Here is a 115362-nt window from a genome sequence, read left to right on the forward strand (position 1 = left end):
TCAAACTTTAATTTGTCTGGTTCATTTGTGGGGATGAGAATCTGAAATCAAACACTGTTCTGGACCAAAAAAGCAAACTCTGGTCCACCTACACACCTCGGTCTCAGTTCGGTGGAAGTGAACTCTGGTGTAGTTTGAATGCATATGGAATTCTTTGGAACTCTCCAAAAGCAGGAAGTAGACTACAGCGCAAGGCATTCTGGGTAAATACAACCAAAACAAATGCGTGTGTTTAGAGCCAGGTGGAGAAATGACTCGCAATCTTTTACCAAAGACAGAAGAGAAATCCTACACCACTAAAATCTAATGCAACTCCTCTGAATAAAATGAAATGAACACTGAAGAACATAGATTTAGAAGGTTGACTTTGTAACTGTCTTTATGTTGCACTGAAGGTTCAGGTCTGAGTTCATCACTACACCCAGATTTCAGGCTTAATCTCTAGTTTCCAGCTGTAACAACTGAAGCTGGCTCTAGATAATTTCCATTTAGGTTGGAAAATAATGACTTCAGTTTTGCTTCTGCTCAGCTGGAGAAAGTCATGGCATCTCCATCTTAATTGATGCTTAAAACATGCTTATTTGTTTTAAGCATCAATCCAGTGAGTGTAAACAACTTTACTCAAAGTAAAGACTGGACCTTTCAGTGTTTTTAGTCTGAGGCTACGCCACTGCAATAAAATAAAATGTACACATCTTTACCAGGGTTACCACCGAGTATGCAGAGTACTGTGTATTTAGTGTTGTTTTTTCCACTCATGAATGAAAAATCAATGGTTGATTTGCAGTTTCACAGAAACGTTTAAGTCAACCGTTTCAGTGAAAGATTTGAAGGTAAACGTCTGGAGTGTTTAGTGAAGGCTGTCCAGTTTGGAGCTAAACAGGATCATCGGGTCACTGAGGTTTACAGCAGGAGGCTCAGAAGCAGCTTTTCTGTTTCCTGTCATAGAGTTAGGACAAATACGGGAACGTGTGTGAGACCCTAATCCTGACAGCAGCTCTTTCCCATCCTCCTTTAGGTAAACACTGCAGTTTTATTTCTTTGTTTTTTATTTTAAAACATACAGCATTGTTCCATGAAACAACTGATTCATCCTTCTTGGATTTCTTGGATGTGGAAGTGATGGGTGTCTGTTTTTATTAAAAGTGCCATCCTGTTTGTAGATAACACAAAACTCGTGATATTGGGTCATTAATTCCACAAAGCTATGCTCTGGAAAAACACCAGGGCTGAAAAGTAAGTACACCCTTCCTGCCTCCTTAGCAATTTATAAGATGATTAGCAGTCAGCTATTGCTAATAAACTCCATGTTACCAGAGTAGGGATGGTTGACCTTCATGTACAGCAGCTTGTTTGTAGAAAACCAAACACCAACAGTTTGGACGCCTGCAGGTCAGCTGGTGGTTGGGTCGGGAATTTGCCTTTGCAACCAGTGAAGCTCTCAGGAGATTAAAACCACATGAACTCCACATGTACAGCATATTGGCACACAGCACTAATATGCTGTACAGTACAGTTGTGTCACACCACACTGAAACAGCTGTTAGTGAAGACAAAAACTTTAAATGACTACTTGTTACTCGATGTTTTTTTAATGATTTCCTTTTAATTAATGTGTCTTGTTATAATATTGCAATATTTAAATCTTTATTTTATGGTGTTTGGTGTTGCTGTTTTATAGTAATCGTTTTATTGCAGCACTTTGAAATTTTGGTAAATATAAAGTGCTTTTTAAGTCAAATGTATAATAATAATAATAATAATAATAATAATAATAATAATAATAATAATAATAATAATAATAATAATAATAATAATAACTAGTATTATTATTATATGCTCTATGAAACAATAATATTCTAATTCTCCTCAAAATATTTAGTTATCTTCCACAGAAACTCTGCAAATACTGAACTGTGACTAGTGAATAGAACTAGAAAGGCAACAATGAATGTTGTTGCAATGGTCTAGTCAAAGTCCAGATTTCAACCTGATTGTAAAGCCATAATGGCAGACCTATGATGGCAAATTAGAACCATTAGAAATGTAAAAAAGGCAGTGAATTTCTACCAAAAAACGTTTTTAGAAAGAGCTAGGAAATTTCTGTGCTCCAAAAGTCAAACATTTGTGAGAAATGCTAAAAAAATGCTAAAATGCTAAAAAAAAAAAAAAAAAAAAATTTAGATTAATCTTAGAAATTTTCTAGAAAAAATTTGGAAATTACAAACATTTAACATTTTTGACTTTTGAAACTCTGAAAATTTCCAAAAGTAAATTTTTTTTGACTTCACTGGCTCATAAGGTTTTCAAGTTTTTCATATAAAATTAAGATTAATCTAAAAAATTCTGAGTTTTTTGGTGGAAATTTAATCCATTTTTTTGTGTCTACAGTGGCTCTAATATGCCATCATACAAACCAAAGAGAAGGTTGTATTGGAACAAATTTCTGCACAACCGGATGAACAGAAACTATGTTTCCACGCATTTATTTCATATTCCGGTAAATATTTAGACCCTTTTCCAACATCACATTGTGTTTTGAAGACAAAAGAGAGAAGGATTTGCTTTTCCTGGAAGAATCTGACTTCAAAAACATCAGCTGGAGAAAAGCAGCACTTCTGTGGGAAGACTGAGGGATGAAAAGGGAGCAGCATCACTACTTTTTAACTTCAAAGCATCAATATCCTGATGCAAAAACCTCAAATCCAGTGTTTGAACTCTGACTTCATGGTTTTGAGATGTAATGTGAAATAAAGCAGGGATTGAGAAGACAGACGCAGGTGCACGGACTGTTTTCCCCCTTATGTGATGTTTTTTCCCCCATCATATTAAACTTGCAGTGGAATATAAAATTGCTGACATGCTCACAGTGCTGCAGCTGTTTTGCTTTATACACTCCCAAAATGTGGGAAGATGTTCTGTCACATCTCGTCGCCTGCGATCTGCTGCTCCGCTGTTAGCCTTGACAATATTTTGTGTTGTGAATGAAAACAAACTTTGTTTTGGTAACAAATTCTAACATGCGGAAAAATGCAAGTGTTGCCCCAGTCAGTGAAAACACCAAAACGAGGGTCTGTGTGACATGTTCTGGGAAAACCTGACGCCTGACGAATTTTGCTGTCATTTGGTTCACAGGAACATGCAACTATGAAGGATTAATCTGCATTAATCCGATTAAAGCTGCAGCTGAAACGGAGCGACAACGTTTCAATGAAGAAAAGTTACATTGACTTGGTTGAAAATGCAATCAAAATAGCTTTAAAATCCCAAAAAAGACAAAGTTTCATCAAAATATGGATTTATTTGAGTAAAAAAGTTTAAAATCAGGTTTAGAAAAATGGAGTGGCTACCAGGTTTAGTTTTTCCAACTATTGAAAAAGGATTGGGGATGATGATCGATTGGAAATGACACAAAAAAACTTCAAAATGTTGAAAGATTCTGAAATTTGTAGGAACGAAAGTGGAATCAGGAGGTTTTGCGCAGAACCAAAGGTTATGCACCACTTCATCTCAAACGTGTTAGAATAAGGACCAAACTATTATTTTTATAGTTGAAAAATAATAGTTTTTCAACTACCACTAACTGTAGACATTTTAAAAACAGCATCATTTGAACTTATTCAGTTTGTTGTGTTGCGTCAGAAAACCAAGAAACCCCCCAGAAAAGTAGCCTCATGTTTTATCGTCTCCATTTTTCTGAGATGTGTGGTCCCTGCTGGTTTGCAACCTCTACGTCTTATTTAATACAGCTGTACGAAGCGTCAACATCTCATGAAGTTACGCTGTGAGTAGCCTGGTTGATTCGCCCCAGACCAGCAGATGAAAACACGCCTAATTCACATTTTCTTTTTTGCAACATTTTAAAAGTGCGCCCAAACTTTGTATGACCATTAGATGGAAACTTTAAGATTAGTTTGAGGATCAGAAAACAATTATGCAACAAAGAAAAACCTTTTCACGTCACTATAAGCTGGATATGTAATATGGAAGAAAAGCTCCCAGTGCATTTGGACCTTTTGGCAGAACATCAGGAGCTTCCAAGCCACTTTAAGCTCAATGTTTTGATATTTCTGCCTCATTTATTGTATTATTCAACCAACGATAATCAACTAAAGGAATGTTTGCGCCAAACAAAAGATGTAAACCTAATGAACTTTGCAAACTCCAAACACCAAATGTCAACCATTCCGCAGCTGATTTTTCTGTTTTTCTTTATCTAGAACCAGCTGGCACAGAGGCAACAGGTGCAGGGATTCTTGTGGCAACTTATTTCTGGTTGCAAGGCATCTTCCCCACTGAGCCACTGCATAAGTGCTTAGACCAGCAAGAAGGGAAAGACTTGTGTCACGCAATGCCAATAAGGTGGTCTGGTGCTAAAAATATATGAAGGCCAGCAAAGGAGCATGCTCTGAAACGACCCGCATTGAACAACAGACAGAGCAGAAGAAGGAGTTGGAAGTAGATGTTGAAACAGCTCAAATAAAGAACTGATGGACAATTTTGTTCTTGTAAATCAGAGCTGATTTTTTTTCTTCTAAATTGCTTTACAATGGATCCAGTTAGTTTAGAAATGGTTAAATTCCTAAAATAACTGCAGAGGTCTCCCATTAAAAATGCTTATAATTGCCCATTTTAGTAGTTCAAACATCAAATATACCTTAATGTTCATTCATTCGCACAGTGGAGCAGTCTTAGTGTTTCTTATTTATTGTCGCTCGGTTGTTGCTCTGAAGTCGGGATTTCAACATGGCGACGCCCACATACATTATTCTCAAGATCTCCTACAAACATCATTTTAAGCTTTACTTTCATACGGAAACGCCACTTTGAATCTGTACAGTTTGGAGATTCAGACTTTACACTGATTTTAGACGCACTCGTATTTATGGGTCTTGTAAACTAATCAGGTTTCTGCCATATCTTAATACTGTTGATGCAAGGAGCTGCCATATTGAACCGCGAAGGAGCTGCTTCCAGTTTTCCAGTGGGAAATCCGGTTCATGGTGTTCCAGTTCATTTTCCTCCCACTTCAGAGTACACTTCGCAGCATTAGTGTCTGAGAAAGTTGGAGGTTTTGACCTCCAACTTTCTCCCCCTGGGTCCTGTCATATCCAGGGGGGCCAGTTTACAACATCAAGGTTTCCAAACCAATCTATTCATTCATCACACTGTTTTTATGTTTGGAAGACATTTTAATCAGATACCAGGCAAAATGCTGTAATCAGATTTTTTGTATTCGTTTGGATGCAGAGTGGGTTGTGTGGTTTGGGAACCCAGGGTTCTATCTTTGTTTTTTTTGCAGGTGATGTGGTTCTGCTGGTCAATTCTTGGAAATGTGAGAACATGTTTCTCAACAGAAAAAGAGTAGAAGTTCTTCCTCCAGGTTTGGGATCGAGCTCAAGCAGAGGAGTTCAGGTATGTTGGTGTCTTTCTAAGGAGTGAAAAGAGGCTGAAAGTATTCCCTTCCCTCTGAGCCAAAAACATTTAAAACAGCAAAAATTATGAATGATTATAATCAATGTCTTTAGAATAATTTAAACTCTGTTGTGAAACCAATAGAATCTCCAATGGAGGACAGTTTAAGTTTAAATGATTCTCATCCAGATCTTTGCCTCTCATCCACCACACACATTTTTACTCCAGGTTGGATTCTTTAAAATGAAATAAATAGAAAACTAAAATAACTACAGGACAATGTCTCCCACCTCATGCATGAAGTTGTTGCAGAACTGAGAGTGACAATCATAGTGACAATAGATCCTTCCTCCCAGCAGCCCCTGCTGGGATTTGCACAGTTTTACTACATTTTAAATAACATTTTGGTTGTTATTGCACATATATCTGTCTGTACTGCACTGATGTAGTGTACTGTCATTTTAATGTTTAATTATACATTAAAAACATCATTCTACTCAGTAGCACATCGCTTTTACCAGCATACACTATTTCTATATCTACATTTAAATGTTTTTTAATGTCACAATACTGTACAATATTATTATTATTATTATTGAAGTGTAATCTTGTTTTTTTAAATTAGTAATGTAAATATACACATAAACTATCTAATTTATCTAATCTAACCAAAAATTGTGGAAAAGAAAGAAGAAAAAAAGCATTGTGAGACAGTAAAATATATTTTGTATTTCTATTTCTTCTTCTAGGCAGCATTATATATATATAGATCTATTTATCTGTCTGTATATATCTATGTTTGAGTAATCATATGTATATTTTGAGTTAAAAACATGTGATATCTCAATATGTCTTCTCCCGGCAGGTGGCGCTGTACGCTCAAAATAACTAATCTGATCGTGAACCTTCTTACAAACCAGATTTACATTTCATTTTAGAGCTGCAGGTAGATTTCAATCAAGTATGAGCTTTTAGAAATGTACTCTTACATTACTTTTTTATGACACTGGATAAGCAAAAAATAGAAGCAAAAATGCGTTGTTTCACTGGAAGCGAAGACAGTTCATTCATCGTTCATGCCAAAAGGCAACAGTTTCTTCTTGAATTGTTTAAAAAGTATTTAACCAAGGTTGCTGGATTGCTTTGTGCTTAACGTGTGAGATTGTAAACATTGACCCTGAGGAAGCGGTGAGGGCGCAGTGTGTGGAGCAGCCCGACCTCCTCTTCCCTCCCCCCGGAGGAGTGGCGCAGACAGAAGGATGGTCCGGCTGATAGAGGAGGAGGCGGCGGCCGCGTCAGGACGCGTAGCGCTGACTGTCGGAGCGCAATGACTCAGACAAACTTCACGACGCTCCGGAAATAGGCTTCTCCAGAAGGCTGTAAATCAGAGCCAGACTGCGGGGTTTTATTTCCACATTGACAAGTTTGGACAAAGTTCCTGAGGCCGTGAGTTTCCGTTCATTTTTCTCACAACTTGCTGGCCTGGCAGGTGCTTTCAGCGCTCAGACAGACGCGTCTTGGCACACTTTCTTTCTATCCTTTTCAGTTTTGTTGTGTTGCAGATTGGGAAAATTTCAGATTTAAACAGACTTGTGCGTAAAAGCGCAGCCGGACTCTGTTTTTTAATCCAATTTCTGCGTGTGTGACGCGGCTTTCTGCAGTTCTTTCTGCAGAACGCAGAGTGTCAGCATCTCCTCTAATGAGACCTCCGCATATCACTGAAGCTTGGCTGCAGTGACCAACATATCACTGCAGCCAAGCTTCAGCATGTAAAAGCTAATAAAATGTTGTTTCTGTCTAAGCCAGGTCAAACATCAGCTGCAGTGATCCACTCTGCGCAGGAGATCAACCAGACCTGAAGAGATGAGTGGCAAGAAGTAAGTGTTTGCTTTTACCTTCATGCAAATCTCCTTCATTTCAAATAAAGTGGCAAGAATAAACCCTTATAAACCAGGTGCAATGTTAAAAATAGTCTTCAGGATGAAAATGTAAACGGTAAAATTAATTATTTATGACTTTTTACATCAATTTCTCACCAATCTACATGAATTCAGGTCAGCTTTGTTAAAGTGTGACTGGTAAAACATGGACCACGTTACAGTTTTCATTGTCAAAGAACGGATTTCCAATGTACTCCAAGATTAAAACTGTTGGTTCAGATTTTCTTCTAAAAACTTGAACATAAAAAACTAAAATAAGCTTGGATCATTTCTTCTGGTAAAAAAAAAAGATTTAAATGTGGGTCAAAACAACAGGAACACACACATGTAGTTCTATAAAAATCCTAAAATTACATGTTTAGCTTCTCTGAAATTTAGCTGTAAAAACTAAAGATAGATGGGGGAATCTAACTTTGTCATAAATTACAATAAACTGACTAAGTAATTCAGCTTTATTAATACATTTCAAAAAGTGAAATTTCTAGCTAACGACACTCTAAACACAGAAAATGATCCACAAGGTCACTACTAATCAACCTGGCTGTATCCAGGTGTGTTAATGTGCTAATAAAAAGTTAAGTGGAAGGAAAAAGTGTGGTTAAAAAATGCATGAGGAATAACTGTAGCTTTGAGAGGACTGTGAATCAAAAAACAGAATTTGAGCTAGAAAATGTCCTGACCTAAAACTCAAAAAGTTTGACCTGAATCAGTTAATCAGATTAATCATAATGAATCAGTTATTGAAATGATCACCAAGTAATTTAGTCATTTATTAATCATTAGCTGGAGTATGTAGATTCAAAAGAAGGCCATTTGCTGAAAGAACTGCATACTCAGAGCAGAAATTAAGCCACAATTGTACCAAAAAAAGCATTAATTTTCCATTTAAGATGAGACAAAACAACTCTGTAAATATGTTCTACCTGGAACTCCTCAAATAGTATTCTTTTGGATTACCCAGTTCAAAATTTGTAAAAAAAAAATCTCATTAAACACGTTTTTCTATCCATTTATTAATCAACTGGTCTGCTGTACACTGTATTGATGTTAAGCCAAGCAGAAATGGCCGAGGTTTAAAAGTATAAACGTATTTATCTTTTAGCTGCTGATGCATCCTTGGCTACAAATAATCAATTGTTTGCTAAATAAATGCTATATTTTAGGCAATAAAATGTTTATGTTCTTATTTAAGGAGTAGAACTGTTTATTTGCATCTTTTAATGTGTATAATATTGTATAAATGGACTCAAGTGGTTAAATTAAAATAAATCTGCAATTAATCAATTGATCTTCAGGATACTTGCTTACTAAAATAATCGTTAGTCAGCAGTAATTAATGCAAAAGGAGCCCCAACCCAGTATTTTACTGTAGAATGCATTGATATATATCTCTTTACTAAGACAGTAGTGCTGGATTTAATTTTGAAAAACATCTAAATTTTTTATTAGCTGTCACCAGTTTGTTAAAATAACTCACTTCATGGTAATTACTCTGCTTTTTGATGACATTATTATCTAGATCTGTTTGCCAACTCAGGCGACATCGACCTCTGCAGACCAGATTGGAGAACATGAGTCGTTCTGGTGCATAACGTTCACGTGTCTCATGCAGATATCATAAAGCCGAGCATGTTTTGGTCACACAGCTGGCAGGCTGGGAGCAGAGAGCACCGTCTCCTGCTTGAACAGGCTGAGCCGCATGCAGGCTGATGCCGGACCAACCAGAGCTCAGATGATGTTATCTGCAAACTGAATCAGAGATATCAGTTGATTTACAGCCACAAATCCAAAGTAACAGGCAGAGGAGGGCAGAGGACCCCAAAACCGTACCAAGAGTAGCACAACATGTTTTTACTCATGTAAAAGTAAAATGTAGGCATCCAAGAAATTACTCAAGTAAGAGTAAAAAAATATTTGGTAAAAAGTTTACTCAGGTACTGAGTTACTGATCAAATTATCAATAATTTAGTGTCTAAAAATTACATCATCAGACGGAGCAAATTATAAAGTTAGGTGAAAATTTTGGTATTTTAAGGACAAAAATGGAAATAATTCATATAAGAAGAAACTAACAATAAAATGTTTGCAAATTAGTTTCTTTCAATAAAATACTGAAAATACTTTAACAAAATCTGCAGGTGTGTGTCTGATAATTAAAAAAAAAACCCCAACATGTCTGTTTTTCATTGAGTGGGTAGAAAATCCAGAAATTTTACTCAAACTAGAGCAGAAATACTTCATAATAAAATTACTGAAATAAAAGTAAAAAGTACAGCGTAGTAAAAAATACTCCTAACAGTAACTTTTAAAAAAATGTACTCAAGTAAATGTAATTGAGTAAATGTAACTAGTTGCAACCCAACTCTGGTTTTAAGACTGTTTTTAATGGTTTTGATATTAATAATAAATTCATCAATCAGTTTAAAAATGTTGATCAAAGCCTTGTTTTTCTGGTCATTAATATATTTTGTTAAAAAAATTATTGCACATAAAGTTTAGAATGGGCAGAAGAAAATCTTTTCTGATTTAGAAACAACTTAAGAGCAAATTAAATTCATCAATCAGATGTTTTTTCTACATTTGCACACATTTGTAATGAAAACAAATCTCTGTTTTATCAAAGTAAAGCTAGTGTCAGATAAGATATTGACTACTACTGACTATTAAACAGAACCCCATTTCAAGCACGATCAGAAGAATATATTTAATTCCAAGCAGAAACTCTGAACTTTGTCACTTATGAAAGAAAAAGAGAATAATAGTTATTCTCTACAAAAAAGGTCTAAAGAAAACTTGAGGTCAGATATTATTAGATTGTTATAATTTTTATTAAAACATATTTTTGACTGACAAACTCAGAACTTATTTATGTTAACAATAGTTCTGAACAAATTTTTTCTCAAACTTGTAACCAACATAACCAGTTCACTGACTTTAAATAAATCTAGTTTGTTTTATTACACAAAATAATCTCAAAAGATCCAACTTTGTCATTTAGTTGGAAAAAACTATTTAATATAAACATTTTCTATTCTAAATTTTGTCCCATATTTTTATTGCCATATTTATTTCTGACTGTTCTTGTTTAATGTAACAAGTGGAAAAAACACTGAAAACAGCGTTTTCAGTGTTTACTATCTTCATCTAGATAGTAAATGAAGATAGATAGATCTAGATAGTAAACTTATCTAGATGAAGAAATAAATCTTTGACTGAACATAGAGCGGTTTTGTTTGTGTTTGTGTTTATGGGATTCTCAGACTGCAGTTTTTGCTGTCATGTCCCTGCTTGTTCCATAGATGGCAATGGAGGTGGAAGGAAGTCCAGCGCTGGTGAAGCCCAGAGACAAACGAGCCTCTGATTTTAGGCTGCAGTTAATTTCACATTTAAAATCATGTTTTTCATTCAAGAAAAGAAAAACAGGATTTTTTAAACATTCAAATCTAACTCAATATCAACAGTCAAGTTTCTAGATTTATTCCAGTTCGTAATTGTGATTTAGTTGAAAGTTAAAATATGTTTTTAGGAATGAATGATTATTTTTAGCGGCCTTGAATCCTATTAAGCAAATATGTATTCGATCCAAGACATGAAAAAGTATAAAGGTTATAATAGTAGCTAAATGTGTAACTTTCTTTATATAATTAGGAGAATGTTGTATTTAGCAGCATAAGATATGAAATTTATGGTAAAGTTTAGCAGTTAACGGCTAAAATTTAAATTCATATCTGAATATGGCACAGTTGCTGACCTTTGACCCCTGAGTCAGTTGTGTAGCAGTAAATAAAATGTCACAGATTCAAACTAAACATTTAACTTGCTAAATAAATATTTAGGTTGGAGCCAAACTACTAAATATTTGGATGCTAAATATTTAGCTAGCTGGATAAATAATAAGTTTGCTAGTTAAATATATCATAGGAGCGAAGTATTTAGTTTGTAAACTAAATGTTTAATTTCAAACAAAACATTTAGCTTTCTAACTAAATAGTTAATCAGCAAGCTATTAAATTTGATCATATGTTTGTTAATCTGTTTTTCTGAGATCTGCTCATCTGGGTGTTGAATTTGTTTCTAGTTAATTGACTCCACCAACCGTCCTGAGCTGGACTTTCCTCTGCCTACATCCCCCAGAATGCTGTGCGGTTCTGGTTCGGAGTTCAGTTGAATTATTGAACACATTATCTATTGATATTGATCACATGTCTATTGCGACATGTTTGTTATTGATTTGCTGCCCAGCCCGGCCCTCATTGGACATTTTCACAAAGCTAATCTCCTTTTAGCGAACCAGCCGGAAGAATTGAAACATTTTCATCATTATCTGGTAAATGTTTGTTGGGAAACAGCCCGGTTTGTTTGATTTGAGCTCAAACGTGTGCGTAGACATCTCAGAAAGCAGCAGAGAAACTCTCCCGGACGTGTGTGTGTGTGTGTTGTCACTTAAGCAAAGCCAGCATAATCCCGTAAGGGCGGATGAGTAGACAGACATGTGATGGCCCACTTGTTTCTAAGGTGGAGGGTGTTGGAAAGGGGGGAGCATTAGCAACAGATGGAGAGGCTTTGTAGTATGTGTGGGTGTCTGGCTAATCACACTCATTAATTTTTACTTTTATTTGACATTTTCTGGCTGTGACAGAGCATCTCTGATGGAGGGATGCTGTTGATTTGACCAGGTTGGCGTCTAATTTGGAGCAACACCAACATTTCTGTGGATCACACTCAATTAGCAGACTTCCTGTCCTCTCCCTCACCCTGCTGTACCAGATTAAAGCCACAACATTATACCTGCCGCACTTAGCCCTCGTCAAGGACGGCACACACGCGCCCGTACAGTCGGGCTTGTTTACTCGCTGGTGCAGCCTCTGGTGTTTTATGGTTCTTTAATGGGTGGAGATGAGCGCCACCAGCAGTACCAGACTGAGCCCCAGTCCCAACTTACTGCATGTCAACGAGCCAAAGCGCTATGGCTCCACGCTGTCGCTGGAGGAGAAGTGTGAACAGTCTTTCTTCCTCTTCTACTACTACAGGATGGAGGACGAGGCGGTGGTGGACCGCGGGGCGTCCTTACTCAAACACCTTTGTGACGAGGAGGAGGTAGAGGGTGAGTTTACCTGTTTTTATTTTACTCTAACTTCCCTTGTTTTAGCAGTTTTACCTTCAGTCTACTGCATGATGTAGGTTTAGAAAGTCTGGTATCGTCTTTTCAAAGGAAAGTCATTCATTGATTGGAGCAGGATGAATGTTGAGACTCTTAACGAGTGCCAAATTGGCACACTTCCTGTTTGTACTTTACGGCCTGGTCCTCACCTATTTAACGAGCTGGCAAGATGAAGATGTAGAACGCAGAGCATGTGATCCAGTGTTTACCTCACTAATCCCCCGAGAGACCGGCAGAACGGCAAGGAAGAAGAAAAAAATCTGGTAGTGTACTAATGATACGTGTAGCAACCGCTAAACCTGTTGGCACCTCTAAGAAAGTCTTTATTTTTAGTAGTAGCTTAAGTTTACTCAAAAAATGTTGGAAAAAGGTTGCAACCAGGGATGAAGACAATTTACAATTGTCAATTAGCGGTTTATTCCAATCGATTAGACCTTCTTTCAGTGTTGTAGTTTGGCCTCCACCCACAAGAGTGCGCTGCTAGTCATCCTTAAGAGGATGCTAGTTGATACAGAAATAAGGATGACACAGCCATATCAGAATGGGAAAAAGAAACAGTACACACCGGTGTGGGATGCAAGATCCTCTCTATGCGGTTCTGTTTTGAAATATAAACAGTCACCCTCAATGGCACTCATTCAGAATTCCTTTCATTTTCATTGTGGACAAACAAAAGCACAACAAAATTTAAGAAAGACAGCCGTACATCTCTGGAAAGTCAACAACCAAACACTTATCTTTTCCTGCAGCCATTGTAACCAAATATGCTGGAGCTCAGCTTGGGTTGCTAGGTAACCTGCTGGAGTTCCGCTGACGTTGCTAGGTTACGGCGATGTGCATGCTGATTTGTTACATTACATTCCAGAGGTTTTTGAAACGGCTCATTTCCCCAAAAGACATCAACTTATTGCCAAAAACCGATTGGATGTTTTGTTTGGACTGTTTTTACAAGCAGTTGAGACTCAAATTGAAATACAAAAATGTGCAAAATGTGAATTTTGCATAATAGATCCCCTTTAAAACCAAATATGGAAGATGTAAAACTGTTGTATCTGGCTTATCTCTGTTTTTTTAGTTCTGTTGGATAATCTGTCACATTTTTAGCAGCATCTTTTGACGGTGCTCATATTGGTATGCGGTCAGGGGTCTGTGGTGTGTCGCCATCCTCCTTACTGGTCTGGGGAGTTCCCAGTGCCTTTGTCGTAGCTAGGAGATCGGGTCGTACGGTTTCCTCTGGTGGAAAACCCAGCGAGCTACACAAACCTCCCAGAAAATGTTTGGTTTTATTCAGTGTGTGCTCACAGGCTGTTTTTCATCCACCTCCTAAAAGGAGAGGAGGAAGTCATTTGACAAAGCTGCTCTGGCAGCGTGCAAATCTTCCTGCCCAGAGCCTTGGCTCAACCATTTTTAATTCCTCTCTTTTGTTTCTCCGTCTTTCAGGATGTTCAGTCATGGTAAATGAAGGCTCCATCCAAATATTAAAACTTTGCATGCCATTGCCTGTTTTTTATTGTCACATAGCTTCATTCTGGTAATAATAATAATTCTGTATTGTTGCATTATTACAACCTTGCTGTTATGTTACTATGACTTTACTCTTATATTATTACAACTTATGCCTGTATTACTACAATTTTATTCTCAGAAACAACTTTATTCTTGTATTATTTTAACTTTATTGTCATAATAATGACTTTACTCCCGGAACATTAGAATTTTATTCGGAAATAAAAATAAAGAAATGTCTTAGCCTGGCCGTGATACTCCTTTTCCAATGCAGCTCAGTGACATCATGGAGGTTTTGGTGATTTAGGCAACATGAGCAGCTGCCAAGTCATGCTGGAAATCAAAGTCATCATCTTCATTAAGCTCGTCAGTGGAGGGAACATTAAAGGGCTGTAAAGTTTTCTGGTGGACGGCTGAGCCGACTTTGAAGTTGATAAAACAAAGTGGACCAACGCCAGCAGATAACATTTCTTCCCAAACCGCCGCTGATGGTGGAAACTTTGCTCAACATGCAACATAGTTGCCTCTAAACTTGGACCTTGATTTCCAAATGAAATGCAAACTAATTTCATTTGGAAAAATGACTTTGGACCATTGAGCAACAGCAATAGGCATAAAATCTTTTTACATTATTTGCCTGTTTAATCCTATTTTAATGTGTAGATAAATATCATACCTAGCTTAACTTTAACAAACTTTAAGTTTTAGTTGCAATCAGTTCTTTAGCTTTTTTAGTCACAAGATGCTGGTAGGATTTCTCTTTTTCTCTCTCCTGTGTTTTCATGTTGTCCCATAAACACGCGACATGGGTCACTTTTGTTGACCCCCAAACCCGCCAGGTTGCAGTTCTGATGGGGGTGATGCTGGCTAAATCTTCTCATGTTTTCTTCCAACATCCACCTGTTTTTTTAATCTTTTTTATTTTTTACATCAACACAGTTATCTTTCCTGATTGGATTTTTAGCAGTAATATATAATTGTGTTTGGATCCTCTGTATCATTGATACTGAGACTTTATGGTAAACAGTTGATGGATTAAACAAAACAAACAAAAACCAGGACATTGTGCTTTGAGCGAATAATGAAGGCTATTGTGCTTCAAGACAGATCATTGTTTGATGCTGAGGGGTTCAGTCACTTGCTTGTGGGGTCATTGTGCAGTGCTTGGCTCAGCTTTACTCCAACTGGTCCAAAAGGAGACATTTGACACTGATGCTCTTTTGTTTCACTTCCTTTTGATCCCTTTTAGAAAACATGTCCAAAGACAAAATGTATTTTCAATAACCTGTTTGAAACCCTGATGGATGAATCTTTTAAAAGTTATTTTGGCCAAAGAAGTTTCTATACTTGAGTTTGCAATTTTGCAAACTTCATCTTGTATTGATTATTTTTCCAGATATGTGTTGGAAACTATTACCAAAATGCAAATTGTTTCAGGTGTTTGCACTTTTTGTGAAAAGTCAATAAACCTTTTCTTTTTTAAAAGGATGTTTTTTAAATAGTTCTGATACATTATATTTTATTAAAAAAATATTTTTACTTTAATTAATTATGTTAAAGAACTGATCTCAACATAAAACTGGCAACGTTGGGTTGGATTTTGGTGTTCCCAATATCATTTATTTTTGTGTGGTTTTCGTACATTTGCTAACTTTGCTAACAATAGTTTAACTTATGTATCAGAAAGCATTTTTTAAAATGAACTATAAGTGAGAAAAGAATATTTTACACAAAGTTATGGTAAAGTTTGAACCTTCCAGACAGTCAAGCTAACGTCCAGCTAACAGGCAGCAGATGGCCGTTGCTAAGCTAACAGCTACTCAAAGCATTCGAGAGCCAAATTCCACCATCTAAAACACTTCATTCAAAAATTTTACATTAAAAAATCAGTAGTTATTTTAATACACCCTGTAGAAATTTACTGAGTTGTTGCTGTATTTATATTTAACTGGGTATTGTTCAGGTTTACAATGATTAGCACTTAGCATAGCAACTGTTGTTCAGGAAAGCCAATGGCAGCTTCGTTAGCAGCTGTCTTATGGCGAAGAACAGTTTGTGTCCGTTAACAAAAACTTGTTAACTTGACAGTTTTATTAGTCTTTTCTCCTCATTTTTCAAACAAATTGTTGTGTCAGTTTGAAAAACAAATCATATTCTTTCAGCAAGATATGACTGAAATACCTCAAAATGTGGTCAAAGCAATAGATAACTTCCCATATAGCTAATTAAAAACAATTCACATGATCACGAAGCCTGACTGTTGAATTTCAATGCCATTATCTCAGGTTTCTATTGAGAATCAAAATGCAACATAAGCTCTTTGACCCTAAACCACTTAACCATATATAAAGCTGCATGTTCTCTTTGTTATTATATCAACATATAAGGGGGGTTGTAGCCACGCAGACAGTCTTGGCGTCTTTGCTGTTATGTGACACTTCTTTTTCTGTCGGAGTATTTGTTTTGACAAGCTACTGCCACCTCTATTTCCCTGCTGCTCTGTCTCAAGTCTTTAGTGAGAAATGGTGGTTTATGCATGTAGTTTTATTTTTAACTCCCTCTTCCTCTCTTAAATCTCACATTCTGCCTTTATTTACTCTCAATATGCTGTAATTGCAGAAAGTATTTATCTGGTTAACAGGCATGAAATGATTGATTTGATTAATCGTCAAATAATTTAGTAATCCATTAATCGTTAATTGAAGTGTACAGACTCACAAAATGCAACTTATTCAGAGTGGCAACTAAGCCTAAACTTTACAAGAAACAAATGTGCATTTAAGATAAAATAATTTTTTTATTTTAGCCAAAATTCCTCAAGTTGAATAGTTTTACCATCACCTGATTTACTAAAGAAATGCAATTGTGTTGCATTTTAGGCAATAAAATATTTATTTTTTTATTTCAAAAATTATTTATTGTATTTCTAACTTTGTATTAAAAAGGCCTGAATTAAAAACTTGATAATTGTGCCATTTTTTTTGATTAATCGTCAGAATAATCTATTAATCGTTAGTTGCATCTGAAAACAGCTGTGAAGCATATGATGGCGTATTTAATGTGGTCTGAATGTTCAGATCTCATGAGTTTGTTTCCCTTTTGTGCCTTTTGCAGGTCACCACACCATTTACATTGGAGTGCGTGTTCCTAAAAGCTCTCGGCGTCGGAGGCGCCACCGCCGGAGAACCAGCCACAAGGACAGAAAGGAGAAGTTGACGGGGAGCGAGTTTGACAAGTCGGACACAGAAAACAACGACGAGGCCAGCAACAGCATCCTCAAACCTCTCAGTAAGTTCTGATGGACTCCGTGTCAGTGCTGATTAGGTTTCATGCCTCTCTGCTGAAGGCTGCTCACTTTTTCAAGAAAAATGCCCCCGTAACATCCTGTGACCCCCAACAAAGTTGCTGAGTCCAGTCAGTGGGCAGAAATAGCTCAGCTATGTCCTGCTGAGTGACACGTTTATTTTGGACAGAGGAAAATGAATTTTCACTGCATCTAATGGTTGTTATAGCACAGCACTGCAAAAACACAAATTCTTACAAAGTGTTTTTGCAGTGTGTTGCGAGTTTTCCTGCAGTTTTGACCTTGATTGTTGACCTACACATACATATAAGGTGATGCTTGTATTTTTGGGGTTTTCAGGGTCTGTGGTTCAGCTTTCAGGAACCAAAACAAGAAATCAATGAACTTCAGGAAGGGAATTATATGTAATGGTAAAAGAGAACAAAGTAAAATGTTATAATGGTAATTGAGGTGATTTGACACCCTTGTTAAATTGGCTTATTAGCAACGTGCTTTTACTTCTAACAGCTTTAAATTAAGCTTGAATAATACGACCTTGGAGAAGAAAAAAGTATAATTCACCTGCAGAAGTCGACAGCTAACAACTTAAACACTAAGCCTGTCACAGTAACTAATTTCACTGGATGATAAATTGTCCCAGGAGTTATTGCTTTAAATGAGGATGTTGTTATTTTGAGCTCATTTTCTACTAATATAATGCTAATGGCATAGTAATAATGCAAGAACACATTCTCAAAGAGCAATAAACTTTAAATTCTAATAAACATTTAACACTGGAACTGGAAGATGTCTTAAATATCCAAAATTAACAAAACAACAGAAACAACAAATAAAATCAATTATGAAGTCTCTGTCAACAAAATCAGCCGTAATATAAAGGATTAGTTGAGACCAAAACACCAGACTGAAAACTTTTATCATCCAGTTTTTGGTACAAAAAGAAAAGAGAAAAACAATCATGCAAATGGAAATTGTTGATTTCCTTTTAATTTATCATGCAATTAATTGAGTTATTACAACAGACTTATAAAGTTGGTCAAATGGAGCTAAAAGTTTAACTTTATTTTGTCTTCTTTGTTGCAGTGCATGTAGTCTTTTCCCTGATTAGCCCTTTTTTTGTTGAAGTTGTTTTAACCGCACGATCCAGCAGCTGGAGCTTAAAATGCACAACACTAGTGATTCTTTTAGGGACAAATGCTACGAATATATAGTGATGCAGGTATTAGATTGTCTTCATTTATGTTTCTTGTTTCTGTCCCTATAAATAAACGATAAAACAAAGTACTGCCACAACGCTGGAGTAGCGGGAGCAAAACTACACAGCATGTCATGACAAACTCTGGCTAATTGATGATAATCTTCGGATCATCTTGGTCTTCTTGGCAAGTAACCGATGTTTGGAGAAAAAACCTTAATGGTAAAGCTGTTGTAGTCGTTTCTCATTTGTACTTGAAAACTCTTTGAATACTTGTTGAAATGAATTTAACTTTAAATCTACAAGGAATGTGACCCTGAAACATTTTCTGTATTTTTAAGGCACTTCAGTGTTGGAATATCATTAATCCTCTCTGCAAAGGAGGCTGCATTAGTTGAACTGTTTTAACAAAGTTTAGATTTTGAGAGATTGACTGACAGCCTTCCACTCTTTGACTGTGTTTCTACATTTAATTTGTAGAAAACTAAATATGTGGCACATTTAATTATCATATAATATATGGATTAACTGGATTCTCTGGATGGAAGATAAATATGAAGAAATTAACGTAAAATATCAATCTAACACTACCGGGTGAGTCTCCTTTATCTGAAACTAAAGACGCTTGAAAATGAAACAAAAACAGTCAAAAATGTGTCCTAAACATTTGTCTTGTGCAGCAGATTATCATGACATGTAGATGCGTTAGTGGCTAACGATCACAGATTGATTGCATCATTAAAATAGCTTGTAGTTCAGGAAAGAAAAAAACTGGAGCAGTTTTCTGATTGCACAATTGTGTGACATTATTCCACTGTGTAAAGGCTTAGCTTGCCCTTGCCCCTCTGTCAAATCCAATAATGAGAGGGAGCTCTGACGTTTCCAGAAAATGATATAATTTTACACGTCTGCTCGCACGTGATGCGACAACAGAACCAAAACATGCCAGAACTGGATTTTTATGTGTACACACACCGATGATGATGGGGATTTCTCAAGGACAGAAATCCAATCTGTGACTGGATTAATGCCAGTGCTTGATTTTTTTTTCTTTTTATGTTTATCTTGTATCTTACTTCAGTTATTCCTTTGTCTGCTCTTTTGATTGCATCTTGACAAAATTACAATTTGACAAATACATCATTAGCAGGATGAACCATTTTTATTCAGTTTATTTATGATCTCTAGAGATTAATAAGTTGAGATAAGGTGTTGATAGATACCAAAAAATGTTTATTCTCCCACATTTTCTTGCATAGCAATATCAAACTTTAATGTCTTATACTTTCTGTGAAAAAACAACCCAAATTCTGAAAAGTGTGGCATGCTATTGTGTTAACTCTTTTTTTCTCTTACATCTCTCAATGAAATCGTCTTTTGAAGTTGTCTAATTAGTAAAAAGCCCGCTTTGAAGGGAACATAAGTTAACTTCTACTTAGTTTATTTACGTAGCAAATGTTGTCTCAAAATATCTTGCATAACAAATGATCCAGTTTACAGGCAAAAAATGTCAGTTCAATCTAATCATATCAACAGATTTAATGCCAACTGCATACATCCCAACATGTTAAATACAGTTTATTATGCCAACTGGTAAAATGTTTCCTATCTAAGCCAATTGCATTGAGTCACTGACTTTGAACAAATTCCTCCTGAACAAGTTTGTAATCTCACTAACAGTTTAACTTGCATGAACCCCTCATCTACGGTGGCCCACAAGGATCAACCAAATGCAAAAGTCACAACACAACAGGAAAAAGCTGGAATGGAAGCTACGCTAAAACAGAAGCTATACTAAAATCAAAGCTATGTTAAAACCAAAGCTATGCTAAAGTGGAAGCTATGTTAAAAGAAAAGTTATACTAAATCAGAGGCTTTTCAAAAAATGTAAGTTGTGCTAAAACTGAAGCTAAACAAAAAAAATTAAAGCTGTGCAAAAGCAGAAGCTGTGTTAAATGGAGTCAGGCTACTTTTAAACAAAAACTGTGCCCAAATGAAAGCTACGCTAAAACGGAAACTATGCTAAAATGAAAGTTATGCTAAAAGAGAAGCTATGCTAAAATAAAAGTTATGCAGTAGCTATGCTAAAACAGAAGATATGCAAAAGTAGAAATCACTCTAGGAAAACCTGCTAAAGGGTAGGAAAGATTTGAATGGAGTTTCGCGTTCAAGCTGGAAAAATCTGTTCAAAGCTTAGAATGCAGTTGATTACATCAACACCTGTTCATTTGTTGTAATGGCCCAGTCAAAGTCCAGACCTCTGCATCACTGAAGTATGTTTGTGTCAAAAAAAATAGCGGAGCCATGTTTAATTCCTAAAAAATCTCTCCCTGAAGCCAGACTGCTGACCAAGGACTATGAACCCACAACATGCTGGCTTATTGACAACGATAACATTAATCACCCATTCATGGAAGAGGCGACAATGTTGGCCTGTGACTGTGGGACTCTGAGGTTCTGTTAGCAGTCAACAGGCCTGCTGGTGTTGGTGGAACAAAAATAAAAGCGTAGCGGGTGTCGTAAAAACCGCCATAAAATGAAAGCATCCATGAAATGATCGTGAAAAACAACAAACAGCGTCGGGAAAGACCAAATTGTTCATTTGTTTTATTATGTAAACAGACTTTTGCATGCTGTCTTATGTAATGGACTGCTGCTGGTCTGACCACAGACGTTTAAGCTCACTGGTAACTTTCCAGAATTTTGTACTCCGCGATGATATGAGCTGAGGTGGATCTAACTACTTACATTTACTCAATTAGCTTTTTGAAAAAAAGTTTTATTTTACCGTGCATTTTACTTGTTATTGTGGAGAAACGCTATTTATATTTGAAAACATACACAACCTTTTAAAAAATGAAAACTTATAAGTTTTGCTAAATATGTACAGAAAATTTGTTGCCATTTTGAAAGAAGGTACATTAAATGTTTAGTTTTAGGCTTTAAAATAAATAAAAGCAAAATATTTTAGCATAATGGATGTGGATGCATTTTCAACTATAGGATGATGTAAACAAGCACGTAGTTTCCAAGAGAAATAGATGTAAGATAATATTTTATTTTTAGTATTGTTGTTTATGGAAATTTATTGCAGTTATTCCATAGAAAAAAAGCTAAAACCTGCATTTGCTACTGCAGGTTTTAACATCCAGTTATGTCCAAGTTTAAAACACTAACAATATATTAAAGAAGATAAGTTTTCTGCATGTTTTCCTCATGTATACATTAGGCATTTTCTTATTTCTTTTATACTGGACCTCCAAAAATTACACTTGAATCAGAGTCAAAGATAACAATCTCTTACTGTTTTATTGGACTTGAGTAAAATGTAAATTTCAAATATATTAGACATTTTTAGATATGTAAGAATAAGTTTGGGGAAGGAAAGATGGATGATTTATTTTATTCTGTTTTGGAAAGAAGAATGGAGAAATATTTCTGTATGTGTCCCAAAGGTTTTGCGACTATAATTACAACCACAGGTATTTCTACTAAGCATCAATTCAGGGGAGTTCATACAAATGCACACCACACTTTTCAGTTTTTTATGTATAAAATCAGGCAAAATCATAAATCACTTCTCAATTACGCTCAAACGTTTTAATCTTTTGCATAAGAACTAAACTAAATACAGTAAAGTTTCTGACTAAATGCGGCTCAGCAGGTCGAATATTAACATTTTAAACTTTCTTTCATTTAGGTTCTGGGTTTTATTGGAGGTGAAAATGTAAAATCTGTAACTTTTGCTGGATGCGGCCTCCGTTATTTGCAGCCATCTGCCATGAGGCAGCAAACGGAGCGGCACGCGGTCCACCTTATGTCCTGCTGGTATTCTCTCCGTCTTCCTCTCCCTGGGAAACATAACTGCCCTCAAGGGAAGTTTCTGTCTGGACGCAAATCCTCTTGTTTAGTCAGATGGACGCTGCAGGGTCAGCTGCGGGTCCATGCAGCTATATGACCCCTCCTCGTTTTGATGAGCATGTTCTGTTTCAATCCCATCTTTTTTCTACCAGGATCAAATGTTTCCTCAAACTGGATTACAAAGATTACTTAGATACTTTTGCTGAGTCTGAAAAGGGTTTAATTTTCCCAAAGTCAGATTATTTTTCCCCCCATTTCAGATCAAACTTTCACTTTAATGTCCAGGTTGGATTGTTGGGATTGAGATGTCTGGATTTTTAAGGTCAGCTCAGAAAATTTATGTTTTTCTTCTGGTTGCAGGAAAGTTAAGATTTTAAATTACCCCACAATAATCTGGAATATGTTTGAGAATCCTTGAAAAGGAAACCAGCTAACCTTGAATACTCCAGACTTGATTGTGAAAACCACTAATGTGTTTCATAATTTAGTTAAAATATATTGAAAATTCAATTAAAATTCAAAAATACTTTATTGATCCCAAAGGGAAATTAAAAATAGGAGATCAACTGCTTACATATGTGGAATATATCCTATTTTTTATGAACATTTCTGAATCCAAACCTAACTAAGCATGAACTATTTTTAAAATAGTTTGATTTTTATGGAGGAAAGGAATGTATAAATCACATGTCAAACTCGAGGCTCGGCAGTTTTGCTTTTTACTTAGTAGGAATTAGTTTAAATATAAAATCTGGTGTTCCTCAGGACCATCTGTTGGGGAATCTACCTTTTTATTATTAAAAAATGAATGGATTGAATTTCTAAAGTAGGTTTGATTAGGAACCAAAATTGCAACATTTGTTATATCTATGTTTATATTTGTATTTGCTGTGGTTCTCTTTCACACTGCAGAGTCAAACAAATCAAACTCTTTCAGAAACCTGTTCTCCTCCTCACCTGTGGGGGCGCTGCACCGAGGACCTCTAAAGAAAACGACACAAAAACGTTTTTAGAAGACACTGAGCACAACTTTATTTTCAAGATATAAACAAAATTGACTGAAGTCAGATTGTAGGGTGAAGACAACGAGCCATTTCTGCTTTTAGCGTGTTTGTTTTGTTTGTATTTACCCAGAATGCTTTGCTCTGTAGTCCACTTCCTGCTTTTGAAGTGACCTCTGGCGTTCTAGGCAATCGGACTGCAGTTGGATGAATCTTTCTGGCTACTTGAAGCAATTTTACTCACAATTATGTCACTTGTTTACCCATAACACCACAAATTTGACCTTTTAGCCACCAGTTATGATCTTTACTTAGTCTGATGTTTGTTTTCTTTTTGGGGAAAAAAAATCATCTCTCACTCAGTGTTTATGTTCAAAAGATTTGGAGCCAGAGATAAAAAAAAAAAGTTTATTATTCACAGATCTTGTGATCCTGAATAAAGAAAACAGTAGGAATGCACCAATATGAAAATTTGATCATTTGATTTTGATATTGATATTCGATGTCCAATATGCGATATCCAAAATCAAATTGCTGTTATTGGCTGATAACCAATTTTTACCGATATTATATATACTTCATTACCTTTTTGACACTTTTGGAAAAAACATTCAGAAGCAGACAATAACAAGATGGAAATAAATATTGGGTGTTATTATCGGCCCGGTTTTATTTATCAGGCCGATACCGATGCAGACATATCGTACATATTGTTAATGTATGTTTGTACCTGCAGAGTTCACAGAGTCCATTTCATTTCAGGTTGTTTTCCAAACAGCTGGTATTTGTTAAGTTTTCATCTGCCTCGGTTTTTCTAATAAAATGGCAGAACTAGATGTCCTGGGTATAAATACTGAGCCCTGAGTGAACCTCCCCCGGGGTGACATTCTGCATTCAGCCCGGTCCCCGTTCCCGGCCTGTGTGCTGGCCGCCCTGCATACTGAATCTCAGTCTCTGTGGCGTGGAAAACATTTCCTGTACAGCTTCCCTTTAAGTGGGATTACCGTCGCATGTTTTACCGCAGATAGAGGACATGCTACTCGATCCTGCTGCTCATATTTTGTCGTGTTTTTCAGAAAGGTCAGAGGAGATGCTGGGTGTTTGTGTAGGATGCATGTCAAGAGTGGGACTGAACGGGCCTTTCGTAACATTCACACTAAGCTTTCTGCCGGGCAGCAGGCATTCTTCCTCTGTCTCGTATCCCATGAGCCTTTGCTGCTGGGACAAAGTCCTCTTTGTGTGCCGGTGGCTCTTGGCTGGAGCGCACAGCGCTTTGAAATTGCGTTTGAACGATGGGGATTTTTCATCTCTATCCGTACTTTTCGTGCTTGTTCTCAGCCCTCTTTGCTTTCACTGCACTCAGCCTAACCCTGTGCCCACCTTCCTCTCCCACCCGCCCACAGCGCTTTTAGCAGCTGCCTGAGTGGGACAGCGCGGCACTGGCACCAAAACGAGCTTGTTCCCAGCTCGGCTCGACGCTGACGGAGTCAAACATGCAGCATCTGGAGGAAACGATTTTAATTATTTCTGTAAATCTAATAAAAGAATAATATTAGTATTAATTAACGAAAAAATTAATACCATGAGTAATAAATATATATATATAATTTTATTGGAGATGTGTTTAGCATATCTCAAATAAGAATAGCGAAAAACATGAATAGTGAAAAATTATTAATATACAGTATTTTAGTATATTGTAAGTATATTTAACAAAAATGAATAAGAAAAATATTTATTTATTGGAAACATGTTGAACAAAAATTTATAATAAATATCTAATTTTATATTGTAAATATACAAATAATAATAATACAAAAAGGAATAATAAAAATAGATTTTTAATAAATAAAAAAATATATATTTTTATTGGAAACATGTTTAGCAAAAATTATTAATAATTTTTTTATGGAAACTTATCTAACCAAGATCAGTTCTAAATATAGCAATTTCTATAGGAATTAAATAAAAATTTTAATTGAAAATAAATGAAAAATAAATAAATGAAAAATGAAAAATAAATAAATAAGATTAAATAAGGTAATTTACAAGTAAAAAATAATAATATATTTTTTTAAATGGTGTAATTCCACAAATAAACAATTATGTAAATAAGCAAATACAGATCTGAATAAATACATGTTTATTGCTAAATAAATAAATTGTAAAATCAGAATCTAAATACAGAATTTAATAATTAGTTTAATAATAATAATAATAAAAATCCAACCACCCTGGACAGGTTGTCCCTCACATGGCAAACTTAGAGAAACCAGTTAACCCAACAGTCATGTTTTGGACTGTGGGAGGAAACCAGAGTACCCAGAAAGAACCCACTCATGCACAGGGAGAACATGCAAACTCCAAGCAGAAGTTTAGAAACTTCAGCCTAGGGGAGGAGCTGCGCCCTGAAGGCGGGGCTAGGTCCTCCCAGGCGTTTTGCACAGCTGAATGGTTGCCATGGAGATTAAATGATTTCTTGAACATGCATGAAAGAATCGAGGCAAAAGTCCAGGTTTTTTTTCGATGAGGGAACAACATCATAGCATGATGTGAAGCTGAAACAAGTCAATTTAACACAATACTGCCCCTTTAATAAGTTACTCAAGTAAAAGAGATGTAAAAAGACTCTTAAAGCAAAATAAAAAAAAAGTTACTCTACTCAATAAATACATCTTTGCCGTTTGATATTCACCCGACCCGACGCTCCCTGTAAACCCTGTGGCCCCTCACCCTGCAGTGCCAGCTGTAGTCTCCATGCACTTTTGACCGTATATGTATTTAAATCCGGTTTTAACTGTTTACTGTAATCGAGGTAAGTCTCTGTAGATGTGGCTGTCAGCTGAATGTGTGTTAATTATATCCTGTGGGATGTTATTAAACAGGTGGCTGGAGCTAAAGCTAGTGCAGCTTGTGTTAAAGTGTGTGTGTGTGGGGTGTGTGTGTGTGTGTGTGTGTGGGGTGTGTGTGTGTGTGTGAGGGAGTGAAGCGCAGACAGTTTATTCTCCACCCAGTAATCTTTCACCTGTTTGTCTGGCCTCTACCTGCTGCTGTTAATCTGCTGCAGAAATGCACAATGAGGGGAAAAGTGCAACCTTTCACCTCGTCTACTATCGGCTCAAAATGCTGATTTAGTGACACATTTTATCCGTCTTCACCTGATATCCCAAAAGATGTTTTTCTTTAAGAAATTCACAAATTGTTGTGGAGAAAGTTTGGTTTTTACTTTCATTTAAGACACTTTCTTGATTATCTATGTATCTCATTTTGCTTATTTCAGCTCCTGGTGTCTGTTGTTCTTGCTTCAGTCCACATCAGTGTTTAATAAAATTACTATGTAAGTGAGATCTTGGTACAGATACATCACTGAAGTGCAAGGCGGCTTTATTTTTGAGTTGTCTGTTATAATTTACAAATTCTTATTAAGACATTCAAGCACCAGATGTTTTTTCTGGATATAATTTGGCACATGTGAGTGATTGAGTTGAGTTGTATTTTATTGTTAGAAATAAGTCAAAGCATTGCCAGCACTTGATTGTGTTTGACTGCGGTTGCTTTGTTGACTTAGAGGAGGCCTTGTGAAATTTGTGCAGACATCTGTGCTCAGATTCACAGTAGACTGACACTGAAACCAGGTTTACCTGAGATCACCTGCAGAAATCCTGTCACGCAGCACCGTGTTGGCAAACAGTCTGATTCCTGTCTGTGGATGCCAGGCACCGATGTGGTGGACTAACCTGAAAATCATTCCAAACATGCATCCAGTTTGCTTTTAAATGGATAAATTAGCTCAACAGTCAACATTGGATCTAGAAGCTACCAAAATGTCCTTATTTAAGAGTTAAGTTCTTAAACTTTGGTTATTTTGCCTAGAGAGGAGATCAAAGCTGTCAGAGTTTTCTCAGATTGTTTATTGAATCTTTTCTATCAGATGTTTCTACAAAAGATGATTATTCCTGTGCAGCTAAATATGTATGAACAGCATCATTTTGTTTGTCAAAAAGCATGAAAAGTTCAAAAATCATCAGTTACTAGAGTGTAGACTCTGGTAACTTACCACTGATAGAGAATTTCACCATAGGATGACATTGTAAACCTGAAAACAATCAAAAATCTGCATAAAACTTTAATCGCAAGTGTGGAAAAACCGTTAGAGATATCCAAAAGCCGAGACATTTGAATATAGTTTAAAGTCTTGTGACTTTTTAAAAAGTTGAATTGAGTGTCTAGGTTCAAGTAGGCAGAAGTAGTAAGCTGTGAAAAAGCAGAAGATTTTAGCAGAATTTTGTGGAATTTTGTAGAATTTCAATGTATTTCAATGGGGCAAAAATGTGCACAAAAGCACAAATATTTCAAAAAGTATAATAGTGAATTTTAGCAAAAGTCATAGCAGAAATCTCCAGAAGAAGCAGAATGTTTTGATATATGAATTAACACAATTAGTTGAATGTAGTAAAACGTCTGGAACGTTATATAATAATAATAATAATAATAATAAAGAGAAACAGAAACACAATAAGAGATTCTCACTGATTACAAAGTCCCAGTAAACAAAATTATTCTTCAAAAAAAGACAAGTTGAGACCAAAATGAAATGAAATTTACTTTTAAAATTTTAGCTACAGTTTTATTTTTAGTTTACTTGATGCCAAGTTATATTCTGCAATCGATATGGTGAGTAACAAAAATGAAGCTTTTTGAATTATTACAAGAATAAAAATGTTTGTGTGAAAAATCTGTCTTCGTATTACTTTTTCTTCTAAATGTAGATTTTCAAAGAAGTTTGATGGAGTTTAAATATCACAAAATCTCTTACAAATATTTATGAAGTAGTGCCACAAAATCAGTGATTTTGATTGCAATTAAAAATAAAAAAACAATTCTGAAATCCTGGAGGAACTGATCAATCAAATCAAATCAAAGTTCATTTGTGTCACGTATTTCAGCAGCAAGGCGCTTTACATAATAAAAACTGAACATTAGAAAGTTATATAGAAAACACCTTTACATTTTGATAATTGCCATCACCAAAATTATACACATCAAAAATGTTGGTCAATGTTCAAAAGCAGTCAATGCAGCTTAATGTTGTATTATTATTCTATAAAAAGAACTGTTCAAATGAATGGTTCCCATGGCGAGTGTTTCCAAGCTGCTGACTGGAACTGTATGTACAGTTTCACCCGTCCATCTGAGCTTTTATGTAACCACTGTTGGTGGTCCATCATTAAAACTTTAATTTTAGTTTGCTCTCGTGGAACAACGTCTGATCATGTTGTTTATTTATATCCATTGAAAACCACTGAAAAGTATATAAATCCTGCTGAAACCGCGTTTCGCTCTGTGTTATGTAACACTCTTAATATTCAAGTGAAAAGACAAAGGGGCGCGAAGGCAAGCCACAGCTACAGAATAGGCCAGTTTGTGCAGCATTTCCTATTTGTTAATGAGGGTTTCACGGCCACTTGCCAAGGCAGCAGGACCAATAGTGAAGGCCTGTTTGAACAGAGAAGGGGAGGCGTAGAGGGAGCGGGGGCTAGCTGCCACCGAGGGGACCCCTAAACCCCATCGGCCCCCTCCTACCTGTTCTGCAAAGTGCAAAGGCGTCTGAGATCGGCTGTCACTTCCACCAGGGGCTTTAATGAAGGTCTAGCTGCTGCGCTGGGACTCGGGTGGGCTTGTGTCAATCTCAGCTGACTGACGAGCAACGGGTTGGGGGGGGTCACTGAAATATTAAAAGATGTCCAAAAACAATAAACAAGAGGAGAAGGAGGAAAAGGAAGAGGATGCAGAGGAGGTTAAAGTTCCTCCTCTTCCACCTCCGCCGGAGGTGAAGAGTCCAGCAGAGGGCGAGAAGTCCAAACCGCTGCCCAACGGGAACCAGTGCCAGCTTGTGAACCGCAGTATCTTTCCGTCTCCCGCAGTCTCGCCGGCAGCCGAGAGGATCCGATTCATCTTAGGGGAGGACGATGACGGCCCGGCGCCCCCGCAGCTCTTCACCGAGCTGGACGAGCTGCTGGAGGTGGACGGGCAGGAGATGGAGTGGAAAGAGACGGCCAGGTAAGAACATCTGCCCCAGGTGATGTTCAGAGGCCTTCCCCACTGACTTCACATCAGAGCTGAAACGATTAATCCAATTAATTGATCGATTCTTTAAGTAATCGTCAACTAATTCAGTAATCAATTAAACGTGATTAATTGTGATTAATCAAATTAATCATAAATTTGATTCATCATGATTAATCGATTGAAAGAATCAGTAAATAAGTTAATAATCAAATAATTGTTAACTGGAGCCTATAGACTTTAAAATGTTCATTTGCTAAAAGAGCAACACAATCGATCCAAATATTAAGACAAAACTTTACAAAAATTATATAAGTTTTGCATTTAACATGGAAATCCTTCTTTGTAAATATGTGGTACCCTGAACTCCTCAGGTCGCAGTTTTATCTCCACCTGGTTCAAATTATGTTCAAAAACACTAACCACAGATTATCACAGAGTATTAAATGAATAATCTGTGCCATTTTTAAAATCCAGTTAATCGATTAACGATCACAAAATAATCATTAGTTGCAGCGCTGGACATCTAAATAATCAAAGATCCTCCTTGCAATGTTTTGAGCAAGTTTTACTTTAAGAAAATATCATTTTAGGTCTTTCTTTTGTGTGGCCTGTTAGATTATTGTGATAAGACGTAGAAGGGATGATTGTTTATGCATCATTAGCACTGGATGAGTGAAACTGTCTCAGGGGAAACAGGATCCCTGGGCTGCTGTTCCAGGCACCAAATGAGTTCATTTGTTTTCCTGACCTCTGACCAAGTGTCCTGCAGATAAAAGTTTCAAATCACTCAGGCTGGATGGTTTGTAGGAGCACTTTGCAGGAAATTTTATTGGGCTGAAACGATTAATCTATTATTTAAATAATCGTGATTAATCGTTAACTGGAGTAGACAGACTCAAAGAATCTACACTTTGCTTTTAAGATGAAAATAAATCAATTTCTCTGTAAATCTGTTTTACCCAGAACTTCTCAGGTGGCAGCTTTAGTTTCACAAGGTTCAAATTCTGTAAAGGAAATTCTCCTCCTATTGAGCACTTTCACACGTTGATGTCAGCAGTTTTTAGGCTGCAGATGCATCATTTGCTACAAATAATCAAGTATTCATCAAATTAATTGTATCAGTTGGTATTTTAGGCAATAAAATGTTTAGTTTCCTATCTAAAAAAGGATCTTTCAATGTAGTTCTCTTATGGTATAAAATAATCTTAAGTGGTTAAATGAAAAAGCATTTTTTTGTCTGATTAATCAATTAATCATGAGAGTAATTGGTCAAATAATTGATTATTTAAATAGTCGTTAGTTACAGCCGTAAAATTTTATGCATTTAATAAGATGAAGCTTTTGTTTTTATACTAGTTCAATAGATTATTCAAGAAATTCAATTTCCGATACCTTATAAGATAGAAACCGAAGTGATTCTGATGTAGTGACTGATTTATAACTGCAAAATGGAGCTTAAACAAGATTAATGCGTAAATACGACGCTCTGTGCCCTTCCTGGGGGGTTTTCTGTGTTTACTTCCTGTCCTCTGAACCCCCATCAGTTGTTGCAGTTGAGCCTGGTTCTGTTGGAGGTTTCTTCCTGTTCGAAGGGAGTTGTTTCTTTCCACTGTTCCCACGTGCTTCCTCAGTATGAGGAATTGCTGCTGATGTAATTTGCCTTCATTGTATTAAACCGAGGATCAAATAGGAAAGCATGTAGCTGAATTTGAATCCGAAGATGTTGAATTTATTGCGAATTGAACATAAATTAACAGAATTTAACTGAGTTAAAAGCATTGTGTGCTATTAAAACCACAGTAAATGGACAAAATGTTTGTCTAAAATTATGTGAATAAAAACTAAAAACAATATAAATGTTTCAATTTTGACCATTTTGATTGAATTGGACTGAATTTATACTCTTAGTTAAATAAAAAACGATAGATTAGTGGCTCGGTAGATAGGAATACGTGCCACATTATTGCTGCTTGCATTCTTTTATACATTGATAGAATCACCTGTAAAATCAGAGTAATTTAATATAAGCTTATTATTCTGCAAACACATTAAGAAGTGAATATATTGTGCAATGCCTCTGCGTGTGCACTGGGTGACAACTGGAGAATAAAAACCCGGAGTCGTTGAGTCGTCCGTCTGCCAAGTGCAAGTTTGGCAGCCAAACGGGCCGAATGAAAACCTCAGAACCAGTCCAGTCTGCCATCTATCTGCCTCTGCAGAAGGACAAAGGGGCAAAGAGAGAGAGGTTTAGAAATCAAAGCACTGCTGGATGTAAACAATAAAAAATCAATTAATCTATCTGACAGGCTTGATTTAAAAAAAAGACTAATTAATGAGGTAAATCAACAAACTTGGAGCCTGATCTTCTAAAGGTACAAACATGCAAAACAGCTTGGCACTAGTACGATGTAAAATATGCGATTTTCCTTTGTACATTTCTGTCAGGTTTTAAATTTTATTGATAAAGGTCTTTAAAAGTATTACATTTGAGTTGGTGAAACCTGCAGAGACCCTGGTTTAGTTCATGTTCAAAGCCCCCAGAGAACCCTCACTAGCTGTGTTTTTATTGGCCATAAAATTGTGCCAATTGAAATTACAAAAATTAATTGGCTAAATCAAAACATGTGGTAAAAAAAACAAAAAAAAAACCTCATGTTTTTCTCTAAAAAGTTTTTGCTGTATTGAAATTAGTGCATTTTTGCAAAACTGCAGTGGAAACACTTTTTGTTCTCATCACAAGTCATGTGATCAACGACAGGAAGTGGTAGGAAAATGATGGCACGGCATGATTTGTAATGATTTATCGTGTAAATAAACATATTCACATGCGATTTTAATTGCGTTTCTTATTTAATTGAAACACAGAAATTGTGAAATTTAATTACATTTTTTACAAAGTAAACAGCAAATTTCTGTTATGAACTCTGCAAAAAACACCTTAAAGGCCCTACAAAGATCATCCATGACTTTGTAATTTTTTATTTTATATAATAATCTGAATCAGTTTTAAGTGTTTCCATTTGTTGGACGCCTTATTTTCTGCTTTGCTGTCTGTGCAGGTGGATAAAGTTTGAGGAAAAGGTGGAGAAAGGAGGGGAGCGTTGGAGTAAACCCCACGTGGCGACGCTGTCCTTGCACAGCCTGCTGGAGCTGCGCACCTGCATAGAGAAAGGCACCATCATGCTGGACATGGAGGCTTCCACTCTCCCTCAGGTTGTTGGTGAGTAAATTGATCATGTGACCCGTGGAGCCGCGCTGCACAGCCTGATAAAGGTCATCATGTTCCTGCAGTGTGATGTAGTCTGAGTCTGAGGCGTCTTTGGTTTGTTTGAGCATTAGCTGGACTCAGGAAGTAGTTTCTAAAATCAAAATGGTGGCACAAAAACTTCCCCACTTTAAGGGCAGTTCATCGTCTCCAGTTGCACTGAGATTATGACGTCTCTGTGTCGGTCTGCACGAAGGAGCAGGAGGAAGAGCTCCCACTCAGACTGATTAATGTGATGTAACTGACTGCGCAGGCCGAAAAGAACCGGCGTTTGACTGATGGGCCATTAACTGTACTAACCGTGCGCAGGAAGAGAGTTTCCCCGAGGCTGGCTTCTGTCAGCTTTGAGGCTTCTGATCTTCTTTTTTAAAAATAGTTCAGACCTTTAGATTGAACCATATCCTGCCAGCAAGACTCTTAAATGGGAACATTTCTGGAGTCCCTAATTGAGTCTTTACAAGTATGGAGATCCTTTCAGCTGTAGTTTGGATCGGCGTCTCGACTACATTGTGAAATTCAGAGTTTACATTAAACATTGTAGAACTTTTGGTACATCATATATTATGAAACAGGATGCTAGTAGAGTACATTTTGAATATTTATGAGGTAAATACAGAGCGGTGGTGCTTACCTTTAGCATACTTGCATGTCTATTTATATGAGAGGCAAATGCCAAGTTTTTATCCCAGTTTCCCTCTTCCAATAATCTTAAGGATTATTGGAAGAGATATCAGATTATCTCATGGAGGAACAGCTGTGCCAAATGTACATTTTGGATGTTTTAATACTTCAATTTGAGTCTCTACTGCTTCTAAAAACAAAAAGCGTTTTAAAAAAACCCAACCAACCATTTTTTGGCAATAAGTTCATGTTTTGTGGTTTGTGGAAAATCAGCCATTTCAAAAACCTCCTGTTAAGCCACATTCCACGGGCACTGCACCGTTACCTAGCAACCCCAACCGAGCCCAGTCCGTTACCTAGCAACCCCAGCCGAGCTCAGTCCGTTACCTAGCAACCCCAGCCAAGCCCAGCCCCATTACCTAGCAATCTGATGGTTGAATAACTTAAATAACAGATTAAAAACAGTAAATATCTTTGTTGTTGAGCTTGTATGTCTATTCATTCAACAATTTAGCAGAAAAAAGGTGTTTTGGACAATTTGATTATATAAAATGTAAAAATAATACGAATATTTTCTGCATTGCAACAGAATCTAAACTAAGATTTGACGCAACAATTGTTTGCTTTCAGAGATGATCACTGACAACCAGATAGAGATCGGCCAGCTGAAAGCAGACCTGAAGGACAAGGTGACGTACACGTTGCTACGGAAACACCGCCACCAGACCAAGAAGTCCAACCTCCGCTCTCTGGCCGACATTGGGAAAACGGTTTCCAGCGCAAGTAGGCTGTTTTCCAACCAGGACAACGGTAACAGTGGTGCCAGTTTGGTGCAGTCTTTCCAACTTTTCACTCTAGAAAATCAGGACAGGAAAATCGTGATTCGACTGCGAAAATATACAAAATTAATTTAGATTTGATTGACGAGATTTGATTCTCGTCAATCAAATTTAGATTTGATTGACGAGAAGTACTGTGAGTTCTGAGTGCCCAACTGCAAATGACAGCGTTTTGTGTGGGACTCTTACTAGAGCCCAATTGGTCAAATTAGGGAAACATTATTTACTGGATACTCCTTGAAACATTTTAATTTTTGTAGCATTTTGAATCAACTAACTTTGAAACTTATGACACCATATTAGAACCACTGTAGATAGAAAATAATAAACATTTTGAGATTAATTTAAGAAATTTTCAAGAAAAACAAGGACACTTTTTATTTTGAAAAGCTAAAAATTTCTGATTTTCAAACAAATTGCTTTGTTTTTTCTGAAACAGTTTTGAGATTGATATAAAAATTTCTGAGATTTTTCTTGCAAATTTCAGGGATTAATCTCAAAATTTTATAGTTTTTCTTTTATTTATTGTAACACAAAAGTTTAAACAACACAGTGAAAACGATAACCAGCTATTAGGTTTAGACGACAAGCATCTTTTGAGGCCAGGTTGGTTTGGACACATTTTTCCCTTAATAAATTATTAAACCTTAACATTTGTTTGATGAAAAATATAAATAAATCTAAAATAAAAATAAAAAATATATAAAATATATATATACAGTATATATACAAGAAATAAACAGGAAACACTTGTTTACTGTGCTGTAGATCAGTTTCCTGTGTTCAAGTGACAAGTGTTTGGTATCAGCTCTCTAACTGCACTTTAAAATGTATTTCACGGCATCTGCATTAATCTCTTAACACAGAGGAGCCAAAGTGATGCAACTTTTTATTGCTCTGGTGGAAAAAACTCAAGGCCAAAGCAAAAGAATAAAGCTGACTAAGTTGTTTAGAACTGAAAAGTAATTAATTTGTAAATAAGAAATGATTTAGTGCACAAAAGAGTGAAAGCAGGAGAAAAACACTGCAAAAACACAAAATCTTACCAAGTGTTTTTGGTCTAGTTTCTAATATAAATATCTTACTACATTTGAAATAAAACAAAACTAATTTACAAGCAACTTTTCTGCAAGAATTATGAGCTTGTTTTAAGTCAATAATTCCTTAGTATTTGTGAAAAAGTCCTAGTTACATTGGTAGATTATTACACTTATAGCAAAACATTTTTTCCATGACATAAATGAAATAATCTGCCAATGAAACTAATACTTTTTTTTACTAATAAAAAGAAATTACTGACCTATAACAAGCTCTTATATCTTGCTGAAAAGTTACTTTCTTATTTGAAGTGTGCTAAGATATTTGCAACTAGAAACTAGACAAGAAAGGCACTGCAAAAATACAGAATGTTACCAAATATTTTTGTTTAGTTTCTAGTGCTAACAAAACTAATTCACAAGTAACTTTCCAGCAAATGTCGGAGCTTGTTTTAAGTCAGTGGTATTAATGTAAGTATCAGTTTTACTGGTAGATTATTACATTTATTACAAGACATTTTGCCATGTTTTAAGTGAAATAATCTGCCAGTGAAACTAATTTTCTTATCAGTATTCAAAAACTACTGACTCCTATATGTTGCTTGAAAGTTTCTTATACTTCAGTTTTGTCTTATTTCAGGTTTCCTAAGATTTTGTGTTTTTGCAGCGCTGCTTCAGAATTACAGTTGCATTAAAATTAGCATGTTTCCATCTCCTGACTGGGGAAATTAGAGTCTGGATTTACCACACAGGCCTAAATGACTTTATGGACATGTTTGCTCTGATTGTAAAACGTTGAGTAACTCCATGTAATTAATCTGTGACCAACCATGAAGCTGCGGAGAGTGAAGTTATTTATTAGCTCTTATCAGATGTGAGAAACATTTTGATGATGAAATAATAGGCTGCGCCATCATGTCAAAGTCTGGATCGGAGTAAAGATAAAGCCCATCAGTGATAATCATTAATGGGTTATAACGCCTTGGAGGATAAAGGGCATCTTTATGAGAACAAGAGTTGAAACCACTGCTTGTTTCTCCAGTTTAACATCATCATTCCTCTGAACTCACAGTTTCTCTGCACAGCTTTTAACACACAGATTAATCCCTCTCTCCAGATCTGATAACAGTCTTGATTTTGTTTGTCTATTAACTGTCCTTCATCTCAACCTTTCCACCTGTCTGTCCTTCTTCTTGCTTGCCTGGATTGGTTCTGATAACCCTCTGCTGCCGCTAAAAGCCCGCAGTCCTCTGGAGAACTCGGTGACCTGCCTGTCGGGTCACATCTCCATGGAGGACTTGCAGAACCAAAGGAGTACCAGTATGGACTGGCTTAGTAAGTTCCCCAGACCCGGTTGCAACATGCAGAACACCTAGTGGTGAAAAAAGGTGAATTGGACTTAAAATGGCCAAAAAAGAAAGAAAAACATCTATCTGTTGTTTGAACTGAGGTTGTGTGGAGTATTTATGAGCAGTAAGTGTCTTCTCTGCTGTCAGATCAGTTTGGAGGATTAATCAGAAAATCTCATGTGGAGTCAAGTTATAGCTGCAGCTTGTAATTTCTATTAAAAAAATATTTTTTACATATTTGTTGAACTTTCATTGTGTCGTTACAGTACAGGATGAGACAGATAATCTGTGAAAAAAGCTGGCGCCTCACCAAAGAGTGAGTGAGTTAGTTCATTCCACCAACCTTCCCCCAGAACGCAGCGCGGCTCTGGAATGGAGCTCAGTAAATATTCAAAATAGTGAATATTGAATAGATATCAATATCAATAGATGTATGATCTATTGATATTGATCACGTGTCTATCGTGGTATATTGTTATTGATTTATTGTCCAGCTGTAGTCAGAATGCTGAACGTGAACTAAGTCATTTTAACCTAATGGAGGTGAAGTTAGAGTAACAGTTGACCTTGTTACTTAGAAATACTTCACACAATTTCATAAAAAAGAAGAAAAGAAGCATCACTGTACAGGAATATTACTACGTTTTCCTTTAGTCTTTATGGTCAGTACCCTCATTATTGATGTAAAATTTAAGAACAACAAATATAAAGTCAACCTCAAAAGCAGATTTCTTAAAGCTGGCTGCATCATACTGACAGGCCTGGTTTTACCCACAATGCTGAGGGGGCAGATTTATGAAAAAGCTCCAGTGGCGCCGCTCATCCTTCTACCTGCTGAGGGTTTCCACCCTGATGGCTGCGATGAGAGGTCGCATCACGCTGGCAGAAACTGAGAATCAGCAGAGCGTCAGTCAAAGGAAAGCACTTAGTGAGCCGTTTTGGTGTGAGGAGAAGTTGAGCGGATAGCCTCACCTGTTAGCGGTGACTCTGAGTGGATGCTGAACAGCTGCTGTGTAAGCAGGAAAGACAAGTTTAATAAACCATGAGAACGACGTGTGAGGAATATCAACCTTATTAACATCAGGGCTGCTTATGTTTGGATCTAACATGCAATAAAAACTAGATTCTTTGTTATTTTGTAAGGTCGTTAAGTCAGGCAGAATTAGCAATAATTATCTTAGATGAGGTTATAGATGTACCGATCCGATATTAATATCTGTATCAGTCCCAATACTGAAAATAAAAGATCAGGTGTCTGTCAGGTGCCAATCCAAATTACATTAAAATTTCTAACTTTACTTTCAGAACCATTTGAAAGAAGGTTTATTGCAGTTTATGTTTTACATTTCTACTGTTTTTGTCAGTTTCAGTTTCTTTATTATTTATTTTGCATGGGCTGTTTTGTTCCTAATTTAACTGACTGAACAAATTAAAGTTGTTTTCTTATGTTTGACCAAGCCGGTGAAGCTGTTGGTGTTTTTAAGTGAGCTGTACTGGTGCAGAACTATTAAATCTATTTGGAATTCAGTACACTTATATCCGTGTTTATCGGATCGGTATCGGCCGATACTAAACCTCAGATATTGATATCTGAAATGAAAAAAGTGGATCACTGCATCCCTAGAGGGAGATACAGTAGTTGTGTGTTTTAAGTGTTGTGTGGATTGGGAGAAAACTTACTTTGTTTCCATTGAATTAAGTAAAAAAAAGAAAAGAAAATGTGAATAAGGCACCAGTTTCCATCCACTGGTTTTAGTGAGTAATTTTGTCAGATGTTGACGTTACGATTGGCTGTAAGAAACAGGAAGTGGAGATTGCAAACTAGCACAGATTTTCTTTTTTTCATCTCAGAAAAATGGAGAGAGTACTCTTTTCTGAGCTGGAGGTTTGAACTTTGAAATATTTCTGATTTTCGTGCCTATGGTAAAACATTGGACCAGCCAGGGCCGGATTTATAAGGATGTGGGCCCCTGGGTGGAACCAAGTTTGGTCCCCTATTCACAAAGAAAACATTAAATTAACAATGCAAATTACAGTGCATGAGATAGTCCCAAAAATCAGCAGGTATGAACTGATGCATGGTAGGTTTAATACATCAAAACTCCATGTTGTTCCTAAAGATATCGACTTTTATATTTTTCTATTGTGTATATATTCATAAAAATCATAAAAATTAATCAGCTTACCTCCCAAAATATTTCTCAGCTACAGGGATAGTCTAGACATTCATTTTTTCATTTCTGGCTTTGAGCTTGCATGGATATTGCAGCGGAGCGGTAAAGGTTCTGGTGATGTCTCTGGGCCACTGTCTTTCTCCTGGGTCTCCTCCTCCTCCATCATTTTTATCCCATTCTCAGCTCTGAAAAACCGACAAATTTAAAACTTAATCTGTTTCTGCGTCACATCAGATAGTCCGACAACGCCTCACAAGAACCTGACATCCAGCAGCATGAATGACATCTCTGACAAACCAGAGAAAGACCAGGTGAGTCAACCGACATCTGTTATTGCTTCACCATGTTTCTGATATTACACTGCAAAAACACAACATTTTACTGAGTAAATTTGGTTTAAATTCCAGTGGACATATATTAGTTCACTTGAAATAAGACAAAACTAATTTACAAGTAAGTTTTCAGCCAGAAATAGGAGCTTGTGTTAGGTAAAATTAATTAACTTAATATTGATGAAAGAGTGCAGGTTCCACTGGGAAATTATTTCACTTATAACATGAGAAAAAATGCTTGTAATAAGTGAAATAATCTGCCAATGAAAGTAGTACTTTTCAGATTGATTGACTCAAAACAATAAATTGTTAAGAAACGTTGGTGAAAAGTTAGTTTTGTCTCATTTCAAGTGTACTAAGATATTTACACCAGAAACTAAACAAAAATTACATGACAGACTTTGTGTTTTTGCATTTTTTTAATACAAATGTGCAAATTATTGAGGTGTAATCTTAAAAATGTTAAAGCTAATGTAGCTGCTGTCCTAAAATATCTAGAACACACACCTTTCCTTCTTTTATCTTGTAAAAAATATAGAATAACCTGGTGAGAACAAAACACACTAGAAATGCTGTCAGTGGTTGCTATGGTGACTCCCGCCTTTTTTGTCCTGAAGGGAAAAAGGGGAGGAGCTCAAATTCTCTGTTCATCAGACATGAACCACAACACTGACCTAATAGATGTAAAGTTTTTAATTCGATGAAAAATATTGTTGCCAAGTTTTTTGGTAATTAATGAATATAAATAATTTCTGTAATTTTAATTAAGTTAGAGCAAGAAAAGTTTGGTCTGATTTAACTTTCGATTGTGACAAAAAAGTACTTTTTATTCAGTCTATGTAAATATCTGATTTCAACTGTATTGATGTTTTAATAAAATTTGGTTTAAGAAATGTAAAAATAATAGCTGCTAGTTTTGCCTTCTTTATTATGTTTTCCTTTATTTGTAAAAAGATTTTATCCGTTGATGTCTTTTATGGTTACATGACCTATAGGTTAAAGTTAAGTAGCTAAACAGTCCACCAGAAAAAAAGTATTTCCCTGAAAATAAGTGAAAAAACATTCAAAGTCCAATAAAAAACTTTGACAGACCTTCATAACCAACAATTAAACCAACAAAATGTGTAATTATTTACAACTTCCCAACAGCTTTTTGTCTTTTCTCTAGGTTACTGACCATAAATTCTCCACTTCTGTCCACAGTTCACTGCTGGAAATCTGAAGTCGATCTCTGTACGCTGAAACAGCACTAGAAAATGCCAAGCGTATTCTATTTTCTGAAAAATAACAGCGTATGAAAAGTGCTCCCCTCCAACTAAATGTCAAAAGCAGAGCGATGTTCTGGGAAAGGCAGAGAGGCGAAAAGTGTCGATCGTTTATTTAACATCTTCATGGAAATGACATTTGTAGGCAGCAGAGCCAGACGGGGGCTACGGCTTGATGTTGCCTCATCAAGAAATCGGTTCCCGCACTGCAAAAACACAAAATATTACAGGTACTTTTGTTCTAGTTCCTAGTGCAAATATGTTAGTACACTTGAAATAAGACAAAACTAACTTCCGAGTAACTTTTCAGCAAAATATAGGAGCTTATTTTGAGTTGATAATTCCTTAATATTGATTAAAACAAGTACTTATTTCATTGGCAGATTATTTAACTTTTAACAAGACATTTTTCCCATATTATATTAGTGAAATAATCTGCCAACAGAAGTACTTTTTCACAAATATTAAGAAATTATTGACATAAAATAATAAACGGAAACACTTTATTTGAAGGGATTTGTATAAGACTGACATAACACCTGCCATGAACACAAAGGAGTCTTAATGAATGTTTGACTGCTGTCATGAACTGTCATTTGGTAAATAATGACATCTTTAATGCCAAGATGCATTAAAAACGCACTAAAAGTGTCAGCTTTGCATTATTTATTAAATAACACTTTTAAAGAAAATGACATCAAAACATGCTTTGAAAGTCCATTAGAACTGTAATATTTGCATTTAAAGTGTCATGATTTACTGACAGACACTTCATGCCAACAGATATAAACATTCATGAAGACTCCTTCATGTTTGACAGTGTCATAGTTTTATTCACACTCCTTCAAATAAAGTGCTGCCAAACAAACTCATCTTTCTTGCTGAAAAATTACTTTTGTCTTATTTCATAACTACTAAGTTAGTTGCACTTGAAACTAAAAATACTTGCTAAGGTTTTGTGTTTTTGCAGTGTGCAAAGAAAGACTGAAACCCATATAATGTCTAATGTTTCCATCATCATTAGAAGTTCAATGCAAGAGTGTAAATATATAAAAAAAATGTTTACATCTGTGGTTAATGTGTAAGGTTTGTGGAAAACAAGGATTTATTGATGATGGGTGTTACACGCCCAGTCACAAAAAGGTTGAAGTGAATTTCCATGTTTAGTTGTAACCCATTCTGAGAATATGGTTGAGGTTTTTCCCAGGCAGATTTTATCAGCAAATTCCCAACATTTGGGAAATGTTGCTAATCCTCAAGAACACCAGAAGCTAGCTTTGGTACTTTTATGATCATTTCGATCTCTTGATTGATCGGGAAGAAATATGGAAACATTTCTGCTGAGAGAAATGGGAAAAGAGAAGTTCTATTTACCGTTAATTTGCAATGCTTATTCAGTTCCATTTTGAAATGGTTTATTTTTCTGTAAAGGGAAATTAACTCCCGTAACTCATTTAATGTGGAGTATCTTCAGTAGTTGCAGATGGTGATGCTGTGGGCAGAAAGGGACTTCAGTAGCAGTCATTGGTCATGTTTGTGTCCAATTGTCATGCAGATTTTATGCAAACTTTTAATATGTTGCAGAAAAGGAAAATACAAATGTTGCTTGTTCACATTTACTGCTTTTAAATTATGATTTTGTCAGATGTTGATGCTACGTTTAGCTGTGATAAACAGGAAGTAGAGGTTGCAAACTAACATGGACCAAAAAGTTTCCACTCCATTCTGGATGTTCGTGCCTCTGGTAAGGCACAGACCCACCAGTGGACGGAAATGTTTGCTTCATCAGACCTTTTGTTTCCATCTCTCATTTAGCACATAAACTCTTTTTCTGAAAATCCAAAAAATAACAACCTAAATCGAGCGTAAAGACTTTTTTGCAAAATTGAGGAAGTCATTTTGAATTTTCCCATTTCCATCGGCTGTTTCTAATGTAATTCTTCAAAATACACATGAAAAAATGTTGAAGCAAAGTTAATTTGTAAACAAAACAAACCAGTTTCTGTAATAAATTAACCTTAAACAGAACTTTATCTCTTATTCCATCTTTGAATATACATTTGATCTGATTGGTGAATAGTTACCACAACTCAAGAGATAAATTACCAGGAAACAGTTCAGAGGGATTCCACTAGCTACAATCATTTCCTGTTACGACTGATAAGTTGGAGATAAAACAGCGACAGAAACAAAGGCAGATTTGCAGTGCCTTGTAAACACAACGTCAGCACAGAGTAACTTGTTGTCAAGTGAAAGAAAAGCAGCAGCATCCTGTGGGAGGCTTTTCTTTCTTTTCTTTGCGTTGCTCTATCTCAGGTGAATCCATATAAATAGCATTAGAGCTTAATGCAATTCGTCGAGCTTGCATTAAGCTCGCATTATTCTATTCTATTCTATTTTCTATCTTCAGGCAGAAGATACAGAGCAATCAGAACAAGAACCAACCGTCTCAGAGACAGTTTCTACCCGATAGCAATAACAAAACTAAATGCAATCAAAAACAACCATTAATCATCATAAGTGATGTATGTGAGAATGTGGCTGTTCTTATTTATTAGTTTTTGTTTTTTTTTGTTTTTTTTTACCAGTTATTTGTTAATTCTTACATTGTGTGTGAATTGTGAGACAGTTATTTTTTGTTTTTAAACATATGCACTGACTGATGGCACCTTTTGAATTTTGTTGTCCTTGTGGCAATGACAATAAAGATTTATCTTATCTTATCTTATCTTATTTTCCCCATATCCGATGTTTTTCATGGCAGTCTGAGCCACAGCTATTATAATTAACTAAAACAAATAAATATAACAAAGCGGAAATTGAGAAAACACTTTGGTTAACTGTAATAAATAAAAACAGTAGTTAATGGGAAAACAATTATAACTAATGCGTTTATAAAACTAAAACATACTGCAATTATAGATATAATATTCTTTGTTTTTGTTTTTATTAATCTATTAACCTTTCAAACTGATGTGAAATTTCTTTATTTTTCCCCACACAAGCAGTTTACGTCAGCTGTCAGCAAATTACGGCACTACGTACTCGCGGCTACGCTAGGCTAGGCTAGGCCAGGCTAGGCTAGGCTAGTCCTCAAAATGCAAAAGTTGGGAGAAAACACCAGTTAGTTGTTCACAATTAATTTAATAATTTAAAAAAATATATCTTCTGTTGAATATTATTGCCCAATCATAATCACAATGTAACACTTTTTGAATGCTGCACCTAAAAATTAACTTTGAAAAAACTAAAGCTATTACTAAAGCTAACAAAAGGTAACCTAAAACCTGTCTTTCCTGGTTTGTTTCCTGGTGCTTTTCATGTGACACACTAAAATCTGTACAGTTCGGGTCGAGATGCAATGCTTAGAACTTTTGCCTTTTGGATGAAACTGGTTTGAAAAAATAGTGACAAGAACCAGAAATCCTGACATGAAACTTTCATAGTTTAATTAAAGCAATTTGAACAAAATTGATTGTTTGAAAAGCCTCTTCTGCAGTAAATTTGATAAATTCAGGTAGCCAAAACATCAGCTAATATGCTTAATGAGTAAATACCCCTCACTAAATAAACCCTTCCCACCCAATGGGGACATTTTAAGAAAATTAATTCCCCAACTTCAGCTGCAGTTTCACTGTGTGCTTTTTATTTGACATACTTTTTTATTTTACTTTATCTTTATTAATTCTCAAGGAAGTATTATTCACATTACCTTAGGCCTCTACATCACAAAACTAACTTCAATATTTGAAATAATATTGAAATATTGAGAAGTAGACCATCACATTATAATAGTCAAAACAAAAATGCAACTTCACTTCCCTGAGAAAGAGCGTGTGAAAGAAGAAACAACAGAAAAGAAAAAATTAAGTTAGAAATGTCAAAAGCAAACCACAAAACAAGAATACACCAACAAAAAACATAGTATTAAATCATTATGAAGTCGTATCTTAGGAGAGTGGATTATCGAGGAGATTTAATCAAGTTTGGTCCCTACAAATGAAATCGGATCTTTTACGTTTTACACAATCTACAAATCTGCCACCACTGACAGAATTGTTCTGTCTTGTGATTGAGAGAGGCTGTTATTTTTTCCATTTCGTACATGTTGAATGTTATGTTGTTGACATCCTTTTGTCTGGAAATTAATAACTGTTTTGGAAAACTTCCCATGAAACTAACAGTGAAGTCCAAGGAACACGGGTCCAAAAGTCAACCTGTGGTTGTGTCTTAGTAAATGTTTTCCATCCCACTTACCTTTATGTTCTGCTGGTAGTAATGGTAATAAGTACCACAGTACTATTCCACAACAATCTGACCCAGATGGTGAGGATTTGTTTACATATTGTGGTCATAAAATACCTCAATTTTAGTAAATTAACATATGAAGACATACAATATCTGTTATCTGATTGCAGTACCTCTGCTTTTTCCTTACTGATTTATTTTCATTAACTTTTATTTTCAGAGAGAATTTATCTTTATTTCCCACTCCCAGTTGAGTGTTTCTTTTTAAATGTAAAGATATAATTACATATCAGTATTTCCTCTGGCAGTTTTAATTGTCCGACTCATTTTATCTTCATGGTGAAACTGCGGTGCCAACATTTTGTTTTGTTAAAAGTAGAGGCTTAAACATCCTGAAGCCTTTGACTTCCCATTTCTCTCAGTTTATTTATTTAATTTACAGTTTAAAATGAACATGTTGACATCAACAAACATTTTGAATGAAAAGGAGTAGTTGGAAAAAGTTAAGCATCAAAATACAACACAAACAAAGTGTGTATACATATATATATGAAAAATTATAATAAAGAAAAAAATTCTTTGCAATGATACACTTAACTGAGTAAATATACTTCATTGTGCCTTTTATTAGTTTCTTAAATAGTTTCTTTAGACAGATTTGTTGCATTAACAGAAATACGACATTTAATTTGTTAATTGTGACATTTTACAAGTTAATCTTAAACAACAATTTAATTGTTACTGTTTGGGATTCTATAAACGACACATTAACCAGAAAAAAAAATTAATTTCAAAAACTCGATTAACTAAATAAAGAAAAGATAAAAAATAAATCTTGACACCACAACAGAAACTAACATCTTCCTCATTTCTGCTCTTGGTGGTTCAACCAATCAGAGCCAAGGAAAATAAATGCTGCTCCTGGATTGGCTGCTTTCCAAATATCAGCCAATAACGTGTCAAGTAGCATAGCTTCCCAAAACTCATTTTCTTTTAAATATTTCAGATATGAACTGCAAAATTGGAATTATTATTACAAAAATCTATGAACCGTGAATCACGAATGTACGTGGATTCACTGAGCATTTGAAAAGAGTTATTCAACTGAAGTGAACTTTATATTTCCTGATAAGATTTTTTTATTATTACTGACAAATTGACCAGAAATATATATTTTTTATTGTGATAATGGATGGGGGCAAGCTCTTTAAATTTAGAAAATAATAATTGAAAGTCAAAATAAATGTAACATTTAATAAATGTTATTCAGCACACAGCGGAAAGACTTAAATATTTCCATAAATATTCCATAAAAACCTTCAGAGCCTTTTTTAAACTCCAAGAATCCAACTTATTTGATTGAAATTGTTTAATTTAAGGCAAACTCATTATTTCTTTTGTTTTCTTTTGTTTATTCCAGCTGAAAAACAAGTTTATGAAGAAGTTGCCAAGAGACGCGGAGGCCTCCAACGTTCTGGTGGGGGAGGTGGACTTCCTGGACGCCCCGTTTGTGGCGTTTGTTCGTCTGCAGCAAGCCGTGATGCTGGGAGCGTTGACCGAAGTTCCCGTTCCCACAAGGTGGCCGACATTCAAAAATTAACTCTGAAATATGCAACAGAATCAGGAATTATAACTTTATTTTCACATTAGTTCTACATTTAAGTTTTCATTTCAGTCAAGCAATCAGAAACCAGACAGAAGCTTTTAATTATAAAATGTTTTCTCCTTCATTGATTTAGCGCACAGGTGTCCGAAACGTTTTGCAACAGATTTGAACTTTTTTTAGGGGAAAAAATAAAAAATTTTCCACTTAGGGAAAAAAAGGATTCTGACTTTTTTCTCAAAATTCAAATTTATGATCTCTGAAGATTAAAGTCAAAATTCTGAGAAAAAAGGTCAAAACTCTCAGATTAACGTCAGAATTCAGGGAGAAAAAAATGCAGAAGCGATTCTATTATCAAAACAAACTAAACACACAATATTGAAATGAAACATACTTGAATCTGTAAATCATTTTCGATGGATTCGAGGTTATGAGAACATGATCCAAGTTTCTTTTAATTATATATAGTTTTTTTATTTAAGTCCTCCATTTTAGCCTCATTTAGTAAATGGGTTCACCCCAGTTCTACTTTTGAGTAAAAGTTACTGGATGTTTGTGATGCTATGTAGAATCAAATTAAAATAAACGCAAAAAAATGTGATTAATAAGAGATGAATAATTTGTGTCGTTGCTTAAGTTTTCCATTTTAAGATGACTGCATTATTTTTTAATCAGTAAATATTTCATTAATTTGTTTTATGCATATTGCCCCCAACATTCAGGTAAAATAAATCTGTGCTAAACTTTAATTGTGGACAAGGGCCGCACAGATTCATTCCAAGAGCCGCAGATGGCCCCCGCGCCACACTTTGGACACCCCTGAGTAATTCTCTGCTTTGTTTCTCTCTGTAGGTTTTTGTTCATACTGCTTGGACCCAAAGGCAAAGCAAAGTCATATCATGAGATTGGCAGAGCAATCGCCACACTGATGTCTGATGAGGTTAGACTGGCTCATAAATTCACTGAAATTATACTTCAATAGTACTTCTTATGTGGTACAAAAGTACTAAATGAGTAAACAAAATGATCTGGAAGATTGCAGCTCAAAGATGTGCTTGAAATTCACTCTGATTAGTAGTTGCCTTCTTCTTTAACAAACTTGATTTTTACTGCAGGTAAGATACTGACTACTGCTGACTAACTCACAGAACCCCCTTTAAAAAAAGCCAAACTGTCCCTTTGAAACAAATAATTTCTTGTAAACTTTGAAAAAACTACAGGAGGCCTGCACTTTTATTCCTTTCTCACCCTTTGAAAACAGAAAATATTTTCACTTTTATTTAGAATTATTTGGTCTTAGTCATTTGCCAAATGCTGTTTACTGAGTGGAAAATCATTTAAATTTTTGCTTCTGTGATAATTAATTGCAAAGCAAACAAATAAAATAAACTCAAAGACCCCTGAGGTAAGAATTTGAGTTGATTAAAGTGATAAAATGGCGTTGCTCTCCACAGTTTTTGGGTTGATTAGATGGGATTAGTTGTTTATTTAGTGTTTGTAAGTCGCTGCTCTCTTTCCCTATTTAGTAATCCTCAGATCTGCTATCACAGTTCACTGGAGTCACATGCTTTCACGTCACACTTTTTCCGCTCCAATACGTCTCTCTGTTTGTTCGCAGGTCTTTCATGATATTGCCTACAAGGCGAAGGACAGGCAGGACCTGCTGGCCGGGATCGATGAGTTCCTGGACGAGGTGATTGTTCTTCCTCCTGGAGAGTGGGACCCCACCATCAGGATAGAGCCTCCCAAATCTCTACCATCCTCTGATAAAAGGTCAAAAATGCATAAAATCACAAAATCTTTAGAGTATTTTTGGTACCCAGCTTATGTTGCATATAATATCCTCTAATAAACAACAAACAGATTTATGTTTCATTTAGAGTGCCTTGCAAAGGAATTTTTTAGTGGTGGGAGTCTTTTACTATCTCACGACTTAATTCAAAATTATTCGTAATAATTTCTCCTTTAATCTATAGGTGTGTAAAGAATACTTGTGATCTACTGCAATGAGAAACAAATGGAGACATTAAAGTGGCATTTTAAATATTAATCAAGCGATTTTTTTTCCTTTTACTCCTTCTTTGCATCCCTTGTTTTGTTTTTACAAAGCGTTTTATTTCTGCAGATGGCAATAGAACCATATTACCATATTATATTGTCAGGACATGGTGACAGTTTTGACAAATATATAGAAAACAAATGTTTATAAAAGCTACAAACTTCAACTTCATTGTAGTAAAACATATTAATATAAAGTACTGTAGTGACAAACTGAATTGCTAGTGTAGGAAAGGGTAAGAGGTTCTTAAAGGGGCAAAGGTCAGTTTCCATGGATCAGATGCAAAATCTAATTTCTTTAGTATATGTTGCATTTTCATAACAAATGTAGGTAACACACTTACTGGAAAATACATAATAAACCCTCTTCAAAGTGGATCTATTACCTAAAATTCATATATTGGATGTTTTCATTTTTCCATTTGGGTCTCAAATGCTTCTAAAACAGCCCATTTAAAAAAAATAACATGCAGCCTTTTGTTGGCAATAAGTTTATGTTTTTTGGTGTCTGGAAAATGAGCCTTCTCAAAAACCTGCGGAGTGTTACATCACAAATCAGCAGACACTGCCTGTCACCTAGCAACCCCAGTGAAGCCTAGCCCTGTTACCTAGCAACCTGAGCTGAGCTCCAGCACGACTGGTCAGCAAATTGTACCGCTTTACAATGACTGCTGGAAAAGACAAGTGCTTTGGTGTTGACCATCCAGAAACCACTTGTTGCGTTCTTGTTGGTTGTGCAGGAGGCTCCACTTCCGACATTCAGAGATGTACGGATGTACAAATGCGCATCCGTTTGCATTTTTAGTCTTTGAGTAGGGGGGTGTGGTCAGCACCAGCTTATTTGGCTTTAAAGTCACAATTAAATCAGACTGAAATCTCATTAACTAAGAATGATTTGTGGAAAAAATATAAGGAACATGTTTTGTGTAGGCCATAGATCTATGCTAACCTGTTCAGGAAGCATAGTAGGTCCTCAGAATGCTGTGTGAGCATGACAGGCTGCAGAATCACCCAAATGCATCCAGCTGCACAGCACACCGTTTAATTATGCCACAGTTTGTATTATATAAACCTGCAGTCAGCACTGATCAATCATGCTATTTAATCACCTAATGTATCAGCATCATCCAACTGGAAACAGAAAGAAAGTAGGTGACATCATGACAGGAAAGGTAACGGTTAAATCAGGTTGTGTGAGCAGCTTCAGTGGGCCAAAAGTTGACCTAAATCAAATAAATAATTCCAGGCAGCTTTGTGTTAGTCAGATGTTGCACTATCACAGCAGCAACTGGAGAAACTTATTTCCGTTTTAGGAAAAACATGTACGCAGGAGGAGATTCCCAGATGAACGGAGACATGCCTCATGATGGCGGTCATGGAGGAGGAGGCGGGCACGCTACGGGGGATGAGCTGAAGAAGACAGGAAGGTATAAAAATAAACATTATTGAGGTTTATATGGATAACTTTTTATTTCTTAGATTGTATGCTGCAAAAACACAAGATCTTACCAAGTATGTTAGTCTAGTTTCTACCACAAATATCTTAGTAAACTTGAAACAAGACAAAACTAACTTTTCAGCAAAATATAGAAGCTTGTTTTAAGTCAGTAATTCCTTAATAATCACGAAAAGGTTTTTGTTCCATTGGCAGATTATTTAACTTATAACATGAGAAAAATGTCTTGTTATAAGTGAATTAGACAAGACATTTCCCCATGTTTTTAGTGAAGTAATTTGCCAATGAAACCAGTAGTTTTTCATCAGTATTAAAGAATTATTGGCTTAAAACAGGTTTCTATATGTTGCTGAACAGTTACTTGTAAATTAGTTTTCTTATTTCAAAGATATTTTCTGTAGATACTAGACTAAAGTACTTGGTAAGATTTTTTGTTTTTGCAGTGTAATTAAGAATCTCATCCCGTTATTAAGTCAGTTTTTTTGCCGTCAGGTTTTGTGGTGGTCTCCTTCTTGACATCAGGAGAAAAGCGCCTTTCTTTATCAGTGACTTCACCGACGCTCTAAACATTCAGGCCCTGTCGGCCATTTTGTTTATTTACCTGGGAACTGTGACAAACGCCATCACCTTCGGTGGTCTGCTGGGGGACGCTACAGAAAACATGCAGGTCAGAGCGCGTTTTTAACCAACGTGTGTCAACCAAACTGTCTGATTTCCTGTTTTTAAACCTCCCTCTCCATGTTTGCAGGGTGTGCTGGAGAGTTTTCTGGGCACTGCCATCGCTGGTGGCGTTTTCTGCTTGTTGGGGGGTCAGCCTCTCATTATTCTGAGCAGCACCGGTCCGGTTCTGGTGTTTGAAAGGCTTCTCTTTAACTTCAGCAGGTAAGTTTTGCATCTCCTCAGTCTACCTCTGAATTAGAGTTTTAAGAAATATGAAAAAAGATGTTAGTCTTGTTAAGAAAGTTTTGTAGCTGACTGTCTTGTAATTAAACAAAGTAAATCAAATTTATCTTCATCTTGTTGGAAAGAAATCTCAACTTAGAGGGTAAACATGAACGAAAACTCACCAAACTTTACCAAAAATTGTTCCCCTGGTTTAAATTTTAGTAGTTTTGATTGAATTAAAAATGGCCCTGACTAAACAGCTCTACAGCGCCCCCTAATGTGAGACAGGCCAACTGGTAAATAGTAGGGAGCTGAAGTTTGGGACGTATGCACAGTAGAACCCTGTGAAACAATAAAAAACCCGACAGGGAGTCAGCCATTTTGGGTCAAAAGGTAATTTTTGCACTTTTTTACGTTTATGATTTAGTACCAATTACATTTATTAAATAAAAATGTTCCGATATGGAAGAAATATGCCTATGCTACACAAAGACACGTTGCCATAGCAACTGATGACAACGCCACTCTATTTATCAGGATTCAACACAAAAAAACACTCAAACATTTCCCACACAAAGAACAGAATATTCATGTTCATTTTGTGATCATTAATAAGTGATCGCTGTAGTAGATGAGCTATTCCTGCTATTAGCTAATCTTACACTGCAGTGACTGATTAGCTACCGCTGCTATCAGCTAATCTAACACAGTTGTAGTAGATTAGCTACTACTGCTATTAGCTAATCTTAACACTGTAGTGACTGATTAGCTACCGTTGCTATCAGCTAATCCAACAGAGTTGTGGTAGATTAGCTAATTTAAACACCTGCTCTACTGATGAACTGTCAGAGTTGATGTTTAGGTCACCTTTTTTAAAACTTTGTAACTGAAACAAAATGCACAGAATCCCACAGCACATTAAGATTGTCAAAGTCAAGATAGCATAACTGACCTACTTTCCTTTCCCTCAATATTTGTTTTTAAATTTAAACTTTTTCCTGACCTTGTTATCTAGTTGTAGTGTTGTTATTAGTTATTAGCAAAGCACTGCATCACTTTTTGTTTTACATATACAGACATTTAAGATTTAGCTCATTATATTTCCAACTTTGCAGCTAAGACCAATGCTAGTCATTGTTAGCGAGCAGCTTTTTGCTCTCCACTGGGAAATGGGGGAGGGATCTCCATGTCGTGAACTTCTCTGGTTTTGACAGTGTTTTGTGTCTTTTTTCTACTCAGGGATAACGATTTCGACTACATGGAGTTCCGGCTGTGGATCGGCCTGTGGTCGGCGTTCTTCTGCCTGGTGCTCGTTGCCACTGACGCCAGCTTCCTGGTGAAGTACTTCACCCGCTTCACGGAGGAGGGCTTCTCCTGTCTCATCAGCTTCATCTTTATCTACGATGCCTTCAAGAAAATGATCAAATTAGCTCACCACTACCCCATCAACTCAGTGTACAGCACGGAAAACATCACGCGGTACGGATGTCTCTGCATGGGCCCCACGCTCTTAGGTGAGCCGTGCGTTTCATCTACAGATTTTACATCAGACGAATTTCACTCACAGGAAATTAACTCTTTGGAGGGAATAAAAATACAGATTTTAGGCTTTTTTTTTTTTTGCTTTAAAATTTCTTTTTAAATGGCAGTAAAGTTGCCCCCCCCCCACCACCATCTTCAAATTAAACAAACTTGGTTTCAATTGATGTTGCGCAAACATTTAACTATACTATGAACCATAGACTATATATAGACTATAAACATCTTATATAATTTTTTATGTTAATAGACGTTAACATAAAATATTATATTTTATATTAATAATAAAGTAACAATTATTTTATGAATTATAATAGCAAATTATAATAATAATGATTTAAATAAAATGTTATGTTAATAAAATATTTATTACTATTTAAGAAATATTAATAAATATTTCCAAAGGTCATTAAAGGTCAGCCAGACGCCACAAATTTACAAAATCAAACAAAAAAAAGTGCCAATTAATTGTGTTACATTTGTATAGCAAAATGTTTTGTGTGTGCCATTTGTTCTTTTTTTTAAACATCATTAATAAAAATTTATCAAGTTGATTTAATAATAAATAGTGAAGAATATGATAAATACCCATTCCTTCTTTCCAGGTGCCTAAACCTGTGAATAGTGAATAGATTAGGAAAGTAAAACACACAGATTAGTTGCTATTTAAATGTTTTATAGAAATAAAAACAACTTTTTGTCGCGTGTTTGGCAGAAAATGAGACGGAGCTGCTTGACGATCCTTTAGAAGACACGTCAGTGTGGTACATGAACTACACAGGCCTGGTGAGTTTTTCTTGCATTTAAATCCACATTCCAGGAAAAATGTTAAACATTAAGTGAAATGAATAGATAATGTCTGATGTTAAACTTCAGTTTTTCTGTACAAACATTTTCCAGAAGCACTGATCAACCTGATGGACTTTATCCAGTGTTTAATTCTTATAATTAGGTGAAAATTAAGCCTGGTGATTGAGTGTGTGTGGCATAATTACAGTGTTTTATTTGTTGTGTTCAGCCACCAAACCGCTCATGGTCGAGCCTCACCATGTCAGAGTGTTTAATGTACAAAGGAGAGCTGGTGGGAGAGGCGTGTGGCTACGTCCCAGACATCACCCTCATGTCCTTCATCCTCTTCTTCGGTACCTACACCACCTCCATGTGTCTTAAGAAGTTCAAAACAAGCCCCTTTTTCCCCACCACTGTGAGTACTGCCACATCAACTTTTGTTAAATTGAGATACTGTGGTTTTGCATTTCATTTGCATCATACTAAGAATATAGCAAGAAACAAAAACAAAACAGGGTGGACATGTCGGTGTTCCCGTGGCGCCCACAGAAAACTTTCACATGCGTTGCCAGACGAGGCCAGTAGAGAAGATTTGTGTGGCACAAAATGAATTAAAAACAAAGAAGGAATTAAAAAATACACAAAACAGGAGTTTTTAAAGAGACAGAAGCCCAATTTCAAGGTGTTAAACTAGGAAGTCAAAGTCATATTTGATATATATAAAATTTTTATGACAACTAAGGTTAACATAGTTACTTGATTTTACTATGAAGTGACGCCATGTGGCTGGAAAACACAGCACTGCCCCTTTAATAGAGCATCTTTTCCTCCCAACCAGGTGAGGAAACTCATCAGTGACTTCGCCATCATCTTGGCCATTCTTATCTTTTGTGGAGTTGATATTTTCGTGGGAGTTGACACTCCTAAACTTATCGTGCCAACCGAATTTAAGGTGAGCTTCTGCTTTTTTAAATTATTATTATTATTTAAAGTGATCCACGATTAATTGAACATGTTGGCCTAAATATGTTGTAATTTTTCTATTAACTAAAAAATTTGTGGTATGCCAAAACTCATAATTACTTCAAAAATATGCATCTTTTGTTATATTTTTCACCCTTGGAGGTCGGCATCTGTCAACCCATCTGTGCTGAAGTCTACAGAGTAAACACAGGAAGGCTAACTGTACCCGAGTAGCGGTTTATCATATTGCGTTAACTGGAGTAATTTTAGATAATGCCACACTGTGTCACTGTTGGCTGTAATGTGAGGTGAATCTGAATTGCATCCCACATGAAAAAAAAAGAAGAAAATTTGTAGCCGAACACGGCTTCCGAAGGACCTACATTTGTGCTCTCAACATTTCTTTCCAGAAGACTTTGTCATTTGTAAGAGCAAAACTGAAGAAGACTCTAACAGGTGATTGTTAGCTTAACAAGCTAAAAACAAATGCAGTTTTTATCCACAAAATGCCTAAAACCTGGGAGGAGCATCAGAGACAGGCAGCGCTGGAAGCACTTTAAAATGCTAACGGAGCTAATGCTACTGCTGCCGGTGCTGAATATGAAACCACTGATCCGCCTGGACCCTAAACAACTGTTACTGGACCAGAACTACTTACCGGATCACACAGTTTAACCAGAGGTATCATTCATTGTTTCATTTTTCAAGATGATGGCAGCAGCAACACCAGCAGCTCCAACTCTGTCCTCTTCCTCGTTTTGGTCCTCCTCATCTTCATCACCTCTTGTGATTTCTACATTCCCATTGATTTCAACGCACTTCGGTTCAAATTAAAAAAGCCTAAAGACCTTACTCATTGTGGGGAGCTAGGGCACTTGAATCAAGTAGACGTCATTTACCCAGAATGCATTGCAGCGTGAACAAGATGGCGACGTTCGTGTGAAGATAATTTAACTAAACAGCCTATTATTACTGTATTGTTTTTATATCTAAATTAAAGCCTGTTGTTACAACTAATCGTGGATCCCTAAAAGGTGAACAAAAAAAAGACAAGATGCTAAATTTATAAGAGTCAGATGTCATATTTGTAAAACAACATGGTGGATCCTTTTATTTTTCTCTCTCTGCAGCCAACAAGCCCGAAGCGGGGTTGGTTTGTGCCCCCGTTTGGAGGAAACCCCTGGTGGGTCTACCTGGCCTCCGCCCTGCCTGCTCTCCTCGTCACCATCCTGATCTTCATGGACCAACAGATCACCGCTGTGATTGTCAACAGGAAGGAGCACAAGCTAAAGGTGACATCACAAACCGTCCTTACAGAAAGTGTCAAGCTTCTGTTAAGATTGTTTCCAATAATAAGCAAATCCAGGCTAAATTCTCCCTGTAGGTGAAAATCGTTCTCAGGGAAGTGAGAGATGTTTCATATGAGTGACTGCACCTTTCTCAGGTCGAAATGTAACCGCTGGCCGGTTTTAAATAGAAGCTGAGTCAATATTTATTTCTGTTTTATATTTAGATTTAATATTTATGGGTACAAACATGTGGACAAAATCATTTTTAGTCTTTTCTAGAAGTACCAGCATTTTTGTGCTGGCCTGTTTCATTAGTTTTCACTGAAAAAACACAAAACCTAGTGCAAATATTTTAGTACATTTGAAATAAGACAAAATAAACTAACAAGTTACATTTCAGCAACATACATGTGCTTTTTTAAAGCCAATATTTTCTTAATATTGATTTAAATATTGATTATTTCACTTATAACATGGAAAAATGTCTTGTTATAAGTGAATTAATCTGCCAATTGAATAAGTACAGTTTCAAAATCTTTAAAAGTCCAACATTATTAAGGCCACAGATAATTGTCTGTTGCTGAATTGATCACGAAGGCCTTTAGCATGGATTTAGGTCCGTGTCCGTCTGCAGCTGCACTGTCCGTGTCCGAGCGTGCTCTCGACCTTTGACCCTGTTTGTTGTCTGGAACAGAAAGGGGCAGGTTACCATCTGGATCTGTTCTGGGTGGCGGTTCTGTTGGTGGTTTGCTCCTTCATGGGCCTGCCGTGGTATGTGGCCGCCACCGTCATCTCCATCGCCCACATCGACAGTCTGAAGATGGAAACGGAAACGTCGGCGCCGGGAGAGCAGCCCAAGTTCCTGGGAGTGAGGTGAGAACGAACGGAGCCGCCAAAATAAAAGTACAGCCATTTGTAAAGATACACAGTAGTTTTCAAAGTCAGATTTTCACTAATTATTATTTCATTTATAAATATCACAGTTTCAGACTTCATATACAATTAGCAAGCAAAAATATTTAGCTTATATACTTAATATTTGGCTCCAGTTCAAGCTGAAAATTTAGTTTGCAAGCCAAAAACATAGCTAGATATTTAATAACAAGTTAAGTTAGCAAGGTAGATATTTAGCTCTAAGCTAAATATTTAGTTAGTTAAATATAGATAGAATATAGTTTACTGATCCTCAAGCAGAAATTGCTTATTTGTTCACAAGCTGCTCCATTCAAAGTGTTAAATATTAATAAATATTAGTAAATTATTATTTTTACTATAATCTAAAAATAACCTTAAGTGGTATAAACGTTTTTAAAAATTTAGATAGCAAGTTAAATATTTAGTTTGTAAGCTAAATATTTATCTTGAAACTGTGTAATAAATAAATGGATAACATGATGAAAATATGAACCTCATTTTTTTCCTCTTGTGAAAGTTAAATAACCCAAATTAATGGCGTTAGTTTTTGAGTGTATAACTTTACAAACTCATAAAAGGTTTGGTCTCTTCTGGCCTGAGCTTCTTGTTCTGTTGTTGTTCCTCCTGCTTGGCTTCTGATCGCGATTCAACTTTTAAATTCAAAGCATGCATCAGTGATTTAAAGCCCGGGTCACAGCAATCATTCACCCGGGGTGTTTAGGAGAAATTTGTCTACTCAGTCTAATCTGTTCTAAAAGGTTTTAAAAGGTCAAACCGAATGGACACTTTTACAGAAAGTTATTGTTGGATTTTGAAACCTGGTTGATCATAAACACAACACATTCATCTTAATTAAACAGACTGAACAAGAACAATTCGATTCTTCCTTCCTTGGATAATTTAGATTTTTAAAACATTACTTTGCTGTGGATTTGTGTGGTTTTGCCTTCAGACTTCCTCAGTGGCTAAGCTAACACGTTTCTTCCTGTGTTTGGATGGTTTGTGTTTTGTTTTCATATCTGTACGCCGCCCTCTTCGCCCCCTGATGTGGCAGCTGAGCTAATAAACTGCCGTACAGCGTCACAGTGAAACATCCAAACCGGTTTTTAACTTTACAAACAATGTTTGCTTTTCCAAATATAATGTTTTTGAAATGTATGTCATGTTACCATTACTGTTACTGTCAGAATTTTATTGTTAATGAGGAAAACGAGTCCAGTTATTGAGGTTTTAAAGCTTTTAGCTTTGCGACGTTCCTTTTCCGTCCTGTTTTGCAGAGAGCAGAGGGTCACTGGAGTGTTGGTGTTCATGCTGACAGGACTGTCTGTGTTCATGTCTCCAATTTTAAAGGTAATTTACTAAATAATTTGCAGCAGCAACACTTACTTTGGTAGAGTGTTCTCTTAAAGGGGCAGTTTTATGTAAAATCAACTTCTTTTTAGCTTTACATCATATTTTTATGTTATTTCATACATGGAGTGTTGCTTTGTTGTTTTTTTCGTGCATGTTTGAGAAATCCTTTAATCTCCATAGTAACCACTCAGCTGTGCAAAACGCCTAGCTGGACCTAGCCCCACCACAGTAAGAGCTGGAGCTTTTAAAGAGACAGGAGCCCAATTTCAAGCTATCAGATTATTCATATTTGATGTTTATATCATTTTTATAACAAGTGAAAGTATCATAGTTATATGATTGTGCTATAAAATAGTTCTATGTGTCTGGAAAACACATAATAATCTTTAACTGAGAAATGTTTAGGTGATGACTTCCTGACGGTGGAGTTGGAAATTCTTAAAGAGACAGAGGCCCAGTTTCAATGTGTTAAATTGCAAAGTCAATGAATTTTTTATAATAACTGAAGGTAACATAGTTTCTTATTTGTGCTATAAAATGATTTTATGTGCCAGAAAAATACATAACACAGCCCCTTTAAAGCCGTTTTTACTGTATATTTATGCACATTTTGCTTATGCACATCTAGTTTATCCCCATGCCGGTCCTGTATGGAGTCTTCTTATACATGGGAGTTGCTTCTCTTAATGGAGTTCAGGTAAATTTCTTTAATTTTAATTCCATAAAAGCCGTACCTGTTGTTTTATCACCCACCAGTGTACCTTCTGATTGGTGTGATAACTCGGGCCTGTATTTGTTTTGACTCTTGCTTAGTTTATGGACCGGCTGAAGCTGCTGCTGATGCCGGCCAAGCATCAGCCGGACCTGGTTTACCTGAGGCACGTTCCCCTCAGGAAAGTCCACCTCTTCACCTTCATCCAGATCCTCTGCTTGGCTCTGCTCTGGATCCTCAAGTCCACCGTGGCGGCCATCATTTTCCCCGTCATGGTAAAGAAAACCTGTTCACACTCGATCCACAGAACGCTTTACCATTATAGACGGATCAAAAATGATACAAAAATACCAGATTAGTAATGATTTAGGTTTTTAATTAGTTATTTTGGTAATAGATGCTTTAGTTAAAACTGTACCAGCTAGGGATGCAATTAAAAATTGGCATATTCTGCTGATTTTTGATTTAACCACTTAAATACGTTAAAAGGTGCAAATGGACAATTAATTCCTTTTTTAGATAAGAAAATTAAAATGTTATTGCCTAAGTGGCAATAATACAGCATTCCTCTAGTGAATGCTTGATCATCTGCAGCTACCATCAATATGTGAAACGGTCAGTCCTTTCTGCTTGACTTAGCAGTGCTGATTATTTTTCCAATTAATCAATTAATAATTGAATAGGAGATTTTTTTTTATTTTTTTACAGAATTTGAACCAGATGAAGCTAACAATGCCACTTAAGGAGTTCTAGGCAGAAGATATTTACAGATAAAGAAGGTTTTTGATCTTAAATGGAAAATGTACAGTATATATATTTTGTTCATTTTTGGCTTATTTGTGCTCCGAGTATTTAATTCTGTCAGAAAATGGCATTTTTTCAGTGTGTACACTCCAGTTGATTATTAATTGATTACTGATTAGTTGACAATTATTCCAGTAATTGATTAATCTGATTAATCGTTTCAGTCTTACTGCTCTGAGTTTGATATTATTTCTGCAACGTGGCTTTTTTTGAGTCTGTACACTCCAGTTAGCGATTAATCAGAATTAGTTGACAATTATTTCAGTCATCGATTAATCACGATTAATCTGATTAGTCCGATCGTTTCAGCCCCAGCCTCCTGTAACCTGAGTTTCCCACGTTTCCAGATTCTTGCTCTGGTTGCTGTCAGGAAAGCCATGGACTACATGTTCTCCCAGCACGACCTGAGCTTCCTGGACGACGTCATTCCAGAGAAAGACAAGAAGAAGAAGGAGGATGAGAAGAAGAAATGTGGCAGTGTGGACAGTGATGGTGAAGATGTAAGAGTTTAGCTTCAGGATGTAAAACAGTTTTGGTTTTTTTCACTCTTTCTGTTTCTGTGGAGCTCAGATTCTGGATTCCTCCCTTTGCAGGACAGAGAGTTTGACGACGGCGTATTAGGGCTAAGAGAATAAAAAAATTTATTAAAAGAGAAAAGTCAAAATGTTGCAAAAGAAAAAAATGTTGTATGAGAAAACCACGAGAACAAAATTATAACCTTACTAAGATAAAGTCACAATAATATGAGAAAAAGGTCAAAATGGTCAAATAATAAACTCATATTACAAGATTAAAGTCACAATATTAGTAGAATGAGATAATTTTATGACTTAAAATAGTGATTTTATGATACCTGCTACACACACAAAAAAAATAAATCCTTAAAATAAGGAATATTGAGCATCTTGTGAAGCTATACTTTGGTATCGATTTTACAAATAGGACGTAATTTATCTTTTAACACATCAGGTTATTATCAGTAGCAGGACTGAAACAATTTGCAAACGCTTCTATTTTAAAGAAAGAACCAAACGGACTGGACGAGCTGACCATGTCAGATCCTGATAACTCTTTCCAGCCAGTTCCTGTCTCAGGATGTGTTTCCTCTCTCCAACAGTCTGACTATCCTTACAATGAGAATGTTCCCAATATTAAAATTCCCATGGACATCATGGAGAAGGAGCCCTTCTTAGGTGATAAGGCCAGTGACAGTGAGTAAACCGCCACCGCCTGGAGGAAAAAATAAATCTTCCTCCTCCTGACTGTCTCTGCTCTGCTTCATAACGATGACCCGTCTTTACACAGACGTTGGGTTTTTCACTCTTTTCTTTTACTTTTTTTATTTTCTGCACTTGTCTTGTCTCTGAAAAATGCATGAAATCTACTCACCGCTTCAGATTATGGTGTCTTAAGCTTTTTTCCCCCCACCTTCTAATTTAATTTCTGGCTCTAATGTTCTTCTAATGGCCTCTGCTGTTAGACGACTCTGATCATAAATCAAGCTTTTCTCTAAAACTGCAAAGTTTCCCATGAATCAGCAGGTTGAAAACTAACAACTAACATTTTGCCTCTTTTCTCCTCTCAGGCTGAAAGCATTTGTAATTGTTGCATGCTTGCCCTGGAATGAAAACCTGCAAAATCCTTCAAGCTGAGTAAATGAACAGTTCATTTTGAATCATTCCTTATTAAAGCAGCTGTTTTCATTTCCTCAGGAGAGAAGCCCCTGTCATTCCTTGATCGACACACATCGTGCTGAGCAGCTCCGCTTCTACCAGGACAGCTACTTATCCAGGTGAGACGGGAAAAACAGAGTGAGAACGGAAAAGATGAGCAGAAAAACAAAATGAAACTCAGCTGCAGCTGACTCCTGTTTTGACTTGGTGGCAGTGGTGCTTGTAAAAGGTCATGGAACAGCTAACGTACAATTATTGGCCTGATCTTTAAAGGTCAGATCGGCGGATTAGCTAACCCAGGGCTAAGTGAATTTTTCAACAAGAAGCAGGTCAACAGGCGCCATGCCTGGGACTCTGTCTGTAGACGGCAATGAACTTCTGCAGCTTCTCCAGAAAACCTCCTGCAGAGTGTCAGTCCTCTGCAGAGACATTAGAGACATGAGAACCAATCCTGTTTTTACTTTGTTGTCCAAATGTGACTAATGTTTGATTTTTTTTGTCCAAATCCAATCTATATCTAACTTTTTCTGTTCAAATATAATCTATTCCCAACTTTTTTTTAGTTCAAATGCAAAATACTTTTGACTTTTTTGTGCAAATGTGACCCATATCTGACTTTTCTTCGTCAAAATGTGACCTATATACGATTTTCTTTGTTTAAATGTGTCCTGTATCATTTTTTTGTCCATATGCAACCTACATCAGATTTTTATTCACCTAAATGCAACTTTTTTTTATTCAGAATTGACCTATATCTAACTTTTTTTGTTTAAATCTGACCTACATCCGACTTTTTGTCCACATGTCGACCATTTTCTAAGTTTTTTTGTCCACGAGACACAGAAAATCGACTTTTTTGTTTAAATTTGACCTACAGTTAACTTTTTAAAATTCAAAATCTGCTTATATCTGACTTTTTTGTCCATATTTCCGATTTGTGACTTGCTGGCCTTCCTGCAGGGTTTACGCTCGTCACCAATTATTATCTGAAAGTTAAATTGATTTCTGAAAATTAGAGAACAAAACCTTTGACCTTCTTTGTTCATTTCCGTCATGTTGAACTTTGTATGAAGGTCGGATTGTGTAAGCGTAATCCTGTTGGTTGAATCTGAAGCCAAATTGCTTCTAACTCTGATGACCCGAGGTACAGACATCTCCGAAAAAATGATACAATTACAATTCAGGGTTGAAAATCCTAAAGTAAGACTTGCATCCAAAAAGTTGCTGTTTCTAGATTTTAAGTTATTTCCTCGTTTTGCCTCTTTCTTTTTGTTTTAACCAGGAAGTTGAACCACATATGAAATATTCTTCTGATATATTTTCTGTTGCGGATGAAGATCGTGAAACAAACTTCACAGGATTTCACTGATCTTTTCTTGGTTTTACAAGCTGTGTTCTGTGATGATTATTTGTTGGTGTAATCATTAACTCTTTTTGGCAAAGATTCGTCTGGCGCCTGAAAAATGCTGAATTGTTGAGTAAATATTAATTATTTGTTTAGATTCAAGCTGGAGTATGTGACTTTTATAAAAATGTTTTCATATATTTGTTACAATTGTCACTTTGACAGAAAAGGACTCGATAGGTTTGGCTTAATTCGAAGGATTTCAGGGAAAAACCATCAGAAAACAACATTTCTGCAAAGTTGCATATGAATAAATATATTTCTACCGCAATATTTCTAAAATTGACATCAAACCAGCCGTCATCACTGTAGGGGACGGATTCACTTTGACGGATTCAAATGAAATCCTAGGATTAAATGTGACCTATTATTTATTGTTCAGATTATTCTTTGTTTTTTTTTTATGCAGAATGAGCCTTTCTAGGGCATTTTGTCACCTTAAATCCAAATAAACTGCTGCTGGCCACGCCCCCACAAGTCATCATTTTCACTGGCTGCAAACTGATGCGGAATTATAGAACCGTGCATCTTTGAAAAGCATTAGTAGATCCTCCTGCACAACCAAAGGGAATGCAGCATGTGGTTTCTGAATTGTGAGTCAACACCTAAACACGTCTTTTCCAGCAGCCATTGTACAGCAATAAAACCAGCTGACCAGATGTTCTAGAATTATGCAGGGGTTGCTAGGTAAGGGGCGGAACTCTGCTGGGGTTGCTAGATAACGGCGCATTGCCTGCCGATGATGTTACATTCAGAAGGTCTCATTTTCCAGACACCAAAAAACGTTAATTTACTGCCAAAAAACGTCTGGGTGGGGTTTTATAGACCAAAATGGAAGAATAAAAACGTTCAAAATATTAATTTTGAACTTTTTGCGTTATAGGTCCCATGTAAGAGTGTATTTTTTGATTACCGTCAGATAAATTCAGACAGCTTCAGTTTTTTTTATTTGCGTCCTGACAGCTGGGGTTTGTGTTTCAGCCCGGAGATGACCCCGCTGAAGTCAGTGCCTCAGATCAGGATAGACATGGAGCCGGAAGACGAAGACACGTTTTACTGGAGGGGCCGGGGATCCGAAACGTCGCTGTAGACCACCAACCTGCAGCTTCCTGTCAAATTAATCTTAACTTTCTGCTTCTTTTATGATTTTAAGAGGTTTGTTTTGAATTGCTGGGACTTAAAAAGGGATAATTTTTAAATACGTCTGTCTTCACCGTCATGTTGGTATTTCTCTCACACCTTCACAGTCTCACTTGTTGATTAAATATAACTCCTTACTGCTGATCTATGCAACTGCTGCCACAGTAAATGCTGCAGCGCTCTCACTAAACATGGAGTGCCGTCCCATCTCTTTTTATACACTCATATATATATATGTATAAATACAAATATGACCTTTCAGATTTTTTTATATAAACTGAACTACTCTAACATTTTCCTGTAGCAGGAAAGTTATGTTTTTATAGCTCTACCTCTTGTTTTAGATTCAAATCTTATTATGAACAAATAATTCTTGGAGTTTTGAGATTTTCTCTCTGTCCTTTCCTAGAATTGCAATAATTTAAGAAATGTGCTGTATTATAGCTTGTAAAGGAAGTAAAATAGAGATTTAATATAATTAACTATAAGTTAACAGAGCACAGTTGAGTGTGCTGATTTGATTGCTTCTGTTTGTTTATAATCAAATCTTTTACACCTTTTCTTCCAAACTGTTTTTTATTAACATATTTTTGTTTTCTGTTGATTTTTAAAAAGTGATCATTTTCTGTAAATGTCGGTCACATTTCCTGTGTATTTTTCTATGATGTGGGTAGAAGATGATCATAATCATCCAACCTTTCTCATCCAAACTGGAACCTGAACTGGGAATGCAGATCATATTAATACATGACTGTGCTGCATAAACTCCTGTACCTAAGTGGCCCATAAAGGATCAATTTGAACTGGAAGAAATGAAGGAAACAAGATGTGGAAATGATATTCATGACGGCTTGTGTTCACAGCAGGAATGTGTGTATTTTATCAGCTGTCATCTGATTTATGGGTTGTTTTTGTTCAGTGTCAGTAAAGAGCACCTCTATCTCAGTTGTAGGGTTTTATATATCAGGACAAAATATCCTTCTGAACTCTGAAATTGGTTTAAATGTGACCGCAAAGGTGAAAAAAAGTCAAAAAAGATACTTTTCTCCAACTGGAAAATGAATAGAGTTCAGACTGTTGGAAAATTTCATCATAATTCTTCCAAACTTGGTGGATCATTGCTGACGTCTCCATATTAGCACACAAAGATCATGTTTTCATACAGATGCTCACTCTGATCCCTCTATTTTCAATCCTTCACTTTGTTTTCCAACTCAACGCTCTGCAGGTTTTCCAGTGGAGTTATTAGTTCACCGCCTGTCAGAAAGCTGCAGAGGAAAACTGACACTTTATTGTTAAATTAACTTGAGTCTTTCTAGAGAAGAAAAAATGGTTTATTGTAGAATTTCTATTTTTCAAATGAAATGTATATTGAAAATAAACGGTTATCAAACACCGATGGCGTCCTGGTGATTTTTACTGGACCTTGTAGCAACAGGTGGCTTGATTCTGACAGAGTTGGGTACTAACTAATTACACTCACCCAAGTATCTTTGAAAAAAATACTTTTAGGAGTATTTTTACTACTCTGTAGTTACAGTAATTTTATGATGAAGTATTTCTTAGGAAAACAAAATTTACAGAAGAAAATTGGTAAGATTTTGTGTTTTTGCAGTGTATCCTGACATCTACTTTCTCAGGAATGTCTGACTTTTGTTTCTCATGATTTACAATAAATTGCTTAAACTTTTATGTTTAGTTTAGTTACTTCAGTCTTAGTATCACATTAGCTTAGTTGTCCAGGGATTGCAACCCTGAGGGCTGCGGGCCGTTACCATGGCGATCCGGGTCGGGGCCCACGGGGCTACGACGGCCGGAAGGAACGGGCCGCCATATTTTAGCTCAGGATCCATATGCACCACATTTAGTGATTGTTGCTGTGATATTTGTGCCGCCCGACAGGGGGACTGTTGGGAATAAATAATTCTGTGTTCCTCCGTCTCTTTCAGCTTCTGCAGGCTCGGATAAACACAGAGGCTCACACATACGAATGCAGCTTGTTTTAAAAGAAGTGACATTTACAAAACATAACAAATATAGTCATTTGTTACAACCATGGTTACATTAAGATGTAAAATATCACAACAACCTGTCTCCATGGAAACGTACTGTATGCACCATAACAAGTTTCCAGATCTGTTAAAATAAAATAGATTTAACATTTAAGTGAAACTTTCTGGTGCACAGAAGAATAAAGTCTGTAATTAGCCTAATCAGATGGCTGAATGTTTTGTTTTAAATACATAGAGAGTTAAATGTTTATGGAGCTGTAATCCTTTGAACAATGTTACCATGGAAACCATAAGAGCATCTGTCAAATGTAAATATTATAACAAAGATAAGCTGAAGAGGTGGCTCGCAGAAATTGTAAGTAAATGCTTATTTCTTTATCACATATATTTGTAATAATTCATACTGATGTTTAATAATTTGCTTTGGTCTTAACTTCCTGCTTTATGTCAGCCAGGATCCCTAATTTCTCTGAAAAGTTTTCATTTCTGTTTGTCATTTAGAAAGTTTTCATAAGCTAAGCTAACTGTGCATTTAAACAGATGCTTTGTAAACTTCTAGCACTTTTAACAGAAATAACTGAGAATCATGAAACAGAGGGATGATTTCTGCTTCACAGGTTTAAGTTTTAGTGATGACATGATTCTACATTTTGAAAATCATAATGTGTGAAATCAGGTTGTCTCTAATAAATATCTGGTTTCAACTATACCTGAAACTGCTGCCACTGCTGCACAAATATCCTAAATTCAATTTTCCATGTTATGAATGTTTGTTTTACACAGGACTGAAATGGAGAAACTTCACCTGGAAGAGAAGGCATCACTGGAAGAGGTTAGTTATTAAAACTTGTGGGAACTAATTGCTACTTTATTGTTTTTAATAGTCTTTCTGCATTTACTTTAAATGTTCTCTCTGCGCATGAATGGGATTTCTCTGGGTACTCTGGCTTCATGCCACACCTCAAAAACATGATATTTATTTTCATTCGGGTTTTCTGAACTGCTATAAGTATGAAGGTGTGTGTGTGTGTGTGTGTGTGTGTGTGCGTGCATGCGTGTGTGTGTGTGTGTGTGTGTGTGTGTGTGTGTGTGAGAACTAACCTTCCTCCCGGATTCACAGACATCCTTGTCCTCACAAATAGTTATTTATCATAAAACACCTGAATAATATATTAACTGCTAAAAAGGTTAAATGTAAAAATTAAAACCTGAATCTGCCTTCAAATAATCATTTTTATCAATGAAGATATTTGTGGAGAATTAAGTAAAATTATAGGATAGTTTTCAACACAATGACAAGAAAAACAGATTAAAAAATACAAAACTGGAACTTTTCTTGTCCTTCTGTTGTGGAAATTCAATGCAATTGTTCTGTTGTATATTACTGACCACTATGAGCCGACTGAGGCTCTGTGGGTAGAGTAGTTGTTTTGTGATCAGAAGGCTGTAGGTTCAATTCCAGGTTCCTCCTGGCACATGTTGATGTACCCCTGGGCAAGGCACTTACCCCCTACTGATGTATAAATGTGAGAGTTTGTGTGTGTGAATGGGTGGATGTGACTCCAGTGTAAAGCGCTTTGAATGGTCAAAATGATTGGAAAAGATCTATATAAGTTCAGTCATTTACCATTTTATTAAAATGTACTTTTGTCATTATGCCTAGATTAAAAGACCGTCAGTTTTTCTGCATTTTTAACTAAATTATTAGGAGCCATTATAAAATGTCCAAAGAGCCACTGGTGGGGCCACAGGTTCCAGACCTCTAGTCTACCTGAGAGAAAGGCAAATTTATACTTTTTGCATTTGATTAAACTAAACGGGGAGATGTGTTGGGATGCTTTTAATCTTTGCAAAGCAATAAAGCTGTTGACTATCAAAGTGTTTGTGTATTATATTTACTGTTGGTTATAATTACTGCACTTCCCTTCGTAGAACCAAACCTGCACAAACCCAGGCGGCCATGATGATAAAGCCTCAGTTGGTCCCAGCGATGGACAGCAGGTTCAGCCCACCCAGAGGCTGCAGAACAAACACCGTTGTGACAAGTGTCTGAAATATTTCAGATGGAAGACGTATCTGAAAATTCATCAACACATTCACACTGGAGAGAAGCCTTATAGCTGCAGTCAGTGTGAGAAGAGATTCAGACAACTGTCAAATCTGAAGACTCATCAGCGAATCCACACTGGAGAGAAGCGCTATCTCTGTGACCAGTGTGGAAAGGCTTTTATTCAGAAGAGTAATTTTAACATTCATCTGCGAATCCACACTGGTGAAAAGCCTTATAGCTGCAATCAGTGTGAGAAGAGGTTCAGAGATTCCTCAGGGCTGAAGCGTCATCAGCGAATCCACACTGGAGAGAAGCGCTATCTCTGTGACCAGTGTGGAAAGGCTTTCATTCGGAAGAGTCATTTTAACATTCATCTGCGAATCCACACTGGTGAAAAGCCTTATAGCTGCAGTCAGTGTGAGAAGAGATTCAGAGATTCCTCAGGGCTGAAGCGTCATCAGCGAATCCACACTGGTGAAAAGCGCTATCTCTGTGACCAGTGTGGAAAGGCTTTCATTCGGAAGAGTCATTTTAACATTCATCTGCGAATCCACACTGGTGAAAAGCCTTATAGATGTGACCAGTGTGGAAAGACTTTCATTCAGAAGGGTGATTTTAACATTCATCTGCGAATCCACACTGGTGAAAAGCCTTATAGCTGCAGTCAGTGTGAGAAGAGATTCAGAGATTCCTCAGGGCTGAAGCGTCATCAGCGAATCCACACTGGTGAAAAGCGCTATCTCTGTGACATGTGTGGAAAAACTTTTATTCAGAAGAGTCACTTTAACAGCCATCAGCGAATCCACACTGGTGAAAAGTCTTATAGATGTTATCAGTGTGGAAAGACTTTCATTCAGAAGAGTCATTTTAACATTCATCTGCGAATCCACACTGGCGAAAAGCCTTATAGATGTGACCAGTGTGAGAAGACATTCAGATATCAGTCAACGCTGAAGCGTCATCAGCGAATCCACACTGGTGAAAAGCCTTATAGCTGCAGTCAGTGTGAGAAGACATTCAAACATTCCTCAAATCTTAAGACTCATCAGCGAATCCACACTGATGAAAGGCCTTATAGCTGCAGTCAGTGTGAGAAGACATTCAAACATTCCTCAGGGCTGAAGCGTCATCAGAAAATCCACACTGGAGAAAAAGCCTGATCCACACAAGACAGCAGCAACATCTGGAATGTGAGGGAACTTCTTTCTGTCCTCCTGTCTTCTATCTCTATGGCGACAACAGCCGGTGCTGTCAGTAACATTTATATCAATAATAATAATAACAAGCATGCAAATAAATTGTCATGTCGTCCTTTTGTTGTAGCAAAAACAAGATGCTATCAGGATCTGGGGTTGTTTGAGTTTGGTTTTGGAATTTTGTCTTTTTTGGTGTTCCTTAGATTTTTCTATTTCTGCCTTGTTTTCCACTTCTGTTCTTCCTTAGAGTAATTAAGTAAAGTTTAATTATAAACTGCCTGTCACAGACACAAAATCATAAATCACAATAGAAATCAGCCTTAAAACAATAGAAAACATTAAACCAACATAAGAAACACAGTAAAATCAAGAGATAAAAACCTGGGAAAATACAAATGTTTTCGTTGCTTTTTAAAAACCTCCAGTCAGACAAACGGAGCTGCAAGGGTAAACTGTTCCACAGCCACCGACTGAAAGGCCCCCGTTAGTTTTTAACCGTGTTGGTGGAACAACCAAAACATTCAGAGTTTGAAAACGAAGACCATGAGCAGCAGAATATTTAGTTAAAAGCTGACAAAGGTAATCAGGAGCCTGGTCTTGTAATGTTCTGTATGTCAGCAGAAGTACTTTAAAACAAATCTTAAAATCACCTGGAAGCCAGTGGAGTGAAAATGGAACAGGAGAGATATGACAGAATCTATTGGGTTTGGTGAGAAGTCTGGCTGCTGCGTTCTGTATTGATTGCAAAGGTGAAATTGAGGATTTATCCAGGCAGTTAAAAAGGGCATTACAGTTTTCCAGAGGAGATGACATAAAAGCAGGAATGATTTTCTCCAGGTCAACTCTGGAGACCATTTGTCTAATTTTAGAAATGTTTCTGAAACGAAAGAAATAAGAACAGGAAACAGCCTTAATGTGAGTCGAAGCCATTTGATTCATCATAATCATCCAACCTTTCTCATCCAAACTGGAACCTGAACTGGGAATGCAGATCATATTAATACATGACTGTGCTGCATAAACTCTTGTACCTAAGTGGCCCATAAAGGATCAATTTGAACTGGAAGAAATGAAGGAAACAAGATGTGGAAATGATATTCATGACGGCTTGTGTTCACAGCAGGAATGTGTGTATTTTATCAGCTGTCATCTGATTTATGGGTTGTTTAAATCACTTTTTTTATATATATATTAAAGGATATTTTAGGTGATCAAACCACACACAAAAAAATCACTAATAAACTTTATGTTATTTTCTAGCCTGCATTTAGTGCTTAGTGAAATTTAAACATATCCTTCAAAATTTTGGAAGAAATATTATCTGATTGGAATCAGATTTTTTTTACAAATTGAATTTATGACAATGAGTTTTTATCTTGTGCAATTTAGTCAATGTTTTTTTATTTTTACACTTTAAATTCACTGCAAAAAATTCACCTGCAGAAATTTGCCTTCAAAAATTAGCCTGAAAACATAAAATAAAATTTCAAAAATTACATTTTTCAAGAAACATTTGCGGATGAATTTTTTTGTGCATTTAGAGTAAAAAATATATATTGATAATTGCACAGAATATATTCAGTGTTATAATTTCAATGTGTGAAAAATGAGATTAAATTTCCTCCACATAGTGTTCCTACATATTTTTCACATCCAATTTTTTTTATTTTTCTATACTTTTCAATTGTTTGGCTTGTGTGAATGGTAATAATAAAGAGCACCTCTATCTCAGTTGTAGGGTTTTATATATTGGGACAAAATATCCTTCTGAACTCTGAAATTGGTTTAAATGTGACTGCAAAGGTGAAAAAAAGTCAAAAAAGATACTTTTCTCCAACTGAAAAATGAATAGAGTTCAGACTGTTGGAAAATTTCATCATAATTCTTCCAAACTTGGTGGATCATTGCTGGCGTCTCCATATTAGCACACAAAGATCATGTTTTCATACAGATGCTCACTCTGATCCCTCTATTTTCAATCCTTCACTTTGTTTTCCAACTCAACGCTCTGCAGGTTTTCCAGTGGAGTTATTAGTTCACCGCCTGTCAGAAAGCTGCAGAGGAAAACTGACACTTTATTGTTAAATTAACTTGAGTCTTTCTAGAGAAGAAAAAATGGTTTATTGTAGAATTTCTATTTTTCAAATGAAATGTATATTGAAAATAAACGGTTATCAAACACCGATGGCGTCCTGGTGATTTTTACTGAAACTTGTAGCAACAGGTGGCTTGATTCTGACAGAGTTGGGTACTAACTAATTACACTCACCCAAGTATCTTTGAAAAAAATACTTTTAGGAGTATTTTTACTACTCTGTAGTTTCAGTAATTTTATGATGAAGTATTTCTACTCTAACTTGAGTAAAATTTCTGGATTTTCTACCCAATGAATGAAAAACAAACATGTTTTAACCAAAACTTCACCAGACACACACCTGCAGTTTGTTAAAGTTTTTAAGATTTTTTTATTGAAAGAAACTGATTTGGACAAAAATATTTTGCCTAATATTAATACTTTTTGCTCCTTATATGAATTATTGTCATTTTACAGTAAAATTTCCACTTAAATTAATATTTCGGTCCATCTGATGATGACATTTTTAAATATTAAATGATTAATAATCTGATCAGTACTTGAGTACTTTTTACCAGATATGTTTTGCTCTTACTTGAGTAATTTCTTGGACAGATACTTTTTACTTTTACTACAGTAAAATATGTTGAAGTAGTGCTGCTCTTTCTTGAGTACAATTTCTGAGATCTTTCCCCACATCTGGTTTCTCAACGCACTTCTGATTTGATTCTTTGGAAAATAAAATATATTCCATTAATTTATTGCTAAAATGTAGCCGTACACTGACAGGTAGTTAGTCACAATTAAAACCTGATCAAAAAGTTGAATAAGTGTTAAAATAAACCAGCTTAAGAACCTCCCTCCTCACTGGAGACTTTCTCTGTAAGCCAGAGGAACGGCTGGTTGTGAAACTGGCAGCAGGTCAGCCGTCAGGCCGCCTGTCTCACACCAACAACAACGGCACAGTCAAAGTCTGAGACGTCTCTTTCCTTCCTCATTCTGAGGTTTTGAACTTCAGCTAATCTTCTTCACCACATCCAGAAACCTACATGCTTTCATTTGCATTTGGCTGGAAACTAGAGGTGGGCGGATAGATGCAAAATACTGATATTGATTCCCAAGTTGGTTTATTGGATCAATACTAACGTGACAAGGTCAAAATTTTATTTAATTTTTGTACTGCAGTTTCTCAACTCTTACTAAAAACAGATTTTTTGATTGGATATAAAATTATATATTTTTTTGTTTAGGAAAAAATGCACACACATTTCAATTGTTTCTGTTAATTGTGTAAATATAAAGTATTTTGTAGAATATAAACTTTAAAGTTTGAACAAAATAAGTCAAAGGAAAACGCACCAAACACCAAAAGGTCAGAAGTTTTAAAATCAGTGTTAAAATCAGCGACACCGGCCCGGTATTTACATGGTTTCAGATTGATATAAAATAAATTAGAATAATAAAATACACAGAATCGTACAACTCTATTAACAACAATTTGAACAACTGTAGCAAATAAAGTCGCTGTTGTGTGTATAATGGTGAGAGGTTGGATAAAGTTAACATTTATTAATAATTCAATCGGAATTGTTGGATATTTAAAATATATATTTTAATGGATTGGTTTGGTTAGGTTTAATGTTTCTAAATCAGATTATTTTACATATTTTCGGAAGGGAAATATAGTATAAATAGAAAACTTAATGTTTCAGTGAAAAACTCTAAACAAACCGGAATCTATATTATTGTTCAAACCTGTTTATAGTGAAGCCATTTTATAACCGGTGCTGCGGCGCCCTCTGGTGTCTGAGGAGTATTACTACAGAATGAAGCAGTTCTGCATGTCGACCGATGTTCCTGAACTTCAAGCAACAACTTCCAGCAAAATTGTTTGATAAAACCAAACGAAACTCACAATATTATGATCCATCATTGAACTTGATTGTTTTTTGAAGTAAAACAATCAATGTTGTAAAAAAAAAACAATGTTGTAAAACCTACAACATTGTAGGTTTTACAAGTGTTGCTGAAGCAAAGTCCTAAAATGTATTTGAGTCATTTCTAAACGCCTGCAGAGTTTTGCTGCCAGCGAATTAAAGCTGAATAAATAACGAAAAACAATTACTTTGACATTCTTTAGCTTCAACAGCGAAGGTTGTAAAAATATCAGGCTGGCCTCATTAAATATTCTATTAACGGATGTTCACAGGTTCTCGTCAATTTAAATTATTTTGGTATTTTTAAGATTTTTTTTATAAAGTATAAGAAGTTGAGCCAATGGTTCCTTCAAACAGGGAAAAGTTGGTCAACATGGTCAAAAGTTTGGAAGTTGAAGGAAGGGCGTAAATCCCATCTCATTATTGGGGGGAAATAAACAGGAACGTTTCTTAAGCGCAAAGTTAAAGTTTAATGTCACGTAAAATATGGTTCAAAAATATTTTTGTGTTCAAGCCTTAGGACCAAAATGTAAGTAGCAATGCATAACAAATATGTTTTTCTCAACGTGCTGAGATCCACTGAACTCAAACTGAGATTCAAATGTTATTTAGATACAAGTTTGGTTCCGGGTCACCGATCTAAATAAAAACAAGTTTTAATGAGTGACTCCACTTAATAAAATTCCTCATAAATGTTGATTCATTGCAGTGGCTCTTAATACAAGTTATGTGTTATATAAATTATAACTTCAGTTGCTTTAAACTGGTTTTGTGGGGCGGGTGGGTTCGGAGGCTGTTCCGTGTCCTGGATGGCTGAGAACCCAAACATGTAGAAATTGAATATCTGGGAGTATCATAACTTCAACTTATGGCTCAGCACCAGAGTTTTCTACAAAATATTCAGGTATTATTTTGTGGTTTTAAAGGCTCTACGTTGAAGAAGATAAGAAATAAAGGCAAACTTTATTAATTTTCCCCGTCAGCTGCTCGGCTCTCGGCTCCCATACTGAGCTGTCGGCTAGTGGTAACGCTCCGTCCCTCCAGGTTCAAACTGTTCTTATTAAAGTAAGAGTTAGAGAGCTGAATGTAATTGAAATATTGGAAACCTTCCACAGAAAAAAAGCTAAGTCTATGAAAGCAATGTAGCCAGTTTAGCTAGTTTTGATTTAAGGCAAAACGAGGCAGTTTATCATGATTCAGCCAAAGTAATGAAATATTGATCTGATTTTTATTGTTAATGTGTTTCTTCCTATTGAGCAGTGAAAGTAAATAAAATGTGTAGCATGTCTTTGACTTTAAGTATTTACTTACTGGAAGGTTCTTTGTTTGTGCTACAGCTAACAGCTAGCAGCTAACAGCTAGCAGCTAACTGCTAGCTCCTCACTTCAGCGGCTCTAACGGAGCCGGTTCCGTTCAGCTGCTGTTGCTCCTCCTACACTTTGGACTGAACCATTGTTCCAACAATAGTGTGGAGGCGGAGGGACTTAAAAAAATCATAAATTTTTTCTTAGATGAATGGCAGATTTATTTCGTTCTGTGTTTCTATTGAATTTTTCTACTGATATTGTTTAAAATAGTTTTCTGCCCTGCACAGGGGGCCCCCATGTGCGTGGGGCCCCCTGCTGTGCGCCCCACGCACAGCAGGGGGCGCCACTCATCCAGCATTTCCTTAGTTGAGGATGCTGGGAAATACCTGGGAGCAAAAAAAACGTACATATTTACGTTTTACGTTGCATACAGCAGCATGTGCTACTGTATTGGTCTACAGTAGCACATGTAGTGACTGAGCTCAGTTACAGCAACATGCACATGTAAAGACAAGACTGTGTGTTTTTGCAGTGTATCACACAAAATTGGAATAAATGAAAATTGTGAAAATAGATTATTTTTGCTAATAATGCAGACAACAACCTGTTTCTGTGGTTTTCATCTAAATATTTCCTCCAGATTATTTTTTATTCTAGCAGGAAACTTAAAGTCATTTTGGTCGAGTTTCTAGTCCAAATATCTTACAACACTTTAAATAAGACAAGCTAACTAGAAAGTAACTTTTCAGCAACATATAGAGGATTGTTTGAAGTAAATCCTTAATATTGATGACAAAGTTCTAGTTCTATTGGCTGATAAATTAACTTATGGGGAAAATGGCTTTAACAGGTTAAATAATCTGCCAATAATTCCATATGAAGGAATTGTTGACTTAAAACAATCCTCTATATCTTGCTAAAAAGTTACTTGTATGTTAGTTTTGCATATTTCAAGTTTACTAAAATATTTGAACTACAAAATAGACAGAGGAATTAGACCAGAGGATACTTACTTCTACTGATCTTGCAACCCTGAACAGGAGCATCTAGTTTTTATATAATATATAAACTAGATGTATATAGTATACATTACATTATATATAATGTTGATCTATATAATAGATCAACATTAGATTCTTTTTCTTCTTCTTGCTCTTTCCTTTGGTTTGTTATTTTGTTTGTATTTCCTTTTAATTCATGTAAAGCACTTTATATTGCCTTGTTGCTGAAAATGTGCTAAATAAATAAACGGTTATCAAACACCGATGGCGTCCTGGTGATTTTTACTGGACCTTGTAGCAACAGGTGGCTTGATTCTGACAGAGTTGGGTACTAACTAATTACACTCACCCAAGTATCTTTGAAAAAAATACTTTTAGGAGTATTTTTACTACTCTGTAGTTTCAGTAATTTTATGATGAAGTATTTCTTAGGAAAACAAAATGTACAGAAGAAAATTGGTAAGATTTTGTGTTTTTGCAGTGTATCCTGACATCTACTTTCTCAGGAATGTCTGACTTTTGTTTCTCATGATTTACAATAAATTGCTTAAACTTTTACGTTTAGTTTAGTTGCTTTAGTCTTAGTATCACATTAGCTTAGTTGTCCAGGGGTTGCAACCCTGAGGGCTGCGGGCCGTTACCATGGCGATCCGGGTCGGGGGCCACGGGGCTACGACGGCCGGAAGGAACGGGCCGCCATATTTTAGCTCAGGATCCATATGCACCACATTTAGTGATTGTTGCTGTGATATTTGTGCCGCCCGACAGGGGGACTGTTGGGAATAAATAATTCTGTGTTCCTCCGTCTCTTTTAGCTTCTGCAGGCTCGGATAAACACAGAGGCTCACACATACGAATGCAGCTTGTTTTAAAAGAAGTGGCATTTACAAAACATAACAAATATAGTCATTTGTTACAACTATGGTTACATTAAGATGTAAAATACCCAAACAACCTGTCTCCATGGAAACAGTACTGTATGCACCATAACAAGTTTCCAGATCTGTTAAAATAAAATAGATTTAACATTTAAGTGAAACTTTCTGATGCACAGAAGAATAAAGTCTGTAATTAGCCTAATCAGATGGCTGATTGTTTTGTTTTAAATACATAGAGAGTTAAATGTTTATGGAGCTGTAATCCTTTGAACAATGTTACCATGGAAACCATAAGAGCATCTGTCAAATATAAATATTATAACAAAGATAAGCTGAAGAGGTGGCTCGCAGAAATTGTAAGTAAATGCTTATTTCTTTATCACATATATTTGTAATAATTCATACTGATGTTTAATAATTTGCTTTGGTCTTAACTTCCTGCTTTATGTCAGCCAGGATTAAATACATTCCCTAATTTCTCTGAAAAGTTTTCATTTCTGTTTTTTATTTAGAAAGTTTTCATAAGCTAAGCTAACTGTGCATTTAAACAGATGCTTTGTAAACTTCTAGCACTTTTAACAGAAATAACTGAGAATCATGAAACAGAGGGATGATTTCTGCTTCACAGGTTTAAGTTTTAGTGATGACATGATTCTACATTTTGAAAATCATAATGTGTGAAATCAGGTTGTCTCTAATAAATATCTGGTTTCAACTATATCTGAAACTGCTGCCACTGCTGCACAAATATCCTAAATTCAATTTTCCATGTTATGAATGTTTGTTTTACACAGGACTGAAATGGAGAAACTTCACCTGGAAGAGAAGGCATCACTGGAAGAGGTTAGTTATTAAAACTTGTGGGAACTAATTGCTACTTTATTGTTTTTAATAGTCTTTCTGCATTTACTTTAAATGTTCTCTCTGCGCATGAATGGGATTTCTCTGGGTACTCTGGCTTCATGCCACACCTCAAAAACATGACATTTATTTTCATTTCGGTTTTCTGAACAGCTATAAGTAAGAAGGTGTGTGTGTGTGTGTGTGTGTGTGTGTGTGTGTGTGTGTGTGTGTGTGTGTGTGTGTGTGTGTGTGAACTAACCTTCCTCCCGGATTCACAGACATCCTTGTCCTCACAAATAGTTATTTATCATAAAACACCTGAATAATATATTAACTGCTAAAAAGGTTAAATGTAAAAATTAAAACCTGAATCTGCCTTCAAATAATCATTTTTATCAATGAAGATATTTGTGGAGAATTAAGTAAAATTATAGGATAGTTTTCAACACAATGACAAGAAAAACAGATTAAAAAATACAAAACTGGAACTTTTCTTGTCCTTCTGTTGTGGAAATTCAATGCAATTGTTCTGTTGTATATTACTGACCACTATGAGCTGACTGTGGCTCTGTGGGTAGAGTAGTTGTTTTGTGATCAGAAGGTTGTAGGTTCAATTCCAGGTTCCTCCTGGCACATGTTGATGTACCCCTGGGCAAGGCACTTACCCCCTACTGATGTATAAATGTGAGAGTTTGTGTGTGTGAATGGGTGGATGTGACTCCAGTGTAAAGCGCTTTGAATGGTCAAAATGATTGGAAAAGATCTATATAAGTTCAGTCATTTACCATTTTATTAAAATGTACTTTTGTCATTATGCCTAGATTAAAAGACCGTCAGTTGGTTTTTCTGCATTTTTAACTAAATTATTAGGAGCCATTATAAAATGTCCAAAGAGCCACTGGTGGGGCCACAGGTTCCAGACCTCTAGTCTACCTGAGAGAAAGGCAAATTTATACTTTTTGCATTTGATTAAACTAAACGGGGAGATGTGTTGGGATGCTTTTAATCTTTGCAAAGCAATAAAGCTGTTGACTATCAAAGTGTTTGTGTATTATATTTACTGTTGGTTATAATTACTGCACTTCCCTTCGTAGATCCAAACCTGCACAAACCCAGGCGGCCATGATGATAAAGCCTCAGTTGGTCCCAGCGATGGACAGCAGGTTCAGCCCACCCAGAGGCTGCAGAACAAACACCGTTGTGACAAGTGTCTGAAATATTTCAGATGGAAGACGTATCTGAAAATTCATCAACACATTCACACTGGAGAGAAGCCTTATAGCTGCAGTCAGTGTGAGAAGAGATTCAGACAAATGTCAAATCTGAAGACTCATCAGCGAATCCACACTGGAGAGAAGCGCTATCTCTGTGACCAGTGTGGAAAGACTTTCATTCAGAAGGGTAATTTTAACACTCATCAGCGAATCCACACTGGTGAAAAGCCTTGTAGCTGCAGTCAGTGTGAGAAGAGATTCAGAGATTCCTCAGGGCTGAAACGTCATCAGCGAATCCACACTGGAGAGAAGCGCTATCTCTGTGACATGTGTGGAAAAGCTTTTATTCAGAAGAGTCATTTTAACAGCCATCAGCGAATCCACACTGGTGAAAAGTCTTATAGATGTTATCAGTGTGGAAAGACTTTCATTCAGAAGAGTCATTTTAACATTCATCTGCGAATCCACACTGGTGAAAAGCCTTATAGATGTGACCAGTGTGAGAAGACATTCAGAGATCAGTCAACGCTGAAGACTCATCAGCGAATCCACACTGGTGAAAAGCCTTACAGATGTTATCAGTGTGGAAAGACTTTCATTCAGAAGAGTCACTTTAACAGCCATCAACGAATCCACACTGGTGAAAAGCCTTATAGATGTGACCAGTGTGAGAAGACATTCAGAGATCAGTCAACGCTGAAGTGTCATCAGCGAATCCACACTGGTGTAAAGCCTTATAGCTGCGATTGTTGTGAGAGGAGATTCAATGGTCCGTACATGCTGAAGCGTCATCAGCGAATCCACACTGGTGAAAAGCCTTATAGCTGCAGTCAGTGTGAGAAGACATTCAGAGATCCGTCAACGCTGAAGACTCATCAGCGAATCCACACTGGTGAAAAGCCTTATAGCTGCAGTCAGTGTGAGAAGAGATTCAGATTTGCTTCAGGGCTGAAGCGTCATCAGAAAATCCACACTGGAGAAAAAGCCTGATCCACACAAGACAGCAGCAACATCTGGAATGTGAGGGAACTTCTTTCTCTCCTCCTGTCTTCTATCACTATGGCGACAACAGCCGGTGCTGTCAGTAACATTTATATCAATAATAATAACAAGCATGCAAATAAATTGTCATGTCGTCCTTTTGTTGTAGCAAAAACAAGATGCTGTCAGGATCTGGGGTTGTTTGAGTTTGGTTTTGGAATTTTGTCTTTTTTGGTGTTCCTTAGATTTTTCTATTTCTGCCTTGTTTTCCACTTCTGTTCTTCCTTAGAGTAATTAAGTAAAGTTTAATTATAAAGTGCCTGTCACAGACACAAAATCATAAATCACAATAGAAATCAGCCTTAAAACAATAGAAAACATTAAACCAACATAAGAAACGCAGTAAAATCAAGAGATAAAAACCTGGGAAAATACAAATGTTTTAGTTGCTCTTTAAAAACCTCCAGTCAGACAAACGGAGCTGCAAGGGTAAACTGTTCCACAGCCACCGACTGAAAGGCCCCCGTTAGTTTTTAACCGTGTTGGTGGAACAACCAAAACATTCAGAGTTTGAGAACGAAGACCATGAGCAGCAGAATATTTAGTTAAAAGCTGACAAAGGTAATCAGGAGCCTGGTCTTGTAATGTTCTGTATGTCAGCAGAAGTACTTTAAAACAAATCTTAAAATCACCTGGAAGCCAGTGGAGTGAAAATGGAACAGGAGAGATATGACAGAATCTATTGGGTTTGGTGAGAAGTCTGGCTGCTGCGTTCTGTATTGATTGCAAAGGTGAAATTGAGGATTTATCCAGGCAGTTAAAAAGGGCATTACAGTTTTCCAGAGGAGATGACATAAAAGCAGGAATGATTTTCTCCAGGTCAACTCTGGAGACCATTTGTCTAATTTTAGAAATGTTTCTGAAACGAAAGAAATAAGAACAGGAAACAGCCTTAATGTGAGTCGAAGCCATTTGATTCATCATAATCATCCAACCTTTCTCATCCAAACTGGAACCTGAACTGGGAATGCAGATCATATTAATACATGACTGTGCTGCATAAACTCCTGTACCTAAGTGGCCCATAAAGGATCAATTTGAACTGGAAGAAATGAAGGAAACAAGATGTGGAAATGATATTCATGACGGCTTGTGTTCACAGCAGGAACGTGTGTATTTTATCAGCTGTCATCTGATTTATGGGTTGTTTAAATCACTTTTTTTATATATATATTAAAGGATATTTTAGGTGATCAAACCACACACAAGAAAATCACTAATAAACTTTATCTTATTTTCTAGCCTGCATTTAGTGCTTAGTGAAATTTAAACATATCCTTCAAAATTTTGGAAGAAATATAACCTGATTGGAATCAGATTTTTTTACAAATCGAATTTATGACACTGAATTTTTATCTTGTGCAATTTTGTCAACACTTTTTTATTTTTACACTTTAAATTCACTGCAAAAAATTCACCTGCAGAAATTTGCCTTCAAAAATTAGCCTGAAAACATAAAAAAATTTCAAAAATTACATTTTTCAAGAAACATTTGCGAATGAATTTTTTGTGTGCATTTAGAGTAAAAAATATATATTGATAATTGCACAGATTAGATTCAGGGTTATAATTTCAATGTGTAAAAAATTAGATTAAATTTCCTCCATATAAAACCTAACAGCTAAATTATGACAGAAAACATGAATAGTGCTCCTACACATTTTTCCACATCCAATGTTTTCCCCCAATACTTTTCAATTGTTTGGCTTGTGTGAATGGTAATAATAAAGAGCACCTCTATCTCAGTTGTAGGGTTTTATATATCAGGACAAAATATCCTTCTGAACTCTGAAATTGGTTTAAATGTGACTGCAAAGGTGAAAAAAAGTCAAAAAAGATACTTTTCTCCAACTGGAAAATGAATAGAGTTCAGACTGTTGGAAAATTTCATCATAATTCTTCCAAACTTGGTGGATCATTGCTGGCGTCTCCATATTAGCACACAAAGATCATGTTTTCATACAGATGCTCACTCTGATCCCTCTATTTTCAATCCTTCACTTTGTTTTCCAACTCAACGCTCTGCAGGTTTTCCAGTGGAGTTATTAGTTCACCGCCTGTCAGAAAGCTGCAGAGGAAAACTGACACTTTATTGTTAAATTAACTTGAGTCTTTCTAGAGAAGAAAAAATGGTTTATTGTAGAATTTCTATTTTTCAAATGAAATGTATATTGAAAATAAACGGTTATCAAACACCGATGGCGTCCTGGTGATTTTTACTGGAACTTGTAGCAACAGGTGGCTTGATTCTGACAGAGTTGGGTACTAACTAATTACACTCACCCAAGTATCTTTGAAAAAAATACTTTTAGGAGTATTTTTACTACTCTGTAGTTTCAGTAATTTTATGATGAAGTATTTCTACTCTAACTTGAGTAAAATTTCTGGATTTATTAACCAGTTCCACTGGCATATTATTCCACTTATACCAAAACAGAATAGCAGCAAAAATTTTAAAATGTGACATAGCGTCCACATAAGTCATGAAAATGGGTAATACTTTATGACAATAATTGTTAAAAGGCTTAGAAATGGCAGCCATCTTGAAAAATGAATATCATTCTAAAATTCAATCAGCTAAGGAAAAACATACGGTTTGAGCGATGACCATGCCAACTTTTATGGCAACCAAAACAATGGCCATCTTGAAAAATTGGTGTCATTCTGAACATAGACATGAATATGTGTCAAAATTAAGTTTTACAATAAAATACCTACAGTAAAAGGAAATTAAGTCTTTTTATATCTCGAAATGAAAATGTACGTAGAATTATGGAATTGCGTCAATATGTTCATAAATACACACCTTTAAAGATGTGTGTTCATCAATGTCAATACAAACAAAACGATTGATCAAAATCAGTCGTAACAAATGTAAGCATTGTGCCCCAAAAACAATTAAGTAACCACATCAAAAAGTTTGAAATTTTGTCTTTATTTTTTTCTTTGATTCCCAAATATGTTAGTGTGTTAGAACAGTGGTTCCCAACCCCCGGCGCAATAAGTAATTAAATATTTCCGTTTTATGTATTATTTGAGTCTGAAGTATTTTTTATTTTGAAAATCCTTTAACCGGATTCTCTCGGTTACGTCTTGCCTGCCGCTTTGCACCTCAGCTTCCGCGTTCGGGAAAAGCGGCTCAATCGTTTCCGATCTATTGAAAAAGGCTCTTTACACTCGGTATTTGCAGGGCTTGTCCAAGGTAACAATTAATGATGTACATCGATCCGAAGCCACGACAAGTAAGCTGGAGAAAGGTTTTAAGATGTTCGCCTTGTTATACACAGATACGAAGGTGAGTTTTACTTTCTTTAAACTTTGTGGCTAACATTAGCTTTAGCTTATGCTAGACATTTTTCTTGTAAAAATGTCCTATTTAAGTACCTAACCATTTTTCATCCATTTTAACAGACAATGTTTTTACCTTGTTTTCAAGTATATTACGTGGTTTATTGTCGTTAGTGTCAGAGACCAAGTAACGGTGATTTTACGGTTCAGGCATTTTGCTTCTGAAGAACAACAAGCCCATAGCTTAACAGTAGAGCAGCTCTGGTGTCGGAGTTCTAGTTCAGCTGACTGTTCAGGTTCAAAGTTGTTGCTTTTAGAAAAATATGGCCGTGTTCCTTAAAGTCTCCGTGTTACTTTGCTTTATTAGTTTTGCATGCTTCTTGTGAAGCAGGACGGTGTTTACAGCGGTGTGTTCAGGCGGATCAGTAGCTCGGCTGTCTGGCTCTGGTCTGCTCTCTCATTCCCATAAACTCTCTTTCAGGCTGAATACAGAAGTGATTCCATGGAAATAACACAGGAGGCTCCTTTACCTTTGTTAAGAAAATTGATTATTTTTTTGGTGCTTAATACAGTTAATCTACGACATGTGTAACAGTTATATACAATACTCTTATTTGGAACAGGTTTCGTCTGAGATGCGGTAAGCAGACAAAGCAGGGCCCTTTTTTCCTTCCCCGCTGACACCACAGCAATAAAATTTACAGTCCGATGGGGAGGGGAAGAGACTCTTTGGAGCCAGGGATCTGCCCGTATCAGGCGGAGATGAACACGAGGTGGTCCGCCCTTTTGCTTGGACAAAAAACAGACACCTTTGCCATAATGAGGGGAGTTTCCAAGTTCTCTGAGTGCTGAGGGAGTTTCTAATAGGTCAGCATGAGGAACGCCTTGACTGCATATATTAAATAGGGAAACACCTCTTTAGTTTAAAACTCCGTGTTAGGAAAAAATCCAGAGAGAGAGCGGCCGCTATTTTTTGTTTTTTTGTCTGTGTTTCATGTTCGTTTTGTCTTCCCCTTGTGTGTCTTATTCTTATGAGAAAATGCATATCTCTGTTCCTCTGCAGCTTTGTTGTCGATTGCTTTGTATGAGATTAAACTCTGGGATCTGTGACGTCAACACGCTTTGTTGTTGTTTCGTTTTAGCAGCACGCGGTCGCTACACGTCGCCCACGAAGAGCGTCACTCGCCAGGGACTCGGGAGAGAAAAGAGGAAAGAGCCAAAACTTTTTATCCAAAGCTAGCATTAAATGATCCTCTTTTTTAATACCTTCTTCTTTAGGCTGAAGGAGTTGATCTGTAGTGAAGGCTGTAAACTTTGCTGCGCGGCGTTAGCTTTATCTGGTAGCGATGAATATTTACAAGCCACCATCTTCTTAATTCAGGACCGCTTGGAAATCCATGAAAACATAAAAGCCCATTATATTAGGAAGACAGCAATGTTCATAGTATTGTTTTATTTGCGTCTGAAATACAACTTTGTCTTTTCTAGCTGTCATGGTAACTCAAAGCGAGAAAAAAGAGAGTAGCATTTGCGCATGCGGTTGTGACATCAGCGCGGCAGGTGTAAAGAGCCATAAGCAGCAAAATGAGTAAGAAACAGATCAGATGTCTTTGGAAAGTTTCTTTGCAAAGGGAAAAGGCCCAGAGAAGAGACAAGAGAATGGATTTATCACGGTTGGTGATTCCCAAATTCCAAGCTCTGCATGATATGGTGACCGGCTCGTTACTGAGGCAATGAAGCTTCAAACTGCTTCTCCACGTAGAGACCAAGCACCCTGTGCATAAGCAACACTTGGGTATCATTGTCTCTCATCGCTCCCAGATGGGACCGTCTCGTTGCAGAGGATCAAGCTCAGGGCTCCCATTAGTCGTTATCGTGAGTTACAATTTTCACGAGAGTAAAATGTTTGTTTTTGTGGCGCATCTGTATCTTATTTTGAAGGGATATGTAAACGTTACCATAGCGACCTGAGCCAGAGAGCGTTAGGGCAGTGGAGTGGAGCTTGTGAGCTTTAGGTCTGGTTCACGCGGCACGATATAAGGATTGTCGGCCGATTTTCCAAACCTCTGTGACCACAGAACCGATAAAAGTCCAACAGGTTCGGTCGGTTTGTGTGTCCAGCCACACGGCAGGAGCAACACAATACACGAACCGGTTCCACTCCCGAACATCCCGATTCCAGAAGAAAATCCATTAAAACCCCCAACATACCAAGTGTGAATTTAGAATAATCAAACACGGATGACCATATAGAAGCAGTAGTGATAGTTTTTGGACTCATTTTAAGCGACGTAACAAAAAGAAAAGGCCTTTGATAAAAGATGGCGGGAGCAGCCTACCAACATCTATTTAGCAAGGTTTAGTACTAAAGAGTGTTATTAAACTAAAATATTTTAAAGGATAGGGACAACAACAAAAAAAACACAAAACAACTTATTTTGTCCTGATTAACCGCCAAATAATAACCATGGGAAGCTGTAGCCATTTATAAATATATTTACAAGCTGCCTGTCATGTAAACTAAAACCATGAAGTAATACAGCAGCTTAATGAAAGCCAGGTATAAAATAAATTAAATAAAGCTTACCGTAATCTGCGATGAAATAAAACACATTTAGCGAAACTTCCACAGGTAGGATGTAGTTATAAGAAATCTGCTGAGTAAGCAGTATGTGACGTAGCATCGATGTGCGCTTTACCACAAGGTAGGACGGATTTAAGGGTAGCACAGATAAACAAAACACCTTGGGCACCCCTGCTTTACTGTACTTCTAGCTCGCTGTTACTGTCTCTTATTCTGCAGTTATGGAGTAACAATGTCTGGGATCATGAGCGCCCCCTGCCATGAGGCCAGAGAACTGCCTGCCTCACCTCGAATCTGTTCTCTGGTTTCTGATCGCTGCTGTCAAGAAAATCCGAGTTCATCCCACTTCCCCATGCTGGAGATTTTAGTTTAACAGTAATAATAAATAAAGTTATCTTTAAAATGAATCACTCAAGTGACATCAAGGCCCAACAGTAGACTTAAGTGTCAATAAAGTTAGTTTAACAGTAATAATAAATAAAGTTATCTTTAAAATGAATCACTCAAGTGATATCTAGGCCCAACAGTAGACTTAAGTGTCAATAAAATAAATCTGGTTGTGTGTGTTGTTTTTGTCTCATGCAAACTTTGCTTTAATTCTATTTTTTTCTATCTAATCATAAGAAATCATAGTCAGTCAGAAAGAGTCATTAAACAGGAAAAGCAGGTTTCCTGGAAAAAGAGGAAGTAAGTTCCAGCCTGCAGATTTATAAAAAATAGCTGAGACTATTTCTTATTTTAAATCATGAAAGTTTTAAAGAATGAAATCTAAAACATTTTGGGTAATTTGATAAGATTCAAAGTAAAATACTTATATTAATATTGGTTTACTTGTAATAATATTTACACGAACATTTGTGGGAACACTTACAAGAAAAACAAGTAACTGTAACTTTAGTATTAAATAATTAGAATCATATATTATTCTTGGTTTCTTTTCAGAAAAACATCTGTAATAACTCACATTAGGATTATAATAAGTATAATTAATAAGTTATGGTTATAAAATCATAAATGAATGATAAATCAGAGAAGCTGAAGAAAATAAATGTGATATAAGTTATGGTTATAAAATTATAAATGAATGCTAAATCAAAGAAGCTAAAGAAAATAAATGTGATAAATGTGATTTTGACATTGAACTTGAAATGGTGTAAAAAGGTGTAACTGCAATTAAACATCACTGATATGTTGGAGGTAGAGAGTAGGTGAAAGGTGAAAGGCAAGGAACTAACAGGAGAGCAGAGATGATCAACGCCTTATTTAGAGAGTAGGTGAAAGGTTGTGCAGGCAATGGACAGGAGGTTGAGCAACTCTGAGACATTAGCACAGACATCAGGACATAATGTCTGTAAGACAGTGATGGATATGAAATCATCTGAGCAGTCAGCCAATGAAACAAGCCCAGCAACAGTGCTAGCCAAAGAAACCCTATAAAAGGTGAGTGCAAAAGAGGAACCGTTCGTTGGATCCTCCGGGCAGCTTCGAGCCAAGAGATGGACAAAGAACTCTGCAGCTGAAGAAGAGCCGGGGCCACGGAGCCGAAGACTGTCCGGCCATGGGGACCAACCCGTCAGCCCTACAACCTGTGGCTTCAAATCGCACTTCTCTCATCGGCTGGGTTCAGACCCCAAAGACAAAGATGAAGACAAAGGCAAAGACAAAGAAGAAGAACTGGTGCCTTTTTTCCTGCCAGCACCAAGTCCTGTGTGACCTCACCATCCATGCGGAGAAGAAGCTCATCAGACCTACAGAGATTCCTGCCTTCGCCGATCGGCGTCTTCCTCCTGCTGCAACACCTTCTTCATCATCAGACCTGCGGAGATCCTGGCCTTCATCGATCGGTGTCTTCCTCCTGCTGCAACACCTTCTTCATCATCAGACCTGCGGAGATCCTGGCCTTCATCGATCGGTGTCTTCCTCCTGCTGCAACACCTTCTTCATCATCAGACCTGCGGAGATCCTGGCCTTCATCGATCGGCGTCTTCCTCCTGCTGCAGCACCTTCTTCGTCGTCGTGCCAGGTCTGGGGTTCGAGGCGCCAGGCTCCGTCCGTCTCTCTCAAAGGTTCCTTTTTTAGTTCTCAGTGTCAGCAGTAGGGAAAGACAGACTAGATGATTGATTTTACTTATTTGATTATTTCTGCTACTGAATTAAGCTGTACTGACCCTTGCAAAACTGCCTTACTAATAAAATATTTAGCATAAAGAAAATCTAAAAGATGTTGTGGACATTCAGTTAATGAGTCACCTTAAAGTTCTTTGATGGTTGTAAAATAGCTCTGATGTTTGATTCTGGAGAGGAAAAAGTTTAAAATGTTTTATAGGTTGCTGGTAGCCCAAATTTAAAACGTCATCCTTGGGACTCGCCCGAGTCACTAAAACCTACCTGGTTCAATAACAAATGCAAGTTGTAAAATAGAGAACGAGCGACCGTTAACAGGTGTGCTCTGTGAAACTAGTTGGCTGTAGGCTGCTCAGTCTGGCTAATTCACAGGGGGAAGAAGCAGTGTTGTATAAAGTACTGAAATCTCAGAGTCAAGTAAAAGTATAAGTACCTCTCCAAAATATGACTTTGGTAAAAGTCGAAGTCACTGACTGAAATGTTACTTGAGTTAAAGTCTTAAAGTATCTGAAACTTCTTGTACTTAAGTATGGAAATGACTGTAAAAATGGATGTACTCAAGTAATGTAATGAAAAGTACAAGTAAAAAGTAAAACAAAGCAAATGCAGTTTGAATGACATTTTTTATATTTTGGTAAACTTGTCAAATACACTTAAAATAATGTACCCAACCAAGTGCAGGCAAAATTAAACCTGCTAATAGATATACCTGCAGGCATCATTTAGTTAAGAAAATTAGGTGCTTTACCTATAGCACAAGGTTAACTTAACCTGCTTTACAACTGAACCAGCTTCTTAGTAAACCCTCCAGGACAGAAAATACAAAGTTTTTGTAAGCCTTAAGTTTTCCCTTCAAGTAAGGTCAGTGCTGAAAATGAGAAAAATAAATAGTACAGAAAATGCGGCCAACATGAAGAAAAAGAGCTGTTACGATTACTCTACTTCACAAATCAGTGAATCAGTCAATCCTACAGTCAGTAGGTGGTGCACACAACTGGTCATTATGCAAAAGAAAAAAGAATTGGGAGGGAAATGCAGCTTATTGGCATCTGTAAACCTGGTTTTGAACTTGCATGCCTTTCCTATATTCGTTAAATTTAGTCTAAATTGCTATCGCTATGGCTTCTGTCCCCCTTGAACAGAGGAGTCTAGGTAGCCTGCTACAGTCAACATTAGGCCTAAGCTAAATACACCACGTATGGAACTGAAACAATGCCAAACAAAGTTCATTTATGGTCAAGATTTCACAATAATGCCTAGTGACCAAGCTATAGTTACTGAAACAGGAGGATTATAACCATTTCATAAGAAGTTACCTCGATGTGTTTCTTCAAGTTGGACGGGGAGTTTTTGTAAGATAGAATTTCCATGTGACTGCTACTGATTGCGAGACTTGCTTTGTGTTTAATGGGAGAAGCGAAACAGGTGTATCCTAATTAAAAGTAAAGAAATCAAGAAATGGCAAAAAATGTGGAATGAAGATAAGAAAGGAAGAAGATTATATGAAGTACAAAAGTCAGTTCGAATTCGAAGCATTAATGAACGAAACAGAAGAGAAGAAATAATAATTAGTAGATTAAGAGTAGGTCATACCTACTTAAATGACATGCTTTATACAATAGGGAGGAAAAATAATGATAAATGTGAGAGATGTGGAGAGAAAGAAAATGTAGAACATATTGATGAACTGTAAGTCAAATGAACTCGAAAGGGAAGAATTAAAGAGAATAGTTAGAAATATAGGGCATGAATGGAATCTTAAAGGTATATTAGGAAATGAAGGAAACATAACAGATATTCACAAATTAAGGAAAGCATTGTTTATTTATCTTAAGAATACAAAATTAAAAAGTAGAATTTAATAGATATGAAGTAATGCTTCTACACACTCATGTACAGTAGGTGGCGGTATGCACCTTAAAGTTGCTTGTGATCCGCCATAATAGAAAAGAAGAAGAAGAAGAAGTATCCTATTGGTGGTGATGAACAAGCCCAGGCAAGCAGTTCGGTAGCCTACTTGCTACTTGCTAATCAGTAGGTGGGATCAAAACACTTTGTTTCTCTCTCGCTTTTTTGTAACGAGTAACTAAACCACACATTGAAAATGTATCGGAGTAAAAGTACGCAATTAAGTTCGGAAATATAGTGAAGTAAAAGTGAAAGTCATCAAAAATTTTCATACTCCAGGAAAGTATGAAGTACTCCAAAATATACTTAAGTAAAGTAGTGAAGTATTTTTACTTCGTTACTATACAACACTGGGAAGAAGGGTGGGACACCTGGATGTTGGCCGTCAGAAACCAGGCGAATCGTTTCTCGAAACCAGCTTAAACAGAGTTTACTTCAGTTCTGGACAGGGTAAATCCCGGCAGATTTAGGAAACTCAATTAACCCGTTAGATGGAGAGCTGGTAGCACATCTCCCCTCTCAGAAGAGGAAGCAGAGAGTGAGAGAGTAGAGACAGAAAGGAGGGGGGGGGTGTTGGCAACAACACTGCTCAGCACACGAAACACGTTACACACACAGTTGGTGACAAAAAAACGCTGTACATTATGTACATAAGCTAAATTATGAAAAATCAGTTCATATATTAAATGTTTTTTAGCCATTTTATTGGCAACGTTCAGACATTAGGAGCATGGTCTCATTGAATGGCAGTTAGCGAGAGGTTGCGCAATCCCAGGTGAGGCTCAGCTCTCTGCTGCTTCACCAGCTGCGCTTCCGAGCATTTGAATGGAAAAATGAAAAAATTCAGCGATTTTGAAGACAAAAGAATCAAATTTGGTCAAGCTAAATAAAAAATAAATACTTTACAGTACAAACCACATGGAGAAAATAGCAATCTAAATTATTTTTTCATTATATTTTTCCATTATGACAGGTGAGGCTCTGCCTCACTTGCCTCCCATGACCGCAGCTCACTGGTAACTATGGCAACCAGTGACAGTTTAAAAACCCACTGACTCTTTCTGTAGCCAGGTTGCGCGCGCATCCTGTCCTGTTAATAAAAAATCCATCAGACAAGCCCGCTCTGAATATCAAACGGAACTGTGACATCACAATGTGAAATCACAATATAACTCCAAAGGCAGAATTCTGACATCACCAGCGATGATATAAACTCCTCACACTGATCTACTTTCATCACAGCCGTTTAGCAGCCGTTGTTGATACATTTCTCCTGAGAATTTATTTAGCAGTTCGCAGTAAGATTTTCAACATTGTTTGGTGAACATTTCTTTTTCATCAAGCTTAACGTGAAAACTTAACTGAGTATCTAGAGAATTGATTTATCTTAGAACCTGAAACAAGCAAAGGTTACAATGCAGTCCAACCAACTTAGAGTTGAAGAGGTTGAATCCGACAACATTGTTGAAAGGGAGTTCCAGCCACCCACGCCACCCAAACGCAAGAAGAAGAAGGTGTCGTTTGCAGTCTGGTGGGAGCTGCACGCACCTGAGGAGCTTAAGATTTCTGCTGAAAGTATCGAACAGCAGGACGCTTCACTGGTGGTTGAAAATGAATCAATCACCAAAGCACTAGAGACTGTGGATCAAAAAGGGGACAGACAGCCACCTGAGAGCGAGTCCAATGAGAAGAACCAGGTACCATTTAAAACCTGGTCGGAGGAACACGTCCCCGTTGACCAAGAGATTTCGGCAGGAAATACTGAGAAGCAGAACGATTCACTGGTCAGTGAAGAAGAGTCCACCGCTGGAGTGCAGGAGACAATCGATGTAGCAGAGAAGGAACAGCCCTCTAAGTCTAAGAAACAGCCACCAACAACGAGGCGCAACAGGAAGAAAATGATACCATTTCAAGTCTGGTTGGAGAAACATGCCCCTGCTGATCTAAGGATTTCAGCTGAAGGTACTGGAATGGAAAAGGATTCACTGGTTACCAAACAGGAATCGATCTCCGTACTGCAGGAGACACCAGAGAAGGAACAGCCCTCTACGTCTGGCACTGAAAATGTTAAAAAGCAGGACACTTCTCTGCCTGAAGAAGAAGGTAATCAGGAAGATTCCTTAAAGAAGATTTGCAAAGAGGAACCTGTGATTTCCACAACACAATTGGTTACTGAAAAGAACAACATCTCCAAATTACAGAAGAAAGAGGATCAGAAAGGGGAAAAACAGTTATCAAAGACTAAGCGCATCAAGAAGACGCCGCTGTTATGGAAAACTTTCCCCGAGTCAGACGCTTGCATAGATCTTGCGTTTTTTACCGAAAACATTGACATCAATAACGGTCCTCTGCCGGAAAACCAAAGTTATCAGGCAGCTTTGCCCAGCAGCGGAAAGAAGACGTTTTGGAAAATGCTCCCAAAGTCAGACCCTCACATCGACGTAAGTTTTTTTGCTGAGAATATTGAAACCCAAAGTGTTTCAATGCCAGCACAAGAACTTGATGAGGCAGCTTCCTTGAAAAAGGAAAGCTATTCCAAGAACCCTGTGATTCCTTCAACACAGCTGGTCTCCAACCAGGAATCCATCTTCAAACCGCAGCAGACACTGGATCAGAAAGGGGAGAAAAGTCCATCTATGGGTAAGCCCAAGGACAACATCCAAACCGAGAATTTAACTGAGGTTCCTGATAGTCAAACTGCAGAAAATGTTCAAGGAGAGAGTTTAACTGAAATTCAGAATTTGTCCCAATCTTCTGAAAAGGCAACAAGTCGAGCAAACTGTACGTGTCTCGCCAAATTTAAGGAGTCTGAACTGGAATATATCGAAGTACAGAAGTACTTAATGGCACAACTTGATGAGATGTTCAATACCAATCAGAAACTAAATGCTAAACTTAAACAGCAGAAAGATCTGATGAAGAAAGGACTCTCAGAGAGAAGACAAGGCAAGAATTCAGTGGTTTCTGTTGAAATTCAGACAGATTCACAAGACCGGCCAGAGCAGAAAACAGTCCATTATTCATCTGCTTCAACACAAACTGAGATGGATGTTCAGGAAACCAGCTATCAGTTAAAACCAGTTCATCAAACGATTTCAACACAAACTGAGATGGATGTTCAGGAAACCAGCTATCAGTTAAAACCAGTTTATCAGACGATTTCAACACAAACTGAGCTCTTTTCAGTGCCAAAACAACAGCCCTCTGAAACACGACTGAATGGGCATCAGGATCTGCAGGCCAAGCTATTCAAGAGATCTCCAGGTAAGAACAGGAAAAAGTCATCAATGAAAGCTGTTTCTGAACTGGAGACGCTCAGTAATGAAAAGGTTTCAGGAGAAAACAGTGAACAAGACATTTCCGTACCAGAAACAGTTGGAGATCAGACAGCTACCATCAAAAACGAGATTCATACAAAAGAAACAGTGATCACTGAAGAAGAAACCATCTCTGAAACCCAACAAAATGGAGACCATCAAGGCGAGAAGAAGCCATCAAAGAAATCTAAACGCAAGAACAAGAGAAAGTCATCATTGAAAGCTGTCAGTAATGAAAACATTTCTGGAGAAAACAGTGAACATCAAGATGTTTCTATATCAGAAACAGTTGAGGATCAGACAGCTACCATCAAAAACGAGAGTCACACAGATGAAATGGTCATCAGTAAAGTACAGCAAGCGATCGAAGAAGAATCTGTCTCTACAACACAACTAAATCTGGACCAGGAAGATGAGAAAAAGCCATCGAGGAAACTTAAACGTAAAAACAAGAGAAAGGCAGCGATGAAAGCTGACTCTGAACTGGAAAACCTCAATACTGAAAAGGCTTCTGGAGAAAACGGTGAACATCAAGTAGTTTCTGCACCAGAAACAGTTAAGGATCATAAAACCTCTGTTAAAAACGAGATTCGTACAAAAGAAACAGTGATCTCTATAGAACAGCAGATCACTGAAGAAGAAACGGTCCCTGAAACACAACAAAATGGAGACCAGGAAGATGAGAAAAAGCCATCAAAGAAAACTAAACGTAAGATCAGGAGAAAGGCAGCAATAAAAGCTGCCTCTGAGCTGGAGACTCTCAATAATGAAATGGCTTCTGGAAAAAACATTGAACAAGAAATTTCAGTGCTGGAAATAGTTGGGGATCAGACAGATACCATCAAAAACGAGAATCATACAAATGAAACGGTCATCAGTAAAGAACAGCAGATCACTGAAGAACAAACCGTCTCTGAAACCCAACAAAATGGAGACCATCAAGACAAGAAGAAGCCATCAAAGAAATCTCAATGTAAGAACAAGAGAAAGTCATCATTGAAAGCCATCAGTAATGAAAACATTTCTGGAGAAAACAGTGAACATCAAGATGTTTCTCTATCAGAAACAGTTGGGGATCAGACAACGACCATCAAAAACGAGAATCACACAGATGAAATGATCATCAGTAAAGTACAGCAGGCGATCGAAGAACAAACTGTCTCTACAACACAACTAAATCTGGACCAGGAAGATGAGAAAAAGCCATCGAGGAAACCTAAACGTAAGAACAAGAGAAAGTCAGCAATGAAAGCTGCCTCTGACCTGGAAAACCTCAACAATGATCAAGTTTCTGGAGAAAACAGTGAACACATAGTTTCTATACTAGGAACAGTTGGGGATCATGCAGCTTCCATTAAAAACGAGATTCAGACAAAAGAAACAGTGATTTCTAAAGAAGAAACTGTCTCCACAACACAACTAAATCTGGACCAGGAAGGTGAAAAAAAGCCACCGAGGAAACCTAAACGTAAGATCAGGAGAAAGGCAGCAATGAAAGCTGGATCTGAATTGGAAAACCTCAACAATGATCAAGTTTCTGGAGAAAACAGTGAACATCAAGATGTTTCTATATCAGAAACAGTTGAGGATCAGACAGCTACCATCAAAAACGAGAATCAGACAGATGAAATGATCATCCGTAAAGTACAGCAAGCGATCGAAGAAGAATCTGTCTCCACAACACAACTAAATCTGGACCAGGAAGATGAGAAAAAGCCATCGAGGAAACCTAAACGTAGGATCAAGAGAAAGGCAGTAAAGAAAGCTGCCTCTGAACTGGAGACCCTCAATACTGAAAAGGCTTCTGGAGAAAACGGTGAACATCAAGTAGTTTCTACACCAGAAACAGTTGAGGATCATAAAACCTCTGTTAAAAACGAGATTCGTACAACAGAAACAGTGATCTCTAAAGAACAACAGATCACCGAAGAACAGCAGATCACTGAAAAACAGCAGATCTCTGAAGAACAGCAGATCTCTGAAGAACAGCAGATCTCTGAAGAACAGCAGATCACTGAAGAACAGCAGATCTCTAAAGAACAGCAGATCACTAAAGAACAGCAGATCTCTGAAGAACAGCAGATCTCTGAAGAACAGCAGATCTCTGAAGAACAGCAGATCTCTGAAGAACAGCAGATCTCTAAAGAACAGCAGATTACCGAAGAACAGCAGATCTCTGAAGAACAGCAGATCTCTGAAGAACAGCAGATCTCTGAAGAACAGCAGATCTCTAAAGAACAGCAGATCTCTGAAGAACAGCAGATCACTAAAGAACAGCAGATCTCTGAAGAACAGCAGGTCACTAAAGAACAGCAGATCTCTGAAGAACAGCAGATCTCTGAAGAACAGCAGATCTCTGAAGAACAGCAGATCTCTGAAGAACAACAGATCTCTGAAGAACAGCAGATCACTGAAGAACAGCAGATCTCTGAAGAACAGCAGATCACCGAAGAACAGCAGATCACCGAAGAACAGCAGATCTCTGAAGAACAGCAGATCACTGAAGAACAGCAGATCTCTGAAGAACAGCAGATCACCGAAGAACAGCAGATCACTGAAGAACAGCAGATCTCTGAAGAACAGCAGATCACTGAAGAACAGCAGATCTCTGAAGAACAGCAGATCTCTGAAGAACAGCAGATCTCTGAAGAACAGCAGATCTCTGAAGAACAGCAGATCTCTGAAGAACAGCAGATCTCTGAAGAACAGCAGATCTCTGAAGAACAGCAGATTACCGAAGAACAGCAGATCACTGAAGAACAGCAGATCTCTGAAGAACAGCAGATCTCTGAAGAACAGCAGATTACCGAAGAACAGCAGATCTCTGAAGAACAGCAGATCACTGAAGAACAGCAGATCACCGAAGAACAGCAGATCACTGAAGAACAGCAGATCTCTGAAGAACAGCAGATCACCGAAGAACAGCAGATCACTGAAGAACAGCAGATCACTAAAGAACAGCAGATCACTGAAGAACAGCAGATCTCTGAAGAACAGCAGATCTCTGAAGAACAGCAGATCTCTGAAGAACTGCAGATTACCGAAGAACAGCAGATCACTGAAGAACAGCAGATCTCTGAAGAACAGCAGATCTCTGAAGAACAGCAGATTACCGAAGAACAGCAGATCTCTGAAGAACAGCAGATCACTGAAGAACAGCAGATCACCGAAGAACAGCAGATCACTGAAGAACAGCAGATCTCTGAAGAACAGCAGATCACCGAAGAACAGCAGATCACTGAAGAACAGCAGATCACTAAAGAACAGCAGATCACTGAAGAACAGCAGATCTCTGAAGAACAGCAGATCTCTGAAGAACAGCAGATCTCTGAAGAACTGCAGATTACCGAAGAACAGCAGATCACTGAAGAACAGCAGATCACTGAAGAACAGCAGATCACTAAAGAACAGCAGATCACTGAAGAACAGCAGATCTCTGAAGAACAGCAGATCTCTGAAGAACAGCAGATCTCTGAAGAACAGCAGATCACTGAAGAACAGCAGATCTCTGAAGAACAGCAGATCTCTGAAGAACAGCAGATCACTGAAGAACAACAGATCTCTGAAGAACAGCAGATCACTGAAGAACAGCAGATTCCTGTAGTTTCCACAGAAGGGGAAAGTGGTCTAATGGAAAAACTGAGAACATCCCCTCCACAGGTAAACGAAGATGTAATCCACACAACACCTCAAGAATCAGAGACTCAAGCAGCGGAAGAGTCAGCTGATCTGATCAATATCTCTGAAGAAGAAGAAGAGAGACCCATGAAAAAGATTTCACTGTGGAAGCGTCTGAAAAAGGCTTTATCTCCAACATCTCTGCGCAAGTTCAAACGCAGATGTAAAGTCCATCCAGCGTAGACATCACTTTATGTCCATTAGATCTAAAAGGGGGTGGGGCCACGTGTGGGTTGGGTGATTGGTGGTAATTTCAAAAATGAGCCACTGTTGTTGTTAATTGGACATTTCAATATTAAAAAGCCAGGACTGCACGGTGGGAAACGTCTCTCCGTGCAGGTGTGGGTTCACTCCGGGTGCTCCGGCTTCCCCCACGTTCAACAACATCAGGACTCATGTTCACCCATTCTAAGATTTTTATTTCTAATTCTAAACAGAAAATAAGAAAACCACATTTATTAATTAAAGGGAGATTTGGGAAAAGAAAATGTAAACAACGTGGAACAAAAGGAGCCTTTTAGAAATCTAAACCTATAAAATTGGGAAAAATTTGAAAACTGGGCAAGATATATATATTTATATCTCAATTTATAAGATATAAAAGATAGATATCTAGATCTATCTATCTAGATAGATAGATAGATATCTATCTAGATCTATATAGATAAATATCTATGTCTATATAGATATTTATCTATATAGATAGATATCTATATAGATAGATATCTATCTATATATAGATAGATATAGATAGATATCTCTTTATATCTAAATCTATTTACCTTCTTCTAAATCTATCTATCTATAAATATTTATAAATCTATATATAGATATATATCTACATATCTCTCTGTATATATATATATATTTATAAAGAGATTGAGAGATTGACATATATATAAATAATACATATACAAATATATATATATAAATATATATATATATATATATGTATATACAGTATATGTATATATAACGTGCACTGACTTAATCAGAATCTTATTTACAAATGTAGGCCACCTGCATGTTATTGTTTACATAAGGAAATTTTGCGCATGCGCACAACGCTGGAAGGCAAAAGGATTATTGTTTTACATGCCATGAAACTCAGAAATGTAGGTATTATTAATTTCGTGCTGGGCTCCACAGCAAAGGAAAAACCATTGAAGTACAACTCAAAACCACGTCTGTCTCGCTCTCTGCATTGGCCCGGGTGCGCGCAAACTCGTTGCCATAGCAACTGACAACAACGCCCCTAAATAAACTCTGAAATATTTCCCACACAAAGAGCAGAACGTTCAGTGTGTTGCAACAGTACGGTTTTAGGCATAATGTTTCTCTTGAGATTATTTATAAGTGATTGTTGTAGTACGAGGAGAAAACTATAAATATATGGGGTGCCCATCCTGCATGTTTTAGTTCTCTCCCTGGTGGTAGTAACAACCTTTTCAGCATGCCAGTGTTCTTTAGACCTTCTAACGAGCCATCATTGGATCCAGGTGGGTTAGAGAATGTATCAATGACAGGCATTAACTTAAAATACTTTGTAGAATAGCCCACTAAGAAGTTCGGTCCATTTACTCCTATTAGCTTAGGGCAGATCTGTCACATTCAATATGGCGGACGCAACGGGCAACGAGGCGATTACGATAAAAAAATAAAAACATACCACCTGAGGGTGAACAGGCTAACTTTTGTGGCAGCTAAACTGCGACCATCTTAAAAAATGGACGGCATCTTGAAATTCAACCTGCTAACGAGAAATATGAAAAAGCATGCGCCCTGAGGGGTGAACATGTTACATGCTAATTTCTATGACAGCCAAAACGGCGGCCATCTTGAGACATGATGGACTTCATTCCGAAATTCATCCGGTCCGGCTAATAGGAAACATGTGGGTGAGCATGCTAACTTTTATGTTTGTATTCACACCTGAAAGACTTTTACTGTAATGTGGTTCACTGTTTTAGAGGTTTCTGACTTGAAAATAATTAACAAGTCATTTAATAAAGCGTTTAAAGCAAAAAGGCGCTTTTTGTAATTTAACGTTCTGTTATGATTTTCTGTTTTTTTAAAATTTTATTTATTTTTTAAAAATAATGTTCTTTGTTGCATCCTCAAAACTACAAAAACCCAACATGTACTAATGCAATATGATGAAACCCACCTCAATGTTTTACCACTAGATGGGGCCATTATTTTACTCTCTATCTCCTAACACTTAACGTAAAACAAAATACACACAACTCTTCTACTCTTTAGACACAACAGCATTTTTATCCACTTTACCTGATATGTATATACATCAGATCTGTTCATTAGAACTGGGTTATTCTCTGCGCATTAATCTGAATATTTTTCCCTGAATTACTTTAAAATCTGAGGTAGAGTAGGCAAAAATTAGACTCATGTAAAACTACTTCAACATATTTTTACCCAAGTAAAACTAACAAGTAGCTGTCAAAAAACACCTCAAGTGCTGAGTAACTACAATGGAATATTTGTGCAATTGTAGATAGAACATTTTTTTAAAAAAGAGCAGTAAATTTCCACCAAAACACTGAGAAATTTCTGATTAATCTCAGTAATTAAAAACAAAAACGTGTTAAATGTATCTAATTACCACTCAGTTCCATTTAGTACACAACTGTAAATAAATAGATCTCTCTTTAAGTGTCAAATATTTACATTGGTGGCAAAAATATGGATTATAAAAATATTTCATTTCATTTTTTTTATCTACCTAAAGGAAAGCTTTAATGTTACACTTTAGATAAGTGCAACATCTCAATTTACCGTCAGTATTTATGCTCATTATGAACTTTAATGTTGTTCAACGGGCATAATGCTGTCACAACACATGGAGGCCACAAGATGGCGCTGGAGACTAGAACAGTTAGCAACGTTAATCCAAAAACATGGTTGGAAATGAGATTTGGCAAGAAGAAGGAAAGAGTTACAGCATCAGCAGCCTCTTTTTCTTTTTTAATTGTTTATTATCAGTTTTGATTGTAAATATATAAGGTTGATTCTCTGCTGTTTAAGGGGATTTTGGGAGGTTTATTGAGAGAGTTTAAATTCACAATTAAGTTTTATTTGTATAGCACATGTCAGCAACAAGGCAGTTCAAAGTGCTTTAAATACTAAAAACACAAAAATAGTCATAAAAACACCAAACAGTCACTAGTTAAAACAACAGTAACAAATATTTCATCATTGCACATCAAATATGCTGGTCAATGCTTCATTGATAATGTTTCAAAAGCTACTCTAAACAGGTTTTAGTCTAGATTCAAGGAGACTCTGTGTTTCGGCTGTTTTGCAGTTTTTTGGAAGTTTGTTCTAGATTTGTGGAGCATAGAAGCTGGATGCTGCTTCTCCATATCTGCAAATTTGCCAATAATTTCACTTGCATCAAAATGAAGGAATTATTTACTTTAAACAAGAGCTAGTTTTGTCTTATTTAAAGTGTACTAAGATATTTGCACTAGAAACTAGACCAAAAATACTTTATAAGATTTTGTGTTACTGTAGTGCAAAATAAAAGTTATTTCTCCATATGAAGAACAACCAAAGCAAACAAAAAAAGTTTTAAAAAGAGCTAAAACTGTGTTTTTATAACTAACTTTGAGGCATTTTGAAATAAATACAACCAGTTTTATTCAGTTATCATTCACACATCCAGCTGCAGTTACATTTTCCGCCTGCGGGAAGATCTGCAGGTGTCTCCAATATAAAGTTCCACTTTCTTCTGTGGAAAAATCAAACCTTGCTTAGTTGGAAAGCCATCGTTGTGGCTCAGTGTTTATTTGGTGTTTCAGGCTGACTTTGCTCCAAGCCACTTCCCACAACCGCATTCTGCAACAACCGAGGTTGAACATTAACAGGGGGCTGAAATGAATCTATCGGGACACAAGAAGGTATTTGTTCAGGGAAATTCACAGGAACCTCTTTTTACTCTGACACAGTCTTCTTCTGAGGAATTCCTTCTGCCTGTGAGGCACTAATATGTGGGATGAAATTTGAATAAACCTGGAGATCTGCCAAGTTGCTCTGCTAATATAAAATTGGCAGCTTTTACTCAAGTTCATGTCACCTTGCTTCTGTTTGATCCAGTAACTAAAGCAGATGGATTTCTGATGTTTCAGTTAGCAAAGATCTCTAATTTCCGTCAAGTTTTGTAGTGGTATAAAACATAAAGCGTTTATAGGAGTGGTTCCCAAACCCCGGGCCATGGGCCGGTACCGGTCCGTGGACCAATTGGTGCCGGGCCGCACAAGAAATGATAAAATATTTCCGTTCTATGTATTATTTGAGTCTGGAGGATCTTATTTTGAAAATCCTTTAACCGGAAGAAAATCCTGTAAAACCCCAACATACCATACGTGAATTTAGAATAATAAAACACGGATGACGATGTAGAAGCAGCAGTGATAGTTTGTGGACTCATTTTAAATGATAAAAGACAAAACAAAAAGAAAAGTCGTTTGATAAAGACCAGCAGCCGCTCTATTTGCAGCACTGTGATTTGGAGGCGAGTCATTTTTTTTGTAGTTAACAGTTTTAACTCAATAAACATCCATGTTTATTAAGCACGTGATAGTTTCCACAAATCATCTCCGATTTCCACCGGACTCTCCTGTTTGGGATTCCCCTCCGTTCCCACGTCACCGCGTTTTCTGATTGGCTACCTGTCACATTCAACATTCAACAGGCTGCGTTCTCGCTCCCAGTCAGGGAAATCCCCTCATGCTGTGATAAAAGCACCAAGGCAATCCAACATGTTCAGCACGCCCGATTTTAGATCTGAGCGGTGCCGACGATCTACGTAACACACCACACACTGCAGCATGATCGGTAACTATTATGGTATCCTATGGTTTATAGGATCTGTATGAGAGAATGAACCAAACCGTGGAAGAAAGGCATTCAATTCTTACACAAAGCAATTGAATTCACCAGAGGAATTGAATGAAATGCGACATTATTTGAATATTTCACTGAGGGAAATGCTCTCTAATGTTGTACTTCATCTAAACTGTCAACCATCAACGTTTTCCTGGACTTGTCCATCAAGACTTACAGGTTTTATTGTGGCGTTCAGCAGGGTTGAGTTCTGAGCCAACTCTTGTTTTCTTTCTTACGTCCTTCTATTGTCTGCTGTCAGTCAGGGTTTTCCCAACATTAATAAAATCTATGCTGATGACTTCCGGTTGCATTTGTCTTCCATCAACAGATGGAAAGGTTGCCCAACTAACTCCAATGTTTGACATGAATCAGTTACTGATTCCTCCAATTATCTTGTTTTAAATGTCAACAGATTTTTAAGAAGAAAAAAGAATAGGACAAAATAATGAGTTTACATACATATTTGTTCATATTGTGTCAAATTTCTTATGTGTGCACAAAGTCCTGACCAAAAAAGCTGATTCTGATTCTTCATAACAGCAAAAAAGAAATCTTAGCTATATTTCATTCCTCTTTTTGGGTTTCTTGTTAAATCTCTTCCCCCAGTTTCTTCTTTTGAGAAATATTCCTACATCATGACTCATGGTTTCTTCTTTAATTTCTAGAGAAAATAGTCATTGCACCAACAACGGCACCAACAACTACTGTCTGGAAAATGACCAATTTATCAGCTCCGAACCATTAAATCCAGTAAACAAATCCCACTGATTTTGTTTTATTTGTTTTAAATACTCGTGTTGTGAAACAGTTGGTCTCTGCACCTTTATTTTTCTGACTCTGTAGACTTTTAAAAAGCATTAAAAAAATGTTTTCTTTTGTCTTGGTTTACGATGTTATTTGTTAATTCAAGCCATTTTATACAACATTTTTTAAATTTAATTACATTTTATTTATTGGGCCATTTGCATGTGTAAACTGCTTTCCCATTTTTTCCACCACAGTAGAAACTTTCTAATGACAGGAAATGAAAACCTTTCTCTGGTCTGCACTTGTATCAAATTTCAAACATTCTCACATTTTTTTTGGGTGCAACAGAAAACAGAATAACACAAAAAATACATCTTTAGCCTTTTCACAGTGTAAGTAGTGATGCTATGAGGATTATTAAGAAATTTCAGTTCTAATAGATAACAGAGAGTCATCTGCAAATAATCAAACACGAGCATCTGAGGAAAATAAAAAGGTTTTAATTAGAGATAAAAATTCACAGTAAGGTTACAGTAAAACTTTCTCTGACTAAAACATAGGCTAGCTTATGTGGCTACACATGTGTTAGCTTAAATGGCTACACATATTTAGCATATTAAATCTCTCTGAAAGACTTTTTACAAACAGAAAAGCAGTAAAAAATAAAATTCCTTCAGGATGTTGTTTTTAGATTGCATCTCAAATTAACATAGATTTTTATAAAGATAAAATGAAAAAAACAAAAGGTTTTATTTCGGTAACAGGAGAAACTTTAAGCTGGATTCGTGTCAATCACTTGGTGTTCTCAGGGAACCAGAGGCTTTTTTTATTCAGGCTTCACTCCAAAACAGCGATTGCCCTGGAAAAACACAAAAACATGAAAAGAAAAATTCAAGAATTTCTAAAATACCATGTTTTTTATGTTCAACTGCAGAAAAGTCTATGAAACAACATTTATAAAAGCAGAAGCCATTAAAATATCTGCCAACCATTAACAAAACTACAGTGATAATGAAAATGTATTTTCCTGTAATCCCTTCATGCTTTGTTGACTTTACACCATGAGTCACAGCCGTTTGCGGTTTTATATCCAAGTGAAGTGAGGTGAGGCTTGTCAAACCTTCAGCTAGCTAGAACAAACACTAGAACCAACACTGGGTGTCACTTTTCACCTTAAATGTTCAGAAATTTTAGAAATAAATCCCATGATACAAACTTTAATGGGGAAAAAACAACCACTGTTTTGTGCAAAACCCATGAAATGTATATATTGTTTGTCTAGTGATTTAAAATCCCAGTAGTAACTTTTACTGATTTGATATTCAAGGTCAAAAATGTAAGCATGCAAAAACAAGAGAGAGCAAGCATTAATAAATAAACAATATTTTTAAAAAAACTTCATTTAGTTGCCAAAAATTAATTGCTGTTTCAAAAAAAATAAAAATAAATTTTTTGTTGTTTTTAGCTAAATTTAAATATTATATGATAAACTGAACCAAATAAAAGTGGAAATAACCCAAAATTACCAGCTGTTTCACCACAAAATAATAATTTAATGGATAATCTGTTCTTTATTGTAGTGAAACACCTGGAAATTCCTGCCGATTATGTTAAACTTTAGCCTGAAAACAAACTGAAACAAAAACAAAAGGTTATCTTTAAGTCAATAAAAGGTTCATATCAGCCTTGGAATGTGCTTATAATAAGAAAAGGTGCTTAAGTTCACTTTTGATTGATCTAATTGGAGAATAAATAATCTGATACTTCCTGAAACTAGAATAGAAAATTATTACAGATCATGGCGAAGATTCAAATGCGTAACTCTGGGCTTAGTTTAGTTCTAGTGTCATAAAAACACAAATAAAAAAGAACAACATGTAGAAAATTAGAAAAACGTTAAAGGTTTTGAAAGGAGTGTGAGTTGGCAGGTTAAAGCTACCAAAAATAAAATATTTTGCTATTTGTGACTAAAATCCAGACCAGAGTCCTTCTCAAGGAATCTGCCATATGGAGTTAAAGATTAGGGTCATGGCAAAGAGGCATTCCCCCCTCAAAGAGCTGGAGAGAAATGCATGAAGCGAAAATACTATTAAGATTTTGTGTTTTATACAGTATAAATATTATAAAATTCCAGTCAAACGGGCTAAGAGATAGAAACTCTTGTAAGAAAAGTTGAAACCAAAGCACTTCAGATTATTTGGAATTTTTCTGTTTTGATAAAAAATTACATTTTACAACACAAAACAAAATCCAAGATACTCAATTAAATCAGAACAGATGAGTTACCTGGTAGTTCTCCTTTTTGCATTTTTTCTTCAGGTGATCCACGTGCGTCATCACGTCTTCCACCCACTTTTCTTCCTTAGTCGGGGCGCAGAGTTTTAACCCACGTCTGGTCACCAGACTGCAGGAACAACCAAAGGTTTATCTTCTGCTTTCTACTCTCTGATCAGATGATCAGGATAAAATAAAAACTCACATTGTGGCATCAATCGAGCAGCCTTGATTCTGTTCACGGTAATCTGCAATTAGTTTTTTGCTGATTGGTTTGTTTGCTACCAACAAGCAGCAGTCGACAGGAACCTGAGCCTCAGTCACTGAAAGGCAAAAAATTATCAGATCAAAATTTTATTTTTCATTGTTTTTAAATGAACCAATTAAAAATCAAAGATTTTTTACTTTTGAAACTTCTGAATTTTTTTCTAAACAATTTTCAGAGATTTTTTTCTAGCAAAATTTTGACTTTTTAAGCATCCAGATGTTACTACTGGCAGAAATGACAAAAGGGATGACAGGAAGTGGTTCTAGGATGATGGCGCTGCAAGTTTTTTAACAACTTATCGCTTAAACAAACATATTCACATGTAATTTTAATTGATTTTCTTATTTAACAGGAACACTTCATTTGAGAAATTATAATTTGTCAACTTATCAATAAAGTTCTGAGCACATTTGTAAACAAACTGTCGCCGCCTCGGACTGAGCGGTCTGTTGGCTTCAAACTGACAACAGTTGAAGGGAATTGAACTTTTACAGCCTCCTTGTGACAAATAGAGCGAACAAACCCGTGTGGGTGTGTTTGTGATCACCTACAGTCCAAACTGTCAGTCAGATTTTCCCCCACAGGAGTTTAGTTAATGTAAAACTAACACCGAGAGATTAAAGCTGTTGCAAAACACACCATTGTCTGCTTGTGTGGCGTGGAGGGCTGGTACTTTCCAGGCCGTCTCAAGTTTTAGTGGTGATGTTTTATAAGTCTGATGTGAGGCTGAAATGAATGTGTGAAACGGCGAAGCGAGCGCATCGTAAAACCATTTTTTATGTTTTGGTTACTAGTTTTTAGCCACTAGAGACCATTTATGTTAGCAGTTTTTTAAAAATATGATTTTTTCTTAATTTATTATCTTTTTAAGGCTTTTCAAACTTTTAAATAAAAAGCAAAACATTTCAAGTTGTGAAAATGACAGGAAATTAAAGGTGTGAAAACAACAGGAAATTTCTGAGATGCTCTCCAAATCTAGACAGATTTGTCAAACAATGCCTAAACATCAAGTTAAATTGTTAAATTGATATTTATACAGTCAGTGCAAAGTGAAATAAGTTTATCTGCTATTTTTAGCTGAGGGAAAGTCCAGCACCGCACCTTAAAAGATGCAAATCTCTCTCTTTCAATTCGCCTTATTTTCCTGCTTTCTCAAGAAAAGGACCAAATTCTCCTCAGATTTTACTACAAAAATATTTGCTTTTTATGTCTGGGCACTTTTTTCTCCCCTATTTCCATGTATACATTTAATAATAGTGAGATTTTGTGTGACAAAAGCAGAAACTTCAAACGCTGAAACTTTAAACCGAATCAAGGCGCTTTCTTAAATTCTTTCAACAGCTGTCTGAAGTTTGGATGAGTTCCAAGTGAATTTTATTTGTTTAAACCTCTGCTTGCTTCCTTCCTTTCTTTCTTTCTCTCTTTTCTCTTTCTTCCTTTCTCTGTGTTTTTTGTCTTCCTTTCTGCTTTTCAGGTTAACCGAGTAAAATGTGTTGTTGACTCACCTGTGGAGCAGCAGATGATGAAAACGATGCAGAAGAAGAGCTTGGCATCGCCAAAGGGAGTCATGTCTGCGGTCGCTCTGGAGGCTGACGAACTCACTTCCCCTAGCAACACAAAAGGAAATCCGGCAACTGAAGGTCTCTGAGCACGGGCTCTTGGCTTTATAGCGTTGCACACTTTCAGTTTCCTTTTACAATAATATGGTCCCTGTGGAAAACCCCACTCCTCTGACCATCCAGGCAGACATTTCCCCTTACAGAACTCTGACCAGAACCGATTCTGTGTTTTGATCATGAATTGTTGCAGCAGAATATTTGCACAGTAGCTCTATGGATTTATTAGGAATCAAAACCTGAGGAAAATGCAAACACAAAGGATATTTTCACAAAACTATATCTGCAACCTTTGTTCGTTTTCCAACTTTAGCAGTTTTATCATCTCATTCGTTCCCAGCAGAAATCAGTTTCTGAATGTGTCAGAGGTTTATTAGGGGATTCCTACCTGTTGTTGCTTCTGTACACTGCAAAAACACAACGTCGTAACAAGGAATGCTACGACGTTGTAACACCGAAACATTGAAAGTGTTTGCACTTTTTTTAAATGAAACTTTATTTCAAACATGATAGTAATATAAAATCATTCACAAGAACAAGGAATGCAAAATATATTTTTTTGTACCACAGTAATCTTAACATGCTCGAAAAGGAGTAGGAAGAAGTAAGAAACTTTTAGTGCAAATATCTTTGTACTCTTGAAATAAGACAAAACTAACTTGAAAACTTTTTAGCGAGAAATCTGAGCTTGTTTAAGTAAATAATTCCTTAATATTGATTAAAAAGTTTTAGTTCCACTGAAAAAAAGATGTTATTGACTTAAAACAAGCTCTTATAACTTGCAGAAAATATATTTGTAAATTAGTTTTGTCTTGTTTCAAGTGAACTAAGATATTTGCACTAGAAACAAGAGAAAAATAATTGGTAAAATTTTGTGTTTTTGCAGAACAACATATATTTAATATATATTATGATAAATATATATGTTATATATATTATGTTATATTACATTAAAATGTAATATAACAAAATTAATTGGTAAAATTTTGTGTTTTTGCAGTGCATTGGTCTGTAAACGAAGCAATGCGGTTTTAGTTCGATGAGAATTTCTATTGACTTAAAATTATGAAAATTGATTATGAAAATATATTTAATTAACAGAAACGCGCCAATGTAGAAACAAGTCAAGTTTTTAGTGTTCCTTTCGGCCGTTTCGAAATTAGTTTCTTTTGCAAAGCTGCAACAGAAAGACTTTTTTTTCCAAATCAGGTGATCAACAACTGCATGTTACTACTGGCGGAAACGACAAAGAAGACAACAGAAAGTAGTTGTTGAGTTTTAATGATTTTATCACATGAACAAATTTATTTACATGTGATTTTTATTTGTGTTTCTAACTTAAATGAAATACTGAAATTGTTTTTTGATACCAGCGGAATATCAACAAAGTTTTGCTCACGTTTGTCATGGAAATGCAGCTACTGACCGAATCATTCGGTATGAAAAACATGTCTCACTGTTTCGTTTTCTCTGGCTATAAAAAACACAAACAAAGGAAAACAAGGTGATTTCCAAAGAGTTCACCTGAGAGATGTGCATCACCTTTCAGCTGACCTCTTTTAGGTCCATTTCTTATAACTTTAAGATGTTCATTTCTAAGAGATACATCTTAATGGAACAAAATAATACGTGCAAATGCAAGAAAATGTTAAAATTTCGCTAAAGACTGATGTTTTGATGAAAATGAGGAAGTGCTTCTTCTTCTACATTTCTCTACTTCTTAATTCTTAGGAGAAACTGTCAGCTTTTCATCTTAGCTGCAGACACACAGAATCTTTCTAAAAATACTAAATTTTCTTTTATTTGCTTTTATTACTGCAACGTTTGTGTTTGATGAGACAATCCAAGTCTTGAGTTTGGTAACCCGCCACGTCTCAGATTAACACAGCAATCATTTTCTGCACGTTAACACAAGAAGTGTCTCCAACTTTAATTAATAGATGCAAATCTGTAAAGATAAATACTCTGCAAAAACACAAAGAAGTATATTTCATCTAGTTTCTAGAGCAGTTGAAATGAGACAAAACTAACTTACAAGTAACCTTTCAACATGATATAGGAACTTATTTTAAGTCAGTAACTCCTTAATATTGATGGAAAAAGTTCTAGTTTCATTGGCAGATTATTTCACCTATACAAAGACATTTCTTTTCATGCTATAAATGAATAATCTTCCAATAAAACTGACACTTTTCATTAATATTAAGGAAATATATTCTTAAAACAAGTTCCCATATCTCACTGAAACATTACTTGTAATTAGTTTAGTCTTATTTCAAGTGCACTACGATATTTGCACTGGAAACTAGAATTACTTGGTAAGAATTTGTGTTTTTGCAGTGTAAGAATGAGAAAGACAACGTGTTGAAACTGCGCTGATATTTTTGACATTAAAATCATTCAGCAGCTGCATATGTTAATTCTGCAGTAGTTTAGTAGTTTTCATGTGTAAGAGCTGAGAAAAACAAAAACAAGCTGCTTCCTCCGCTGTCTGGCTGCTGGACAGAACTGAAAACAGAACCCTGACAGAAAAACAGCAACTAAATCCTTGAAATGTGAGGGAAGTTGCTAATTTTAGAGGAAAGTGAGAGTTTTTACTCTTCCGTTTTCTGTGAACGCCAGACTGCAAATGTTTCCTGTTACAATTTAGCATTTAACACTTCCACTATACATTGAGCAGAGTTTGTTTTAAATTTGCACATTGTTGTTTTTTTTATTATTAAATTAAACCAGAATTGATCAATTCGATACTTACATGTGACATTTGCAACAAAAAACTAAAACTAAAAATAAAAGAACCAGATCACATTGACTTGAAACAAGCTCACATATTTAGCTGAAAAGTCACTTGAATCTTAGTTTTGTCTTATTTCAATTGTACTAAGATATTTGCACCAGAAACTAGACAAAATTAGTTTCTACTGCAAAATTACTTTTATTTTTTTTGCAGTGCCCCTGAGCTGTTTCACCACTTCCTTGTGCTAAATCCCTCACACTACAACTCCTCCTTACTGTACTTCCTTGCACTGATTTGTTTAATTTATTAAATAGTTTTTGCACAGATGACACACACCAATACCGAAAGGTTGGATGTCTGCAAACAAGTTTTGCTTCCTGAATGCGAACTGGAATTTGTTTGTTGATATGAAACCTTTTGACTTCTTCTCACAGATCTTCATTCATAAACCAAATCCTGCAGCGAAGTCACGCCCGTGTAGACTGAAGATGCATTCGAGCTTTCTTTTTCTTGTAAATCGCTTCTTGGATGTTTTGCTTTTCCTGCCGCCTGCATTCAGCAGCTGGGAAACTCCCGGCTGAAGCATTGACAGTAAACTAGGATAAAGCCGAAGGACCAGAAGTGCTGCCTTTAAAAAACCTGAGTGTAATGGAAACCAGTGGTAAATGTCCCTTTTGTCTCTGCAGGTTGGACTAACTGGAAGGTGCAGTTCTTATCTTTTTGATGGCTTTATAATGCAGTGATTGTGCCAGCAGTAACCGCTGTGCAAACATGATGCTTTGAATCATTTATTTCTTTAAAGCTGAGGATTATATGAGATGAATGTCAATACAATAATTCGCATTTATACTCATCAATAGACTGAGATCAAGTTGTGCACATATTTAAGGAAGATGAACTTTCTCTGCAGTTTCATGACCTTCTGGATGTGTTTGTGAACTTTTGATGGACTTTCCGTTCTCTAAAATCCAAACCAATTCCAAAACCACAAATTTATCAATTTACCAGAAAGCCACCTGGACTGACATGCAGTAGCACCAGGATTCTGATCATTTCCATTTAAAGTTTTTGTAATTTAATTATTTTTTAGAGTGTGTTTGCTAGCTTTTGCTAGTTATTTTTACTTAGATGTTTAGTTTTTATTATTTATAGTTATAGTTTTAGTTTTTTCATTGTATTTGACTGGGTAATTAACCATGAACAGACTCTAATTCTGGCGTTTTCTCACAACTTTTGCTGTCGCCATTTTGTGGATTAGCATGATTTGCCAACAGCTGGAGTAAACTTCTTGAGTTAGGAAAAAAGTAAATCTATTTTAAATCAGTCCAAATGTCTAATAGATTTAAAAACACAAAAATGAAGAGTCATATCTAGAATTTCAGTATGTTTTAGTTAGTCTTATAAACACACAATATAGTTGCAGTTATATTTTTCCCCCATTAATCACCGTTATTTATTTCAGTTAATAAAAATGTTTTCAGTTTTTTAGTAGCACTTCTCACAATTATTCCACCAAAACTTACTGTAATTATACTTCAGAAATCAAGTTGCTTTTTACCGACTGTCAGGAAATGCGTTAACTTTGATAAATTTAACTTTTGGTCCAAGCTGAAGCTAGTACAGAAAACACAAGTGGATTAAATGGGACAGTAATGCAACAAGACATCACCAAAAATTACGGACACAAGACTGAAAATGTATAGCCAAAATGAAGAATCCAAATTCCCAGATGTCAACAACTAGGTCAACTTCCTGCGTCTAAAACAATAAAATCTTAAAATGCAGCCTGGCAGGCGTGGAAGTTGGTATGGCTGATGGAAAAACCCTCAGGGAGAAAACTGGTGCGGCGGAGGAGCAGAACGATGTTGCTACAGATATTCACTGAACCAGAACAATCTCAGTTCGACCCGGGAATCTGTTCTGTTTGGACATGTCAACTTAAAGTGCTGATTCAGCAGTAAAATTTGCTGCTGTCTCCATCCAGACCAGTCATTCAGGCGCTAAAGTTTTCATCCAGTCTACCCAGATTCCTCCAAACGATTCTAATTATCACTCAATTTTTTTTTTCAGATTAATGTACTAAAATAAACTGACAAGTAATCCAAGAAAAGTCAAAGAAATGTCCTAATTCTCTGAGTGTAGATTGCCACCGCTCCAGTTTTGAAGTGCTTTTTATGTTTCACTGAGTTACTGTATTTTATGGTCACTCCGGTTACTTTAGTTTATTACTTTATTTTGAACATATTTAGACAATAAAAGAGTAAAAGAAACAGCATCACCTGCATTATCCTCATCTTCAGCATCATCTGCAGTAGTACGATTTTTCTCTAATTTATTCTGACGATTAAAAATAGGATAAAACATTTTGCTGATTTTTCAGTCCACCACTTCAGCTGTTGTGATTCAACATTATAAATACATTAAGCGGGGTTACTGCTGTGGTGATGCAGGGGCAAAGCACAACCCACGTATTGAGATCTTAGAATTCGTGCCGGTGGCCACAGGTTCGACTCCCGGCCTGGCGACATTTGACTCATGTCTTCCCCCTCTCTCGTTACTCTCTTTCCTGTCAAAGTTCTTTCAAATAAAGGCCACTAGAGCCAACAAAACCTTTAAAAATAAATACGTTAAGATATGCAAATAAACAAATAATTCAGCTCCATTTTGAATAAAAAAAATAAACATTTTATTGCCTGAACATATAGTTCCTTTAGTGAACGATTCATAAATGATAGCAAAGGATTAATCTGTAGCTAAATAAATACTTCTAGCATTTCTGCTTATCAATACAGTGCATAGCTGATTGGTTGATTATTTCATTAACCAATTAATAACTGGACAGCAAAAGTACAGGTTGCAGGGTTCTGTTCATCCTAGATGCAAAATGCATAAATGTATTTCCAGTTTTGTCTTCATTTCTGCTCTGAGTTTGTTGTTATTTCACTAAATGGCCTTTTTAAAAATCTGTTCACTCCGGTTAATGATTAACTAATTACTAAATTAGTTGGCGATTATTTCAATAACCGATTCATCACGATTATTAGCGACTTAAGACTTGACTTAGATTGGGACAAAAGACTCAGACATAATTTTTATTACTGTAGGACTTATTTGGAGTCAGTGAAAGAGATTTGTTTGTTTCAGAATCCTCCACATAGTAAACCTCCAGCATCCTCATCTTCAGCATCAGCTCTGCCTGTTGGAGTAAAGATCCGCCATCTTTATTCCAACAGGCAGCGCGTCACTCTGGTTTCCACTGTGGCACATGAAACTCTGACAGATTCAGTTCATTATTTCTAGAAAGTGGTCTGCATTTCTTCTATCTGACCAAAACAACTTTCACTGGCAGCAGATTTAAGATTTACTGGCAACCAGTCCCACCAGTTTCACTTTGAATGAATGTGAATTAATTTTGGGTTTGGCTGAAACTGAGGCCCACTGTCAGACCACAGCTGCAGAGGATTTGTTCTCGATTTGAAAGGTTGTAAATTCTTGCTCAGTGTTAAGATTTGGCTTGTTGACGGGTGACAAAGTCCTGCAATGTGGGAAACTCCACAGGACCCTGTGAAGACCCATCGGTCTTTGACCCGAAGGTCAAACCGTGGGTGAAAGCTCTTAAAGGGGTCAGAGAATCTCACAAGGCATTCCTGTTTCCAGGAAATGGGCGCATGTTCCCAAAAATGCTTGGAATAATGCTGACAGCTGCTAAGAGCCCACAGTCTGCTGGAGGAAATGAGAAAGAGAAGAAAAATACACAAATCTAAACTCTACAGAATCCAACCATGCAGAGGAAACCAAGTGAAGAAAATGAGGCAATGTCTCTGGAAACATGGCTGCAAGAATCAATCAATCAATCAATCAATCACATAATTACACATCAAAATGTTTCATTTATAATGTTTCAAAAGCAACTGTATGCTGGGTTATTAGTCTGGATTTAAAGGAACTCAGTGTTTCAGCTGATTTGCAGTTTTCTGGAAGTTTGTTCCAGATTTGTGGTGTATAGAAGCTGAATACTGAGATCTTTAAGCCGTTCAGTGATGTATAAACTAGCAGCAGTAATTTAACATCTATTCTCTGAGCTACAGGGATGGAAGGACTGTAGAACTGGGTGATGTGCTCTAACGTCCCGGTTTTAGTCAGAACACCAGCAGCAGCAGCGATCTGGATCAGCTGCAGCAGGAGGATCGATTTGTTCAGTCAGACCTGCTGCGGTAATGAATGTTGTTTCCAGACTTTTGAAGGATTTCATACAGGAGCTGCGAATAGAAGCAGTTATTAGTGATTTTGCTTTACAGCAAGAAGGTTGTCAAATTCCTTTTATTTTTACTTTTACTGTAGCTTAGTTTATTTTACTTTTACTATACCTTGGCTTACTATGGTTTACTTTGGTTGAGCTTAGTTTAGTTCAGTTTAGTTTACCTTTGCTAATTATACTAAGCTAAACCTCTTCACTATATTATAGTCCACTTTAGCTTAGTAACTATTGTATAGTTTATCATTTTAACTCCATTTCATCTGTTAGTGGGAAACACCGCTCTGCTAAATATGCTGGAATATCATCCAGGTTAATCGGCGCCTAAAAGTCTTTCAAAGTTCCTGAGCATTTTTCAGCAGTGAAGCTCTTTATCGGGTTCTTCATGCCTCTTTGTGTCTGTTTCAAATGCTTAAGTGTTTCACGTGTTTGACACAAAGGAAAGACCCGGAGGAATCCAAACATTTACAGTAATGAGTTCATGCAGAAAGTCCCAAACTGCAAACACAAAGGGATTGATTTTCTGTTTATGTGGGGATGGAAATGAGGCGTATACTGCAACCTGATCCCAGCCCAGCGCAGTTCATCACAGAAGCAGGCGGACAAATTTTATCTGCTTCGCCTCCAATTAACTACGTTAACTAAACATCTGGTGTTTAGTATATTTTATTTAGTTTGTACTTGTATATGTTATTATTTATTCCATCCATCGTCTATAGCTGTTTGAGTTCATCACAAGGCAATAATTGCCTGATATTTATTCACTTATTTTATTATTAGATTTATGTTTCCATTTATGCATTGATTGATTCATTTACCCAACAAAAAGTAAAAAATAAACATGAACGTATAAAGTCACATTCTGGAAGTGATTCTGTTCCAGGTTTATTTTATTAATTAGACGGTTCATGACAATATTTTGTTCGTTTAGCTATTTGTATATTTCAATTTCAAACTTTTTGTTTACCTTTAACAATACTTTTTTTATTTATATATTTTTCTAAATAATTTTTTGGTTTCAACAGTGTTTTGTGCATTAATTTTACGTCTGTTATGAATTCAGTGATGTTTTGCAGCTCTTCCGACAAGCAGAAATTAAGATTTAAAACAAAAGACAAAATAGAATCAAATGTTTATTCAACAAATTCATGAAATTTCTTTTTCTTTTTTTATTACAAAATCATAAAAAACTTTAACTATTAGCTTTAGTTGTAAAACAAGGTTTTAATATAAAATAAGACACAAAAAATATGGACTGATAAACCAAAAGTCTTTGGTGAGGCAGTGCATCAAGGATGAATTTTTAAAAAACACAACTTTAGTATCTTGATGGGGTTTTTTTAATGTTTTTACATTTTTTTAGTGATGATTTCGTCTTTTCTTCTCCAAAAAGTCAATGAGTTTCTGCACTCCTGGATTCCCTTCAGCAGGAACGACACACAGCTTCATGTTTTTCCTGTTGACAAACCTGCAAAAAAAGAGGGGAAAAAGGAGATTAAGAGATAAACTAGGAGTATACATGTTTCTTTTTCTGGCCTGATTAGTTAAATCAACACTCACACAGTGGCGCTGATGTCGCAGCCCATCCCGGCTCTCTGGACGCTGTAGCTCACCAGGTTTCTGGGGATCAGACGCTTTTCACTCTCCACGCTCAGGCAGCAATCCACCGCAATCTGAGCTGCAGGAACATGAAGCAAGGCGTTCATTTTGACGATTGGCATCATCAAAAACATCAATAAACATCAAATTTTGGTCAATTTTTCATTTCTAATGGTTCAAAAGCAACTCTAAACAGCTGTGTTTTTAGACTTGATTTAGATAAACTCAGTGTTTCGGCTGATTTGCAGTTTTCTGGAAGATTGCTCCAGATTTTGTGCTGCTTAGAAACCGAATGCTAAATTCAGTAAATTAAATAAAAGCTGATCTGACTGCAGCAAAGTTGGCTTTTTATTTTTTTTTAAAAAGAAAAATTTAAATAGAATGTCTTTCTACAGTGATACATTTTTTAAACTTTGTCAGCATTTTAAATTATATGAAAATAATCATTTTTACCAGATTAGAAAAATAATAAAAAATCAACCACCTATGCAACATTTGCATCATTCTTGAACCGCAAAAACTCAGTCACGGTTTGAACAATAAAGAAAATAATTTGAAGTGAGATCTGGGATGTAAAAATTGTTCTTCCTCTTACCTGAAGCAAACTCAATGCAGATGAGACCCAGTAAAATCAGAGCTGCAGCTTTGGTGGCCATTTTTCTGCGTTTTCAGGTCAGATCAGGGCAAATCTTCAGGCGGTGGATGAGGATCTGGAGCTGCAGGTGTATTTATATAGGTGTTGACAGAAAGCGAAACTTTCAGCAATCCCTCGCTGACTGGAAGTGAGGACAGCTGGCAACACGCCTACATGTCTCCAGGCCTTGTCTTTAATCTTTCATGGTTCAGTGCCAAAAATTCCCTAAAGTTTGATTTTTGCACGGTTCAAGGCTCTAAACGCTCTGGAGGAAAACATGCGATTAAAATGGACAAAGCACTTAAGCTAAAATGTAAACATTGGATTTCTGTTGGAAATTCAAGTTAATTGCAATTGAAAACAGTAAATTTAGTTGATGGGATTTGTTGGGGGCTGCACAGTGGCGCAGTTGGTAGCACTGTTGCCTTGCAGCAAGAAGGTCCTGGGTTCGATTCCCGGCCTGGGGTCTTTCTGCATGGAGTTTGCATGTTCTCCCTGTGCATGCGTGGGTTCTCTCCGGGTACTCCGGCTTCCTCCCACAGTCCAAAAAACATGACTGTCAGGTTATAGAATAGAATAGAATAGAAGTACTTTATTCATCCCAGCAGGGATATTACTTTGCAGTTACAGCATAGAGACAACAAACAATAACAACTACCACTGACTAGCAGTTGTAGATAAAATAAAAATTAAAAATAAAATATAAA

The 115362-nt window shown here is 36.5% G+C and overlaps 3 protein-coding genes across 6 annotated transcripts; 2 read left to right on the forward strand and 1 right to left on the reverse strand.

Annotated features, from left to right (window-relative positions):
- The first annotated feature begins 6689 nt into the window (after window positions 1–6689).
- slc4a4 (solute carrier family 4 member 4) lies at window positions 6690–64563 on the forward strand. 3 transcript variants are annotated; one of them, XM_023343571.1, is made up of 27 exons: window positions 6690–6861; window positions 7222–7292; window positions 12386–12459; window positions 17137–17310; window positions 29308–29443; window positions 32512–32672; window positions 33969–34148; window positions 38972–39048; window positions 46003–46160; window positions 47038–47125; window positions 47804–47958; window positions 49557–49670; window positions 50192–50366; window positions 50448–50581; window positions 51824–52098; window positions 52839–52909; window positions 53142–53327; window positions 53751–53864; window positions 55006–55167; window positions 55859–56037; window positions 57357–57429; window positions 58061–58129; window positions 58246–58419; window positions 59296–59448; window positions 60066–60159; window positions 60661–60740; window positions 63008–63094. In XM_023343571.1, the coding sequence occupies exons 2-26, from the start codon at window positions 7279–7281 to the stop codon at window positions 60702–60704; spliced, it is 3234 nt and encodes a 1077-aa protein (XP_023199339.1). In that variant the 5' UTR covers window positions 6690–6861; window positions 7222–7278; the 3' UTR covers window positions 60705–60740; window positions 63008–63094. The 3 variants fall into 3 exon arrangements, with proteins under 3 accessions (XP_023199339.1, XP_014329717.2, XP_023199340.1); XM_014474231.2 differs by having other exon boundaries at window positions 33969–34121; XM_023343572.1 differs by lacking the exons at window positions 6690–6861; window positions 7222–7292; window positions 60066–60159 and having other exon boundaries at window positions 12368–12459; window positions 63008–64563.
- A 965-nt stretch (window positions 64564–65528) lies between these two features.
- LOC111610297 (zinc finger protein 239-like) lies at window positions 65529–78788 on the forward strand. 2 transcript variants are annotated; one of them, XM_023343573.1, is made up of 4 exons: window positions 65529–65533; window positions 65962–66010; window positions 67111–68280; window positions 77721–78788. In XM_023343573.1, exons 2-4 carry the CDS (start codon window positions 65969–65971, stop codon window positions 78666–78668), a joined length of 2160 nt encoding a protein of 719 aa, XP_023199341.1. In that variant the 5' UTR covers window positions 65529–65533; window positions 65962–65968; the 3' UTR covers window positions 78669–78788. The 2 variants fall into 2 exon arrangements, with proteins under 2 accessions (XP_023199341.1, XP_023199342.1); XM_023343574.1 differs by lacking the exons at window positions 65529–65533; window positions 65962–66010; window positions 67111–68280 and adding exons at window positions 75949–75977; window positions 76416–76464 and having other exon boundaries at window positions 77559–78788.
- Window positions 78789–101752: 22964 nt separating this feature from the next.
- Window positions 101753–105448, reverse strand: LOC102228065 (C-C motif chemokine 3-like). Its single transcript, XM_005808795.3, has 4 exons — window positions 105320–105448; window positions 103752–103869; window positions 103559–103676; window positions 101753–102131 (listed from the first exon to the last, which is right to left on the reverse strand). Exons 1-4 carry the CDS (start codon window positions 105381–105383, stop codon window positions 102099–102101), a joined length of 333 nt encoding a protein of 110 aa, XP_005808852.1. The 5' UTR covers window positions 105384–105448; the 3' UTR covers window positions 101753–102098.
- Between the last annotated feature and the right edge of the window lie 9914 nt (window positions 105449–115362).

The sequence above is a fragment of the Xiphophorus maculatus genome, chromosome 12, assembly GCF_002775205.1.
Source record: "Xiphophorus maculatus strain JP 163 A chromosome 12, X_maculatus-5.0-male, whole genome shotgun sequence".
In the NCBI taxonomy this organism is placed as follows: domain Eukaryota; kingdom Metazoa; phylum Chordata; class Actinopteri; order Cyprinodontiformes; family Poeciliidae; genus Xiphophorus; species Xiphophorus maculatus.

Excerpts from the sequence above, each read along its gene's own strand:
- LOC102228065 (XM_005808795.3), bottom strand. The coding sequence starts at position 105,383 with ATGACTCCCTTTGGCGATGCCAAGCTCTTCTTCTGCATCGTTTTCATC. Across the intron at positions 103,870-105,319 it reads CATCATCTGCTGCTCCACAG|TGACTGAGGCTCAGGTTCCT; the intron begins GTGAGTCAACAA and ends TTTGCCTTTCAG. Across the intron at positions 103,677-103,751 it reads TGCTCGATTGATGCCACAAT|TCTGGTGACCAGACGTGGGT; the intron begins GTGAGTTTTTAT and ends TTGTTCCTGCAG.
- LOC111610297 (XM_023343573.1), top strand. The coding sequence starts at position 65,969 with ATGGAGAAACTTCACCTGGAAGAGAAGGCATCACTGGAAGAG. Across the intron at positions 66,011-67,110 it reads AGAAGGCATCACTGGAAGAG|AACCAAACCTGCACAAACCC; the intron begins GTTAGTTATTAA and ends TTCCCTTCGTAG. Across the intron at positions 68,281-77,720 it reads ATCTTAAGACTCATCAGCGA|ATTCACACTGGAGAGAAGCC; the intron begins ATCCACACTGAT and ends ATTCATCAACAC.
- slc4a4 (XM_023343572.1), top strand. The coding sequence starts at position 12,387 with ATGGAGGACGAGGCGGTGGTGGACCGCGGGGCGTCCTTACTCAAACAC. Across the intron at positions 55,168-55,858 it reads GGAAGGAGCACAAGCTAAAG|AAAGGGGCAGGTTACCATCT; the intron begins GTGACATCACAA and ends TGTCTGGAACAG. Across the intron at positions 58,420-59,295 it reads CCATCATTTTCCCCGTCATG|ATTCTTGCTCTGGTTGCTGT; the intron begins GTAAAGAAAACC and ends CCACGTTTCCAG.